Here is a 144,179-nt window from a genome sequence, read left to right as displayed (position 1 = left end):
TGATTTTGGTGCCCCTTTTATTCGTATGATTTCTGCTTTATATTTTGCCCCTACTGCTCGTTTGTTCATTAATGGTCAGATTTCTAGTCAATTTCCTCTTTTTAGAGGAACTAGGCAAGGTTGTCCCCTTTCTCCACTGTTATTTCTTTTAGGCATTGAACCTTTTCTTAATAATATTCGCCTTTGTGATGATATTCAGGGTATTATGATCAATGATGTAACTGTTAAAACTTTAGCCTATGCAGATGTTTTATTATTTATTAATAACCCTCTTTCTTCTGTTCCTTCCCTATTAGACATTATTGCTCAATACTCTATGGTTTCGGGTTACAAATTGAATGTAAGCAAGACTGAATTTTTTCCTTTGAATATGTTTTGTACCTCAGAGATGCTCCCGAACTCAGATATTCTTTGGCAAACAACCAAAATTAAGTATTTGGGTATTCTATTTACTTCATCGTTGCCAGCTACATTAAAACTTAACTCTGACTTTATAATTGACTGCATTAAAAACAAAACGTCCAAGTGGTCTACCCTACATCTCACTTGGTGGGGAAAAATGGAATCTATAAAAATGAATATAGCGCCTAAAGTCTTTTACTCTTTAGCTGTGATCCCCACCCAATTTCCTCTCAGTTTTTATAAAACTGTTGACACACTCTTATCTAAATTCCTTTGGTCTAACAAAGTCCCTCGTATTGCTTACAAAAAGTTAAAAATTCCTAAGTCCCAAGCTGGTTTTTCCCTGCCAGACTTTCACCTTTACCATAAAGCTTTTATCTTAAAGCAGAGTGCCCTTTGGTTTAATACTTCACATATGGTAAAACCTCCAATTTGGTTGGATATTGAAGCATCCATTGTGCGGCCCTTTTCTTTACCTTCATTGATGTCAATGTCATCCACAGCAAAGGTTGTTCATCTTTCCTCTATCATTAAGTCCTCCAGATTGATAATTAATGATTTAGATTCTAATTTTGAATTACCCCTACTCTCCACAATCCACTTGTCTTTATGGCACAGTGCACTACTTAAATTGAACAGAAACATTACCTTCTGGTCCTCTTGGATTTCAAGAGGGATTTTATATCTTAAAGATGTATTTAATGGTAATGCTTTTATTCCTTTTGAACAGCTACAGTTAAAGTTTGGTATCCCAGCTACTGACCTTTTAAAATATCAATTTTTATGTAACTCTATTTTGGATTCCTTCCCCAATGGTATTCCCTCTTCCACCACAAATGACCTATTAATTTATCTCACAGCTGTAACATCGTCCCCTAAAGCTGTATCTGTTTTTTATAAAAAACTTTCCACCTCACACGGCTCCAATGTTCAGATTATTTCGTCGTTCTGGAACAATGAACTTTCCATCTCCCTGTCAGATGACTCATGGTCCTCTATATGGCTTGACAGTATCTCTGGCTGGCTCCCGGTGTCCCTTTATCAAACCAATGCTTATATTTTATTTAACACTTTGTAGACTCCATCACGTCTATTTCGTGCAAAACTGTTACTTTCTGATGTTTGTTGGCACTGCAATGCTAGCCCTGGTTCACTTCGCCATATGTTATTTGAGTGTCCAGTTATTATGAAATTTTGGTTGGAAGTATGGAGTGTAATTTTGAAAATTTTGCCTTTACAAGATGATATTTCCTTTAATTTATTGATTTGCAAATCGATGGCCCTAACTTATCCCCTTTCTGAGTCAGAGGCAAAATTGTTTAATTTTCTAATCACAGCTGCCTTAAAATCCATTACTTTCTGTTGGAAAGATGCTTCTTCTCTTTCAGTCCATGCTTGGTGGTCATGGATTACCTTTACGAGAAGAGGTGCGCAGCTATCTCTTAAAGGCGTTACTCATAATCCACAATCATTTCAGTCGTTTTGGTCTCCTATTGATTCATATGTTTTGCAATGATATTGTTATATATTCTCTTATGTTCTATTTTTACATTACATTTCAATTGTAACTCTGTAGTTTATGAATTTATGATCCTATGACATGTTTTTTCCTTCCCCTCTCCCTCCCTTTCCTCCTTACCCTTTCTCTTTAATTGCGATTCTCTTTTATTATTATATGTTAATATTGTGTATTTTAGCTTAATGCATTTCATGTTGATTTTTGATCACTTACACTTGTAAATTCCTTCCTCTTTTTTGTATTGTATTTATTCTTTTTCATTTTGTCTTAAAACTTAATAAAATCTTACTGAACAGGAGAATCTTAGTTCAGAGAAAATACAAGAGAGGAGCCGGTAAGTGTAAGCCACAGGCATAAACACTTTAGGAAACCTAAAACGCAGTGAACTAGGCCTGGTGAAACCTGTTCATGGGGCTCTATTCTGAAAGAATATACAAGTTGAGACTTCAAAATACAGGGCTAATAGTCTGTTAATGACTGTACTGTACTCATCTCTTGAAGCTAAATAGATTGAAATCAAACTGCACTAGAGGCAAAAGTTTAAAAAGTGCATATACAATAGAAGGAAACTTACACATCTGGAGAGTCAGCGGATGCACCCCCACTAGGGAAAGAAAACACAATAGTTATTTTAATGTGTAGCGTTGAACCACAATGAATTCATTTAAACTGCATAATGGAAGAGTTCACCATAAAAAAAAAACATATCATATGGTGGTACACCATGGAGATGTGCACCCAGGTGATCTGTAACAATAGAAGCTACAACACATTAAAAGAATGTACGCAATCGTAAGGTAAACCACAGAGTGGCAAATATAGCAATGCACAACATAGGGATCTACACTATACAAATTTACCAAAAGGAAATGCACACACCGCTTAGAAATGTAAACAGTGGAAATCTCTACTCCCAGCTGGATTGAACAACAATGCGGTCTGATTATATACCATGGAGCGCTTTAAATAGGGGCAGGACGTGTTCATACATGTCTTATGCTTTAATCCTTCTGTGCGATTTAGCTACCTTCTTTGTCGGAAAGATTTGTATAATTCTTTGACAACATAGATATTGAACACCCTACACTATATCACCTACTCAGAACTCCTTGTGTTCTTCTCTGTTTCCCACCTGAAGTTTGTTTTCCTCTTTGCACCATCTGACTTTATCAAGACTCTATTGCACTGCAAATTGGGAGCTCCTCTGGACCCTGTCCCTAATCACCTCCCCCAGATTCACCCAAGTATTCTTTCTTCTCTTATTTCTCTTCTTAATGATACTCTTTTCCTATTTTCGGCCACAGCATACCTTGAAGAAGCTGGTGTGGTGTCTCTAGTCCAGAAAACAGGGGCTTTGATCCTTGATCCCTTCATACGGTAGGCCCATATCCCTTCTACTTCTGTGGCAGAAATCCCAGAGGATGATGTTGCTAGCCAGCTCTTCACCTTTCTCGAAGCCAAAAATATTCTTGGCCATAATGGCAGCAGGATACTGAGTGAGTGTGCCAAAAAAAAGGGGTAATCTGAATGTTCAATAATTCATATTGCAATATGCGTCATGTAAAGATAGTATTGAATGACTAAAGGATGCCAAATGGACAAGAATTGGAATTTGTGACATGAGCAGTAGCCATGCATCTTTGTCCGTTTTGTAAAGGCAAGAAACGCAATGGAACAGCAATCAAGGCTTGTAACCTAAGGAGAAACTACAGAGTATTTAAAAGGATCACATTCCACTTACTCCTGCTAAGTCAAATGAAGTCTAAATGTTTTAACACAGGTTCACACCTCCAAATCCTTCCAAGCCCTGGAAGGACCCAAAGGTGGCAAAAGTCAGGCAAGCACTGGTCGGGTCATGCCTCAGACCCTCACCAGACTGGCAACCAGCACGTTCGAAGATGAGAGACAAAACACTTGACTGGTTTCTGCCCTGATATTGCAAGAACAGATGGTCCTGCCTCTTGTTACCCTTCTGTCCTCACCTCTCCACACAAAGCCTAAAGCTTTTCTTCTATCCCAGAGGTCCTTGCTTTTTCTAGTTTACTTAAAGAGGCACCCTTGTGGCCTTCTAGAATTTCTCACCAGTCAACTTCCACTTTCATTATTAGTTGTGAATGATATTTCAGGGTAAAAACGAAACAATGTGGTGAAAATTGTTAAAATGACCCTCCTTCCACTATTTCGGATGGGCCAGCAGCATGGCACAGAGTTTGCAGCTCTTATTTTGCTCAATTGCAGCCCAGCTCTTCTCTGGCCTATGGGACTTGTGACAAACACTTTTTATATATGCCTCTACAAGTTACCTTTCCTCTAGAACTCCTCGGTCTGGCCCCTTACAAATTCTCCTCATTCTACATTAACTTTTCTCTCACCTTTAGTAAGAGGCCTTTGATCTGTAACAACAGTAGCCAATTGGTGTAATTTCCTGCTCTGGACATCAGAATGCTTCGAGTGAGCCTGCTGCAGAGCTTTTGCTTGCCTTGTTCACTCAGTACCTCCGGCCTTTGGCCCTTGGGCACTGTTGGCACATTTTAGAAAAGAGTGAAATTACCCCTTATAGCTTTAAAGCTACTTGAAATGTCTTGGGCTAACCTTGCGGATTGCAGAGTATTCAGTCTCATTCTACTGACCCTTCAAATGACAAAAATATGACCCGCAATCAGCCCTTATCAGCATTAGAATATGAAATATACCGAGTTCGGCCAGCCAGGAAAAATCAAAACCACCCTCTACCACTCTAAGGCTGGTCACCATGTCTCAGCCTAGCCTGCTGCGGCACATGGTCTCGTCCTACTGACCCTTCTCATTGCAGAAATATGCCCTGCAATCTTCCTTTATCGGTATTAAAAGATGAAAGTATGTTAAGCCCTGCCAGCCAGTAAAAATCATAGAGTGCACCAGCGCTGCATTCCAGAGGCCCATTGTCTACAGCACTAGGAGCACTTACAACTAGCTCTTAAACACTGCTTGGATCAAAGAGAGCGGCCCTACAGCAGCAGATACTTCCTAAATGCGGTATGGCTGCAAACTGAAACAGCCTCAGAGTAGGAAAAGAAGAGCACAGCCACTGACTCCTAGCTGTGTGATGTGTGACTCTATCCTCATGAGTGTACATCACTTTTTATGAAGAACTAGAACACGTGATCAACATGAAGTGACGTCTAGTCAGTAGGAAAAGGTGAAGTTAAATTACTTTCACCAACAGTGCAGTGCATGTCAGGAAGTATTTTTCTTTGACCATGTGCACAGCAAATTCCTACACTCTACAACAGAGGACTCCTTATTTTAAAACATATATTTTTTTTATTGTTTCACACTATAAACAGATTACAACATAACAGGTATCGCTTATTACCCCTAAAGCGTCTGGGCACCTTTAGAGTCAGCATTGCAACGTATACATACATTTTGCATCCAAGTTTGGACAATTACATACTGGCGACACCAAACTAGTAACAGCCCACTTTAAAGCTGGCATTACTAAGACCCCTGGGTAATGTAAATGGGCAGCGAGACAGTCAATTCAACCGTGTACCCATTGTTAACAACAATCATTAGGTATGGCGATATCTGGTAAGCAGTCAGCGCAAATGTAAGTAACCAGTTGGAGGTGGCAGGGCTGCCAATCGAACAGCTCACACGATTGAGATGAAAGCCAGGAGCTGGGTACATACGAGGAACACAGAGTCACTGGCCTCCCCTTTGGGAGTGGTGTGTTTCAGCTCTGAGTGTAAAAGTAAGGTGGCTCTGACTCATCATGTGCAGTGGTGTAGTTCGGAATTCGATCATGAGTTCATCCCACCCTGAGATAAATTTTGCTTAGGAAGCCCTTGGGCTTCTTCGCGTTCTCTCCATGAACAGGACAGGGGTAGGATAGGTTGTTTAGGGGGGAAGGGATGGGTTATAGTTAGGGTCTATAATAGTCGGGAATTGTGTCTCTGGCCTCTTCCTGACTCTGAGCACCACCGGGAAAGCAGGGGACTGTTAAAAATAAAACGTTGTCCACCCGCTCACACTACATGCATATGGGATGGAGTTGGGATGGTATTGCAGCGTGGTTGCAAATTTAGGGCAGTTTGCACTGCATAGGCTTTAACATGGAGGGTGGAGAGTCACATGCGGGCATATCCAATCCCTGGGGGTGGGGTAGAACGGAGCACAGGTGACAAAAGACTGTTTATGAGGCCTTGCGACAGTTTTGCGCCACTGGTGCGTCACTTTTTGTGACGCACCAGCGGCGTACAAAATGCGCCTTGTTGCGCCATATTTAAAAAGTGACGCATCTAGGTAGATGCGTCACTTTTTAAACCCCTGCGCCACATTATACCTGCGTCAGGTATAATGTATGCAGAGGGGGCGTTCCCCCCCAAAAAGCCTCGTAATAGTGACGCAGTGAAATCTATGAGATTTCACTGCGTCACTTTTAGGATGCTGTTGCGTCAAAATCTTGCGCCTGCCTCACAGCAGGCGTAGGACTGACGCAAGCCCTTTCACATGGGGCTTTCCCCAAAGGACGCATTGCTGGAGTTGCGTCACTTTTGTGACACACTCCAGCAATGCGTCACTTTTGCGCTTACAGATGCGTCAGAAATACTGACGTATCTGTAAGTCCTTGCGTCATGATGCGTCATACATTAAATATGACGCATCATTGGTGTCGCAAGGAGTGCGCAGTGAAAAGTGACGCATCGCTGTTTTCACGCAGCGATGCGTCACTTTTCATAAATGAGGCCCCGTGTGTGTTACTTTGTCGAGTAAGAAAAAAGTTTCAGTGGACTATGTTTGGTAGGAAAATGAAGGCGAGTCTGGCTAAATGGGAAGAGTTCAGTGAGTGAAACAGGGAAGCATGAAACAAGGTATGAGGGCTTGGGAATGAAAGTTGGCCTGTGGTGTGAGTGGTTACGGGAGGTGTGGGAGTGTCGTATTTACAAAATTTTATGATATTTGTTTATATGTTGGAAACTACAAAGATGATGGACCCTTACTAGACTAAGCACCTGACTATCTATCCCCCATGCAATATATAAAAAACCCTTAAGTTCAAACAAGGGGACTGTGTGCACACTGAATGGCACCCATCATCACTGTGCCTTTTCCCTGGGGAATTTTTTATAATACAAACAACCGCAAAGGTGCACCACAAGTAATGTAACAAACGTAATGATAATGATATATCTTGGAGATGTTGGAGTTCTTCTTCAAATCCTTTATTTTCAAAACATTAGTCAAACAAAAACAGCCGACGCGTTTCGTCCCAACCTGGGACTTCTTCAGGGCTGTCGGTAAAAAACATATATACATATGATCAGTATTGTTAGTACTGAAGTACATATACAATTTTACAAAATTTAAAAACATTTAACAAACCAATTAAAAGCGAGCTACTACAACAGACACGGAGCCTATGCATGATGTTAAAGCATTAGCTCACTGTCCATCTGACAACAGAGTAGTATTAGATGGAATCTAGGCTGTGTATACGTGTATATACAAAATTTACATGTGAAGTATATATCTCTACAGTTCAAATGCATCAGATTGGGGAAAACTAATATGTCATACATTTTCAAGAGATGGGAGACAAGCATAGACAGTTGGCATTAGGCCCATTTGTTTGACCATGATTCAAGCGAAAAGCACTCGGAAGAAGTACCCTGTATGTAACTAGAAGAGGGCTTAGTGTAAGTCTGGCTGTTGGGCACAAGAATAGGGAAAATCTGATTTTGTCACAGTTGGGACCAAGGGTCCACCAGTCATATTACCTTTAGGATAGTCGGACGTCGCATGCGTGGGAGAAGTACAAAAGCGTAGTCTTGGGATCTCCTTGCCAGCTACAGTAAATCCTATAAATTTGGTTCTTCCTGACGCTGTAAATATTGTCTGAGGTATTTGAGAGAAAAAGGGATCTCTGTAAGCATATCAACTACTGCAAGGGAATAGCACAGTATGGTGAGACACACAGCAGTTAATAAGTCTCACCATACTGTGCTATTCCCTTGCAGTAGTTGATATGCTTACAGAGATCCCTTTTTCTCTCAAATACCTCAGACAATATTTACAGCGTCAGGAAGAACCAAATTTATAGGATTTACTGTAGCTGGCAAGGAGATCCCAAGACTACGCTTTTGTACTTCTCCCACGCATGCGACGTCCGACTATCCTAAAGGTAATATGACTGGTGGACCCTTGGTCCCAACTGTGACAAAATCAGATTTTCCCTATTCTTGTGCCCAACAGCCAGACTTACACTAAGCCCTCTTCTAGTTACATACAGGGTACTTCTTCCGAGTGCTTTTCGCTTGAATCATGGTCAAACAAATGGGCCTAATGCCAACTGTCTATGCTTGTCTCCCATCTCTTGAAAATGTATGACATATTAGTTTTCCCCAATCTGATGCATTTGAACTGTAGAGATATATACTTCACATGTAAATTTTGTATATACACGTATACACAGCCTAGATTCCATCTAATACTACTCTGTTGTCAGATGGACAGTGAGCTAATGCTTTAACATCATGCATAGGCTCCGTGTCTGTTGTAGTAGCTCGCTTTTAATTGGTTTGTTAAATGTTTTTAAATTTTGTAAAATTGTATATGTACTTCAGTACTAACAATACTGATCATATGTATATATGTTTTTTACCGACAGCCCTGAAGAAGTCCCAGGTTGGGACGAAACGCGTCGGCTGTTTTTGTTTGACTAATGTTTTGAAAATAAAGGATTTGAAGAAGAACTCCAACATCTCCAAGATATATCATTATCATTACGTTTGTTACATTACTTGTGGTGCACCTTTGCGGTTGTTTGTATTGTTTATATGTTGGTCAAAGTTCAAATTAAGTGTTTGCAACCGTGTCTTAATAAATGGCCTTTTACACAAAATCATGGACATAGAGTGTTCTTATCGCACGAGGAGAAGTGTGGTTGAAGCCCCCTAGCAGGACAAAGACGGGCAGGGCCACAACACGCAGCATGTCTTCATCAGCAGAACCACACAGTGGGCAGCATGCTCTAGCTCTTGGAAAAAGTTCTTAATTTTTAGTTGGGGAGGGGTAAGATCTATGAAGGATATTTAACTGTGTACATTAAAACCTAGAATTTTAACATATACCAGAACGGAAGGCCAATAATCTCGCCCATTTCTTTTCGCGGAGTGTGCTATCCCGCCATGTTTGCCACCGGTCTCGGAGACCTGCTAGTGAGATGTGTGTGTGCTCTCCTAATGCCTTGGCCAGCCAGCAGCTAACAAGCATGCGTCCGTGCTCCATAGTGTGGAGAGTTTGTAGCCCAGCACGTGTTTGTGACTCAACTACTACTATGTTCCAGTGAATACGGGCAGAACATGTCAATGCTTTAAATGTTAGGGATTGATGCCTTTGGATGCTGGTACTGAATAGCTCCATCAGCTCATTAAAGTGCACAAGTTGCCCCTCATAAAACAGATGCTTCAGCTTCAGGATAGCACATGCATTCCACTAACTAATGTCCCATGGCATGTAGAACTTCTTGTTTCTTTGGGGGCCTAGTAGGGGCATAGCCGGTGCATATGCAGTGGTCTGTGTGGTTATGTGTAAACAGAGGACTCCTTTATATTGGGGCACCCACCCCAGAATCTTACACATTTTAATGATTTTTTTTAACAAAGTTTACGGACTAAAATAAAGCAATGCTATCAAAGAACTGTACAGCCAAGCATCAGCTATCAAATACTCATCAGATCCGAACTTACGGGGATGGAGAGCAAGCAGGAGTATCACCTCTGTGGAAGGAAATCACAAGACACACATTTATTAAAAAAAGTTTGACTGAACTCTGGACCATATGAATCTACAACAAGAGAATGTGCACCACCCCCAGGTGATGTACAGCAAGGGAAGCTATACTGCTTAGTCTACAAGGGAATGTTCCCCAAAACACGAGGAATATACCTCAAGGGAATTTAGACTGGGCAAATCCCCTAGATTTACCCAGGGAGTCTGTAGCTGTGATCAGTCTCTGCAAGATAAGAATTTTACACCAGACCATAAGACTGCACATTAAGGGAATCTAAACAATAAGAATGTATGCTATGGTATTGTTTTTCTCCCTACCATATCATGGCAATCTACATTAAAACATTTGCCCAATGTATTCTAAATCCAACCTGGAATGACACACCATATTATGAAGAGGCACGAAATAGCATGAGGCTCAACAACACACTGTTGAAATGTGAATCACAGCGTGGGGATCTACATTGCGCCAGGGGCATGATGGCTGCGGCAGTTCACATCATGGGATGTACACCACACAATGGGGTTGTACAGCACTGTAATTGACAATATGGGAAGAGGAATATTAGAGACAAACACCATATTATTCTACACCACAATGAAGAAAATCATGGGTGTCTGTATAATGAAAAGGCACACAAGTGGACTGTAAGCCCTGTATAAGTGTGCACCACATCATGACAATGTACACCAGTTGAATTACGAGGTGCCTGGCAATACACACATTTGACTGTACTGTGGGAACCTGCACTGTGGAAGCAGTGCCATGTAAATCTACTCTGTCCAGCTACACCAGGGCCCAAGATCCAAGGAATGTTAGCCCTTGGGATACAACACAATGTGTCTTCACTTTTCAGTGGCAGAATCCCACTATTATTTGCCCTGAAAAAAATATTGAAATCAGAATGCTGTAGAGTCTGAACATTGATTTTATCACGACTTACGGGTATGGAGAGTCAGGAAGAACTTCACCACTTGAAAAAAGAAAAAAGACTGAAGTTATTTTAAAGATAATCTTTGTGGGTGATGGGTGTTGCCAGGATTCACACACAATTTTTTTGTCAGGACCCTATTCGTGTTATTTTAAAGACACTTAAGTGTGCATCCCGGGAATTTACTCTATGGAATGTACACCAGATATCTGTGAGAATCTATATAACATGGTAGGAGTATTGTGTATACAGTGGGAACTGGCACACAGGGAAAGAAAAACATAAAATGTATATTATGGGAACGTCACCACACCATGAAATGTACACCAGAGTAAGGATAATGCACAATATATGAATCACAAAACAGGAATGTCCATAATTGAAATGCCATTCATGAAAATTAATATTTATCTTACAGTAATGGATCTATGTCATCTTAAATCATAGTAATCTACAATTTGTGTCACAACTCTCAGCACCATAGGAGTGTACACATCTGAAATAGATACTACGAGTTCTGCACCAGAATGTTCATTTAATCAGAACTTACGGAGATAAAGCGCTAACAGTAGCATCATCACTAGGGAAGAAAAAGAAAACATATTTAATCAAAAATGTGGTACTGTACGTTGCACTGTATAACTGCGCACCATAGAAATGTACACCCCAACCTACCAATGTACACACCATCAAAGATACAGTATACGAAGAGAATCATCATCCTGGTAATATAAACAATTTGCATAGCATGAAAATCAATGTCATGTGAGAACTAATACTTTAATATTACTCTTTTAACAATTCTTTCCACTGAATAAAAACTGAACGAAAACACATTATAGTAAAGCCAGAAATAATCTAGTTAATAAGGAACCTCTCAGAACTTACGGGGGTGGAGATTCAGATGATTCATCATCACTGGGAAAGCAAAACACAAGTTATAGTAAACGTAGAGAAATGAAGACCATAGTTTTCAAAGCATGAGAATCTACAGGAAGGCAATGCCCGTCACACCAAACAGTATATACTATGTCATCCTACACCTATTGAATCGATAAGACGGAAATGCACATCAAACATCAGCATGCCTACTATGAGAACCTACACCATGGTGTAGGATAGTGACCTTTTTGTATGGTTCACCCACACACTTTTAACTCCTTTGATGTAGACAAGGATCTGAAAGTGCACTGGAGCCTGCTGCCCAGGCCCTATTGCCAGTGCTCCCTCTCTAAAATTGATATGTGTGAATTGGTAACCCCAATTGGCAAGGACTTGAACCCCTTTTTAGTCCCTAGTATATGGTACCAGTGGTTCCCATGGCATGGGTGTTAAAGGGGTGGTAAGAGCTGGAAAACTGTTTGTACCACTCAGAGTGACCCAAGTAAATTACTGTAATCAGGTCTGCCATTGCAGACTGCAGGCGCAGTGAAAACTGCTCAAACTCAACTTTGCCATCACCATGTGTGTCAGAGTCAATGCTCTCTTTTTAATATATGTCAGTCACCTCTATGGAAGACTTCTGGAGCCCAGGAGGTAGGGTGCTTCATATTAAAGTTGTGGAATTGTGAGTGCAAGCTTATGTGTCCCTATGGTGGCCTTTACCTTTAAAGGCTACAATATGTGATAGAAGGTCCATAGGATAACCCGGGCATATCCGAGGTTGGCAGCTCCATTATTGTACTACCTACATATGTCATGTTTGGTATCAAACAGCGTGCCTCATCACTCATGACAAGAATCTTATAGCCAGGCCAGTATGCCATGCACCCTGTTGGCTATCTTAGAGGTTGGCCTACTGGTTGACCCCTGCCTTTCCTGAACTCTGGCTGCCATTTCATAGCTGATGGCTTTGAGTCGAATCAATTATTTATCATCCATGTTGGTACTCTGAAATGCTTAACACATGTTCCTCTAGTAAAACCTGACTGCTCGTTGCCACTCTACCTGTACTGAGCTAAGGATTTATTATTGTGAATCCATGGACCATCTTTGGTGTATTTTGAGACTATTGCATGGTGAAGCCTAACCAGCATCACTAAATAATTCTCCACCTTCCAAAAAAAAACAATCCACACCACAATACAGGAATCTATGTACTTTTAGTGTACCTATGCCCACCATAATAATATACACTCAAGGAATGTTACTGAAAAACAAATAGCACAGACAGCTAGACATCCATGTGAGGATTAAGACCAAGTAGCAAACAGGCTAAAACAGGCTGAATTTCAATTAATTTGAACCCCACACATACTTCGTGTGAATCTATCATTGTGGTCCACATCTAAACTGTATAGGTTTAAATATGAAACATATTAGAAGTATCTTTGTGCAAGCTGCACTGTTGGCTATGATATAATGCAGGGCATTATTGGCATAGTACAGGCATCAATGGTGTTATGGTAAGAATCCGTGACCTATGATTGTAATGCTTGGGTATTTGAGGCATAATCTGTCCATATGAGGGATTTGTGCATATGAGTACTTGATAAAGATGACAAGCAATATATGGGGACTGTGTTCTCCCTCAAAATTAAAAAAATTATTTTGAAAGAAAAGTGTATACTTTTCTCGGACAGGGTTTTTCACCAGGAAAATGTATTTTATTCACCCACAATGGAAAGTGTTGTTTGATAGTCAAATATGTCTATTTTCAGAAACTGTTGAAGACAGAAGATTGCAATTTCAATACAGATTTAAAGCTGTTGCTTGTCTGAAATGCTTGGGTAGTTACTGGGGTAAAATTGACAGTTGTGAATACTCTTTTACAGTGCTAAGTTAGCTCGGATAATGTTTCTAGAACAGAAGCAGCTCTCAGTGTATAACAAGCATTTGCAATGCAATAGGTCTCGCATTAGGAAAGTTTGAGCTATTGGTATTGTAAAAGACATTTTTTTATGAATGTGTTGGTTTTAAAAATAGCGAAATCAATAGCTTTGTCATTGACAATGCCAATAGTTTTAACTTTCGCAAACGTGACACCTATAGCATTTGTACTGCAATATGTGTTGTATTTACGTGACTTAGATGTATTGATATTACAAATAAAAATGGCTTTTAATGTTTTTAAATAATTAATACTTAAATTAAAGTTATTGTAATTTATAATGGCAATAGCTTAAACTTTTGTAAATGACTTTTGTGAAGATTATGTTCAGTGTATTTTATTGTGACGAAAATCCAAGAACAGAAGTGAAATATTAACATCTTTTTGTGACATTTCTAATGAAGCTTGAAACATTGAGAGAACATATTTGAACCAGTTGTTGTTGAATGGTTGCACATATTGATGCTGTGGTGGCGCTGAGTGATGTTGTGGTGGCGACGAGTGATGCTGTGACGTTCAGTGTTGCTGTGGTTGCGCATAGTGATGTTGTGGTGATGTGATAAATAGAGTGAGGGTGATAGATAGATAGAGGGAGGGCGATAGATAGAGGGAGAGCGATAGATAGATAGAGGGAGGGCGATAGAGTGAGGGAGGGTGATAGAGTGAGGGAGGGCGATAGATAGAGTGAGGGTAATAGATATGTAGAGTGAGGGCGATAGATAGATAGAAAGATAGATTGAGGGCGATAGATAGATAGATAGATAGAGTGAGGGCGATCGATAGCTAGATAGATAGATAGATAGATAGATAGATAGATAGATAGATAGATAGATAGATAGATAGAGTGAGTGTGATAGATAGACTGAGTAAGGGCGATAGATAGATAGACAGATAGACAGAGTGAGGGCTATAGATGGATAGAGTGAGGGCGATAGATAGATAGATAGAGAGAGGGCAATAGATAGATAGAATAAGGGCTATAGATAGAGTGAGGGAGATAGATAGATAGTTAGATAGATAGGTAGATAGATAGATAGATAGATAGATAGATAGATAGATAGATAGATAGATAGATAGATAGATAGATAGATAGATAGATAGATAGATAGATAGATAGATAGATAGATAGATAGATAGATAGATAGATAGATGGCGATAGATAGATAGAATGAGGGCTATAGATAGAGTGAGGGAGATAGATAGATAGATAGATAGATAGATAGATAGATAGATAGATAGATAGATAGATAGATAGATAGATAGATAGATGGCAATAGATAGATAGATAGATAGATAGATAGATAGATAGATAGATAGATAGATAGATAGATAGATAGATAGATAGATAGATAGATGGATAGATAGTGAGGGCGATAGATACATGGAGGTGTAGAGAGAGATGTAGAGAGAGAGGGGTGTAGAGAGAGTGGGGTGTAGAGAGAGTGGGGTCTAGAGAGAGTGGGGTGTAGAGAGAGGGGATATAGAGAGAGGGGTGTAGAGAGAGTTGGGTGTAGAGAGAGGGGGGTATAGAGAGAGGGGGTGTAGAGAGAGGGGTGTAGAGAGAGGGGTGTATAGAGAGAGGTGTAGAGAGAGGGGTGTAGAGAGAGGGGTGTAGAGAGAGGGGTGTGTAGAAAGAGGGGTGTATATAGAGAGATGGGTATAGATAGAGAGGGGTGTAGAGAGGGGGGTGTAAAGAGGGGGGTGTAGAGTGGGTGTAGAAAGGGGTTGTAGGGGGGTGTAGAGAGGGAGTGAAGAGTGGGTGTGTAGAGAGGGGGGTATGGAGAGGGGGTGGAGGGAGGAGGGTGTACAGAGGGGGTGTACAGAGGGGTGTAGAGAGGGGAGTGCAGGGGGTGTAGAGAGGGGGTGTAGAGAGACGGGGGTGGAGAGAGAGGGATGTAGAGACCGAGTGGGGTAGAGAGCGAGAGGGGTGTAGAGAGGGAAGGGAGTAGAGAGAGTTGGGTAGAGAGCGAGGGGGGTAGAGAGCGAGGGGGGTGTAGAGAGAGAGGGGTGTAGAGAGAGAGTGGTGTAGAGAGAAGGGGTGTAAAGAGAGGGGGTGTAGAGAGAGGGGGTGTAGAGAGATGGGTGTAGAGAGAGGGGTGTAGAGAGAGAGGGGTGTAGAGAGTGTGGGGTAGAGAGCGATGGGGGTGTAGAGAGAGGGGTGTAGAGAGAGGGGTGTAGAGAGGGGGTTGTAGAGAGGGGGTGTAGAGAGACTGTTGTAGAGAAAGGGGTGTAGAGAGCGGGTGTAGAGAGGGGGGTGTAGAGAGGTGGGTGTAAAGAAAGAGGAGTGTAAAGAGAGGGGGGTGTAGAGAGAGGAGGTGTAGAGAGGGGGGTGTAACGAGAGGGGGGTGTAGAGAGAGGGAGTGTAGAGAGAGGGGTTGTAGAGAGGGGTGTAGAGAGAGAGGGGTGTAGAGAGAGAGGGGTGTAGGGAGAGGGGTGTAGAGAGGGGAGTGTAGAGAGGAGGGAGTAGAGAGAGAGGGGTGTAGAGAGAGAGGGGTGTAGAGAGAGAGGGGTGTAGAGAGAGGAGGGTGTAGAGAGAGAGGTGAAGAGAGAGTCAAGGAGGTCCTTTATCTAAGATAACTTATTCATTACACTTCCTTAATTCACCAAGAAAATGCGAGAATATATCTTCACATTACCATACATTGAAAACGTCTTAAAGTATGTGCTTGCAACAAAGTGTAAACAGATCAGTGGCCTGTTTGCACTGAAGAACTGGGTTTTAGAACCCAGCAGCACCAGGGAAAACGCTCGAAGTCTTCGGATTCCTCTGCCTCGGCAAACAGAGACATGGGACACTTCTCGATGACGTCAAAGAGCAAAGTTTATTGGCTGCAACCTGGAACAAAGATCTACGAAGCACAACACGGGTGGTTCGCTAGAGACTGCACAATTTCAATGAGCGGAGCATGGTCTTTTATGCCAAAAATCACATTCCAATGTAGCATCGGTTACACACAAACTGTAGAATAAGATCGTGACATTTCAAAAGTAGCGCATGACGACAATCCTATTTTCCGTTGTCCAGCCCACCAGAAATGACCAAGCACATTCCAATATCCTGTCGGATCAGGCCGGACAAACCCATCATAAAACCTTAACCCAAATCAGTGATTATGTCGTAAAGGAAGGAGCAGAAACAGATGAGAAGTGAGATAGAAGGGTGGGTGCAGTGTACTGTAAATTCGGCAATGTCCTGCTCTTTGATCTTTATCTGACCAGCTGCTTAACAAGGAACTGGCTCAGCAAGGTCAGCCTCGGGCAAGGGAGTCAGTTCGGCCAGGTCACTCAGAAGTCAGCTAAGGTGTACGTGTCCCAAGGACTCGCTCGGCCGCAGTCATCGGCCTATGTGAGGGCAACCACACAAAATGGCTGCCGTCCACAAAATGGAACCCGAGGGTTCAAACGAAGTCCCTGAATACGTAGTGTTCTCATTGATCGATTAAGACGAAAACACTTGTACACACCGCACTCGTGATTTGCGGTTCGCTGACACCAAAATCGTCTATTTCCGACGACCTTTATAGAACGGGTTCGGAACCACTGTACCTCAGACCCTCAAACTACGGAACTACAGCTCACACTACAGATTTTACGTTTATTGTGGAAAGCAGCTGGGGTGTTGTGTTTAAACAACAAGCTCTTGGTGTTGCGCGTAGGGGAGCGGGTGAGCAAATTTCTTTGAAGTGTGAGAATTCCTTTGAAGTGTGAGTGTGGAGAGAGGCTCGCAGGCTGCCGTTCGATGTGCATGAGCCTTCACACAAGCACTGTAGGCAATCCCCCTGCTTGGTAGCATTTTTGAATGCCCTTTCACAACTCGCTGAGAATGCTTGCACGTTATCTCAGCGAGACCTAAAGAGACAGAAAGCGGAACAAAATGATAAATGACAGGAAGGGTAGATTTGAAGTCACGAAAAATAAGAAAATGAGAAGGGCAGATAAAATACGAAAATATAAGGGAAGGGAAGAGAAGTGAGTCACAGAGAGGTAACCGGAGAATGTAGCACTGAAGACAAGACACCAAGAGCAGAAGGAAGAGATAGGGGGATAAGTAGGAGCTGAAAAGGGAAGTGAGGCGAAAAGGTCTCAAAATGAGACAAGGAGGAAAGGTGCTTCAGGAGAATGTCAGAAAGTCCAGCGAAGTTAGAGATGTGAAGGGGGAGACAGAGGAAGAGAGAGAGGAATAAATTACAAAATAGGAAAGAGACTAAAGGAAAAGTGAATGGAAAAGAATGAGGAAGTGTGAAAAGATGGATGTCGAAAAGGAAAGAAGTGGTTAAATTCAGTCAAATGTGATAGAGAAATTTGAAAGTTGAAAAAAGTGCAGGATAATGATATAGGGATAAAATGAAGAGAGACGAAGATAGGACAGGAAATGATGATATCCTACTGGATAGAATAGGCGAGACCTAAAAAGTTGGCGACCCCAGTACTAAACTATGATTTGACTCAGCAGATTTGATGGGACAGAGACAAAGAGGGAGTCACAAGGTCTCTGGAAGATGGAGACTTCATTTTCTCAAGTCTGGGTGGAAGCCATCTCCTGTGAAGATAAGAAGCACTTGCTGATAACCTCCAGAGGACATGCCTTAGATTGTTTAATCATGTTATCTGTTCACAACTACAAGACTATGTTTTTAAAGTAATGTTTTACTTTTTAACTGTTTTTGTTTCCCTGTTTGAAGTGTCATTTCGCAGACTGCAAAATAGTCAGCACTTACGCATAATTCTAAAGAGAATACTGTATATCACCACTGCTTGCTACTCAGGACATTGGAAAAAAGCAGCTTCAATTATATACAGTTTCTTGCAGGCTGTATTATAGATAGTTCCCAGAGCATGCAACAGATGTGTGTGCCTGCTTTTTGTGCTCCACTTGAGACCTGAAGAAAGGAGTGCATCCACCAATAGAAGTCACCAGTGATCACCCATATAGGAAGACACAGGTACATATATACCCAAACGGTTTGCTTTAGAGAAGAGGTGAATAGGTTGTCTTTAAAACTCATTTTTTGCATCCTAAACAGATGACTAACAGAGCCCTGATGATGGTTTGGTGATTCATGGCCCGAACCTGAAACGCGTCGGCAAATCCATCAAGAGCCGAGTAGCACATTTAGTGTCTTTTTGACTAAGTGACACTTGTTTTTGTTGCTCTTGTTATGAATCAGTTTGATTGTTTTACAAAATAATTGTGACTACGGAAATGGTCTAGTGTATTGCAAAATTGATTAATTGTTATTTGTATTGTTCTTTGGATGCTTTGTTGATGTCAATTGTTTGCCCAAATTTTGTAATGTTTTATGTTAATTGTTGACTGAGTAAGACTGTAAGTAATATTTTGTATTGTGTATTCTCTCTCTGCCATCAGAAATTGTTTTGTATGAAATTATATGATTAAGAGGTATAAATAAATATACCCGACCAGATTTAATGAATTATTTATTTGGTCCCAATTGAATATATATTGGAAATAGTTTGAGAAGGGGGCACCTTTGTGTGTGTTTTGGTTTTGCTTTTTGTGCATGGGCACACTGCTATTGCGGAAGTGGCCGCAGTTGCTTCCACTGCTCCTTTTGTTACACAGATCATATTGCCAATAATTGTCTGCCAGCAATCTCTAGGGGGAGTTCACTCATTTCCATGGGATGTGGCTCGGTTTTGGACAGGAGTGCTCAGGTAGCCACACCTAAAGCAACATGCTCTTTTGAATGTGGGCACATGGGAGCAAAGCAACCATGTGAAAATACTGGAAGCGCCCACAACAAATGCAGTTAAAATGGAATTTAATTGATTTCCGCAATAACCATGGAATAGCAGCACTATTATCAAACCATAGATTGTATCCCATAACAGGGGAGCATGAGAATCCCAAGGATCATTCAGTCATCCCCTTTTCACCCTCTTTGCCGCCTGCAGTGAAGGCAGACTGGTGGTTTCAAACAGCGGGTCCATATTTCACTAATGCGTTGCTGCTACTGCTTGCAGAAGGTCACGTCAGTACTAGGAACAGTGCATTTCTTTAAAAATGGCGCACTTGAAATCTAATAAACAGAACAAATGTTCAAAGAAGAGAATCCCTAGACAAGGGTCTGCTGTGAATTAAAGCACTCAACGAACATTGTGTGACGCGGTGGAGGACATTTTTAGCACCCGCTTGGAGTCTATTCTCACTGGGATAGCCAAAGATATAATTGACACTTTGAACACCTGTGTCGGGGGCATCTTAAATTTTTTTTAGCAAATTGACTCTTTTATTAGGGACTTTAGAACCTTGCATAGCTCAGCTGATCCTATTGTGTTAACTGAGGCTTGGGAGGAGATTGTGCCACAAGTGGGAATCCCTCACCCTGTTAGCCAACCCTTATTACAGGCGCAGGCTAAGCTAAAATCTAGTTCTTTGCCTAGTTTAGCACGTACAAAGAGGCCACATGTAGAGGGAGGATTAACTCTTGTGTTTGTCCAAAATAAGTGTTTTACCCAATGGTATGATTGATGATTTTGATGGGCCCTCTGTTAGACAGGAGAATCACCCAAGCCCTAATTCGTGTAGACTTGATCTCCCCCTGAAGCTACTCCTCTGGTGGCTTTTTTTGTAGGGGTTCCCCCTCTTGATGCCCAGGATAGTGAATCCTCCCAGGCACTACTACGGAAAACTAAATGATGGTGCAATCAACACTGTTGTGGTAATGCTGGGATCTCATCTAATGTAATAATGGCTAGATTAGTGGGATGGATTGGTTACTACCCTAAACAAATTGATGGTGACTGCATCATTGTTAACTTTAATAAATGCAATATAGCTGACAGGGTTTTTTGGGATGGCTCTGAGTTGATGAAGGGAAGCATTAGGGCCCTGACTTTGGGTTTTTTCTATTCCTCTGTAGGACGATTGGATAGGAATGTTAATACTGGTACTGGGTCAGATTGGAAGAGGGCTTATCAGACTCCTTCTTTTACCCGAAATAGGTTGTCCGATCCCCGTATAAATCGGCCTCTTTGGCGCGCAGACATGGACCCTCAATTTCAAACTCCAAGGCAAGGTAACACAAGTCGAGATTTAGTTTTAACAAATAGAACCCTCCCTCTATCTTATCTTGATATGAATGACTGACTAGAGGCCCCCTTGGTCTGTTCTCGTGGTCCATGCTTAATTGAACAGGCTCTAGAAGCCGAACCTGATCAAAATTGTAAAATTGTTAGCTGGAACATCGCTGGTATTAGATCTTAAAGGGAGGACACTCTGTGGTTGTCATTCATAAAACAATATGATCTAATTGCTTTGCAGGAAACCTGGGATCGGGCGAATAATTACGGGCTGGACAGTTTTAAATGTTACTGTTTACTTGCGCGTCCAGCTGCGTCCGGTAGAGCCAAGGGGGGCCTAACGCTCCTTTTTTTCACTAAAGTTAAAAGGGACATCAAGGATGTTAGAGTCTGGATCTCATAATTGTCTGATAGCAGAATTATCAACCCTTAATTACCCAAAAATGTTATTTGCTAATTTTTATAATTCTGGTGAATGTGATGTGGTGAACCAACATTTATTACATCTGGGAAGTTTTTTTAGAAAATTATAGGTCAAAGCAAGCCACCTTGTTTTATATCATTATTATGGGCGATTTTAATATTCATTTGTGTGAAAGGGATTATTGTATGGATGACCATCTGGAACCTGCTCATGCAGTGAGGCCTCATCATTTTGAGCACTCGCAAAAGGGGGAGGCTTTGGGGGACCTCCATGTCGGGGCTAACCTATTTGACCTGGATTTAATGCCAGGATTGATAGGGTCCCTAGGTTTAAGGCTAAGGATAGGGACACCATTATTGATTATATTTTTTTATCAACATCGTTACTAGCCACGGTAGTGTCTTACAATGCTAGTTTGTCCCCCTTTAGCGATCATATTCCTGTTATCTTAGTGGTTGACAAAGAGTGTGGCCTGTCAGGAACAGCAGGAAAGGTGGGAGTTAGCTTGGTAGTACCAAGTGACCAGGGGAGGAGGTTAAAATTGTCTAAAGTTATTCCTGAATCTTTCCACGCTGACCTCTGTGAAAAGGCAAAAGATAATATTGCAAAATGTGTCGACCATACTTCCTCAAAGGTGGAGATTGTTAGAGCATTTGAAGGTATCTGTGGGCAGATAGCTTCTGATCTGACTGTTAAATCTAAACCAAGACGTCAGCTGGGTCAAAGGTGGTTTGACAGTAACTACTCATGGGCCCACCGAGAGCTACTCTAAGCTCTGAAAAAAATACTCCAAGAGAGAGGGATCGCATAGTAAGTTTAAGGAAATCGTATAAGCTGGTGATTCACTTACGTAAACAGGATATTAAAGAAGAAGCCTGGAATGCACTTTCCTCAGTAGAAATTTAAAGGATAGTGTGAGATTCTAGGCCATTGTGAACACACCTTTTTTTTCGGGTGTAGAGAATGACCCCATGGAGAGCAATATCACAGAGGGGCAGTGGCTCTCGCATTTGAGGCAATTTATGGGCTCAATGTGGATGGTGATCCTCCTTTGAGTTTGGTAACCTGCCAAGACTCGCTCCCACTGTTATTAGAGGAGGCGGATGTAGAAAAGGCAATCATAGAGACATCTAATAATAAATCACCTGGCCCTGATTGTGTGCCGGCGGATCTTTATAAATGTGATCCCAAGTTTTGGGCAAGGATATTAACCAATGTCTATAATGCTTCGAGTACCCAGGGATTTCCTGCATCATAGGCCCTATCAACAATCATCCCCGTTTTTAAAAAGGGCCATAGAGGGTATCCTCAATGTTATAGACTCATATCCTTAATTGACTCTGCTGTTAAAATATTTGGCAAAGTCGTTCTGGCCAAAATCACTGACTGGGTGATTGAAAATGAGGTCCTTTCTAACCTCCAATATGGATTTAGACAGGGTAGAAGTACTCTGGATCAGTGTCTGAATCTACATCTCATAATAAGCAAATATACAATAGCTGAAGAAGGTTCTTTATACACAGGTTTTATGGACCTTTCTTCAGTGTTCAATCTGGTTAACAGGTCGTAGCTGTGGACTATTTTGCTAAATATGGGCATTGATCCTTCTCTAGTTCATTTTTTGGCTGATCTGCATCGGGATATTTCTGCAACAGTAAGGGTTACGCAGGATGGCAAATGTACAAGGCATTTTAAGTTAGGAAGGGGTGTCCAACTGGGATGTATTTTGGCCCCAATTCTTTTTACCATTTATATTATTGCCCTAGAAAAATCTTCGTTGGAGGCTTGTTTGGATATTCCGCTTGTAGGAGAACTGATTATCCCGGTCCTCCTATACGTGGATGATGCAGTACTATTAGCTTGTACTGCTGTAGGCCTTCAGCGGCTTTTGAATGCCTTGGGTGGTTTTATGAAATCTTTGGATCTGATAGTTAATATCAAGAAATCCCATATTATGATAGCTGGTAAAAGAAATAGGAAAATTAAATTGTTTTATTGTAATGGAGCTGAGGTCTCTAGGGTGCCCTCTTTTACTTATTTGGGGGTGCTATTCGACGAAAGAGGTTCCTGGGTGTCCCAACAGAAGGCAAAAAAGAATGCCGTAGTCAGGTCAATGACAGCCTTCTTAGGGTTCGCTCAACGACTGGGTGCTAGATCCTTTGAAACCATGCTTGGAATTTATAGATCCAAATGTTTGGATATTGCCTTGTTTGGCTCAATGATTTGGGGCTATAAACAGCAGTAAGAGATACAGAAGGTGGAAAATAGATTTTTAAGAACCATTTTGTCTGTCCCTCAATCCACTTCTAGGTTTGCCATCCATCAGGAACTTGGAATGGGCTATGTATCTGATTTAATGAGAATTACCCCACTGGTTTGTTGGCTCAAAATCTGGCTTAATCCAGACTTATAAACCAAAAGAAATTGGCAAGGTGCACAGCTTAATGTTCAGTGGTTACATAGATTAGAATGCATTTCTAAAGGTTGGGTGCTCCAGCAGGTAACGTATCCGGCCATATACATTTTCAAGCAATGATAAGAAATGTGCGCACATACATTATGAACGCATCCCTGACATCGGGCAAGCCTTTAAGTTCTTCATAGAAGACTCACTTCAAACAGGGTTGATTATTGTTTTTTAATGTTCCAATTGATTCATACTCATCAATATATTTTACTTCAATATCTTCATTTCATATCAAATAAAAGTTCCAAAAGTTCCAAATAATGCTTGTTTTCAATATGCATATCATTTTATATTACAGTACTCCAATGCATTTCGGGCTCCATCGCCCTTTATCAAGGAGCTCTGCAAACAAAGAATACGTAATATGTAGCCCATCATATCAAACTCAAGACTGATACATAAAGGTAACATACATTGCAATACATGCTGGTAAGTTATTGTGTATTTATGTCGACGGGTGACAGGTGGTAAGTGCACAAATCTAAAAGGTGGAAGTGATGGAGTGACGGCTTTTAGCGTGGCCGTGTAAAAGGGCCAAAGTGAAATGATAACACTTACATAAATCAGCGTTTCGGAAGTTAAGCTTCAACTGCGAAAAATGAATAAAAACGTCACGGTTAATGGTATCTCTATTAGTGGAGATACAAGTTAAACAACTCACGTCTTGCCGGCAAGTTTCGCGCCGACTTACTGAAATAGTTAAGCGGTGTCTGCAAGCGCCGTAGTCTGGGATTGTCTAGTAGGATGTCCTCTTCGGGGGTGGTTAAGCTAACCGGACAAGAGTTCACCGGTGTTTAAACGGGGAGCGAGCCAAACGGGTATTAAGGCTTACGCGGAAGTTATGAAATCGAGCCTTGATTGGTTATCGGGCCGATCATGTGAGCACTGGTAATAGGTGACGGGCTGTGTGCAAGTGACCGAGTAAAGAGTTAGTGGCCATGTTGGATGTATAAAGGGATACTGTGAGTCAATGTACATACACAAAATAGACATAAATATTATATGCATGTATATATGATATCAGGCAGCACAAAAGCGTTATGCAGTAGGATGTCACCAAATCGGTGATTACAAAAAGCAACTAAATTCAGTTTGATCATTGAGCCCAAATGGCTTCAAAGTTTGAAGGCGGTATATCCAGGCTGTCTCTCGCTGTAGTAATGCCTTGTTATTGTCCTTGCCTTCTTTTTTGTCGATGACCTCCAGTACCAAAAATTTCAGTTGAGCTATACTGTGTTTTTGTTCTAAAAAATGCATTGCAATGCTCGATTTCTCATTTTTAGTACGGATATTTGATTTATGTTCGTTGAGACGTACTTTAATTTTCCTTTCCGTTTTTCCAATATAAATTTTCCCACATGGGCACTTCACCAAGTAAATAAGGTTAGACGAATCACAGGTTGCATTGACATTGACATTTGCTGTTGTTTTAAGTAGCCAGTACTTCAATATACCTGATTTGTATGACTTATTATGTTGGTTTTTTTTCCGTACGGACCTCTATGGCTGGAGGGGAAGAATATGTCTTTGTTGGTTCTGGATGAACTTGAATTATATGATAAATGGCTTCTCAACGATTAAAAATGTGCTCTTTAAATGTTTCAGGCCTAAACAATGTGATAAAAAGACAGAAGGTTGCAGCCGAATTAAGATATATTGCACCACATTTACTATGTTGCAGGAAACTCATATACTCTGATCAAATAGAGGTGTTCTAAAAGAACTTGGATTTTCATTAGTGATTACTACTGGACAATCCAGTTTGATACGGGGTGTGGCCATCATGTGTAAGGGTAATAATGTAGTATCAGGTAGAGCACTAGCTGATAAAAAAGGAAGATGGGCAATTGCTGAATTTAGTATGGATGGTAAAAAATTGACGCTATGTAATATTTATGGTGCTAATCTAGATGATCCAGAAGCTCTAGTTGAGATAAACTTGGAATTAGCTACCTGGCCTCAGCCTGTATTGATTTGTGGGGATATGAATATTAATCTGACTCACAGTTCTCTGAAAGATGGGTTTGCCAAGTATAAGGGTCGTAAGCCAAAAGTATATAAAGCATTAACAAACCTAGTGCAGGACCATGGGTTGGTGGATGTCTGGGGGTATATAAGACCACAGGATACAGGATATACTTTTTATTCTTATCCCCACAAAAAACTGGTTAGACTCAATTACTTTTTTGCCCCAGTTTCTGTAATACAAGGTGAGACAATTACTGTGTATCCCAGGATTTTATCAGATCACTCTCCGATAGTATTGGAGATAGGTACGGCGCTAATTAAATCCAGACAATTTAATTTCACATTTGATAGGAAGCTGGTAGTTAATAGTGATTTTAGGGTTCATATAAGGAAGTGGATCAAATTATTTTTTGAAGAAAACAAGGGATCTACCACGCAGGTCATAATTTGGGATACTTTTAAAGCAGGATTTCGGGGAGAATGTATCAGTTTTTCCAGTAAGAATCAAAGAAAGGCGAGACAGGAGTTAGATAGACTAAATTTGCAACTTAGTCAATCTGAAACATTATTGATGCAGGGGATAGTTAGTGGGGGGAGCGATTACTCACATTGGAGGACACAGTGCCAAAGGATAGAGCGAAAGTGCTAGGACTTTGGTCCGTAGAAAATGCAAGGAGATTTCTTACATCTAAGATGGAAAAATATGAAAATGGTGAGGCAATTGGGAAAAAACTGGCGGCCCAATTACGAATTAAGGAATCAACCAGAAACATTGTTCAAATGATGGATTCTGCTGGAGTAGCTCATTCGGACCCACAAGAAATACTTAAGATTTTTCAACAATTTTATTCAGAGTTATATGACCAACAGAAAGGAGCTGATGGTGATGGATCAGATTGGGTAGTAATGTTTGAAGAGGGTTTAAAAAGGATAGACCTTATAGAGGCACAATGGCTAGAAGAAACGATTACAGAGGAAGAGTTGGAAAAAGCAGTGAAAAGCCCCGCAAATGGAAAAGCCGCAGGTCCTGATAGGATACCTAGAGAGGTCTATACACAATTTTATCAAGATACTAAAGAGGAGTTATTAAAAGTTATGCGAGATGCTCAGCTTGGATACCCACCAAAATCGTGGGCTGAAGCCACCATTGCAGTTTTTTGCAAGAAGGATATGCCACCAGAGTTAGTAGGTTCCTATCGACCGATATCATTGTTAAATGTAGATAATAGTTTCATATCATCAACATGGTTTCATTCCTAGAAGGGGGACGGTAGAGCATGTTAATAAAGTTATCTCTTTATTTGATATAGCCGCTGTGAAAAGGAACGATCTAGCGCTGATTCTGCTTGACGCGGAAAAAGCGTTTGATCGTGTGCAGTGGGGATATCTGTGGAAATTAATAAGAGAAATGGGGTTTGGTCAAAAAAAATTTCATGCAATTCAATCTTTATATCTACATCCTATGGCAAAGATATCGGCTATGGGTTTACTCTCGCATACTGTTAATATTACACGCGGTACTCAACAAGGATGCCCTTGCTCCCCTCTTTTGTTTGCCCTTTACATTAATCCTTTTATAGAGTTATTAAGTCGGAACATTCTGGTTCCACCTTATAAAGTCCAAGACTATCATTTTTCGGTCTTTGCCTACGCCGATGATATTGCAATGGCAACTACTAACCCCGAAACTGCAATAAAAGAAATCGAGCGGCTGGCGAAGGTTTTTGGGACAATTGCCGGATATAAATTGAATGAGGCAAAAACTCAAATTCTTTGCTCTGAGACTGTTTCATGGCAGGATTGCAGGGTGGTAAAAGAAGTAACGTATCTAGGTATTTTAATAAGGGCAAACATGACGGAATTAGTTGAAGCAAACTGGAATACGCTGATGGCTAAAATTAAGTTATCTTTGGATAGGTGGGAGCAGCTATATTTAACTATTATCGGTAGATCAAATGTCATAAAAATGAATATACTGCCAAACGTTTTATACCTATTCAGGTCCATACCTTTAGAAATCACTAAAGATAAAATACAGGCACTGCAAGCTAGGTGTGGGAAATTTATATGGAGTCCAGGAAGACCCAGAAAGGGAATGAATTATATGACTTTACCGCACTTAAGGGGAGGAATAGGGGTCCCAGATTTCTTTTTATATTATGTAACTTTTGTTAAAGATGAGGGTTTTGATCATCGGTGAGCAAGGAATTGAGTTAGCTAATGCCCCGAATATTTTAGAAATTCAGTTAGGGGCATGTGCAAAGCACTCTTTAGTTAAAGAGATTGATGGGAGCTACTATAAAAGAACCAGGTTTAAGGTAATCCTAGGTGCATTTAAGGTTTGGAAATGGTTTATAAAAACAATGGGAATAGGCAGAGTATCGTATTACACGCCTCTTAACGCTCATAGGATTTTACCTGGAATCTTCTCCGAAGTAATGACTTATATATGGCAACAGAAAGGAATCAGGATTTTAGGAGATATGGTAAATGAGGATGGGATTTGTAAATCTTTTGATGAGATAAAGGATAAATATTTGCTGCCTAGAAGCTACTTCTTTAAATATTTACAGATGATTATTTAAATCGACGAGAAGGGAACTTAAATCAAAATAAGGTTATTATAGGAATTCGGAGATCGGTTAAAATCAGAGTGATATATCAATTATTGTTATTAGTTAAGAATGATGATATGGAAAAAAGTTAAGTTAAAATGGAGAGACTCTTTAGGAGATTCAGAGATAGAAGTGGAAGACCTTTTAATACTATCGAAGGAGGCCTTAATGTCTGCAAATTTGAAAGCTCAGTTCTTCAAAACTGTATATGATTTATACTACACTCCTAAAAGAATGGCAAAATGGGGAGGAGGAAATGAAGGCAAGTGCTTCCGATGTGGGGAAAATGATGCTGGGGCGATACATATTTTCTATAGCTGTGTTAAGCTCCAGGGCTATATTGGAGACCTTGAACAGTTTTTATCTTTGGTGATTAAAATATCGGTTGTTATCACTCCAGCTATGTTGTTATTAGGTAAAATTCCAAAAGACAATACATCGGAACCACTTTTTCAATACCGTCACTTCATTTTTTTTGCAATGACGGTTGCACGCCTGTGCATAGCTACGGAGTGGCTACAGGAAAAACCACCGAACTTTCATCAGTGGCGTGCTATAATGTTGAGTCTATACAATCTTGAGTGGAGTTTATTTTCAATTAAAGGACTGAGGAAAAAAAGACTGGGTACAAAAATTTGGAGTGCGTTTAGTGATTATTATGAATAAGGAATTTTCATTTGGATGTAAATGTTATGTTATGTTATGTTATGTTATATTTTATTTCTATAGCGCACGGCTACCTCAACGGAGTGTCCCGGCGCTTTATTTTGGCAGCTCATAAGAAGAAAACATAACAGATGAAAACATTCAGAAGAGCAAAATAACATAACTAAAGGGTAAAAAGCCAAGTTTTGAAGCCTTTCCTAAAACACAGCAGATTAGAGGTCCTGTGTAGGGCAGGTGGCAGAGTGTTCCAAAGCTGGGGCGCCCTCACACTGAAGGAGCGCCGTCCAATACGGGCCTTCCTAACTTGAGGGACCACCGCCAGAGACAGGGAATCAGAACGCAGAGCTCTGGTAGGACGATAGAAAGCAAGCCTGCATTGGAGATATTTTGCTCCCAAGCCGAAGAGCGATTTATGGGCCAGGGTCAGCGCCTTGAAAACTATCCGCTGCCGGATTGGCAGCCAATGGAGTGACTGTAAAAGGCCGGACACTCTGGCTCGCCTGCGGAGGCCAAAAAGGGCACGTGCCGCAGAATTCTGCACAACCTGAAGTCGCTGCACAAGATAATCTGGGAGACCCAAATAAAGAACATTGGCATAATCTAATCTGGAGCCAATCAGAGCTTGCACCGTAATCTTCCTGTGCTCTTCAGTGAGCAGAGGGAGGAACTTCCGCAGCATCCTCAGAATGCCAAAACATGTGCCCATGAGGCCGAGAATCTGGGATCTCATCGCCAGACTGTTGTCAATCTTAACTTCCAGGTTTTTTGCCACCTGGAATGCCTGAGTTGGGGGAAACATATCATTCGGCCACCATGCCTGCCAATCAGGGTCTGAAGTACAGCCAAAGAACAACACCTCCGACTTGTCAGAGTTACATTTGAGGCTGTTCTGCTGAAACCAGTTAAAGACCGCCCGAGACAATCCCGGATGCTCTCTCCATCAAAGTCCTCACCTTTTCTGCACGTGAAGTGAAGCTGGGTGTCATCGGCGTAGGAAACGATCTGGGCCCCAAAAGACTCCGCCAGTGTCGCCAAAGGGGTCATAAAGATGTTAAAAAGAGTCGGGCTCAACACAGAACCCTGCGGAACTCCGACTCCCAGTGGCGGCATCTCAGCGGAGCTAGGAGGGACACAGACCGTTTGTCGACGGCCAGCTAGGAAAGATGTAAACCAGCTGAACACCGTCCCCCTCAGACCGATGTTATAGAGTCTGGCGAGGAGCCCCTCATGGGGGACGGTGTCAAAAGCCGCGGACAGGTCAAGCATGAAAAGCATGGCTTTACCTACAGAGTCCAGAACCTCCTTAATGGCCTCAGACACTTCTAAAAGCGCCGTCTCGGTGCTCAAATTAGGCCGGAAGCCAGATTGCGAGGGGTGCAGCACATTGTTAGTCTCCAGAAAGACAGATAGCACGCTATGTACGTGCTTTTCCGTAGTTTTTGCCAACGCTGGAAGGAGCGAAATAGGCCTGTAATTGGCCAACATCTCGGGATCTAAGCCGGGCTTTTTGAGGAGGGGGATCACCTCACCATTGCCCACTTCCAGGCCTGCGGGACCATCCCCTCACTCAGAGAACGGTTCAAAAGTGGATTGACCATTGGGTTTACCACCTCCGCCATCCTCGCCAAAAATTTGGCCGGGCAAGGGTCTAACGGCGACCCTGATTTAAGATTTGCCAAAAATGCCAAAGATGTGGCAGGAGAGATAGGCGGAAAGACAAGCAGGGCCGAATCCGGGGTGGGTGATGGAACTAACCCAACCCCACTGCTGGGCTGAACTTCAACTGACCTCCCAGGGAAAGAGTCCTGGATCAGTTTGATCTTGTCTGTAAATAACTTTGCACGGTCACAGGCCCAAGACTCCGAGGGAGCGGTTTGAGAAAGGTTAGATCTCGGAGTTATAAACTCCCTCACAACAGTAAAGATCTCCTTGCAGGAATTGGAGGCTGCCTCAATCCTCCTCAATAAATAGTCCTTTTTCTCGCGAAGGATGTCACGGTGATAAGCTTTAATTACAGTTCTATAAGCAAGTCTGGCCATCGGGTCATACTGAGAACGCCAGGCCCTCTCCGCCACCTTGCACTGGCGGCGGGAGGCGAACAACGCCTCCGTGAACCACGGAGCAGAAACCCGCTTAGAGATAGCCAGAGACGCCGACACAGGGGCTAAGTCATTCAGCCTATCAGTCAGCCACAGCTGCAAGGAGTCCACATCCTGCTCAAGGTCACCTGAGAGGGGACACGGATGGTCCAAAAAAGCCTGAGCCAGCATCTCAGGAGTCACCCGATGGAGTGCTCTGGAGACGGGTCCCTGCGATCTGGGCTCAGTGCTCGACAGTTTCTCCATGCCCCGTATGCAGAAGCTAGTCAGCTTGTGGTCGGACCAAAGCACCGGGACCAGTTCTATGTCCTCTTCTGGGGCCGTGGAGAAGACCTGATCCAGAGTGTGACCCTTGTCATGTGTAGGGCCAGAAAGAAAAGGCACCAGACCAAGGGGGGTCGTGATATCAAGTAGCTTATTCACATCTGGATCCTCGCCCTCATCATAAATATATCTGTATTTCCTTTTTTCTTTTTTCTTTTTCATGTGAGAGATGATGGAAATGTGAACTGATTATTGTGTATTTTTTCGCAGTTTTGCTGTATAAGAACAATAAAAAATTTAAAAAAAAAAAAAAAAATCTACCTGTGTGAATCAGTCCCTCTGAATGCAAACCAGCAGGTAATGCTTTCAAACTAACAGGCTACTCATTTTAATCAATATATTATACTCAAAAACCAGTACAAGAGTGACCTGATAGTACGCATGAGAGCCAGTATATTGAACACATGCAACCATGTGTTACTCTTGCAGCACAGTATGATATGCTTGTGAATCGGTGTATTTTGCATCAACCAGCACGTTATGAGGTTAAATCAATATGTTACACATCTGGACCAGTGTGTTATTTATGCACAGCACTAGGTTATGCATGGCAACCACGTTATGCATGTGAACCAATTCATTATGAGGGCAAACCAAAGAGTATGCTTACAATCCAATGAATTGAGCTAGCATTGTGTTATGTGTGACCAGCATGTATTGCGACCACGCCAATGCAGTAAATAGACACAGCAGTGTTCTGCTCTGTATATTGGGATAATAAACTGATATCTTGTGTTTAAAACCACACATCTTATAGTTTATGCTTTCTAACATCAATCAATGTGCTTTATTGGTCTTCCAATACTTTTACCTTTGCATTAGCCAACATATTGATTCCTCAAACCAGTCTTACTGTATACTAACTCATGTAGTACATGGAACCCAATATTATTTGTGTGAACCAGAGCTGTATGAACAAATACTCATCCAATATACTTCATATTTAAACCACCGTGCTTGATATGTGAATCTACATGATTGTTATAAACCAATATGCATCTAGTACAAGGTAATTGATTTATGACCTGTTTAGTGCCTCACAGATTTAGGTCACACTGTGAGAAGTAACCATAAGATTCTGGTTCTCTACAACGTGCATTAGGAATATACAAAGGACGTACCCCACATTCTTAGACTGTATCTAAAATGACTGTACACTATGGGATGTGCAATAAAATAAATTACACCACAGTGAAGGAATATACCTAAGGGCAGTATACCCCTGAAGAATGTATACAACTAGGTCGTTTTTATAACAAGAAAAGTCACAGCAATGCACAACATTCAAATATGTACACCATGCACTTACGTGTGTTAGTATCACAAGAATTTGCACTATAGGAATCAACATAATTGTATAAAAAAAAACAATGTATGGCATTCCTCCACATGGGATGTGCATCATAGTATGGGACTACAGCCAACACTATAGGATGTAACTGGATGCTATGCTGCAGAAACGTACATCTACTGCACACTATTTGATAATACACTCTGGAAGTCCAAATGGCTGGAATGACCACAACATCAGGGGGTGTAAATCACTGCAGTGCACACCTTGTCACAAAAATGCATATTGTAGAAATGAATGTACTCTTTGGAGATCCACATTGTACTATGAAAATATACAAATACAAATGTACACCCTGGAGTGTTTAGAATATCACAAGAATATGCATTGCGGTTCTTAACATTGTTTCCAGGTACAAAATGGGAATATAAAGCAGGCCAGTACAGCACATGTAATTGTAGTCCACTGTGAGGAAAAAATCACCATCGGAAGCTACATCCTCAATTATACACTTTTGGAACCTTACAATTTACCATGTGCATGTACATACACAATAGAAATATACAACAGTGAAATACACACCTTGGGAATGCATTACACTACGCTAATATCCAATGCTGCCATCTAAATCTATGAAATCTACACCCAGTGAATCAGTGTAAACTCTCTATATGCCATAGAAGTGCACACCTAGAGAATCAACCCCAGAGTATTCTCCACTTCAGGCACTGCCACCTCACACCAACTGCAGAAAAAACACAGAAATGACAAGTACAAGTGAGAGGCAATAGCTACTAAATATTCACCTGTGAGGACATATAGAGACAACCAGCCAGTCAGCATTGGGTTCATTGCGGAAGGAAACCACAAAGATGTAAATAACATGACTCGACATTATGTAAATCAGCAACTAGGTAAGTTGCACTACACTATGTAATTGTGCACCATGACAATGTACACCTTATCATAAACATGGACACCGGGGTATGCTACACTACTGAAATTTGCACCATGAGTCACTATTCGCAGAGGCGTAGCTATGGTTAGTAAACCAGGTACAGTGGTACAGGATCTAAGACATTTAAAGGGGTTCACTTTTCCCTATTTATGACTGCATTTTACTATGCAGGCACTATGGTCCATTTCCTTGTTTGTTTGTTTGTTTATTTGACCTCTCCTTGGCCTTCGATACAGTCAAGCATGAGAACCTGTTAGACCTCCTGAAACACAGAATGAGCATATTTGGGACAGTGTTAAGCTGGTTCACTTCATTTCTCCAAAATCGGACACTACAATTCAAAGTCAATAACACTCTGTTCAAGCCCGTCCCAGTATCTTTGGGAGTCCCGCAAGGATCCACACTATCCCCAACATTGTTTAATCTCTTCTTGGAACCTCTCACCGAAATTTTACAAACCTCTAACGTGCAATATCACATGTATGCAGACGACAGACAACTATACCCCAAGATCCACACTCTAGAGGATGTCAAACTACTTAATACAGCACAAAGGAATACCCAAACTTGGCTGGCAGAAAATCATCTCAAATTGAATGCCCTAAAGACTGAATTCCTACTAACAGCTCCTCTAGCACAAATCCCCAAAATGCAAGATTGGATCAAATATATTACGGCGTTCAACGTTCAACTCACCATCGTGGACTCAGCAAAGTCACTAGGAATAACTTTAGACAGTAACCTCAACACGCAAAAACATATCAGCAGTGCCACAAAGGGAGCAAACTTACAGATAAACACACTGAGGAAACTGAAACCCTTCCTACCACACAATGACTTCAAGCAAGCAGTACAGGCTCTGGTTATTCCTAGAGTGGAATACGGATGTGTCTCTCTCTGTGGCCTACCCAAAGCATCAACTACACCACTAAGGGCGTCTATCAACGCCTCAGCAAGACTCATAACTGGGTTTAAATGCAGCTCCCACATCTCCCCGGACCTACAATCCCTGAACTGGCTACCCCTGGAGGCTAGAATTGAACTGAAAAATGCATGCATGACGCACAGAGCCATGCATCACAAGACACCCAGCTACCTGGCACAGAAATTGATGATCTTGGGTGGATCCAGATCCTCAAGAAGTGCAGACAAGTTACTACTGAAACCACAAAAATTCCATAAGAAAAAAACTTATAACAGATGCTTCTCTGGGAGGCCGCCCAGAATATGGAATGCCTTAGCCCCAGAAACCATACTTAACCCGCCCACTACCTCTTTAAAAAATGCAGTAATGAGTATGAACTACTCAGGATGGGGAGCAAGCAGACCAATGAGCACCAAAGAAGCAACAAAGAATTTATTGTAAAAGTTTATGTATGTACACTATGAGATTCCACACAAAGTAAATTTACAACAAAGGTATGAAAAAGACGTCATAGAATTGTAAACATTGGATATTTGCACAAGACCATGACAATTATATGTTTTGTTTCAAGTGTAAAGTTTTAGTTCACAGTAAGACACTAAACTGTTGATTGCGTGCAGCGCCAGTTTATGATGTTGATCTATTACATTTAGTTTGCCTTCAGCTAATGATGTGTTGTGTAGAATTGTTGCTCCATTTTCCATTAATATATGTCACTATTTTACATCTGTACACTGTATAATTGTTAGAACAGATATTAATTGTGTCTGTTTCTGTAGGTTTTGGCATAGTGCTGCATTTGGCAAAATGAACCAAAGCAAATAGCATCTGTAAGAATCAGATCATTGTATGGTAGTGGCACATTATCAAGAACTGATCAGGATATTCAAGGCAAACCTGAAGGCTATGAATTTTAGAGAGAAGCCTTATTCCAGAGTTGGAAGTATAACAGACAACGCAATCCAATATCCCAAATGGAATCGGGTAGGTACACAAAAGGAAAAAGTGTTCAACGTGAGAAAATGGATTCAGAGTTACTACAGGTGAAATTACATCTGGCCAGTAGCCCATAAGTGGGATAGTAGTCTAATAAATTCACTCAAATGGTAGTCCAATGTAAAACACATGACATATTTCAATCCATAACTTTAATTATTGGGTTCAAAATCAATGTGACTAAAAAATACTTTAGTCACAGTTTTCTGAAGAGTTTTGTGAGTTCAATCCTCTGTCATAACATATCAATGTGGCCGTTGTGCACATAGAATAACCCTATACCTAATATATTTTTTGTGGTGAATTATATATTAATAAACTGTAATTGGTTTGAGGACATTATTAAGAGCAGATATATTTCGTGCTAATGTCAATGTAGTATTAGAAACAATATATTCACCTTGGTCCTTGTTTGTTACCATTGGTAATATTGATTGTCTTTCCTCTGGGGTATATACATTTTTTGTAACACCTTTTGCCAAAACGACTCCATCTCACTACAAAGGAAAGGACAGTGGTTTCTGAGTCTGAAACAGTGTGTAATGTAGATAATGTAGTGGACTACGGATTGATATTGGTAGTGGTGCTTGCTATAAGTTCCTAACCAACAAGACAGAGGTGCCAGTACTGATATGCATGATTCCAAAAAACTAATACCCACCAGAGACCTGAACAATAAATCAGAAATGGGGATTACTACTTAATAGTATTTTATTCAAAGTATTTGCAACAATTATCTAATCTTTTGATTCTTGGTACACAAAATATTTACAAAAACATGTGGGACATCTTTTTTCTTTCGTTCCTTTCATTCTTATTCTCCACAGGAATTTTCTAGGCCCTGAAGAGAATCCCCTACGACTGCAGTGGGATTCGAAACGCATAGGCCCCACTCTACCAGTCTACTGAAGCTCCTGGGCATCGAATTATCTAAACCCAGAGCTCATTATTGTACATTACCATATAATATCAATCCTAATGAATTTGAATTGACCCTGTAGAAATATAGGCATGTACTCTTAAAACAGCCAGTCTAAATGGTTTTGAAAATATTTGTAGGCTATGGTTGTTGTTTCACTGTTTTATTTCCTCCCCAAGTATGCATACATGTTGTTGTTGTCTGTGATATGCCTGAAGCTTGAATGAATGGTTGAATGTTTGGTTAATACCCTCATGTCCCACGTGTTTTTGTAAATATTTTGTGTACCAAGAATCAAAAGCTGAGATAATTGTTGCAAATACTTTGAATAAAATACTATTAAGTAGTAATCCCCATTTCTGATTTATTTTTCAGGTCTCTGGTGGGTATTAGTTTTTTGGAATCATGCATATCAGTACTGGCACCTCTGTCTTGTTGGTTAGTTAATTGGCTCAGCTTTACTGATTAGAGCCGGCCCTCTGTTGCTTCTTGATATAAGTTCCAGCTTTAAGCCTGAGTCTGAGGTTATGTACGAATAGGGGACAAATGCGTTTTTTGGTGGACTACGATTTATCTGTTAGACCAATACCGACTTATTGGTAGAAGTCAGGTAGTGAGTAAGGCGACGTTTTCCTTTCCTGCTGTAGAAGGTATCTTTGTCTCATGTCAGAACCCCTTTCGGAGGGCCACGGGGCAAGCAGGAGCTGCTGGGCTGAACCGTGGGGGTGCAGGCCTTTTACTCCTGATGACCTGAGGCCCATCCTACTATTGTTCCTGAGCAACTGGGCCAAATAGCCTTTCAGCACTTGACTCTCAGTAGTAGCGTGGGTCGGACAGTTCTATGCTTCTCTGTAAGACTTCCGACCCTCGGTCTAGGTCCACTCTCTCCCCCCAGCTTCGCTGTGCCGTCTCTTGCCTCCAGATCCCGACCTCTTCTTTGGAGGTTCGATGCTGCTGCCTGCTCCTGCGCCTGCTGCCCACTTCCAACGGGACCAGACTGCCTGCAACCACCGTAACCTTTCTCAGCTGCTTTTTTTCTTAATTTTTTCCCTGTTGTGCCACTGTTATTGTGCCCACATGTGTCTTGCTCTAATTCCACCACTGTTTTTATTGTCACATGCCTGACTGTTCCTTTCACCTTTCGACACTGCTGCCCCTGCGGCCCCTCCCCCTGGAATTCCCCCCCCCCCGGAATCCCCCCTATCCCTCCTCCCAGCCTCTCCTCCCTCCCATCTCCCCTACTTTATGGTGGCAGCTGTGCGGTCGTGCCGTGGACACACACAGCGGGTGTCAAAGGCAAGCCCGTCTGTGCCCATCCGCGACCCGACCGCGGCCAGCGGCAGGAACCCTGGACCTCCCACTACCCATCACTATGACACCAACACCCTCTTCGCACTCAACCCTGGAAGACTTAGAGAATGCCAACAGGCCTCGCCGAATATGACCCACTGCCAGTTCTCCTGCCTCTACTGCCGCCAGACCATCACCGCCACCCGGCCTCCAACACCGCCAACGCCAAACACGCCATGGAAATCCGGCACCTACTCAACTCTATCTCACCCAACATCGCCTTCTTCACAGACGCCTGGACCAACACATCCTTCGCCCGACATCAGCACCGCTATCCCAGAGGTTTACAAGATCCAGAGGAAAGACCGCCCCAACCACCCAGGAGGGGGCCTCGCCATCGCCCACAAGAGCACCCTCCGCATCACCAACTCCAGCAAAACCCCCTCCGCCGAACACATGCACTTCCAGATCCAGACCCCCCCCAAAGCCACACTCCAACGAACCCTCGTCTACAGACCCCCCGGACCCTGAACACCCATCTCCACCACCATCACCGACTTTATCGCACCCCACACCATTGCCTCAACAAACTACATACTCATTGAAGACCTGAACTCCCACCTCGACAGCCCCATTTACCCCAACTCCACTATCCTTTATGACAACCTCGCCGGCAACGGACTTAAACAACTTGTCAACACACTGACCCACAGAGCAGGACACACCCTTGACCCCATCTTCGCGGCAGGAAACAGTGTCCAATTTAGCCACACAGCACAGCTGCCATGGACCGACCAACACTGTGTACACTACGCCATCAACAAACCAAGGCACCCAAACCAGCCCCACGCCCACATGAAGGAACTGGAGCAAGGTTACTGACAAGCAACTTAACTCCACCCTCACCTGAGACAACCACACCTGGGCACCCGACGCAAACGACGCAGCCAGAGAACTCCACACCTGGATCTCCAAATGTGCAGATGAGCTTGCCCCGCTACGCAACCCCAACAGACAATGCCCCAGGAAAGCCGCCTGGTTCACTACCGCTCTCCAAGGAGCCAGATGCACCTGCAAACACCTAGAGAAGAACTGGAGAAGCACCAAGACAACCAAAAACCACACCACCTACGAGGATGCCATGACGGACTATCACAACCAGATCAGAGCCACCAAGAGTAACTTCATCCACAACAAAATCCTGGCCAACTCCAAGGAACTTTTCAGTGTCATTCAAGAATTCACCAACCCACGTACTGAAGCCACAGACATCACTCATCCCAAGGCTCTGTGACAAGCTTGGAACCTATTTCCACCTCAAGATCAAAAACCTCTACGACATCTTCATCGACCGTCCACCAGGCGCCAAAGACAGTCCCCCAGAAACACAGCCCACCATCTCCAACTGGAACCCGATCACGGCCGAAGGCACCGCCTCGACCATAAAAAGCATCCACTCAGGGGCCCCCAAAGACCCCTGCCCACTCACATCTATCACATAGCCACAGCCGCCATTGTACTCGAACTACAACGCATCAACACCACCTTCAAAACAGGCACCTTCCCAGATGACTAGAAGCCTGCAGAAGTCAGACCCCTGCTCAAGAAGCCGACAGCTGACCCCACCAAACTCAAGAACTATCGGCCCATCTTCCTCCCCTTCGCAGCCAAAGTTGCAGAGAAAACAGTCAACAGGAAACTGACACAATTCATTGACAAGAACACGATCCTCGACCCATCCCAATCCGGATTCCGAAGCTACCACAGCACAGAGACCGCCCTACTCGCCGCCACAGACAACATCCGCACCCTACTGGACCAAAGCCACTCCACAGCCCTCATCCTACTCGACCTATCAGCGGCCTTCGACACCGTCTCCCACCGCACACTAGTCGCCAGACTGCACGACACAGGCATACAAGGAACAGCCCTGGACTGGATCCGATCAATCCTCACCTGAAGAAGCCTAAGAATCAGACTCCCACCCTTCCTATCCGACCCCATCAAAATTACCTGCGGAGTCCCACAGGGTTCATCACTGAGCCCCATTCTCTTCAACATCTACATCGCCCCCTCGCAGCCATCGTCAAGCAAAACAGCCTCAACATTGTATCCTATGCCGACGATACCCACTTCATCCTCTCCCTCACCAAAGACCCCACCGCTGCTAAACTCAACTACCAGAAAGGAATGCAAGACGTCACAGTCTGGGATGACCAACAGCTGCCTGAAGCTCAATGCAGAGAAGACAGAAGTCCTCATCCTTGGTACCACCCCTTACGCATGGGACAGCACTTGGTGGCCGACTGCCCTCGGAAGCCCACCTAACCCCTTCAGACCATGCCAAGGAACTCAGCATCATACTCGACTCATCACTCACCATGAACCGGCAGGTCAACGCCGTCACCTCCAGCTTCTTTAACACCCTCCGCATCCTCTGCAAGACCTTCAAGGGGATCCCCCCTGAGTCAAGAAAGACAGTCACGCATGCACTCATCATCAGTAGACTGGACTATGGGAACGCACTCTACGCCGGCACAAACAAGTCCTTACTCCGCAAACTCCAGACAACACAGAACACCACCGCCAGACTCGTCCTCCGCTACCCCCAACACGAACACATCAGCGAACTGGCTCCCAGTGGAGAAAAGAGTCCCTTTCAAAATCCTTACTCATGCCTACAAATGCCTACACAACAACTGACCTAAATACCTCAGTGACAGAATCAACTTCCACGTACCCAAAAGAAACCTCCGATCTTCCAACCTCGCACTGGCCGAAACCCAGTGCATCCACAGAGCCAGAGCAGGCAGAAGATCCTTCTCTCACATTGCAGCCAAGACCTGGAACGAGCTACCTGCAGAGTTCAGACATGCCCTTTCCCTTAACACCTTCACAAAGACCCTCAAGACCTGGCTTTGGCTAAACAGATCTGCGGACTCCCCCCCCGCGCGCCTTGAGACCCTCATGGATGAGTAGCATGCTTACAATTCTCTGATTAATTGATTGATTCGGGGAGGTAGGTATAGTAGGGTTAACACAGGTTCCCAATTCAAAGTAAGTAGAGCAGCAGTAATACAAGATTCTCCAATCAAATACTTGCTTTTATGAAATAGGAGCATTTATATACAGACACAAGGTGAAATACAGCATACACAAGCAATACACACAATCTGCTGAACTCAAGGGTCTAGTGTTCAAAAGGCAGGTCTGTGTCCCACTACCATCTCTTTAGCTGCTGGGGTTATTTCTAGTTAGACCTGAAATCCTTGGTGTGGTCTTCCCCCAAATCATTTGCCTTCACTCTTCCTGTTTTCTGAATCTGTTTTTGTTGACACTAGGACTCCATGCACTTTATCACTGCTAACCAGTTATAAAGTGCTCTCTTCCTAAACATTGCAAAATTGTTCCCTACCTGATTGGCATATTTAATTTATCTATAAGTCACTAGTACATGGTACTACATGTACACATGGCCTGTAAATTAAATACTACTAGTGGGCTTGCAGCACTCATTGTGCAGCACTTAAAGAATTGTCTCAGGTCTGCAACTGTAGTCTGTAGTGCCGTTTAAACTGACAATTCAAAATAGCATAGAAGCATTTGCCAGGCCTAAACATTTCTTTTTAATTAATCTAAGCCACAATTAAGGTAGGCCCTAAACAGCCCATAAGGCAGGGTGCATTGTATTTAAAAAGTAGGACATGTGTTTTTAAGTTTTACATGTCTTGGTAGTGAAAACATCCTACACTACTCTAAGGCCTACCTCACCCATAGGCTAACTTTGGGTTACTTAATTATGTTTAATCATTGACAATGTTTGATTGGGAACAAGTAGAAATGTCCTGTATGGATTCGAATGAATTGTAATTTAAAATCCTCTTTAATGATAAAGTCAGATTTAAGTTCCGATTCTGCAAATGGCACTTTGAGAAAGTTGTCATTTCATTGTCCTTGTCATTTGGTGCCTGTTGCCAGTGTCCTGGGCCACATGACTATGAATAGCTTATCTGGAGAGCTTTTTGTATTCCCCGAAACAGTGATAAAAACGGGGACTAGGTTTTGGCAGAATGGTCCATCCTGCCATGATGGCTTGGCCGGGACTGTTCCATGCCCCATTTACATTTCAAAAGGCTGCCTCCAGCACACACACAAAGTCACCTGACACTAGCCTATTGTCACTCCAGGAAGAGAAGGGCTTTCCAGAAACAGATCTTGAGGTAGCCTAGAAGATTCTCCCACTTTAAAGCCTGGCACCAAGTATAACTAGAACCCTATAGTTTGCTTATTTTACCCCTGGACTTGTCCACACGACAGAAGAAGGATTGCATTGTTCCCCTGAAGACTGCCTTGCTGTGTGAAGCCTGCCTTGCTCTCCTGAGTACAGTCCTGCTCGTGGTACCAGAGGACTGCTGCTTGATGGCTGCCTTGACTACCCAGATGGCTGTCCTGCTGCTTGATGCCTTCACTACTCTTTAAGAAGGAAGACTGGACCTGCTTTCTTCAACCCAGGCTACCTAAGCTACTCCAAGGGTCAGTTGACTGACCTCCTGCCTGAGCTACAGTGGCCTCCCTGCAACTGTGCAACTGACCTGCTGCAACAGGACATGCCTGGATCTCCAACTGGACCTGCCTGAGATCTGCTGGCCTCTACTAGATTCAGTCCCTGATTGCCAAGAGATGCCTTACCAGGTCCTGGATACTTGTCTGGGATCAGAGTGCACTTCTCGTCAAGAAATGGAGACATCTTGAAGTTTTTAACTCTTCACACTGGACTTTGAGAAGGAAACTTTTACAGCAGGATTAACCTGGTCCCTGTAGCCAGCCCACAATCCTTTGTGGTCAACCTCAACTTGTGCCTTTCCCCTGGTCTAACGTGACCAGATGACCACAAGTGGTGCTTTGTGTTTTTCGGCACTATATCTACCTAGAACTTTGAAATTACATATCTCTGTTTCTACTGATTGGATGTTTGAAGTTAGGTATCATGTTATTTATTAAAATTTACCCTGATTTTCGTTCTAAATTGGGTATATGATTTTTCTTGTGCTGTGTTTTCACTTTATTACTGTTTGTGTGCTGCATAACTACTTTATAGAGTTCCTCTACGCTTAGCCTGACTGCCTTTGTGCCAAGTTACGAGAGAGTTAAGCACAGATTCTTTTGACAAGGATTGTGGTTGTTGCTTGAGAAGGATTTTCACCCCTTCTCAACCAATAACCCAATTTCTTACATTCACAATAAGCAATATTCAGGTTAGGCCCCACTGCTAGTGCATGTCTTAGGTCCCACTCCAACTCTTTCAAAAGTCAAAATTACTTCTGTGGCCAAAGTGCTATGTGGTAGAACAAGTTCCCGTGGGGCCTCCCAGCTCTGTGATCAATTTTACCCGCTCCTGCAGAGATTGCACGACGGGAGTCTTAGTGAGCGCTTTGCTTGGGGTTAGAGCAGAGAGCTGCAGTGGCTGTTGTTGATGAGTAGCACTTGTGTTCTGAAGGGACAGCGGCAGGGCGTCCACAGTGCTTCCTTGAGTGAAACAGTAAACTCATTGACTTTCCTGATATATGTGTGACGCCTGAGATTTTTCTATAAACCACCTGAGAATTTTAAATCAGATAAAGGGAATACAGACAGTTTCACTTCCTGGTAAAATGGCACTAATTTATTCATGGAGACCTTGCAAATTCCAACTAGAAATCGGTATTCCAATTGCAGAATCTTGAAGAGTGTGACTGACTGTCTGTAGACGGGACTTTAAATCCTAGAGTGTTGAATTCTGGCGAAGCGCCTTATAAGATAGAAGAGGTTGACATGGAAAGAATTAGGTTGCAACTTGGAAAAGAGCAGGTTTTACCTGCAAGAAGGCTGATGGTGATTGGCTGGTTTGACATTATTTGACTACAATAGACATTGGAGGTTGGCCCTATATTTGTCAAGGGCTTTGGATCGATTCAGACTCTGGCTTTACACTCTAGAGTGGGTAGAGAGAAAGGTGGCATTTTAAGGCTGAAAGTCAATACCCTCATGATCAAGACATTAAAATTTGCTAAACCGTCACAATATTTTCATAATTTGGTATGAGCGGGCCCTGATGAGTGGGATTTGATAATATTACATTTCTATAACAATGATTATATAGGTAATATGTCGCAAGTGGTTGGGCAGTAGAGGAGGCAATCACTGATTTATGTAACCAACAGGCTAAACCTTTGAAGTCTATTTTGCAGGGAGATTTCAATATTAAGAATGGTCCTATATTAGAGAACCCATTCTGTGGCATAGTGGACTGAGTAGGGGATCCCATCCCCCATTTTCTTTATAACGAGTATGGTAATACACTAAATAGGCTTTTGACTATCTAGAATCTGGGCTTAATAAATAAAGTTAATCCAGAGACAGACCTCATGGAGAGGACCTTCGGGGTCTAGAAAAAGGTTTTACTATCGATGTTATACTAGTCTCTGACACCTTACTAGATAAAATATCTAAGATGCAGACAGCCTTTACAACATTTAGTGATCATGCCCTTCTCACCTGTCTATTGTTCTGGAAGGAAAAGAAGGCAATAATTGCTCGAAGAATACCAGTCCTTTTTAAGAAAAATGGTTATACTTTACAATGGAATAAGGTAGATGCGGGAAAGCTTTTATTGATTGTTTAAACGAACAGGCATCTAGAGGTCCAGGCTTGTCTAGATCTGTATGCTCCTGCAGAGCAGATAACAGGGGCTTTCCAGGGGATTTTGGAAGAAGTTAGTGTACAGTCAACCCGTTCCCTGCTCCTGTCGGCCAAGCACTACCTCCCTAGTGCTCCCGTCGGCCAATGGCCGACGGAGCCCCGCCCACCTAATGGAACACCCGCACTGCGCCGAAATAACGGCCGCAGTTAAGGCATTAAACACCCATTCCCTGGGAAAGTGCGTTCCCAGGTGTGGTGGTGTGATACTAATTGCACAAAGGATCTGACAGATCTTCACAAAGCCCTGCATATGATCCCTTGATCCCTAGAGATGATTTTCATGCCAGGTCTGGCGAACCCTCTTTAGACACACACATAGAGGAAGAAACGTGGGTTACAAACTTAAAAAAAAAAATTCAAGTATTGGAACGAGTGAGAACCCTGCCCAGAATGAAGTAGGAAGCCTCTGTTGAGTTTTGATATGGCAGTAGTGGATAGGGCAATTGATCGATCTACCCCCATGAAAGCCCCTGGTCCTGACAAGGTTCCTGTTAACATCTTTCTGGTCAATAAAGCCCTTATGGTACTCCTACTAACTAACGTTTTAATGCTGTAGCTAAGCTGGGTCCTCCTAAATCTTGGAATCACTCAATTATTCTTGTTTATAAAAATGGGGACCGATCAAGTCCAATCAATTACCGTTCTAAATCATTAATTGATAGCACTACTAAACTGATGGGAAGTCTGTTATTAAATAGACTAGACGATTGGGTAGGAGAACAGAAAGCCCTTTCTCAAGCTCAGTATGGCTTTAGAAATGGCAAAGGAACTATAGATCAATGGCCACGGAAATGGCTAATTACACTGTGGCAAAAAAAGAACATTTATATATGGCCTTTATGGACCTTTCTGATGAGTTTGACTTTGTGGCCCATAGCAAGCCATGGTTAATAATGGAGCAAATGGGCATTGACCCAGCATTATCACATTTATATGGCAACGTTATATTGGGGAAACCTCATGGATCCGCTTTCGTAGGGAGGGAGAGTGCACAAAAACCTTTTTCATCCAGGGGGCGTGAGACAGAGGTGCATTCTCGCTCCCTTCCTGTTTTAACTATACACCAACAGGATTGCTATGACACTGGCAGAGTGTGTTCAAGATGTGCCTTATATTAAAGCTTCTTCCCTTCCCATACTCCTCTATGCAGACAATGTAGTGCTCTTAGCTATAATTCCTAGGGTGCTACAGAGTCTCATAGAAGAGTATACAAAGTTTGTGTTTGGTTTGGATCTACAACTAAATGAATCCAAACCCCATGTGCTTATTGCAGGGATTCCCCTAAGAAAACCCCAAGTTTTCATATAGCCAACTGAAGGATGGAGGTGGAGACCTTCTCATAACTTGGGGTGTTATTTGACGAAAATCCCTATGGAAAGCAATGGTCCTTAATCATTCTGCCAGGTTGGGAAAAAAATTGTTGCAATCTTGAATTTTGCGAAGAAGCTTTGGTCTAGGCCAATTCCAGAAATGCTGAGTATTTATTCGGCCAAGGTTAAGGCGGTTGCGACATACGGTGCAATAATTTGGGGAGTGACAAAAATCACTCAGCTGCACCGGGAGGACTCTTTTCTCAAAATAATTTTATCACTGCCCTCAAGCTGTGTTAATTTATTTGTCACAACGAGCTGGGTTTCCCATATATTGAGGATAATATCATATTAGCACCATTGCTTTTATTACATTCGATATGGAAACAACTCTGACAATTTAAATCAGGATGTGCTGAGGGATTGCTTAAAATTGGATTTTGCTGCCAAGATTCCCTGGCTGAATTATGTTAGTTCTACTTTTGCATCCTTGGGACTTACAGTTTTATTTGAATTCTCCTCTACTTGTGCTAGCTTTTCCAGGATGAAGATTAAAACATTGTTTTTAGATAAAGCTGCTATGGACAGGTGGGCATGCAACAAACACAAAGGTTCTGTAAGTTTATATCATATGATGCCCCCTGTTAAACTTTGCACCCAGTCTGATTGGTCATTTGTAGTAAGTTCTCAACATCGCTTCTACTTGATACGGGTTTGTTTAAACATGATTGCTCTTATGCTTGGTTTTCCAGCTAATACCCATACAGAAGGTGCTCTGCCCCCTTATATTGTTATTATATTGTGCCCCTGCTCCAAACATATAACTTTTTTTCAATGTCGTCCAGCACTTTATTATGTTCAACATCAACAGTTAATTGACAATTATGTGTGCTTAGCGGTAGCATCATTTTTGTGGGCTGCATTGAAACATAGATGTTTGCTAAAGGAAGTGTGATGCGGGATGCTTAAATACATTTTAACATGATCTGTTTTTAAAACTAGTTTTTTATTTCTATGTGTTAATTATTATCAAGCCCATTGTCGCCGTTTTAGCGGAAGTTTCCTGCCGCTAAAGCTGCGATAATTTAACACCGTTCCTTGATAATATGCCCCTTATTGTCTATCTGGAATACGTTGGAGGGCCGAAGATTCCACATCTGACAAATAGACATTTTGACTGTAATGAGTTCTCTTGGACGAGCTTTGTGCGGCTATTTTGGTACAAGATCATAAAACATCAGGATCAGACTATTTAGACTTGTAAAAGTCTCCTTTTCATTATGTCCCAATACAATTCTTCCATTTATCAAACAAGAATTTGTCACATTTTTATCAAAAGGTATAGTATGCCAAGGATTACATTTTGTTCCCAAAGGCTGCAATGACACCTTTGAGCAGATGATTGAGCTCACTAAATTCTCAAGATCACTGTGACTAAAATATTTTCAGTCAAAGTAGATTTGAAGCCGATGATTTTACACATGGGTTAAAAACTTGTTACTTATTTTACACCAGGCTACCATTTGAATTAATGAATTCCTAAGCCCATACGAAGTTCGGACTATTATTTAATTCATAGGCCACAGAGGAGATATAATTCTATGTCAGGAACGGAGGCGAGGATTATGCTCTCATCTCTCTTCGTTTTATTTCCATTTTTTTGCACAGCAGCTTTTCATATAACCAACAATAAAATGCATTTCCCACAACACTAGGGAAAGAAAAAAAAACTACAGTCTCTCTTAAGTCCTTCAACAGTTTCCATGCAGGTCTTCCACAAAACGTCATGTAACTTCCTGCACTTCCTCTTTCTTCGCTGCTCAGCAGCTAGAGATAAGTGCATTTCTTTCTCCGATATTCTGGTCTGTGTTTGGTGGTTGGGGATCCTTTTGGGACAATTGTTTTTCCCTTTCAGATTCCTTAAGCACCGCGGAAGCGCTCGTGCGCTCCTCACGTGGTGACCCGTTGATAAAGTTGCGGTCGCTGTGCTGTCCTCCGGCTGCTAGAGGCCACAGTGAGGGCGTCGCGACTTGGGTCCCGGAGCGCGCTCTGACAGCAGACGACATTAGCACGCTCCGGTCCCCGTTGAGAGTCCGCGCCTGGCCGCCTGAAATCGCCCAGTGACTTTGGGTCTGTACTAAATTTTCCCCTGTTTTCTGTACACCCGCTCTGTGGGTAGGTAGTGGTGCGGTGCAACGAGGGCTCCGGTCCCATTACGCCCGGTTTGGCAGTCGAGTATGTAGCGTGGTGGGGGTATTGGCAGCAAGCAGCAGGCCCCCTGAGGACACGGCATCAGGTGGCAGTTTTCCCCAGTGACGTTGTGGGACCGTGGTGTCCCGAGGCTGGGAAGCCTTAAACGTGTGCCTCTGGCCACCCTTTCACTGCTGGGAGACCCTCAGCCCCAAAAGTTACCGCTTTCACGGGAGAGTGCTCCAGGGTATTTGTGAAGTTGTCTTGTGACACCTATAACACAGTGTAAGTTGGTACTCACGTGTGAGGGACCATGGAGCACGAGTATTATGAGGAGGACTCCTTACAATACTTCCAATGGGATGATGATTTTTATGCCAAAGTTGACAATTCTATCCATAAGGCAGTGTCAGACCTTATGACGCCCATGGAACAGCGTCTGGCTGACAAGATTGAGAGGCTTTGCGCTAAGTTGTGGACCCCTCCCCCGTGATCCCGGGGCTCTCTGGGAGCTCAGGACAGGGCTCAGACGGTCAGGGTCCCCCCCCCCCTGAAGAAGAAGTGCGACAGGGAGGTTGATACAGACCCCTTCGAGCGCCTCAACCAGGCGTTTCTAGAACATACTCCCCCCTTTTACCTCCACAGGATCCCTCGCCTGGGAATGATGATCCCTGCCGCCGTCTCCCGGGACGCAACAAGGGGACTCCCAGGATGCTTCGGATGACGATGCGGGCTCGTCGAGGTTGTGGCGACCGGCAGCGTCATCGGAGCCTCCCAAGGCGACGATCGCTGACATGTTGGACCCGAATGACATTGTTCATCCCCGCTCTGCCGAATGGGTGCCTGCCAAGAAAGCGGCGTTATACCTGGCTTCTAGACTCAGGAAACCTTTGGAGAATGTGGCACAGAGCAGACTTAGAGCGTCGTGCCCGAGGCCCTCTTTAGACGGCAAGGTGTCGACTACCCCAGAGATCGAGAGTAAAATGCAGACGTTCTTGGCCAAGTTTATTAAGGATCCCAAAGAGGGGATAGATCGATCCTGGCGCTCCTGTCAGGACAAACTATTGGATGCCATAGGCCTGCTCGCCAAGATCCTAGACATGGCGGAAGAAGCTTGCATTTCTGGTTCCTTGATTGACCCCGAGGTCTTGTCAGCCTGGGCGCAGCGGGCGATCTGTATTGTAGGCACCGCCAACTGCGCTCTCTTGACGGAGAGACAGAGGTCTCTGTTGATAAAGGTCGACCCCAAACCTGGGGACTTGACAGGCTCCGAAGCGGGGGCCTCGGCGCAGGGAGGGCTCTTCAGTGAGCCGTTTATAAAAGAGTTGGGGAAGTTTGTGGCTACGTTCACGTCCCTCGACAAGGCGCAAGCGAACATAAAGAGGGATTTTACTCCACAGGTTTTCTGCGGGGCAGGGTAGGAGCCGCATGGCCGGCCGTGGCCAAAACCAGCAGCCCAAAGGTAGGGGGAAAGGCTCAATACCAATCCGACCAGCGCTTCACCAACTTATACCCGACCAGAGGCCAGCGGTTCCGGGCATGCGGCCACAGAGGAAACAACAGTAATGCCAACGGTGAGTGTCTTGCCTGCCGCATGACTGCAAGTTGGGGGCAGGCTGGTGCAGTTCTTCCCCGCTTGGGAAGCTCTGACAGGGGATGCTTGGATGCTCCAGACAGTCAGAGGGTTTCAGATAGAGTTTAATGGGTCCCCTCTGCAGGTGCACCCTCCTCGGCCTATTGCGTTCAGTGCTTCAGACGCGGCATTATTAGACGAGGAGGTAAGAGAGTTGCTCTGCAAGGGAGCAGTGTGTCCCACGGACATTCACCCGTCAGGGTTCCTCAGGAATATTTTTCTGGTAGATAAGACCGACGGAGGTCGGAGACCCGTGATCAACCTTCAGGAGTTCAACGAGTGGTTGGTGTACAGACATTTCAAAATGGAGGGAATTCATTTGCTCAGGGATGTTCTCCAACCACTCGATTGGATGGTACGTTTGGATCTGAAGGACGCGTACTTGGTTGTGCCGATCTTTCCTCCTCACATGCGGTTCCTCCAGTTTCACTGAATAGGGCAGGCTTACGAGTACCGTTGTCTTCCTTTCGGTCTCTCCTCGGCCCCGTGGTGTTTCACCAAGCCAGTAGTGGAATACTTGAGGACTCGCGGGGTCCGCTTGATCGTCTACTTGGACGACTTGCTTCTCCTAGGCCTGTGTCCTTCGTAGTTGCGAAGCCATCTGCAGATGGCAGTGACACTGCTACAGTCGCTAGGGTTTGTAATCAACGAGAAGAAGTCCCTCTTGGTTCCAGCTCAGAAGGCCACCTTCCTGGGGTTTGTGATAGACTCCACAGCCGCCAACCTCAGTTTACCCTCCAGGAAAGTAGCGAAGATTCGTCACGAGATCCGTCAGACCTTGGCCAAGCAGAGGACTTCTCTGTGGCAGATTGCTCGTTTGGTAGGCCTCTTTTCGGCTTCAATTCAGGCAACTTTCCGGGGCCATTACATTATCGCACCCTACAAAGGCTAAAAGCTCATCACCTGCGGAAAGGTTTCACGTACTCACAAGTGGTTTCCCTGGCGGAGGAGGTAGGCGAGGAACTGGAGTGGTGGCTATCCCACATGGAAGCATGGAACGGGAGAGCGATTTTTGACTCAGCACCAGAATTGGTGATAGAGTCGGACGCCAGCCGAGCCGGTTGGGGCGCGCGGTGTGGAGAATTTTCCACCGGCGGCACTTGGTCTGTGCAAGAGCAGCTGCTTCACATCAATTGTCTGGAGCTCCTGGCGGGTTCCTTTGCCATACAGTGTTGGACCAAAGATTGAGTCCAGGCTTCGGTCCTATTGAAGATGAACAATGTGTCGGCGGTCCGGTACATAAACCACCTGGGAGGTACTCGCTCCAAGGCGTTGGCGAATATGGCGTATCAATTTTGGGGTTCTGTCTAGCGCACCAAATTTTGGTGACAGCGGAATACCTTCCGGGGAAGGAGAACTTAGTGGCGGACTGGCACTCCCGTTACCTTCGGGACACCAGCAGTTGGAAACTGGACCCGGTGATTTTCCAATACCTTCAGGAGAGGTGGGGTCCGTTCTCTGTCGACCTCTTTGCATGTCGTCTCGATCGACAGCTTCCCCGGTTCTTGGTGACCCGATCCCCTGGCAGTGGCATGCGATGCGTTCAGTCAGGATTGGACACAGGAGAGGGGTTAGGCCTTCCCTCCGTTTTCCATGATTAGAAGGGTTTCGGCCCAGGTTCGCAGGCAGGGAGCTGCCGTGGTTCTGATAACCCCGTGTTGGAGGTCTAAGTTTGGTTTCCGGTTCTTCTGGGACTTTCTTGGGATTTTCCAACCCGACTCCTCCCAACTCCCCTTCTCCTGCTGTGTCCGGAGGGGAGTCCCCACTGTCTGGTGGAGGACGGATCCCTGCAGCTCATAGCAATGCGGTGATTAGGTGCTGCATTAGCGCAGGTCGCGCTGCCAGTGCGCTGTGTTTTTAAAATTACCAGTCTTGTATTTTCGTTATTTTGCTTGGATTCTCCCTTGTTTTTACTACTATTCTGCCTGGGTATTCGTCCCCTTACCTGCACTTAATTTTTAGAAAGCGAACCGCCGTTTGGCGGGTCCGGGTCCCGGGGTTGGACTCTTGTGGGCGCCATCTTGGCTTGGGTTAGTGGAATTTTAGGCGGGCGCCATCTTGGAGTGTCCCGACGCTCGAGCTCTTCATTACGACGCCTACTTAAGGCGGACTCGCTTGTCTTTCATTCAGATTAGGTGCTGCATTAGCGCAGGTCGCGCTGCCAGTGCGCTGTGTTTTTAAAATTACCAGTCTTGTATTTTCGTTATTTTGCTTGGATTCTCCCTTGTTTTTACTACTATTCTGCCTGGGTATTCGTCCCCTTACCTGCACTTAATTTTTGGAAAGCGCACCGCCGTTTGGCGGGTCCGGGTCCCGGGGTTGGACTCTTGTGGGCGCCATCTTGGCTTGGGTTAGTGGAATTTTAGGCGGGCGCCATCTTGGAGCGTCCCGACGCTCGAGCTCTTCATTGCGACGCCTACTTAAAGGCGTCCTCTCCCGCGCAGCGGGACCGCGCAGTGGGACGCCGTCGCTTAGCCGGAGTCGTGCCAGAGTCCTGCCCGTCTACGCTCGTCCGCGTCGAGGAAGCGTGAGCGGGGCCTGGACTCTGGCATTTAGTCATCATACCATCATGCAGAATACCTTGACGCTCAGGTACAATCGCGCCGCTCTGCTTTCTATTAGAGAGAGGCTCACGGTGTGTGTTCATGATCCTGTGCACCCGTTGTCGGGTCCTTATGACTGTGCCTGTGGCAGTTTGTCACTTGATACCCCGTCTGGGGTGCGCTCTGTGGAAAGGAATGCCCCAAATACACGTACTAATATCTCTGAGCGTGTACTTAGCATCTGGAGTCTGAACGTGAGATCGTTGGTCAAGCACCATCAGTCCTTACGTGACATGATCGAAAAGGACTCTCCTGACCTCATTTTCCTCACTGAGACTTGGCTTCAGGATGCGGACACTGCAATAACCAATCTGGCATTCCCTTCCAACTACACAGTGTTCACTCTTAACCGCACTTCTAGAGGGGGTGGCATAGCTATGGTGATAAAATCCTGCTTCCCGGCTGAATGGAAAGCTCTTGACTTACCAACGTGTGAGAGCGCTTCTTTTAAGGTAGCCTTCAGTCATCAGTTTACACTTAGCGGTATGCTTATCTACCGCCCGCCAGGGAACGACACTGTCTTCAAGGCCGCTCTTGCTGACGTGGTCAGCTCTTTAGCTCCGAGATGTGCTAATTTTAACATCTTAGGCGACCTCAATATCCATTTTGATCAGGGGTCATCAGCACCTATTAATACCTTGCTAGCGGACCTTGAAGCCATGCAAATGATCCAACTAGTTACCTCCCCTAACCACACAGGAGGTCATATCCTTGACCCCTTTTTTACCACACTGGAGCGGGCTAGGGTCTCTGACCCGATGGTGGTAGGCTGGACTGATCATCTGCTGGTTAAAGTTTCATGTCCTATAGATGACCCACAATTTAAACCTGTGGACAGACTGATCCTTAAAAGAAATTGGCATAAGCTCAAACTGGAGGAGTTTTATACGATCTTGGAGACGCAGCCCCTGGGCAATCTGCTGAATGTGGAACAAGGATACAACAGTTTCGTAACTGGGTCCTAGCCGCCCTTGACTCTCTTATACCGATGCGCTGGTCGAAATGCCATGCTAAAGTTCCCAGCCCATGGTATAATGATACTCTTGCCGAGCTTAAGAGAACGTGCCGGCAAGCTGAGAGGGCGTGGAGGAAATCCTTTGATCCCACCTTGAAATCTTTGTATTTTGCCCAGCTTAAGATCTATCACAGGGCAATCTGCCAAACCCGGGCCGCACACTATGCTTTCGAGTTTCAGAATAGCCCCAACCCGTCTAAATTAATCTTTAAGGTTCTCAAAGACCTTATGGGGAAACGGGCCACCTCGGTGGAAATCTGCACGGACTCTCACTGTGAAAGTATGGCATCCTTTTTCGTGGAGAAAGTGCAGGCGATCTACCGAGGATTTACGTCATCTGTGCCCGATGCTGAGCAAACTGGTGTGATGGCTACGGTTCATGAAACTCTGTCCTCCCTGCCAGTAATGTCTGACGAGGTCTTTGATACTCTGAGCCTCAAAATTAAATCCGGTTCTCCATTAGATCCGCTGAAGCCAGAGTTATTCAGACTTCTTCCTCCCCTATGTCGTGAGCCTATACTGGATCTGATCAATCTATCGCTCACATCGGGTGTGGTCCCTTCTTCCTGGAAGCAGGCAGTGGTCAGCCCAATTTTAAAGAAGCCTAACCTTGACCCCCTACTACCAGAAAACTACCGTCCCATCTCCCTCCTGCCCTGGACCGCCAAGGTTACTGAGGCACACGTGAACTCCATCTTGTCCGCCCACATTTCTCGAAATAACATTCTAGACCAGAGCCAGAATGCTTTTCGTGCACAACACAGCACCAAAACTGCACTACTCTTTATGACCGAGCACTTGCGAAACGGTGCTGGATGCTGGGCAGACAGCGGCGCTCCTCCTGTTAGATCTGAGCGCCGCGTTTGACACGGTGTCTCACGACATTCTGATCCGGCGCTTGGAGGGAGTGGGAATTGAGGGGACTGCTCTCCAATGGTTTCGCTCTTTCCTCTCGGACCGGTTTTTTAAAGTGGCTATTTCACCTTGTCAGTCCTCTTTCCATCCACTGGGGCTGGGGGTTCCGCAGGGCTCTGCATTGAGCCCCACTTTGTTCAACCTATATGTGAAACCGCTGGCTGCAGTCGTTAGACAATGTGGCCTAACCATGACATCGTATGCCGACGACACGCAGCTGGCGGTGACACTCAGCGGTGATCCCGAGGTGAACGCTCCCAGATTCCGTGCAGGACTTATAGCCGTGGCAAATTGTATGCGAACTAACTGTCTGCAGTTAAATGCCAAAAAAACCGAGGTCCTGATCTTAGGAAAGCAGGCGGAGCTCTGGGGAGACCAGTGGTGGCCTCCAGAATTGGGGGTGACTCCCATCCCAGCTGCCGAAGTTAAGAACTTGGGGGTCTGGCTGGATCCTACACTCTCCTTCACCAGCCACACAAAGAAGGTTGCAGCTACCTGTTATGGTATTCTGCGAGGGCTGAGACCGGTCCTCAAATTCTTCGACCCCCCTACTCAGCAACTGGTGGTCCAAGCCTCCATTCTTTCTCAGCTGGACTATGGGAGTGCGCTGCTGCTCGGAGTGAATCAGGCGGAGGCTACTAGATTGCAAAGGGTGCAGAATGCCGCGGCGTGAGCCATCGTTGGCCTTCCTAGACAGTGCTCTGTCTCTGCAGTTTTGACCTCTCTCCACTGGCTGCCGGTCAGACAGAGAATTAAATTTAAGGCTTTCTGCCTGACATTTAAAATCTTGAAGCTTTCCTCTCCTCCAGCCCTCACTAAGCTTGTTTCCTCCTATGTTCCTACGCGGTCTCTTAGATCGGAATTTTTCCATCTGGCGGTCAATACACGGTTTAGACTGAGTAGGATGGGAGGTCGCTCCTTTCGAGTATTAGCGGCAGGATTATGGAATTCTCTCCCGGTCCAGATTCGAGCCTTGAACAGCCTTACTTCCTTTAGGCGCGCCATAAAAACTTTTTTGTTCCCAATCGCTGACTGATTCCTTCCTCTCCTTCCCAGCATCGATTTGTTGTGTTGTGGTACCTGATCAGGCGCCGGGACGCCCCTTGGCTGGGGCAGCTGCGGGCCTTATAAAAACTACTAACATAACATAACAACATAACATTACAGGCAACGTTGGAGATTGCAGGGCCTTTCGGGCCACGCTGAGTTCTTGTTGTCCAAAGCCTGGGCAGACAGCACTTCGAAAAAAAATAAATTGGCTTGGACGCGAAGGGTATGCTGGTGTTTACGACGGAAAGTGGATCATGTGGTCACATATCTGACCCACGTTCTGAATTATTTGGCGGAGCTAGCTCGGAAGGGCTTAGTATATAGGTCAGTTAACGCTGTTCGGTCTGCCATTTCTGCAGGGCATGCGCCAGTGGATGGGGCACCCTTGGGGTAACATCCCTTTGTGTGTAAACTCCTGGGCGGCATTCGGTTGTCTCTTCCACCGGAGCCCCGTTATTCAGTTCTCTGGGATGTCAATCTGGTTCTGAATCTATTATTGTCATGGCAACCTAACAGGTTTCTTTCACGCAAGGAATTGTCGGCCAAATTGGCCATGTTATTGTGTTTGGTGTCTTGTAGGAGAGTGTCTGATGTTCGTGCTTTAGATATCACTGCTAGAGTTTTTCCCTGGATGGGGTGACTTTTACGGAAAGTAGACGTACCAAGTCAAACACACGCACGATTTCATATCCTGCTTTTATAGAGTCTCCTAAGCTGTGTGTAGTGCAATGCTTGAAAGCTTATGAGGAAGCTACGGAGGAAGTTCGTCCTCCAGGCGAACCACAACTCCTTATAGACCTTAAGAAGCCCTTTAAGGTGGTTTCCTCTCCCACTATCGGCCGTTGGGTACGGTGGGTGATGCAGGAGGCAGGTATTCATACACAAGCTTTTGGTGAGCATTCCGCTAGGGGTGCAATGGCTTCCAAGGCGTTCAACCTTGGCGTGCGTTTGGAAGTTCTCATGAGAGCAGCGGATTGGTCATCGGACTTGACCTTTAAACGGTTTTATTTTAAGCCGCTGCTGAGCGTGGCGCAGGTGGTGGTGAGTAAGCTTTGAAGGAGCATAATCCTCTCCTCTGGTCCTGACATAGAATAGAAATTTGCCTAGCCTACGAGAAGGTAAGTTTCAATTCTATTAAGGACGCGGAGGCGAGGATTATCCCACCCAGCAAGCACATGGGTTGCTATCTCTCGCCGTACTTGGTGTAAGTAACCTTGTTTCGTTCTTGAGTATTGTTCAATGTGCTCTGATTGGGGTTCAATTTGCGTTTGCAAAATGCTGCTTGTATTGCCATATTGATTGTTCAGATAGTTACTGGCTCCATAATTAATTAGTGTGGTTTCTTTCAGGTAATGATCATACGAAGTAGAGTGCCTAACCATGGGGGAGCTTCTCCAGCGAAGAAAGAGGAAGTGCAGGAAGTTACATGACGTTTTGTGGAAGACCTGCATGGAAACTGTTAAAGGACTTAAGAGAGACTGTAGTTTTTTTTCTTTCCCTAGTGTTGTGGGAAATGCAGTTTATTGTTGGTTATATGAAAAGCTGCTGTGCAAAAAATTGGAAATAAAGCGAATAGAGATGAGAGCATAACCTCGCCTCCGCGTCCTTAATAGAATTGAAACTTACCTTCTCGTAGGCTAGGCAAATTTCTATTCCATCAGCAATACCTCTGAATCTGGTGCGTTTTTCTTTTGATCTGTCTTGAATCGCAGCATCTAAATAATTCGATTAATAAATCTTCACGGCTATCAACAGTGACTGAGTGACATGTAGATGACTTGCTTTGCAATTGTTAGACACAATTTCTTTGTATTGCGCAGTGGAATCTAAACAAGTGTTTATATATCTTCAAGGAAATTAATCGAGAGCCCATTCTGCAGCATCTATGCAGATGCGAATAAAGCTAATAATTTCAACCTCATCCACAATTGTGGGGTCACTTAGATCTTGGTGGAGCCATAAATGGTCTCCTGCCCTTCTAATCCAGCTATCCCACGCTCTGCTCAGAGTCAGCGGAAGTACTGTGTTTACACCAGTGAAATAAATGACCACTGCGTACACCTGTGATCTCGCATCCCTGTGTCAAAGGGTCAACAGGTCACAACATATCAGTCCCGGCGAATGTCACTCACATTTCCGGTCCGTGTCTGCCATGTAGTGCACAGGGACAGGGGCGGAGAAGCTTTCAGACTGAACCACATGTAGGTGGAAGAATAATGTCATGTCCGGGCGATTCATTTTTGGCAAGCCGTCCATGTTTTGAAGGGAGCAGTGGCATTGGTTGTTCACTTGACAGCACAGCATATTCAGGTGGTATCTCTCAACTGGGCAGCTAGTTCTCAGCTAAGGTGCAAGAAGCCCTGGCCTGCACAACATTGGCAGACCAAACGGGTTGTCCACCTAAACTTAAATGACCCCTTTGCTTGCTTCTGTCGATTGAATGTATACTAGTAAACTGGCTTCTATCTCTCTCTCTTCCGGTACACCCTTCAGTTGATAAATTAACATGCCCAGAGTCAGTTCAAAGGGCAAAGCTGAAGCAGTCTTGCTCTCGATGGGACACCATGGGAATCTACACTATCAGATCCCACTCTTAAGAAATCTGCCCCCATCATCAACATATTCACGTGGGAATGTATGCTATTTGAATCTACACCTTGGAAATGTGCACCATTGGGATTCACACCTTGCAAATGCACAGAAGTGAAATCTACACAATGCACATGTATACCTTGGGAATCTAGCAGTGGCACTCTATAGACTGTGAATCTACATCACATCTCTGCATCATAGAACTACACCCAAAGGAAATCTGTGCAAAGGGATTCTCTAAACAGGAAACATCACAATGGGGTTATTTGCCCATTTCATTTACTGAACATTTTAGCCATGCTCGTGCCCGGCCACACACTACTCACGCTGCAGGCATCATGTTCAAGTTCAAGTTCAAGTTCAAGAATTTATATAGCGCACTACTCACCGAGAGGGTCTCAAGGCGCTTGGGGATGAGGTTCATTATTTGTCGAATAGCCAGGTTTTAAGTTCTTTTCTGAAGGAGGTGTGGCTCTGTGTAAGGCGGAGGTGAGTGGGGAGTGAGTTCCAGGTCTTGGCCGCCAAGTAGGAGAAGGATCTACCTCCCATGGTGGATCTTTGGATACATGGGACTGCGGCGAGGCCTTGATTGGAGGATCTCAGTTGGCGGGTGGGTGTGTAGAAGGATAGTCGAGTGTTGAGGCATTCGGGCCTAGTTTGTGGAGGGCCTTGTGTGCGTGGGTGAGGAGACGGAATGTGATTCTCTTGTTGACGGGAAGCCAGTGGGGTCTTTCAGGTGGCCGGTAATGTGATCTTGGCGAGGGATGTCCAAAATGAGTCTCGCCGATGCGTTTTGGATGCGTTGGAGTTTTTTTTGTAGTTTGGCTGTAATTCCGGCGTAGAGGGTGTTCCCGTAGTCTAGTCGACTCGGAACCAGAGCATGGGTGACAGTCTTTCTTGTCTCGGCGGGGATCCAGTGGAAGATTTTTTTGAGCATACGAAGTACATTGAAGCAGGAGGATGAAACTGTGTTGACTTGATTGGTCATCGAGGGGGGCGTGGCTTGGACGCCGATCGGGATGGCGGCGTGAGCTCGCAGCTCTGCGCGGAATCCCGCTAATTCTCCTGTTTTCGGAACCCTAGGCGACCCGAAGACGATGCTCCTGCCCTCTGAAGTGTAAGGGGACAGCTGGGCACAATCGGAGAGTCGCTGGGGGACTGCTGGCCCCGGGAAGACCGAGTTGAAGAGGCGGCCGAGGTGTTGCCGAGGGCGCGAAGAAAATGGCGGCGAGGAGGTCGGACGGCTCCGAACTTCAGCCCTGAGCCAAGTTGTCGCCGATTGGCAAGAGATCCTGTAATCGGCTGATCGGGGCACTAGGATAGGCGGTGCTGTGTCCTGAGACCAGGGGACGTTGACCGGATTCACCCAGAAGCTTGGGGACCTTCGTTGGCCACCGCCATAAGACTCATCCTTCCCCCCTCAGGCTTCCGAGGGGGGCGACGGAACGGAGCTAGTCTAACTGGTCGTTGCTCCTGAGAGCGTCGGAAGGGACATTGCACTGCCCGGTGCCCGGAGACTGGCACGGCACTACGGGCGCCAACGCAAAACGGGTTCCTGGACCTGTGACGCAGCACCCTGTAATGGCGGCGATCGGAGGGCCGATGGCCGAGGGACGCCCTGAGGGGGACTTGGCGACATCTACTCGGCTGAGCGAGAGTCCTTCCCCGGAGCTTGATCAAGAACAGCGGCTGAACCGGCGTTTGGATGCCATACTTGAGGCGATTACCTCAACTAAGGAAGCATTGCACCAAGACATTGCCCAGGTGGCCACGGGCCTGGGGCTGCTGCGCGCGGATCACGCGAAGCTGGCGGACAGAGTCAAGGACCATGACCAACTGTTGCTGGACCTGAAGCCATCGGTGGTGACCGCGGAGCACAGGATCACGGACATCTTGGCCCGACTGGACACGCTGGAGCGGAGGGCGGAGGACGCCGAATGCCGCAATAGACGGAACAACGTGCGGGTTGTAGGCCTGCCGGAACGGATTGAGGGGGAGGATGCGGTGGCCTATATGGAGAACTGGTTCCGCACTGTGGTAGCGCCGGAGGGGCTTACTCCTTTTTTCACTCTGGAGCGAGCTCACCGGGTACCTGCACGCCCGCCGGGACTTGGCCGCCCCCCCCGACCGATGGTGGTGCGGCTCCTCCACTACAAGGACCGGGATCTCCTCATCCAGCGGGCCAGGATGTCGGGCCCGTATGAGGTGGAGAACAGTAAGGTTACGATCTTCCCGGACTACACTCAAGCGGTCCAGAAGAACAGGGCATTGTTCCTCGCGGTGAAAAAGGAGCTCAGGGAGGAAGGCATCCAGTACTCCTTGCTCTACCCGGCTAAGCTGCGGATCATTATGGATGGCTCCACGCACTTTTTTCAGACTCCGGATGAAGTTTGGCAATGGCTGGAGTCGTATAGAGCGGGGACGGACAGATCGCATAAAAGTAGGCGAGACCAACCCAAGCAGCCCCGGGTGAGGCAATCACAACGCATCAGATCCCGCAACAGGCGCCAGCGGGAGAAACGGGAGGCTCAAATGGCGGCGGAGAAGAGGGATGCGCTCGCAGCGACGGCAGCCATTATTACAGGGTCGCAACAGAACAGTGAACGGGCAGAGACGGACTCGGGAGGGGAAGGCAGCAGGACGGGAGAGGAACTCTCAGAGGCGGAAAGTTCGAAGGGACCGATAGTGACCCCACAGACATCGGATGGTATCTTCTGCGGCTGAGATTGAATTGGGACTATATCTAGACTTCATGGTAGGGTGGTATCCTGTTGATGGGGGACGGGATGCCGGGAGGGGGAGCTGTGTGCATCGGAGGGGATGAAGGTGCGGGGCGCGGGCTCCGCTTGCTGGGGTCGGCGGTGACTCACCCCCCTTGGGCCCTTAAGGCCGACTGTGGTGCAGACCACAGGGTAAGAGTGCGAGAAGTTGGTTCAAGGTTTGGATGGGGGCGGCCATTGGGTTCGTGTGCTCTGTCCTGGGGAGTGGGGTTTGGGAAGTTTTTCTGTTTTGGGTATGTTCGGGGGGGGGCAACTGCATTGGGGGGGCTATGATCCTTTGTTCTTTGAATCGGACTGTACGAAGTTGGAATGGGGACATTACCTAATTTGAAATGCCTGACGTGGAATGTCCGGGGGCTACGAACTATGGTGAAACGTCACAAAGTTCATGCATATCTAGTACGTAGGGGGGTTCAGATTGCTATGCTCCAGGAGACTCATCTCACCAAAAAAGAGTGCGCTGCCCTGCAGAAAAGATGGCGGGGCCAGGTGTTTGGCACCACTTATTCAGCGTATGCCAGGGGGGTGCTGATCTGGGTGAGGGCGGGGATACCCTTTCAAGTGCTGAATCAAGTAGTGGATCCGGATGGCCCGTTTGTGGCGGTGGAGGGGAGGTTATATGGAAGGGATGTGGTTTTCTGCTGTGTATATGCACCGAACACAGAACAAGCTCGATATTTTGATAGCCTCTCGGGGTCCTTGGCCTCTTTCCTGGCGGGCCCGATAGTGTTAGGGGGGGACTTCAATTCGATCACGGATGTGGCTCTGGATAGGTCCCATCCCCCCCTGGTGGACTCCCCGGTGCGCAGGCTGGCCGCGCATAGGAAGGATTGGCAGGATAGATTGGGGTTGTTGGATGTCTGGAGGGAGCGGCACAGGGGAGCCAGGGATTATTCCTTTTACTCTGCCCTCCATGATCTGCATGTCAGGATTGATTCGGTGCTCTGCGGTGGTTCCCTAGCCCCATTGATTTCCCATGCGGAGTACCTGGCTAGGACTATCTCCGATCATAACCCCCTATTGGTACACATTCAGTGGCAGAGAGAGCGCTCAGTGATACCAACATGGCGGCTTCGGCCGGAGACGCTTGAGGATTCTGTGTTCAGCGACGCGGTTCGGCAAGGCATTGATAGCTATTTCGGAGTGAATGAGGGCACGGCCACGAGCAGGTCCACTGAATGGGATGCAATGAAAGTGGTGGTGAGAGGGGTGTGTTTGGGTAGGTTCTCGAATGCTCGCACGACTGTGTTGAACGACCTCATGAAAGCGGAAGAAACTTTGAGGGACTTGGAGCGCCATAGGCCGGCCAGGCCAGATTTACAGGCCCAGTTATTGGAAGCGAAGGAAGTGGTTGCCACCGAGGCGGAACGTTTAAGGTGTTATGACTGCAGGCAGTATATCATCAGGGCACATGCAGAAAGGGACAAGGTGGGTACCCTCTTGGCCAGACTAGCTAACCCGGAACTTAGGGGCTGCCCGATCCTCAGCATTAATAATGCGCAGGGAGAAATGGTGTACTCCCAGGCAGCGGTATTGGAACGTTTTAGGGGGTATTATGAGGAATTGTACCAGAGTCAGCTGGGAGTGGGGGTTCAGGACATTGCGGAATACCTGGGGGAGAGGCAGCTTCCGGTCCTGGATGAGGAGGACGCGAAGGAGCTGGGTAGCCCGATCACGCTTACAGAAATACGGGTGGCCATCAAACATATGGCCCGCAACAAGACGCCCGGGGTGGACAGACTGCCGATTGAATTTTATCAACGGTATGTGGACAGCTTGGCTCCCAGGCTGCTGGTGGTGTATACGGAAGCCTTCGAGGCTGGGGCGTTGCCCGGGTCCATGCGGGAGGCCTTGATTGTACCGCTCCTAAAGCCTGGCCGGGATGCCGCGGATGTGAGGTCTTATCGCCCGCTGTCCATGCTGACGGTAGATTATAAGATTCTGAGCCGAATCCTAGCCACCAGGTTGGCCCCACATATGACGGGCCTGGTACACAGGGACCAGGCCGGGTTTATACCCACGAGGAGCACGGCGCTGAATATTCGCCGCCTGGTGGGAATAATGGACGCCATCTTGGACGGAGAGGGAGCTCCGGCGGTCCTGTCCGTGGACATCGAGAAGGCCTTTGATAGTTTGGAATGGTCTTTCCTGGATGGAGTATTAGAGAGGTTTGGCATGGGCGAAGGGTTCCGCAGGTGGACGAGGGTCTTATATACCTTGGCAACGGCGAGAGTGCGGTTGGGCGGTCTGGTGTCTGCGGCGTACCCGGTGGGCAGGGGCACACGACAGGGATGTTCTCTCTCCCCCCTATTGTTTGCTCTGGCGATGGAACCCTTGGCGGTCCATGCGAGGTCAGGTGACAGGTACGTGGGGGTAGCCAGCGGCGGGCACTGGCATTATATATCGCTATATGCGGATGACTTGCTCCTGTACCTAGCTGACACCTCGGGGGCATTGGTCGGAGCGATGGATCTGTTGTCTGAGTTTGGCCGGCTGTCGGGCCTTAAGGTCAATTGGGCGAAGACTTGTGTGTTCCCGCTGCGAGCGGGCTCACCAGTCCTTGACAGCGATTTGGGCGTGGTATGGGAACCCTCTTGCTTCACCTATCTGGGTGTTCGCATCTACCACGCGACAGCGGACTTACTGGAGGGCAACATTGGTCGCTGTGTCCGGGCACTGAGGGGCAGCTTGTCTTTCTGGTCGACCCTCCCGCTGACGGTTCTGGGTAGGATTGCACTTTTGAAAATGGTGGCGCTCCCCCGCTTCCTCTATTATTTCCGAACGCTGCCTGTTTGGATTCCCCAAGGGGTCTTTAGAGACCTGCGGTCAATGATTATTGGCTTCCTATGGGGGCATGGCCGCCGTAGAGTGGCCCTGAGCACGCTACTTCGCCCCAAGCTAGAAGGGGGCATGGCTGTGCCCGACTTCGAGCTGTATTATCTTGCGGCGCAGCTGCAGGTCCTTACTCAGAACGTAGCTAGGGTGTTTCGGGGCCCAGAGGAGGACCGAGATCGGGGGATACAACGCCACGTGCTGTCCTACATCATCATGCAACAGAGGCTCGAGTTGCGGGCCCTCACCATGGAGGAGCGGACGCTCCGGCTGTGCTGGCAGAGGAGCCTTCGGAGAGCGAAGGCATCGCGGCCTTATGCACCGGAGATCCCGATCGGAATGCTGACGGCTTTGCCGCACGGGGGAGATTGGTCCCCGTTGTTGGATTGGGAAGAGGCGGGACTGCAGGTGGTAGGCGACTTATACATAGACGGGGCTTTGGCGCCGTTCGAAGCGCTCCGGGACCAGTTTGGGCTGCCAGATAGGGGGTTCCTCCTACACGCGGCGGTGGTGGCTGCCATACAGAAGCACTGGAAAGGGGGGCTCGCGGAACCAACAACGACTATGGTGTGCCAATATGTGGTGATGGCGGCAGGTACGTTCAAAGCTGTGACGTGCCTCCATAATAGGATGCTAAATGAGGGATTGGAACCACTCCAAGGGCTCAAGGCTAAATGGGAGGAGAGCGTGGGCCGGCCCATACCGGATACGGCATGGGGCCATATCCTGCGGTGCACGTGGAAGGGCACGAGAAACGCGCGCTTTCAGCAAGTGCATTTCTATGTGCTTCATAGGGCCTATTTAACTCCTGAGAAATTACAGCGGTACTTTCAGGTGCTGGATGCCCGATGCCCACGGTGTTCGTCTCTGGGCGCGGACATGGACCATTTGTTTTGGGGGTGCTCACACCTGGGGACCTATTGGGCGGAGGTAGGGGAACTCCTGAACGAAGTAACTGACAGGGAGGTGGAATTTGATATGGCGGCGTGCCTGCTGCTCTGGTTCCCGCATACTAAACACACCAAGGTGACAAGCAAATTCATTGACCTGGGTCTAATACTGGCGCAGAGGGAAATATCGTGGCATTGGAAGTCCAGGGGGGGACCCTCACTTCGTAGATGGAAGAATGAATTGCTGCGGTGGTCTGACTGCGAGAGTGTGCTCCGGATGAAGCAGGCTGTCAAGATGGGGAACGAGAAGGCATTGGATGCGGCGCGTGCATGAGAGTTAGTGATACAGGTGTTGCGTGATTCTTTGGTAGAGGATGAGGATGGTGAAAACTAGGCCGGTGGACACCGCGGGGCGAACACAAAAGTATTGTACCACGCACTATAATGGATCCATCCAATTCGGCAGGACGAGGCATACACCTTAGCAGTTGCCAGGGGAGGGGGGCTCTGGGGGGGTTGGTTAATGGGAGTTTGGGGTGGGCCGGAAGCCGCTAGATGGTGGCCCATTAGGGCACCTTGGACCTACTAGGATGGTGGGTACTGTGTGGAGCGTGGAATGGCTGGGGAGAGCGGCCAGGTGTGACAACTCATAGCGCCTAGGGCAGGTCCCGACAAGGGCGATACCGCTGATTCTCACTGGGATGGCTGACGGGAGTGATGTTGTGGGTGGGGGGGTAAAAGCAGATACGCAAAACGACATTTCAACCATGGTTCCTATGGGACGTGCACCGTGATGTTTTCCTATTGAACGAAGTGATATGCCGCCCGGCCTCCGGGATGCGGGCTGAATGGCTGTGTACGATTTGGATTTCTTATTGGATGGGGGGATATCACGAGTGAACTGGCTGATTAATTGTATCCTGTGGTTTATAACTCTGCAATAAAAATATATTTAAAAAAAAAAAAAGACTTGATTGGTCATCGAGAGCGAAGAGTCTAGGGTGAAGCCAAGGTTACGAGCGTGGTCCGTGGGTATGGGTGCTGATCCCAGATCCGAAGGCCACCATGAGTCGTCCCAGGCAGAGGGGGTTGATCCTAGGATGAGCACTTCCGTTTTGTCTGAGTTAAGTTTAAGGCGGCTGTCTTTCATCCATACGGCTACTTCTTTCATGCTTTCGTGAAGATTGGTTTTGGCGGTGTTGGGGTCTTTGGTGAGGGAGAGGATCAGCTGGGTGTCGTCTGCATAGGAGATGATGTTGAGGTTGTGTTGACGTGCGATGGAAGTGAGTGGACTCATGTAGACGTTGAAGAGGGTGGGACTGAGTGAAGATCCTTGTGGTACTCCGCAGATGACTTCGGTGGCCTCTGATTTGAATGGGGGAGTCGGACTCTCTGGGTTCTTCCGGCGAGGAACGAGATGATCCAGTCCAAGGCTTTTGGCGTGTTGAGGCACTGAGGACGCCGATGGACAGACATTGATACCGACGGAAGGTTAGCAGGGCTGCTCCATCCTCCGGTAAAACTCCGGACAGTGGGTCATGTGCAACAGACTATGGAACTATGCGGTGGGTAGATGCTTGAGGTCCTTGAAGCATACCTTGGCCCTTGAGTTCTTTCTCTCTTTCTCTCCCTGCTTTCCCCACCTTTCCACCTACACTGCTGTGGAAGTTGTGCTTGCTGCACTACCGGCTCCATTGCCACCTCACCACGCTCCATTGCTGTTGTTTCCACCCCATCCCTTCTCCCCCGTTAGTCTTACTGTGCCTCGGAGTGCTTAGTAGAGTCACACTCCAGGAGTGCAGCAGGAGGTCATGAGCTGGAGTTAGTAGTGGCGGGCAGTGACTGCGGTTGCAATGGCCCTACAACTCAATTGATTTGCCCTTGGGAGATCGTACCTCTCTCCCACCAGTTTGTCCTTCATTTGTACTTTTGTACTTTTTGCACTCCCCCATGGCAGTGGGGAGCCTGAATTTGCCCACTCAAGGACTCAAGCGTTTGAGGATTCTCACTCCTTTTGACCTCCCCTGAGGGGTTAGTGTGGGTGGAGGTGGCGGCTGGAGCTGGACCGGGACAAGGTAGTAAGTGGCCGACTTCAGTTCATACCTAGCCTGTCCTGTGTTATACCGATGTATTGCTGTGTTGCTCTGTTGCTATGCTGCTGGCTTTTCGTTCTCCTTAACACCATTGTTTACATCAAGTTTTCTGGATTTGGATTTGTGTTCTGCAACCTGCACCCTGCGTCCTAGATCTGCACTCTGCTTACTCTGCCTACTTTGTTCAGCCTGATTCACTGACTATTTTATATTGCCTGGGACAGCATTTGACCTTGAACTCTAAAACTCAAACTAAATAAAAGATTTTAACTCTTAATCCCTAATCCCGCATGACCTGGACATTTTCTCTGTGTGTGTTTTAATCCTCCAAAGCTGGCAGAGTTACCTTGGGGGTCTGGGAAAGCTTGTTTACATGCAAGGTCCTTTTGATATATTTGCTAAACTCTTGCAATTACTTGCATATTTCTCAGATTTTACTGGACACTTCCCAAAATCAAGATCATTTTAGCTAGGGACCATGGGCAAGCACAAATTGGCACTGGCAAAGGACACCCCTGTGAACAACCCACCTCCCGGCACCACTTTAGGCTCCTTTCTGGTACGGGCAGTCGGTGTAGTCAACAAGGAGATCGTGTTGGCTGAGAGGTGCTTATCCCTTGATATGGGAGAAAGGCCTAGTTATGTCACACACTGCCTGGGGTCATTATCTGGGCCGTTATCTGATACCTCTGAGGTTGTTTGTGAGGTCAACCCTGCAGTTAATGCCGATAGAACTGCCCCTCCTAAGGTCTTAAGTAATGCTTCTGCCACAATTCCTGTCAAAGAGCTATATATCAGAGTTCCAGACCCAACCCAGTTACTCCAATCCTCCAGTCACTGTGAGACCTCTGCATGGAAGAGTAGAAAGACAAAAGTAGGTGTCACTACTGATTCATCCAATATGTCAGGCCCTCCAACTTGTTCCAAGGGAGCCCAGAGTATCCTGAGAGCTGTGAACAATGCAGCACTATTTTCTAACCCTGAAGTAACAGGAGATGGCTGAAGGTTAAAATGGGAAACTGTCTTGGATCAGGTCAAATTTCTAGTTACATCTGCAATCTCCCCCTTGTAGACAGGATTAGTTCACTGGAGGGGATCATCCAGGACCTATCTCATAACCTGAACCTTTCGTTAACACCTGCAAGCATTTCCTCTTATCCATCCACCCAGGCAGCAATTAGTGGTCGATCCAGTGCTACTGCTTCTGAAAATTGTAAAGCTGCCCAGACTCCACTGGCACCTGCAGGGCCACCCATCTCCTTGAGGTCTTTACTATCCACAAGTACATGGTTAGTGGCGGCCCCCTCATCTAGCAATACTCCAAGAGGTCCCGGGCCTGAGAGGCTTACTGGGACCCTTTACAACAACAAGGCAACATCTATGCCCAATTTTGAACGAATGCGGCATATTCTTGACCTGCCACCCCAATGTTGTCCTTATGTAGCGGTACTGGTGGGAGTGCTGTCTTTGGAAGTTGGCAAAGAGGAATCACATCAGAACTGAAAACCAAAGTCTGCCACTAGCTTTCATGGAACACTACATTCACTACACCCGAGTATAAAGACATGCTACTAGTCAGGAGACCTAAGTGGATTGGCTCTTCACCTAAAATATACGATGGGTATTGTGTAGTCATAAATTGTAGTCATCCAGAATTGGCATACCGGCTGGGTCACTGTTGGGGCCCGGGACTGGATGTGTGAGTTTATCCATTAGAATTGTTTCTTTTGGCTACTTCTACAAACCGAGCCCAGTGAGTCTATTCCCCCAAACTGGTTGATTCGCAAGAAGGGAAGGAAGAAGTTCCCGTCCAGATCTCTTGGGTGTTTCACACATTACTACTTCAATCAGATACTTACCACTTACAGGTTTGGATAGCAATGATTCACTTGTATGCTCCCAGAAGGTACAGAGGGAGTTTGGATCACTGACTAATGGAGAGGCTGAACCCACCCCAGTGACTACCACAAACTTCTCGAAGGTGGAATCCAATTTAACGTTATTGGAAGTCCCTAGCCAGGATGATTTGTGGTAACAAAATTAGTATAGTAACCCGGGACTGGTAAAACCTGCTTCTCCTCGTGCTTCAATTGGTCATGACTCCATTGATTGGTCGCCTCCTCCAACCAAGCTTGTCTCTTGGAACCTAGCTGGTATCATTGGAATTGGTCTGCCTTGAGTGGTGTTGTTTTGTGGACAGGTTTGATTTATGTATGTCCCAGAAAACATGCGGTTGGTGGCGATTCGCCCGACATCCAAATGGAGCCCTTAGTGTAGAAGAGGATGAAGCATTGGCAATACCGACTAAAAAATTGTCAACCTCTGCCTGCAAATAAATACTTTTACCCTCAATAATGACCTAGTCTGTAATGGGAAGACATCATCAGTAAAAGAAGGGAAGGTTACTTTTAATCAGTAAGGTGGGGTCAGCCGTATTGACTATATTTTGATAGATGTAAGGCTGTGTCATGGGTACTTGATATGGAGGTGGTATCTAGACAAGATAGCGACCATCATGCCTTAAACCTCTCCCTAAGCCCATTGGGCCCTAGTAGTATTGCACCTCATTACCTAGAACCCCTTTATAGGAGGCTTCTCCTATCTAGTAATAGGCAATAGGAATAGGCTGAGATGGTGTGTTATTGCTGCTCCTCCTCCCTTACAGGTTCAGTTGTATGAGGCCATTGCTATAGCTTTGGAAGCAGTGCTAGCACTAGGAGCATGGGGTGCCCTTACTGATATCCCCAGCACCCTGTTCCAAACCATTAAGGAGCTTTCATTGGTAGAAGCTAAGATTCTGCATAAACGGGTTCACGTGGTCAAATAGTTCAACAAAGCATGTCGACTAGCACTGCATGCTTTGATGTTTGCTATTGCGGGGGCAGAGCAACCATGCAGGAAGCCAGAGCTTTGTATAAAGCTGTAGTGGGCAGGGCCAAAAGAGACCACAAAAATGCTAAATGGGAGGACTTATTGGCTGCATCCAAGGGGAATCTGACGTTTGGGTCAAACATTTTACAAGCCTCCATGCCTAGGATGGGGGTAGCAACGAGCGGGCTCTGTTAACAACTGCTAGCTCGACATAGAGCCCAACTAGAGGAGCAAACAAGGCCCTGATTTTTGCCATGCATGCTAAAAGCCTGACTACTATGGGGGAGTGGAAAAAAGAATCCCAACCATCTAATGTCTTCCCTCTTGCTGTCCCGTCCCTTCAGATTGATCATGCCACTAGCCCCATTACACTGAATGAAATTTACGCAGCCATGGACTGGATTACACCAGGGAAAGCTCAGGGGCTTGACAAGGTGCTCAGGGACCTGTTTAAAGCTGAGAAGGAGATTTGGTGCCTGCATTTTGCACTTCTATTTAACAACATTATAGATGGGTTTACTGTACCACGGGCATTGGCAGGGGCTGAAATTGTCCCAGTATGTAAAAAGATACGAGGTCTGTCTGGTCAAATTATAGCCCCATTAGCCTTTCTACAGCTCACAGAAGCTGTTTAGTAACATTTTATTGAGTAGATTGCAAGCATGGATTGAGGAAGTGGATGTTTTAACACCTCTCCAGGCTGGCTTCAGTGCCGGGTCAAGTACCGTTGACCAAATGTTACAATTACAGTTAATGTATTGGAAATATGTTACTCTGGGGGGTGGGCATTTCTACGTCATTTTTGTAGACTTATAATCTGCTTTTAATATAGTTCCCAGAGACGTCCTGTGGGCACTTCTAACCAGCATGGAGGTTCCGAAATACTTAATTGATGTGAAGGAGTGTGGCTCAATGGTTAGAGCGGCAGACCCTGATGCAGAGTTCTGGCCAGGGACCAGGGTTCGATTCCAGCCTCTGCGGGTCTTGGGCTCAATTTCCTCGGACCTGTTAATTCTCGCCTCAGTACCTATTCTAATCACGGGCCCCACGCTGCAACTCTGGGCAATAGCTTGCTTAGCCTCCACACCGGCCCCAACAGCACTAAGGATGCCTGGCTTCACCCTGGGGGTGCCCAGGAGTGGACACTTTACAGGGAAAGCCAGGAGGGGTTGCACAGCGGTATGAGTATCAGCGCCAGGAAGCCGAATAGGCGACACCGCAAGGTGACCGTCTGGTGACAGTGCGCTCTATAAGTACCATGACATTTACATTTACATGTGTTTAGGAGACTACACGTGGACAAGTATGCCCAAGTTAGGTGCGGCCCCACAGGAGAATTAACAGAACCCACTCCAGTGACTCGGGGTGAGACAAGGTGGAGTACTGTCCCCGACCTTGTTTTTGTTCTATATCAATGACTTGGTTAACATGCTAGAACATTGTAAGCATGATCCTCTGTGCCTGACCAACAGGAAAGTCCTCGCCCTCCTGTTTGCGGGCGATACATTACTGGTCTCGAGATCCTCAATGGGTATCCAAAATCTTCTGGATCAGTTCATAGTCTTTTGTAAGCAGAGAGGGTTGGAGATCAATACTAGCAAAACCAAGTACATGGTATTGAACCCTTGCAAGACGGCTAGATCACACCCAGTTCTTAATGGTGACCGTAAGGTGAGGGTCTGTATTTTTGAATATCTGGGGCTCACTCTTATTGAGCAACTTGGTTAGACACCCCAGATCCACAAGCCTAAATTCAGATAAGAACATTATACTGGCGGCCTTATGAGAGTCCGAAAGGGATCCAGTTTTTGTCTGATGATGCCCGCATTGCAAATTTATAACTTGCAAGCATTGGGGGGGGGTCTTTATATGGTGGGAAGCTTTGGGGGCATGCTAATATCAACGATCTGGAGTGGACTGAAAATCTTTTCCTCCTGCTGCTCACAAACCTAGCACATCACTGGTACCACTTCGCTTAGATCTTGGCATTCGCTCACTCACTGGTCAAATAAAACTCAGACCCCTGATGTATGGCAGGAAGATCTGGTCGTCAGTAGATTTATTACCCTATCAGTTAGGCCTGGAAAAGATGACAAAACTTTCCGGGCCACCAGAATTTGTTGGCTGGGGTATATTAAGAACACATTTGAGGAGGTCGGGTGTGGAGACACGTGGGCTCATCCTGAAACGACCAGTGGCCTTCTAAGTCTATGATCAAAGAGAGGTATGAGAGACACGTTGATGGCAACAGGCTGGGGGAATAGGTACTCTAAATGCTACCTTCTTGGAATATAAAGATATATATTTTAGGGAAATGTACAAGGATATAATTAAGTCTCTGGGTGCATAACATAATGGCACAGGGGCAGGGGAAAACTCCCTTGAGCTTCAGGCCCACCCCTGAAATCCAACACACATCCATTTATTCAGCAAGCTCCCCATCCTAGAGAACTCACACCCACGTCCAGTGCAACACACCATTCATCCACCCCCCCCAGATTGGTAAGACAGTTTCTACCGCCCCTGATTTCTCAACCTGACCACCACGTGACACAGGTACCATTACCCTGGGAACAGGACGGGGAACACATGCACTGGACACACTTATGCTGCTTCCACTGGATACACCCACTGGTGAATCCAGAAACTTCACACTGCACTAGAGACACATTTCCAAAGAAATGATATTTAAAACAAACTTTGAACAATAATCCCCATTCATGTGACTATCTAAAATGCAGAGTTTAATAGTGGAGCCAGTTGTCGCTATGGTACTGCGCAAACACAAATCCTTATCCTTCCGCTTGCCTTCCAGTGTTAGAAATGGGATTTCTGGTTGGCTGAGGCTGGCGCCAAAGTCAGGCAGAAACCACTTACTCTAGTCAGGGAAAGGAAGTTACACGCCAAGATAACCCCTGCTCACCCCCTTGGTAGCGTGACAAAAGCAGTAAGGCTTACCCCAGAGGCAATGTAAGTTAAGTATTTGTGCACGCACCCACCAGCAACAACATCCCAGGCCCAACACAAAAGGAACTCCACACAAGGTATATGTAAAAATAGCCTTTGTATTGCAAAACACATTAGATAGAAACACACACTTTACAATGTGCCAACAGGCACGGGCAGAATTTACAGGGGATATGTACAGGACAGAGCCACATGGACCACTGTCAGGAATATGCACTTTTAGAACTAGGATACTTGTTAAAATTAGCACTTAGAATATAAAATCACTGTAGCACCAAATAGCAAATAGAACACACAACCAGTAACTACTGGTAAGAGGTAAGTACCACCTACGCAACCCTAACCACCTTAGGAGAATGTTACGCAGGGAACCAGGACCTCACTAGCAACACCTGCACTAGGAAGAAGAACCACCTAAGTATCACCATACATTTAGGGGTATAAGCAGGAACATATCACACATGATGCATCACAACATTCAGAGGTGTAGGGAAAGAAAACACATGATGCATAAACATACATTCAGCTGTGTAAGAACAAGGCACATGACGCATCAAAAACACATTCAGAGGTGCAGCAAAGAACAATTTGCAGAAATCACATTAGCACAGAACTTACATCAAAGTCCAGGTTGCTCCACTGCGCCAAAACCTAAACGTAGCAGCTGCCCACTACTTGCTGGGCAGCTGAGGACAGGGACAGAACAGGGCCTAAACGCACAGCTGGCACTAAGTGCTGCGCAGCTGGGAAAGGCCAGGGTAGGGATGAAGGAGTGCGACTCACTCCTAAGTCCAGAGTACATGTCCCTAAAAGAAAGAACCTAAACGGTGCAGCTGCCCACTACTTGCTGGGCAGCTGAGGACAAACCTGCGACAGGGGCTCTCGCTAGCCCTCAGGGACAAAACTGCGAAAAGGGTTGGACCCCTCTAGGCTCTAAAAACACAGAGGGGCCCTGGAACAAAGCTGCGCCAACTGTGGGAGCCCTTTGGCTCTAGAACAAAGAAAGCACGTTTTCGGGAGCCCTCTAGGCTCTTAAACACAAAGGTGCAAAACGGGGAATAATCATGGGCCTTGGAGCCCTCTGGCTCCTAAAATAATCATGCCTGCTGGTGGGCCCACTCAGGGCCTGAAAACAGAAGGTGTTCCCTGTTGGAGCCGCGGGGCTCAGGCAATACCTACCCCCCTCGTCGGGGGCTTTTAGAACTGAGGCATGCCCCCCTAAGTATCGCACTCGGCACGCACAGAAACGCCCATGGAGTCCCCCAGTCCTTCTCTGACTTACTGGGCTGTTCGAGGGGGACTTCTCTTCACCGTTCGTCAGGGGGGGACGCAGTCTCTTCTTTGTGGTCGGCTGGGGCTCTCCCTCGCTCACGGGAGCCCTGGCGGCTTGCTTGAGGTGGCGGGCGGGGCTCTCTCTTGCTTCTGAGAGCCCCGCTGGTAGCGGCTGCTTTTCCTGTAGCGCGGTGTTTCCCATTGCTTCCGGGAGCCCCTCCGCTGCCATTGACTCTTCCCCCAGGCCCAACGTGGCACGGAACGGCTTCCCCCAGGAAGGAGGAAACGGAAACAGCGTCCTCCCGGCCCCGCCCACAGTCAGGCGGCGCGGGCCGGACTTCGACTTCCTGTGTCTCTCCTGGGTGTACCAGGGGCACATATGAGGGGTGGGCACCCTCGGTGAGATTTGCAAATAAGGGGGCAAGAGTGCACCAATGAGGGGTAGGCTCCCTCCAAATATCGGGGCCTAAAGCAGGGTAGGCTCCTGCTAGAACAAAGGGGTCACCAGGCCCCGCCCACCTCCACAACTTCCGGGTCGCGGTAGGCAGCGGCCCGGCAACGGTTTACAGCCCACAACTCGGGCGATGATTCCTTTTCTCGGGGGCCACACGAGGGGTAGGCTCCCTCTAACAAATGACCACATGGGGTGATCACGCGACCCCCATAAAGCGGAGTAGGCTCCCATTATTAAAATAATTAAATAAGCGGGGCAGGAGTCACGGGGGAATCCCTCCCCAGGGGATTCCCTCGCAAAGGGGGCCACCAAGCAAAGGAGCACAGCGCTCCCAGACGCCAGAGGTGCATAAAAAACCCAGTCCAAAGGGAAGGAACAGCGCAGGGACACTCCTAGGGCAAGCAAAAATGTCTTCCAGTCCCCCAGGCAAGGTAGAGGGGTCCCCACGAAGTCCATCAGCAATCCAGGGGCTGGGCAGGGCCCAGGGAGGCAAGCCTTCCCCTGGGCCCCAGCAGCAGCACGCCCCTGACAGATTCCAGTCAGAAACAAGAATATTTTGTAAGGGGACACAGCCCCTTTTTATACAGTCAAAACCTTTGTCTTAGAGTGCAGGGTGGGGGAAAAACCAGTCGCAGCTGGTTTTGGAGTACTTTGTTTTCCTCAGCCACCCTTTCCATTCACCGGCCAGGTTAGGGACATTAGACGCACCACAGGGGGCGGAGCGAGCATTGTGTGGGGAAAGCCCAGCCCTATTCAGGTCCCAGGTGCACCACTCCCTCACATCACACATGCTAATCTCAACACTCACCACCGGGACAGACCCATGGAGCCTGGCACACCAGCCAGCTCCAGCCAATCACAAGCCAGCACATTTACTGCACAGACAGGCACACTTCTAGAAGTGGCACTTCGCTATTAGACACAAACATGCTGCACACATCATTGCGCAGCATTCAATCACACGAGTCCGCACATACCAGACTCGAGCCTGCACACCCCACGCATCCGGAACTACCAGGCACACATACATTCCCCATGCATTCCTATGGGCGGGCAGGCCAATCTCACACACGCACTCAGGGAGCGCACGCACTTTACACTGTGCCACAGTGTCAAAGGGCGCAAAGACCAGAAATCACTATAATTATTTAATATTACCAGGCAAAAAGTTCAGGGGTGAACCAGCCAGAAGGGCCAAGTCCAACAGATATAATTAACTCTGGGTGCTGAGACACTTTAAATTAAGTTCCAAATTGGGACTTTGCCACTTCAACCATTTACTGCAAAGTGGCGGTATACTCTTGTTAATGCTTAACTTGACCTAAGCTTTTGTCCAGAGGCTAAGGAAACCGAAGATCGAGTTTAGTACTTTTGCCCGCAGTTTCAAGCTCACAGGAGGAAATGGATCTTGCCGTTATGCCGCAACCTAGATATCAGGGACTACAACATTGCAACTATGGTATTTAGGTCAGACACAGCTCAAGTAATAGTCTTTGATGTCTTCCGGTTTCTGTTATACATGTGAAGACCAGGCCCGGACTGGCCGTAGCGGGCACCGGGCACCGGGCAATTCCCCCTGTGCGCCGCACGGGTGGGGGCCGATTTTGCTACTGGGCCGATTTTACAGCATGTAACAAAATCGGCCGAGAACCGGCCCTGGCAAAGTGCTTGGCTGCACCCCTAACCCCCGGAGAGGGGAGGGGGGAGGGGGTGGCCGAGCACTTTGCCAGGGCCGGTTTTAGTTCCCAGTCTGGCCCTGGTGGAGACACAGAGAGCAAAAGACTGCCCTATTGCTGCTCAGTACATAGCGTTAACATCCTTGTGCATCCTATTTGTATTTTGTTGTCATTTTCGGTTCTCTCTCTTTATAGACTATAAATAGAGTAGCCGAAGATAAAAGGTATAGGAGTTGTTGGGTGAAATTTAGTTTCTGCCCCTACATTTGTTGTGATGTTCCTCCGACATGCTGCTAGTCTTAATTGTGGGTACCATAAATATTTTTAACTGTGGATATTGCACCATTTTAATTATTGTCTATGTAATATGTTTTAAAGTTTTTTTTAATGCTCTTTTACAGTTTAATTGATTGTGTTTGCTTTTATGGTGACTGCCGAAATAAAGTTCATTATGATTTTACTGAAATAGCAATATGGCGAATGTATGAGGAAGCAATTACATATTCAACAAATCAAAACTTACCCGAGCAGGGAGCCAATAGAAGAATCCTCCCTAAGACAAGCAAACACAAAATGTATTGCTGAAGCATAGCAGTGTCATTTATAGAATTCTACATAGGTGAAACTACAACAAAACAATGAATATCAAATATACATTTTTTTTAATCATTGACACAAGAGAATTGACACAATTGAATCCTGAACCAATGATCTCTACGCTGGTTATCAGCAATCTAAGAAGTCCAAAATGTAAATGATATTATTTTATTCGAATTGAAGCGAATGTTGCACAGTAAGGAATTAACTATGGAACATTGTAACTTATTAGTAATAATCGGGATGGAGATCAAGCAGGAGTATCAACACTAGGGGAACAAAACACAAGACATAGTAAATGCAGAGGACTACACACCATGGGAGCCTCTCCCGTGTGTATCTACAACAAAGGTTTGTACACCGCATCATACCAATGTGCACCATGGGGCACGTATTCTACAGTCTGTGAACAAGAGACCTTACAGCACACCATATGAATATTCACAGTAGGCATTGGGAAAGTGAACCTTGGGAACCCCCACCAGGGTTCTTAATAAGAATAAAATGAGCACACAAGCAGTCCTAAAGTTCAAATGACACCATTTCATTATCTCGTTCACTTTAAATAAATGAATAAAGAACACTTTTGTAGAACGGGAAATCAATTACTGGGTAATGAAGTGATTAGAACTTACAGTGAAGGAGAGACAGCAAGAGCGCCACCACTAGAGAAGGAAGCAACAATTTATTATAAATCTACATGTATTCCTGGAACTCTAGAGCATGACATTTACATTAAAAAAATGGATGCAGAGATAATCTTAACTTCTTGAATGTGCACCACAACATAGCCCGTATGTCACGGCCTGTAATACACACTTTGGTGACCTATTCAAAGGTTATCAGCATGCTCAACTGAACACGCAGCAAAGATCTGTGCGTTACTGCAATGCGCACCACAAATGTGTTCACCATAGGGTTATATAGCATAGGAATGCCCATCTCCTTAGGTACACTTTGTGAACTCTACAATTTGGAAATGGAAAACATGCCATACTAATGCACATATTGAGAAGCTTCATCCTAGGCATCTTCAGAATGCTGATAAAATATTTTTCTCTGTTTACAATGCATTTATTGCTCAACTTACATCTTTAGCTTTCTGGGAGACCTTATATACTTTAATACAGTAGATACACACATAAGTAGTACAGACAGATAGATCTTCTGAACAGTCCCTACAGCCACTGTCTCTTGTGTAGTTCCCGAGCTTTGCCATTGATTGTATGCACCGTCTGTCAAACCAATGGCTCTTTGTTGAAGATTAGATTAGCCCATTACTGTTCCTTTATATTTTGGAGATATCGAGCTTTAAGTGGTCCTCATTCCCCCTGTGGCTCATGCCACTTACTTGCTTCTCCAGTTCATTCACACTCTTCTTAACAAGCTCTTACTCCCCATCAATCCATTCTGTGCACTCACTCTCCATCGTTGCTCATGATCCCCTCACTTCCATGTCCATTCCCACCACCATTCCCCTAAACGCTGCTTCATTTCGGCCATAGTTGTAATTCCCCATGTTCATTTTTTGCCTCCATTTCCCGTTATCACCACCTTGTTCCCTCATCATTCCCCTCCCTCTTTATTGCTGTTGCCTCATCAACCCCGTCATCCTCTCCTTCCAACCCCTTGTGTTCCACTGACATCCTATCGTGGTTCACCCATCTTCCCAAGTTTTCCTCTGCTTTGTCAGGTAGACAGACTGTTACAATGTATGAAATGGGCTATAATATGTCTGCCATGTACCATAGCTGCTCAGCTGCCCATGATGAAGGAAGAACAACTGAAACCTACCACCCTTATTTAAACAGATATTTCATCCAATTCACGATAGTGTGGCAGGTGCAAAGACCAACTAAGAAAGTACCTTAATGTCTAACTGGGCTAGAAATTATCTTGTGTTTATGGTGCAGGGCACTATCGAAGGTGCGAATTTGGGGTGTGAAAAGTTTTATTACTAACTGGTTTACAATCTAAAGTCAATACATGATAACTAACAAGACTGGATTGGAACTAACATACTCCGATATGCCACTAAAGGTACAACATTTTAGTTTAATTTTCGTCAGCATTTTCATTGGGCTAATGTGCCTAAATAGCTCTTGGACCTGGCCCTTTTTGCAGGGTTATCCCCAAATGTTTTGACTTCTTCCTCCTATTTTTTCAGACCTGTTTGGTTTTTTTTGGCTGAAGGACTCTGGGCACTTTACCACTGCTAAACAGTTTTGTGTAGTTTCCACCCTATGATAGGAACTGTGCGTTTGTGGACTGCATAACCATTGGGATGGTGCCAGACTTATTCCATGTACCCCTTGAGGATATGCTGTCCTATAAGCCAGCCAGCTCACAGCGCCACCATAAGTACCCCTAAACCTTGGTGAGAAGCAAATGCTTCTGGCAACCACTGAACATGACAACCTTGATTCACCAGGAATCATGGTAACAGATCAAGAACTATTTTGCCCACTCATTCATGCTCTCTTCTTCTCAGAGAAATATACAAGGAATACACGGTGGGAGATTTTCAATGTTTATTGAACAACATGATTTTTGTATAAAATACATGTGCTTCAATGATCAAAAGACAGAAGCAAATGAAAGTTATTAGAAGTACTAGGACAGTGAATAGAATAAAAAGTTCCACCACTGTGTAAAGACAATGTAAATATATGCATGCATATAACACAGTATAGAAATCTGGCGAACCCCTACTATGCATCCCCTAACCTAAGTGTCTAGAACATGTGTTTGTTCTGCCAAGAATCCCTGTACTGGATGATTCAACCCCTGTTACCTGAAAGGAAGAATGTAAGTCACTGTTGTGGGCATAAGCTAGACAGCCTTCCCAGAGATATCAGCAAGCTGCTCAGCCGCAGCTTTAGCATGTTGAGACCTCGCCAATGACAGAAAAGCACTCTTCTACCTAAACCTGGAAATACTTGTTCATTTACAATGAAAAGCATCCTTGCAGGTCCTCAGGCAGCATTGTTATGACCTATAGATAACTGTGTCGCCTTGTGTATGAAAAATAGAACAACATTTGCACAATGTGTGTTGTGACCTTCTACACGGTGTTCAAGGAGTCATGATAATGATCTTGCGAAGTGGAACCTGTAAGCAAAGCAGTTTCAGAGAAACTAATCCAGCATTGTCACACCCCAAATGTGTGTAAAAGGTTATTGTGTGAAATGGAAGGCAACTTGAAAAATGTGCACATGTTGAAAGATGGCTGCATTTGTTTATAGGCCTAAATAAGACACATTACATCCACTCCTCAGATAAAGGGATGCCTCTGCCTGCCTGTGAAATCCATATAGGTTTAAACTGACAGTTGTGCTGTTTGGGCATTTACTCTAGGCAGTCACACAAAGAAAGCTGAGGTGTGCCCTGCATATCCTGATGGCCTATCACCATTCTGATGGTCTTCCTGAGAGATTGGTGGGCATTTTTTTTTTAACACTTGATCCACAAAACTCCCTCTTCTGTACAGGATACTAGAAACATACTGAGTCTGATTCAGTCTATCAGCAATGACAGAGCACAGATTAACCTCAATTAACCTCCTGGTCACTCTATATGTAGAGGCCCGTTCACCAATATCCCCCAGACAGCCACTCTGGAAGTTATTGAAGATATCTTATGATCAATTGACTGGGTCTCACCCACTTCGATAAGTTTCATCATGGAGTGTGCCTCCCTTGCCCTTACAGAGAACTTTTTCCAATATGGGGTGTTGGACTTGGCCCTTTTTGCAGGGTGATCCCTACACTTTTTGTCTTTCTCCCTGCCTTATTTCTGACATGGTGTTGGTGATTTTAGGCCTCTGGGCACTTTAGCACTGCTGTCCAGTGTAAAGTGTGAGCGTTCTCTGTGTACATTGGGTAAGATTGACCTGCCCTCCCATACAAATGCATTGGGGATTCCCTGATCAGTGTGTCAGTGGTAATTCCTGATAGGTGAGGAGCAGCATGGTCAAGTTTAGTATATTTGGAATTGTAATAATAAATGCTGCACAATGATGTGCACAGATTTATTATGACAATTTGGGAAATACCACTTTTAGAAGTTGGCATTTCTATGTGCTATGTGTCTGCCTGCCTGATATGAATTGCATGTCTGGCTTGTGAGTGACAGGGGCTGGGAGGTGTGTGTGGCTCCATGAGGGGCAGGGTGAGTCAGCACAAGGCTGAATAGGAAATCTGCATTGGGAGTAGTGGGAGGAGTAATCCCCTGACTCTGAATAGGACCGTGCCCAGCCAGTACAATGGTGGCTCCGGCCCCTGTGGTGTGTCCGATCACCTAGCCCTCACCTGACAAAGGGGAAGAGGAGTTTGGAAAACAAAGTGCTCCAAATCCCCCCTGAACCAGTTGCTATGCTGGTGTGCTGTTCCTGACTTGCTGGGGGCTTGCTGCTGCTGGGGCCCAGGAGGAACCGCCAAGGGGGCTTAACTCCCTGCTGGAGGGCCCTCTGTGCTGGCCTCCCTGGGCCCAGCTATGCCCCTTGGACCTGAAAGAACTTGTTGCTTGGACCCTTTTACTTTTCTTTGGACAGTCCAGGACCTTCCGGACTTTCGCTACATTTTGCACCCTGTGAGCACTTTGTTTTGATTTTCCCATAGGAGGAAATCTTGGGCTTTGCAGCACGAAGCTGCAGCCCTTTGAGAGGAAATCCCCATTGTAGCGATTCCCCGTGATGCTGGAAATTGCGTGTGCCACCCCGCATTGACGATTTTATTTTGGAGAGTGGGTGCCCATCCCGCTCTCATGTTAGTTTAAATGCAGGTGCCCATCCCGGTTAGGTTTTATAATCCGAGCAGGTGCCCATCCCGCATTGACCTGGCCGAGGAAAGTCACCACCCGCCCTGATCCTAGGAGCAGGAAGTCAGGTGGCCTTGCCTGACTGTAAGTGAGGTTTCAAATGTGGATGTATGATGTTACAATGCATGCTATTACAACGCATGCCTTTACGAAGCAAGTTTTACAACGCAAGTCGTTGCGACTTGCGTTGGGGGGCGCTGGATAGTGAATAGTTTAATTTACTATTCCAACTCCAGTCCCCGTGGATAGTAGGGAAGGTGTTGGAAACTATTCCCTCTCCTAGAGCACCCCCCCAGCGCAAGACGTTGTAAAAGTTGCGTTGTAATGGTTGCGTCGTAAAAGTACTTTGTTGTAAAAGTTGCGTTGTAAAGGATGTTCCCCTTCAAATGTGTCCAGAGAGCCAGGAGAGTAAGCCGCTGGAGAAGGAGAGAGTCCCAGAGGAGTGGGGCTCTCCTACGCATGCCGCCCAGACCGGAGGAGTCCCCCAACAGAGATCTGGTGAGTGGGACTTCTTCAGTGGTCGTGCTGATTGAGGCACCGTGCCAGGTCTCAGTCCCAAGCGGACCCACAAGTGAACGGGCCGCTCTCATGATTGGGAGCCATTTTGTTATTCCAAGTCCCGGAGTGGGGCTTAGATTCATTTTGAGGCACATTGTCGGTGCCTGAGTGGACCTGCCAGAGAGCGGGCCGCTCCAACGAGGGGGCATATTTGTTGTTAGAGGTCCCAGAGGAGCGCGTGCTTTCACCAATTTGGCTATGTGTTCACAGTTGCCCCGCTTGACAGTGGGCAACTGCAACAATGGGGGCAATTTTTTTTAGAGAGCCCCAGTGGGACACCGAGGGCACAGTCATGCCAAGGCCCATTTCCTTTGACCTCAGCTTCGCCACCCCAGTGACGGCAGCTGCAACGTTTTTGCATATTTGTTCCAAGGGCACAGTGAGTGCCCAGGCCCACGTCCTGCTTCACAGATGCACAGCAATTAGCGGCAGCTACAACGTTTAGGCCAACATTTCTTTGGGGGCATTTTGAATGAGATAGAAGTGAGATGCACTCCTCTGCCCCAGCGCAATTGCGCACTTCTGAATTCTAATGCTTTGGCAGCCACCCTGACATTATGGACAGGGCATTTGAGCCCTCTAAGGAGGCCAGTTGGCCAGGGGGGCTGTTAGGTTGATAGGGCCCCAGGCCCTACTGTGATTTATGAGGTGCGCAGGAAATGTGATTTATGTACTGTGATTTATGCACCCTGAGTTATGACTCTAATGTGGTTTATGTTTATGAGGTTATTTGCATACTAAGGTTTATGCTTGTGAGGTTATTCTACACTGTGATTTAGGCCTAATGTGATTTAGGATTCGGATGCTATTGTCTAATAAGTTTAGACTTACGAGGTTATGGTCTAATATGTTTAGGCTTATGAGGTTGGCGCAGAATATATGTAACGCCTAATGTGATACTGAGCATAATATGATTTATGTTCCAGGATAATGCTGAGTACAGTGTTTGCCAGTAACTACTGGTTGTGTTCTACGTTTATTATTGGTTCTACTTTTACTATTTTCACTTTGTGATGGTTCTGACAGTGGCCCAATTGGCCCTATCATGTGTATATAATCCCCTGTAAATATTGGCTAGTGCCAGTTGGCACAGTGTATATTGTGTGATTACCATTCTAATGTGTTTATGATAATACAAAGGCTATTTTTATATATGACCTTGGGTGGAGTTCCTTTTGTGGTGTGCCTAGTATGTTGTTGCTGTGTGTGTGTTGCTCAAACGCTTTACACATTGCCTCTGGGATAAGCCTGGCTGCTAGTGCCAAGCTACCAAGGGGGTGAGCAGGGGTTATCTTCAGGTTGTAACTCCCTTGCCCAGAATAGAGTGGTGGTTTCTGCCTGGCTTAGGCCCATGCACTAGCCAACCAGAAATCCCATTTCTAACATGGCGTCAACTGTTTAACCAAACCCAGGAGACTTCTATGGGCAGTACCCCAAGTTTGGCCTGTTTGCATATGTCTCATTTTAAAATTGATAACATTTTATGCACTACTAACCCTTACTATGAGAACATCTTGAGCTGGTGCCAATACATCAACGGCGTTTTAATTTTATGGAAAGGAGACAATATCATACGTAACTCCATAATAGAGTGAATCAATAAACTGAACCCCTTCCTCCATTTTACAGCATATTCCTTGACAACAGGGCTTCCATTTCTGGACCTGATGAATCATTTGTCTAATGGGAGACTACACTCTAAGACTACACTGATAGTAACAGCCTGCTCCTGTATGGTAGCCACCAGCCCAAGGCCCTACCAGACAATTTACCATATAGGCAGTTTTCGAGATTCTGCCGCAATTGCAGCGAGATCAATGATTTCAATGAACAAGCCAATGCACTAGTAGGTCACTTAGAGATCCGTCACTACTCTGTCAGATTCATAATTAATGCAAAACAATGTGCACGGAATAACAACAGGGAGGCCATGTTAGAACCTTGGGAGAGACCCAGGGTGGAGGTCCTGACTTGTGTCAACCTTTACGCCAGAATCCAACACCATTCTAAAAACAAGCATTGGAATAGCCAATTGGTCTCACTTTTGGGAACTTATAAGTATTTAGTTATGCAACACAATATCATTGGTGCAACAACATCAACCTTTGCAAGGCTAAACACTTATAAGGTCCCAAAGACGTAAATGTAAATGTAAATGTATTGCGATTTATATAGCGCACGTATCACCCGAAGGCATCAAGGCGCTTGCCTTGGGAACCCGTCCTGGTATTCCCCTGTGAGATAACCCCAGCAGGGTATCCACAAGGTGAAAGCCAGGCATCCCGCCGCGAGGGGCCGTAGTGGAGATTAAGCAAGCTATTGCCCAGAGTCGCAGAGTGTGAACCCGTGAGTCGAGTAGGCACCGGAACGAGAATTATCGAGTCCGTGGAATTTTTTAGCCCAAGACCCGCCGAGGCGGGGAATTGAACCCTGGTCCAGGGCCGAACTCAGGCTCCAGGTCTGCCGCCTCTAACCCCTGAGCCACACTTCTCCAAGATGAGACCTATTGACTATGCCAATGCTTGTTGATGGATGACTTTTAATCAAGGTAATCCATCAATGAGTTTAGAAGCTTTTTTCCACCTGGAGTGGGTGTGGTGTCATCATACAGCCAGGTTAAGATAATGAACAGTAGTTTCATCCCTAATTTTGTTCATCATCTGGCATTCAGCAGCCAGGAAGAGGAGAAATATGGGGATTTAAGGGTTGATGAAAGTGTAACGTAGGTTGGGTTTGAAAAGAGTAAGGAAGTGTCAAGAACAGTCAAGAACAGATACAAGCATGTTTATAAATGATTTTAGAGGGTTTGCGATAGGTGTGGTGGAGACGGGAGAGAGAGAAGACAAACAGGTAGTAGAGGTGAGTAACCCCAGTTCCCTAGGTCCTCTTCCCATTCACAACTCATGGGCTCAGCTGTCAGACAGATGCAACTGTGACCCGGAAGCACACCAGCCACCAAGAGCCGGACCTCTGCCTGTTGCGTCTCCTAGCAAGCCCCGCAGACCGGGAGACACCTACTGAGAGGAGCACGGCCTCACCAAGAACCATCAAGAAACTTGGTGTAGTGTTGGTCAGTGATGCCTGAGGGGTGAGAGAAACAGAATCCAAAACTTAATAACGTGCAAGGTTCGATCCATATGATCATCCTGTTTTACGGGGATGGCAAGCCTGCTGTTGGCTCTAAACCCAGGAATCATGGCCTACATGTACAGGAGCCCATCTTCCCCGATGACGCCAAAGTGCCAAGCCGACTGTCCTCCTAACTCAATGATATTGTTTAGTGCGAGTTGAGTGGTGCTTACAGAATAATACTTTTTTGGGATCTTCTCCTGCAAGCAGCTCTAACAAAGTCCCCAGAGCCAGATGCTGTGGTCTCAGAGACCGGCAACAGGTCCATGTTCCCACAGTGAAGGAAGTTTTGCGATAAATAATCATTTCCTAATTTTTCATGTTATTTAAATCTTATTCTACAAGTTCTGATTGAAAGTAGTCCATGGACTGGAAAAGCAGCAGCCCCCACCGCAAAACTCTTGGCATTGTAAGCATCTAAGGTGTACAAAGTAGGTTCTGCGGACCCCATAGAATTCCCTGTGTAAGCCCTCTTTGGAGGCACCCTTTGGCTATAGCTATAGGTTGCTCCAATGTCCATGGGCAAACCGGCATGGACATCATCGCTTGTCTGCCAAATGTTATGATGTGCACTTTTGTCAACATATCTTGATTTCCTTTTCCTGGCTAAAGACTGTAAAAATGGCACTTTGACTGCTTATGTGAAGAAGGCCAGCACTGCATTAAGATGAAAGTAGGGAACCACCTTGAGGAAGGTCCAGATTGTAAATGAAGGCTTCAATTACAGTCCGATTGTTAGCAAAGGAGAAGCAGCAAAACAGCAAAATATAATTTTGCCTGAAGTTAAAAAACTCCTTTCCGAGACGTCTATGAGATAAAAAAGGAGAACGACCAAATAAGTGCAGATGAGTATGTAAGAAACAACGTCCTGACTTCACTCATCACCTATGGTTTTGACTACTAATCCCTATGCCGAGCTGGCTAGGTGTGGCTTGCTTAAATGGATGAGGTAGAAAGCGAGCCACATGTTGCCAGGTCTGATGAACAATGTTCATAGCGGGTAAGGTGCAAGGGTGACCGAAGAGGGGGCATCTTCGCCTGTTTGGGATAACAGAGCCATAGAACGATACTTATGGACTAGTGTCACCTGTATCTAGACTTGGTGAACGAGGCTTGAAGAGGGCCATCTTTAATGAGGTTTGAGGAACAAGGCACAGCACAGATCACGTTTGTGATGTTGGATTAATAAAACTAGAATAGGTCATATGAATACATTTTATTTTCAAGGCTCAGGAAGGGCTAAGTGTGCCTAGAGTTGGTCACTGAAGCTTGAATCAGACCATGTGCAGCAACTGTGTTTATTGACTTTGTCTCAGATTGTGCTATATTTGTCAGGGTTGGTGATTTATGCTGGGAGCTGGTCACGTGTGGCTCGTATTGTCAGCCGAGTTCAGGTAAGCCCAGTCGGGCTCAGTTTTACTAATGAGACTCAGGCCATGTGCGGATCAGGTCCAGAGAGAGGCTGAGGGAGGCCACCTGTGGCTGGAGTTGATGAACATGTTCTAGTAAATTCCGCGTGTTGCTGGTTTGAAGGAGGAGGCTCTCTCTGTGCCAAGTGTGGCTCAGTTTTATGAGGGAGCTCAGCTTTATGAGGACTGTCCTTCACTATCCACCTGTTGGTGAATGGTATTAAATGGGTCAACTGTGACCTTGTTTAATGCTCAAGCTGCCAAGTTTGCCAGGTGTAGTCTGGTTTGAAGTATATGGTCAGTGTTCACAGAGCGCGGCACTTTTAGAAGAGCAGCCGGGTCTGAAGGCACGCCACATGTGACTCGGGTTTGTGACTGAAGCACAGAGCCAGCCAGCACTGAGGACACACGAGCAAACCTTACAGTGGTACACGCATGACCGGATATGATGAACAAGGTTCGGAGTGGACCACTCACAGTTCAGTGTGACGAACAATCGTCAGAGCATAAACCTTTTGGTGGGTTTGATGAATCCCGACTAAAGCAGGTCACAAGTGGCTTAGTCTGAGCAAGAATGCTCATTGTGGACTATGTGTGGCTCAGTTTCATGGGTGAGGTTCAGATCGGGTCACATGCGTGGGTTGATGGTGTGCGGTAGGATGGAGTACATTTTATACTACTAGGTTGCAGCACCCTGGCTGACCCCGGTGGAACGGGCTTGGATGGTGATGGAGAACTGTCGCCAGCTTCAATAAACACAGCTGATCACACATATTCCATCACCTTCAAAGAACAGCAAGGAACAAGCATTGGCCGTGCAGCCGTAAAAGTAACGAAGCACGGCCGCGAAATGAAATTTAAAAAAAAAACAACTGCGTGCGACTGGAAAAAGTGCTGTGCACGTCGCACGCTTGTGCGCGTTCTAACAAGCTGGTGGCCGGCAAGGTAGCGCTTTTTCAAGCAGCTACTAAATGTCTTGCCAGAACAGCGCATGTGCTGACTCTAGCAAGACCTAATCATAAAACAACATTGGTCAATCCTGTTAACAGGCAACCTCACATTACCCTCACCAAGGTTTGCTTACAAAAGATGTGGCTAATCTGAAGGACATTTTCATTCACACTTGATCAAAAAATAAGACAGCACTGACACAAAAGCTGCTATGGAAACTCCTGCCAGTAGTAGGACATTTCCCCTGTGGTCTATGTAATGTGTGTGCTTTAACACAAGCCACCAAAATACTTCTGCTGAACGACACCCTGACCTGGGTGAAAAAAAGCACACAAATTGTAATTATGAAGAACTGTATATACATGGTTACTTGACCATGTCAAATGAAATACAAAGGAATGACCAAAAGAGAAGTAAAAATGAAAATTATTGAACACCGCATTACTATAAGGTGCAAACAAGCTACTACAAAAATTAGCAATCATTTTCTGACTGTAGGTCATTCCGCTGATGACCTCAGATGGACTGTGATAGAAGCCCACCAACAGTTGACACAACATATCCTGTTTAAAATAGAACAAAACTGGATTTTTCGATTATTCACTCATATTGTGGACCTGAACGATGATATTCCGTGGGTAGAACTGAATAACTAACAAATCCTGCACAATCATTACACAGCCAGCCTTTTCGGTAGGAGCACAGTGTCCAAACTTCACACTGGGGGACCCTCCAGATGTATCTATCCTTTTTCCCAAAAGCACCCCATTGAATACAATCCAGGCACTCCATATTGTAATTGAAAATAATGTCAAAGTACAACCTTTGCGTTGTATAGAGAAGTTTCATTCTTGATTATAAGAGGAAGTATTCTTGCATCAACTGCAATGTTTCTTCCGATACACATCGTACCGGCCTGTTCCCAGAAACATCTTTGTCTGCACACACACACACTCCTTAAAACACTTTAAATCACTTTGAGCTGCAGAATATGTATTGCTCTAAGATGGCAGCCAGATTGCGCCAACACTTTCTGATGGTGCATTAGCTTACGGTCAGACTTGTGCAAGTTGTTGCTGCGCATAAGAGAACACCGAATCCCGCTTGTGCTTCTGTCTGTGGAAGCAGAGCCAGGGTAGGTCTAATGGCGGACGCTACTCAATGTCCGAGTAAGTACGGGGACGTAACTACAAGGGCCTTCTCTGGCCCACTGTAAGACACGCCGACCGTAATGCCTTTATCTTTTCTTTTTTTTTCTGCTAAAGATGCTAATAGGCATTTCCTCTGCCATTCCCTCACGGGGCTGTAGGCATTACCCGAATCAGGTGAGTTGTCATCATGTTTTACCTAGCCCCCATTACCGAGTCACTTTCACAGAGCTGCGTGCAGATGGAGGTGCCATATATCACATGGGGCATGCAATTGTGATTTTATTTACAGTTGTGATTTTGTTTGCATGCCATAAATAAATTGTTTGTATTTATGAGTTAATACACTAACATTTTACGTCTGTCTATTTTTATGTTCCAGGTTGACCTAGATTTTATCACAGGTACATATACTATCCTTTGATTTATTGTGTGACTGTTACCTTCACCACAGCATTTTGATTTAGTGAATCCAGTCTCAGTGTAGTGTAGGTTATTGGTTGGTCCTGGTGAATCTCCTCATGATCCCCCTGACATATTTGGGCGAGAAACATGTCGACCATTTTTACCATTCTATTCACTTAGCTAACCAGGACCATTATCTCCTAAGTCAGCACTCATTTTTAGGTCTCGCGTAGTGGTGCAGCGCGAACGCGCTGCAATCGCTTTTGCGAGGCATGCAGTATACACTGTAGCTTGGAAGCTTTGTGGAAGCTCCGCCCACTCTCTGCCCATTTGCTTTTGTCTGAAATGCTGCCTTCTGATTGGTTTAAGGCGTGTTAGTCCCGCCTCATTCATCATGTGTATCCTTCCACGGCTATCGGCCCCTTTACTTGCAACAGTATTTTTCTTCCCCTGCCCTATCTCTCCCCTCGCGCAGTCCATGACTTCTCAGACCGCACCAGCCCCCCCCCCCCAACTCCTCTTTGTGCCTTTTTCCCACCTGTACTTCCGATTGTAGCCCTAAAAGGACGCCCAAAGGCCGGAAGCTGGTGACAAACTTTCTGTTCGCAGGTGCAGTGTCTATTAGATGCGGCCCCTGGTAATGTTTTACCCAAGGCTCCAGATCCAGTACAAAACGAAACAATTTTTCTGAAAGACGCCTTTAAAGCCTTTTAGAAAATGTTGTCTCATACAGCCAAGAGCTTGCAGTAAGCCACATCCTCCCCAGAATCCATGGCAGAGGTCATCATTTGGGGACGCCAGCAAACATTGTCGCACAGGGCGCCACCAGTGTTAAAGCTAGCCCTGGCAGTGGCCTTTCAAAATCATGCGGGTAGTGCTTTGGGCACCCCTTCTGGACCAACAAAACGGCAATCCAGGAGACAGTCATATGTCATGGCGCTCACGCATGATCCGTGTTCGTCCATAGCAGCACAAATCAGCACCAGGGATGCAGATATCGTTGCAGCTGAGGTACTCAGGGGAGGGCTGCATGTCTACCACTATGCAAAGGGACTTTTCGTTTCTGACATGTAGTCATCACTTATACATTTTGCTATGTCTTCTTTGTATGTATGTAGTGTATCTTGTATAGCGCACAGCTGCCCCAACGGGGCGTCCTGGCGCTTGCTTAGGGAACCCGTCCTGGTATTCCCCTGTGAGATACCCAGCAGGGCATCCGCAAGGTGAAAGCCAGGCATCCCGCCGCGAGGGGCCGTTGTGGAGATTAAGCAAGCTATTGCCCAGAGTCGCAGAGTGTGAACCCGTGGTTCGAGTAGGCACCGGAGTGAGAATTGTCGAGTCCGTGGACATTTTGGACTCAAGACCCAGCCGAGCCGGGAATTGAACCCTGGTCCCAGGCTGACCTCTGCTTCCAGGTCTGCCTCCTCTAACCAGTGAGCCACACTTCTCCACGGGCGAGTAGGGTCTGCTTCCTATGGTCACCCCCACTTTTTGCTCTGATATACTGGTTTCCCGACTTTAGTGTGGCTGTGGGCCTGCTAATCAGACCCACAGCCCAGCTGTTCTCTCTCTAAATTCATACCATGTACTTTAAGTACATACCTAATTGGGTATTGGGTCACCTTTGAGAGCCCCTGTATAGTGTACCATAGGTACCCGGAGCATAGGTGCATCCAAGGCCTGCCAGGGGCTGCAGCATGTATTATGCCACCCCTTGGCTGGCCATCCACATTGACACAACTGGCTGATACTCAGCTGGGGCAAGGTCGTGTAATCACCACTTGCTTAGGTATAGTATCCCTATACCTACCATTACATATAGACACATATATACCTATAAGTCAATCCTATGGCAGGCCTTGACAATCCTGAAGGCAGAGTGCTTGGTTTTATGTGAGATTGTGCTCTAGCATGAGCTGAGCCTATCTGCAGCTTTTGGAACCATGTCCTTATAGCTGTTCTATGATATAGCCATACCATATACGCTTAAGTGCATTATAATCCTCACGGTAAATGCTAACTTTGGTTTGGCTTTATCAAAACATGTCGTGTAAGGTGTCATACGCTTTGGGATACTACCCCCCTCCCCCGCCAGTCCTGGCGGCGGGGGTAGCATTCCACCCTCCTAGAAGGAGAAGACATGTAGTTGTAGCTTTCCCCTGTTAAAGTTAAACAGAGCCTCAGCATCACAAAATGGATGCTGCTGCCACAGACACAAGTCTGACCTCCTGCAGCTGGGATCCCTTCCAGTGAGAGAGGCCTGGACAATAGATTTTCTGCCTTGGGAGGTGCTAGCATCTCCCCAGACAGGCTATAGTGTATTGGGGCAGGGTGGGTTGAATGAAATGAGACACTGCATGGGGCACACAAGGTGCTCCATGCATAGCCCGGTTCAAACCAGTTGCTGGGGCACTCCAGCCCCAGCTCGGGTGCGAAACTGGACAAAGGGAAAGGGGTGTAACCACCCCTTCCCAGGTTCCACCCATAGGAGGGAACTAGCAGGTAATCCAGCCCTTTAATTCGTATAAAGATAGACGTTGAGTCTAGAGACTTTAGATTATCCTGAACTGAAACTCTGTTACAAAACTCTGGACCTCCAACATTCTACTGCAACTAGAAGACTGAAGAATCTCCCTTGTGGTCAAGGATTGACCACCCTGTGCAAACAGGCACCAACTAGTGAATTTCCAGTGTGCTTTGTCGACGCTCCTGAAGGATCCCGACAACTCTGCTTCACAGGACTGGACATCCAGACTTCTCGGATCCCGACCCACACCTCCAGCAAAGCTGAGACCCGTGGCGGACTCGAGAGACGTGGGTCCAAACACCTGGCCATTTTGCTATTTGCTAAACTGTGCAGCTTCTGAGGCATCCTCGAAGTTTTGTATTGTGCATTGAGAAGTCCCAACCCCGAGCCATAAGTGCACCGAAGCTCAGCCCTCCACACTCCACGAGTGCCGCGTTGGGTCTGCTCTTGCATTTCTCCTTGACGTGTCTTTGCGTTTGCTAGCCCGTTGGCTAGTGGTCATCTTGAAGACACCATTTTGAATCAACTCTGCTTGCCTGGTTGCTCTGGGCTTGCTCCTGCTTTCCTGTAAAAGGGAAGCCCCACAGACCTTGCTGGTCTGTACAAGAAGCCGATCTTTACATCCTGCGTGGGTTGCCTTTGCCAAGGCTTGTTGACTCCGATCCGGAGGCCGCCTCCGCCAACAGCGAGAGCTTTCATGGGACAGTCCGTATCCAGCTCATGGTTGTCGTTGACGCCTCCTGGTCCACGTGGCTGCATAGACAAGCTTCGCCTCTTCACCTGATTGCATCTCGACATCACCTGGTTCCGTCCTGGTTCCATCCTGGTCACTGGCTAGTGACCCAGACTCTGTCCCCTCTGCTTTCAGGTTCTTCACTTCCTCGATCCACCCTTGGATCCACCCGGACATCTTCCTCCTGGTCGCCTGCAGCATCTTCTTGCAGCTCTCCATAGGATTCGACGACGAAACCCGACATGACTTCGCAACTATGCACCCGGCTTCCCTGGGTGAGTTAACTCAAGTACTCCGGTGCTCCCGTGGGTATTAGCTATCCAAGTGTCCTATTTTAACTGGGTTTTCCCGTAGTCACTCCGGAAGTGTCCGAAATCAACTAGTTTCTTACTTTTACGTTCCCATTCTAAGTCTATGAGAACTTGTGTGTGTGTAAAGACACTGCATACACATCTTGTAGGGCTCCTGCTTCCTAACCTTTGGTTACTCAGTGTAGCCCAAGCGATTCCCTAGGCCCTAGGCCTATTCACCTGTCCTGAAGTGGTTCTTATACCACTTACTTAGTATATGGTTCGTGAGGCCCCTAGGGCAGAATTGTATTTGTGCAACTTATAGTATGCTTATTGAGTAACTTGTGCTGTATCTCGAACTCTGACCTCATAAAGAGTGCAGAGGGGTTGTGTTAGTAATAAATACATACATATTTTATATATACCTTGTGTGGTGTCCTTTTATTTGGTATTCAAGGGGTTATTATTGGTAAAACAATTGGCTTCACATGCTCTCTGAAGTATTAGCCTAAGACTGTTTTGTCCATGCTACCACTAGGATAGCTGGTCTAAAAGGTTGACTTTACAACCATCACCATAAGGGTTGTTTGGACTGATACAGGGTGCCCACAAGAATTAGGTGCAAGAAAGAAAATGCCCCACTTGTAGAGCACTATCTCCGTGTTGGCCACAAAGAAACCGATATGTTTTGGTGGGTGCTTGAGGTCATTAAGTCTAACAAAAGACATAACAATCTGGACAAAATACTCTCTCTCAGAGAGGGTAAATTGATTTGTATCACAGACACAGTCAATAAGGGACTCAATTCCTCCACAGAATGGCATTCACTGGCATGCCTAACATAGGCCGTTTACCATTTTGCACTCTCTACAAATTAAGGAATATGGAAAATACACACATGAACTTGTGATGCAGTATATGACGACCTATAATACATGGTGTCGTCTAACCAACGTGTATAGTCCTAATTCTATTAAAATGTTGACTCTGTATACTGAACTCTAGAGTTCTGATTGTAGGAAAAAGATAACTCTTTATATTGAACTTAAATTCACTTACGCACTATATTAGTCTCCATACTGTAAAATATGTTGCTTTGTGAATTTGTTTAACAAATGCGCTCATATCAGGTCGATAGTATATTTTTATTGTTACTTGTGTAAAAAGTCAAATGAGCATATACATGACCAATGATGTATTGTTGTATTTTGTTGAATTCTATCTGCCAAGAACACTAATAGATTGTTGCAATACTGTTCGTTTAAACCATGACCAAAAACGCATATTTCCAATTAATTAGTTTGCAAACTTTAGCTAGTCTGTTATGTTCGATAAATAACTCTGTCCCCATACGAACGTTTTCACCGCTCCAAGATGGCGCCCAAAATGTTAGCTTAGTCCCCTTTTGATCTCCAAACATTTTATGTTTAAATTTCCGCAACCGCGCACTGCAGCCGATTGCTTGCTGAGTGACGGCTGACACCACTTGCTATCTCGTGCGACTCTGAAAACTACAACAGGTAAATGCCCCTCATCCACGCGCTGGGCTGTGTTAGACGCGCTTAATCTCCACGCTGCTAGAAATGGGTTGTAACTCTCTCACCCGTTTTTATTTATTCAGATCGTACATTCCTGGCGACTGGGCTACCTATTGAAATCCCCTCGATATTTTTACGAGGCGTGACACGATAAAAGCGGAGCTTTAATTGCTCACATCTATGCTCTATCTAATACTTCTACAGGTAATATGCTGTTGACTTATGTATTGAGTCTTCTGACCGCTTTACATCTCACAGAACTATGGGCTCTAATATCTGACCCACTTTACCTCCATAGATCGTTCTACCTTGACGACCTGAATTCCTTCGGGATTTTCTCTGTCCAGTGGGTGCAGTTCAAATAAGTGAACAATAAAGCCCCAACTGACAACTTCTTCGTAATTCCATAGGTAATTATTAAACCCTGCCCAATGTGTAATTTCTACACGTAATGACATTTAAAGTGGATATTTACTACTGTCATTGCTTAAACATTACAGATCAACCTCTGCCCTGCCATCACTTACCACCACGCGGAGCTAAGGTTATTAACTTAAGGTACCATCCTAATCTAAGTAATCAAACCTTGCGATACATCTGTATGTGATAACGATAATGCCCTATGAGTTGCAGGCACATTGTCCATCTTTGGCTGCACCTCATGAAGTACTGTGTCTCAAATCTAAATGCTGTATCAGTGGTTAACAGCTATCAGTTGGGTCAATTCTTTAGAATTTATTTTGAACCTCATGAAGCACTGTGTCTCAAATCTAAATGCTGTATCAGTGGTTAACAGCTATCAGTTGGGTCAATTCTTCTGACTTTATTTTTGACTATATCAAATCATGGGCGCGAAATTAATTATATATTGAAATGAGTAGACACATTGTGAACAAGTGTGATTGCCATTTATGTACAGAATTTTTTTCACTGATTAGTGTGTAATTGTCACTGTTGTGTAGAACATTTTAGTATAGGTCATAATTGATAATGACTACTTTTTAGCTAGGTTATATGTTATTTGTCTGTATATATGTGTATAGTGTAATATTGAATATCTAATTGAGTTATTATGAAATAGTTATATTGTTCTATTCTATTTTTATTAGGGATTTACAATATTAATTGTCTACTGTCCTGATGATGGTCTTGAAGAGTCACCCATAATAGACCGAAACTTCGACTCCCAGCTTTATCCAAAAGAAAATTCTTTAAAACCTTTATTTTGGATAGGCCACTCACAGGCTTTACAGAGATTCTTGATTTGTTCCGTGATATTTATCCTGTATTCCTGTTTTGCAGATTATTTATGCTTTGTATTTTTCCCTTCATGATCTAATTCTGATAAAATTTACTTTTTTGCCTATACACATGTCCATTTGTTTTTGTCTTAATGTTAAGTATTGTCATGTTTAGTTAAGTATATGTTCTGTGAAGTTTTCATAATTTATTTTATGCAGGATAAGTAAGTTACCTGTACTCAATTCATTTACATAAGTAAGTCAACTTCGTTAGTACAACAAACTCCTTTGGAGGCAATTTTACCTATCCTACTACAAGAATAGTGGACATCCCATATCAGGCCAACTTCTCACATTGGTGTGCAGCGGTTGGGATTAGAGCTTGCAGATTGTTTTACCATAATATCTTGAGATATCATTTGAAAGATCACATTAAGGTTTCTTGAGGTACACATAATACAAGTCTTAAAATACTTAAGTTCTACTGAACGTAGTTGTTGTAGAGCAAACGGCCTAGCAGACCCTGACTACAACTCCTAAAGAGGTTTAGTAGGTAACACTTAGTGTAGGTAGATGCACACCCCACACCTCACTAGATCATGTCTCTGAGAGCAGAACCAAGTAGTTATCTCCCAGTGGAGGTAGATCCTTTAACCCCTTACATGCTCATGACGAGCTCAGCTCATCATGAGCTACAGTGCTCCGGTGCTCATGACGAGCTGAGCTCGTCATGGCCTTTAGAACGCTCGCACGCTGGGCTAATTCCCCTGCTGTGCTGAGCGTTCTAAAGAAACGGGTGCGGCCGTGATGAGCTCAGCTAGTCATGAGCACAGGCGCACTGTAGCTCATGACGAGCTGAGCTCGACATGAGCATGGGAGCGCTGCGCGCGCCCCCCCTCCCCCCAGCACAGCGGGGGAATGTACCCAGCAGGGAAGGGGTTAAGGATACCTTCCAGATATGATACCCTAACTTTCCATGATTTAAGGCACATGTGCACTTTAAGAAAGTTAAGACAGGGTTCAAACCCTACCCTCAAACACCTGATAGAGCTCATGGAAGAATATGATGCTAAGAAAGCATCTCAGCCATGTCCTTCAGGCAATGGAGAAGAGGGTCAGCCATCAGCAGAAGATGCCCCTGATGAAAATCAGGTGGAGGAGGATGATGATGATGATGATGTCAATCATGACCTGGTACAAGTAGGCATACTTACCCATGCCAACCTAAGCCTACATGGGAATGGAGAGGGCAGAGTACCCTCCAGGGCCCCAAGCAGGCTTAACCCTGAACACAGAAGGAGGAGATCCCTAACTAGGGAATATCAACATTCTGGTGTCTCACTAGGCTCAGATGTTGTTAGGAGAATGTCTTCCCCTGAGAGAAGGGAACATCAGGCCAGAATGAGAGAAGTCAATCCGAGGATTGAGAAGCAAGAACTTGCCCTAGCCAAAGAGAGACTTGCTCTTGCAAGAGAGCAGAAGTTAAGTGGGTTAGAACCCACTGGTGGCAGTAATATCCCCAAGGATAAAGATAGCTCCTATGATAATAGAAACCTAAGCAAGATTGTCCCACTCTACAAAGTTGGGGATGATATCCACAAATGGATAACTGCTTTGGAGAGGGCTTTCAAAGTACAGCAGGTACCCCAAAGTCAGTGGGCAGCAATCTTATGGCTCTCCTTTTCCAAAAAAGGTAGAGACAAGCTCCTCACAGTCAGTGATGAGAATGCTAACAACTACACAGTCCTAAAGAGTGTTCTGATTGATAGGTTTGGCCTAACCACTGAACAGTATAGGTTGCTGTTCAGGGATACCCAAAAGACACAGACTCAGGACTGGACTGATTTTGTAGATTGTGCCATTAAGGCTCTGGAAGGCTGGTTGCTGGGCAGTAAAGTTAAGGATTGTATAATTTGATCATGAGAGAACAAATACTTAATAATTGTCAGAACCAGTTATTACATCAGCACCTGATTGACTCTGATCTGACCTCTCCCCAAGAATTGGGAAAGAAGGCGGACAAATTGGTCAGAACCAGGGTGAAGCAGAAAAACCAGAACCAAGGGGGTGATCAGAAGAAGCCAGACCAAAAGGGTGGGGACCAGAAAGTAAAAGACCAGAAGTCTTCAACAGGCCCCCAAAAAGCATCTACTGAGGGGGGTTCCAAGAAATCCAAAAAGAAAGATGGCCAAAGAAAACCCTGGTGCAATATCTGTAAAAGTAATACTCACTGGACCAGTGATTGCACCAAAAAGGAGACAGCTCCAACCACCATTGCCTCTAAGGCAACTGTTCCCCCTAGTACAGCTAATAGTGGTGGTTCTCAACAGAAGGGTGTAGTAGGGTTAACCCTGGGAACTGAGATGGACTCTGGCCTAGTCAGAGTACCAACTCAAGCTGTTCTTGTCTGGGATGTGGGCATGGCTATGTCCTCTACTATGAGTCCCACTAACTTGGGCAAGTACAGACAGACACCTTTAATTAACAATAAAGTGGCTCAAGCCTACAGGGACACACGTGCCAGTGTCACCCTGGTGACGCCTAACTTTGTGGACCCTGGACAGATCATACTAGGTGAGAATTAACTAGTGACCAGCTAGCAATGCCACTACCACACATAGTATGGCAATTGTTAACTTCTCCTGAGGAGTGGTAACTGGCTTCAAAAGAGTTGTTGTAAGTTCAGACCTCCCTGTAGAATGTTTGTTGGGCAATGATTTAGAGACTTCAGTCTGGTCTGAAGTGGAGTATAGGACTAATGCATAGATACTGGGCATATCAGCACATGTCCTTGCTGTGACCTGGTCACAGGCCAAAAAGTGCCAAACTGAACAGGCACTGGATCCTGAAACTATGGACCAGTTGCCTACCAAGTGAAAGAGCAAAAGGGTTAAGGCAGTGTCTTCCCCCTTGCCTCAGGGTGAGGATCAGACTTCACAGGAAGCTGATTGTGAGACCCAAGAGGGAACCGGCCTAGAAGAACTTGAGCCTGATCAGGTAGAGTTTCTTGGGACAGGGGGACCCTCAAGGGCAGACCTGAGGCAGGTGCAATTTGATTGCTCCTCTCTTGAACCCCTCAGACAGCAAGCTGCTGATGAGGCTGCTGGGAATGCTACAGGTACCCACAGAGTGTATTGGGATGAAGGATTCCTTTATTCAGAGACTAGAGACCCCAAGTGTTGGACCCGGCCCTTTGGGCAGGTTCACCCCGAGACTTTTTGCTTTTTCCTAGCCTGTTTCTGTGACCTGGTGTTGTTGATTTTAGACCTCTGCGCACTTTTTCACTGTGGTACAGTGTAAAGTGCTTGAGCTCTCTGTGTATGTGTGGTGAGTGACTTGCCCTCCCATAGGAATGAATGGGGAATATGTATGCCCATGGTCGTTCCTGATGTGTGGGGAGTGCAGGGTCGAGTATGATATGTACGAACTCGTGAGATTGAATGCTGCGTAATGATATATGCGGCATGACTGTGTCTAGTCTAGAAGTGCCACTTTTAGAAGTTGGCATATTTGTGTAATTTGTGTCTGGCGTGTGATTGGCTGGTGAGCCTGGTCCAGGAGTGCCTGGGCCTGCTTGTGGATTGACTGTCTGGTTTGAGGGTGACAGGGGCTGTGGAGCCCCAGGAGGTTGTCTGAGTCAGCCCGTGGATGAAAGACTGCATCTGCTGCCAGGGAAGTGGGAGGAGATGGCACCTGGGAGTGACTAGGGCTGTGCCTGCCTGACCACAATGCTGGCTCCACCTCACGCTGGGCGACTGTCACCTCTGTCCCTGACACTGAAGAGAGTTCCCTAAAACCAGTTCTAGCTGGTTCTCACACTGCCTGCACAAAGACTTCAAATACTTTTTTCTGTATAAGAAGGGGCTGTGTCCCCTTCCAATTTGTTCTTGTTTTCAACTTGAATCTGCCAGGGGCGTGCTGCTGCTTGGGCCCAGGGGAATCCCCGGGCCCTGCCCAGCCCCTGAATACCTGCTGGACTTGTCCTGGACCCCTGGTGGACTTGTCCTGGACCCCTGAAGGGCTTTTTGCTGGACCTTTGTTGCCCTAGCGCTGGGAGTGCTTCTTGGGGGTCTGCCTGATGTCACAGCGCTTGGAAGCGCTTTATTCATGCTTCTAACGCTTGGGGAGCACTGATTTATTGCCCTTCGCGCTTTGGAGCGCTTTATTCCCCACTAGCACTGAGAAGGCGCTTTATGACCATAGCCGGTGCCGGCCGCTACATTTTTACTTCTCACGAGGGAGCCAAACCCTCAAAATCACCGCCGCCAGCCCGGAGTTTGCCTCGAGGGTACTGGGCTTACCTCCCGACCAAGGGCGGCGCTGCCATTGGCGGCCCCCAGTCACAGGAAGACAGGCAAGTTCAGGGAAGACGTGGGCGGGGCCTGTTTGAGGCAACTTCCGCTTCCCCCTGCCCGGGGAAATCTTTCGTTTCGTTGCCGGTCTCCCATGCTATGGAGGGAGACCGGAGATGTGCCCGAGGGTAGGGGAGGCCGGCGTGAGCTTTTGCGGGGCTCCCATGTAAACGGGAGAGCCCCGCGGTGATGTGGCGGCTGTAGAGGCAGATGGGGCTCCGGTGTCGTGGTGAGCCCCGCGCCGCCTAAGGGAGAGTCCCGCAGCCCGGAGAGGAGCAGAGCAGCGGATTCCCCTGAGGAAGCAGCCCGGTGAGTATCCCGGGCTGGGGGGAGCTCTGAGCGATTGCGAGGGCCCACGAGGAGGGCCAAGCTATGTTGAGAGCCCCATGTGCTTCAGAGCGCCAGTGCGCTCCACCGATGGGGCATTCTCCTTGTGAGCCCACGAGAGGCTCCAGTGATGGGGGCACTTATTATTGCTTTCAGAGCCTGGTGGCACCCGGGGCACCTCGGGGCATAGTGTCGATGCCCGTCCCCTCCGGGGCCAGTGTAGTTTGAGTGCCAGTTCGTTGTTTTACGAGCCCAGAGAGGCTCGTGGCCGCCCTTACATTATTTGGAGCCCAGTAAGGCTCTTGAGGGCATTTTATGAGTAAAGCCCAGAGAGGCTCAGGTGACCCATTTGTTAAGAGCCTGTGTGGCTCCAACGTTTGGCCGCAGTGGTTGGTGACAGAGCCTGTGTGGCTCCAGCAGTGGGCGCAGTTTGCGCCAAATGGGTCAGTGAGGACCCTGTTGAAGTTTTTGATTCACAGCTGCCCAGCAATTAGTGGGCAGCTGCACCGTTTAGGTCTTGTGTGTTCCCAGGTGCCCAGCAAGTAGTGGGCACCTGCAACGTTTAGGTTTTGCGCCAGTGGCGCACCCCTGACTGGCGCTGCATGGCAGGGCGCCCTGACATTCTGGACAACAGGGCTCTTTAGTCCCTTTATTAGATGGGGGCTGGTATGGGATTTCTGCGCAATGGGATTTCTATGTTTTTAATAGTAATTGCTTAGGTGTTTTTGCGCTATTGAGTTATGTTCTGGCACCTCTGAATGTTTTTATGCATCATGTGTCTTCCTTGATTTTACACCTCTGAACGTTTTTATGCATCATGTGTCTTTCTTTCCCTGCCTTGCACCTCTGAGTGTTTTAGGCATCATGTGTCTTCTTGCGCTGCACCTCTGAATGTATTTTATTGCATCATGTGCTTTGTTCTGAACACCTCTGAATGTGTCGGTTTATGCATCATGTGTTTCCCTTGTCTTACACCTCTGAATGTTTTTAGGCATCATGTGTTTTTCCTTTACTACTCCTCTGAATGTGTTTCATGCATCATGGGTAATGTGTTCTTGTTTATACCCCTAAATGTATTTTATTCTTAGGTGGTTGTTCTTTTAGTACAGGTGGTCCTAGTGAGGTCCTGGTTCCTGTTACCAGTGGTTACTGATTGTGTGCCATAGTTGCTAATTTGTGCTACTATGATTTTTATTCTTTATTATTCTTTATTCTAAAAGTGCTATTTCTGATTCTGACAGTGGCCCATGTGGCCCTGTCCTGTACATAATCCCTTGTGAATATTGCCCGTGCCAGTTGGCACCATGTATTTTGTGTGATACTATCTGATGTGTTTTTACAATACAAAAGTTATTTTATAATAACCTTGTGTGGAGTTCATTTTGTGGTGTGCCTAGTATGTTGTTGCGCGCTGGCGCAAATGCTTTACACATTGCCTCTGAGTTTAGCCTTACTGCTCGTGCCAAGCTACCAAGGGGGTGAGCAGGGGTTATCTTGGCGTGTGACTCCCTTGCCCTGACTAGAATGGTGGTTTCTGCCTAGCTTTGGCGTCAGCCTTAGCCAACCAGAAATAGCCAGTTCTAACACCAAGCCTGGCGCATACAGGAGGTTGGTCATACCTTTGGCATTCAGGGGCTTCCTTCTTACCTCAGCCCATGATATTCCCTTAGCAGGACATCTTGACCAGAACAAAACTTGGGACAGGCTTGTCCCTCACTTTCACTGGCCCCATATGTCAGACGATACCAAGGAGTTTTGTCGCTCCTGTGAAACCTGCCAAGCCAGTGGCAAATCAGGTGGAACAACAAAGGCACACCTTATACCTGTGGTGGGGGTTCCCTTTGAGAGAGTTGGGATATACATTGTTGGATCAATGGATCCCCAAACAGCCTCTGGGCAAAGATTTATTATGGTGGTAGTGGATCATGCCACCAGATACCCAGAAGCTAATCCCATAAGGACCACAACAGCACCTGTTGTGGCAAGAGCCCTCCTGGGAGTTTTCTCAAGAGTGGGCTTCCCGAAGGAGGTTGTCTCAGACAGAGGTGCAAACTTCATGTCTGGGTACCTAACTTCTATGTGGAAGGAATGTGGTTTGAACTACAAGTTCACCACTCCCTATTATCCACAGTGCAATGGTCTTGTGGAAAGATTCAACAAGACCTTGAAGGGCATGATCAAGGGTTTACCTGAAAAGATTAGGTGAAGGTGGGACATCCTTCTGCCCTGCCTTCTGTTTGCTTATAGAGAGGTCCCACAAAAGGGGGTTGGCTACAGCCCTTTTGAACTTTTGTTTCAGCATCCTGTCAGGGGACCCCTATATCTGGTGAAGGAAGGATGGGAGTTACCTCTCAAAAAGCCTAAACAAGACATAGTGGACTATGTACTTGGCCTCCGCTCCAGGATGGCCGAATACAAGAAGAAGGCTTCTAAAAACCTTGAGGCTAGCCAGGAACTTCAAAAAGCCTGGCATGACCAAAAGGCTGTGCTGACTGTGTACCAGCCAGGACAGAAAGTGTGGGTGTTGGAGCCAGTGGCCCCAGCAGCACTCCAAGACAAATGGTCTGAACCCCACACTATTGTTGAGCAAAAGGGAGAGGTTACCTACTTGGTTGATCTTGGGACTCCCAGTAGCCCCCAAAGGGTGCTTCACGTCAACTGACTGAAGGCATATGTTGGCAGGGCAGACATGGGCTTGCTCATGGCTACAGATGAGGGACAGGAGGAGGAGAGTGACCCTCTCCCAGACCTGCTTTCTCAGAACCCTGATGATGGTTCAGTTGATGGAGTGGCCTTGGCAGGCAGCCTCACTGACCAGCAGCAACAGGACTGCAGATAAGTTCTACAGGCCTATAGACATATGTTTTCCCTGACCCCAAGTCAGACAAACTGGTGCACCCATGAGGTGGACAGGTGTGTGTCATTCTGCTCGTGAAGAGTCAAATCTACAGGCAACCTGACCATGTCAGGGACTGTATAAGGACAGAGATCCAAAAGATGTTGGAACTGGGAGTTATTGAGCCCTCAGAGAGCCCCTGGGCCAGTCCAGTAGTCCTGGTGCCAAAGCCTCACACCCAAGATGGTAAGAGAGAGATGAGGTTTTGTGTGGACTACAGATGTATCAATGCTGTCACTAGGACAGATGCCCATCCAATACCCAGGCAGATGAGCTCATTGACAGATTGGCTTCTGCCAAGTTATTAAGCACATTTGACCTAACATCAGGCTACTGGCAAATCAGACTAGCTGATGATGCAAAAGCCAAAACTGCAACTAGAAGACTGAAAAATCTCCCTTGTGGTCAAGGAGTGACCACCCTGTGCAAACAGGCACCAACTAGTTAATTGCCAGTTTGCTTTGTCGACGCTCCTGAAGGATCCCGACATTTCTGCTTCACAGGACTGGACTTCCAGACTTCTTGGACTCCGACCCACACCTCCAGCAAAGCTGAGACCAGTGGCAGACACGAGAGACGTGGGACTGGACACCTGGTTATTTTGCTCTTTGCTAAACTGTGCAGCTTCTTGAAGATGTGCATTGGGGATTGAGAAGCCCCAACCCGTGATGTAAGTGCGCTGAAGCTCAGCCCTCCACACTTCACGAGTGCCTCGTGGGGCCTGCTCTTGCATTTCTCCTTGACGCGTCTTTGCAGTTGCTAGCCCGTTGGCTAGTGGCCATCTTGAAGACACCATTTTGAATCAACGCTGCTTGCCTGGTTGCTCTGGGTTTGCTCCTACTTTCCTGTAAAAAGGAAGCCCCACAGACCTTGCTGGTCTGTACAAGAAGCCGATCTTTACATCCTGCGTGGGTTGCCTTTGCCAAGGCTTGCTGACTCCGATCCGGAAGCCGCCTCCGCCAACAGCGAGAGCCTTCATGGGACAGTCAGTATACAGCTCCTGGTTGTTGTCCACGCCTTCTGGTCCACGTAGCTGCAGAGACAAGCTTCGCCTCTTCACCTGATTGCTACTCAACATCACATGGTTCCGTCCTGGTTCCATCCTGGTCATTGGCTAGTGACCCAGACTCTGTCCCCTCTGCTTTCAGGTTCTTCACTTCCTCGATCCACCCTTGGATCCACCGGGACATCTTCCTCCTGGTCGCCTGCAGCATCTTCTTGCAGCTCTCCATTGGATCTGACGACGAAACCCGACACGACTTCGCACCTATGCACCCGACTTCCATGGGTGAGGTAACTCGAGTACTCTGGTGCTCCCATGGGTATTGACTATCCAAGTGTCCTACTTTAACTGGGTTTTAATTGCACCATGCCCGCCAGCGGGAGGGCAAATCAATTGACTCATTCTACTCCAAACTATGTGAGTTACCAAGCACTTGCACAGCTGATGAACAGCTCAAGGAGATCTGCGATCAGTTGATTCAGGGCTGTCGCAACAAAACACTGGGTATGCAGTTCCTATGAAGGCAGGAGAGAGATGTTAGAGGAAGCGACAGGTTGTCCTTTGAGAAAGGAGGGAAAGGGAAATCACACCTTTCGGAATTAGGGCCCTCACACACGCAGCACCTACACCAGTTTCCTTTATAATGGAATGTGCAATGTTGGCCCTCACAAAAAATGTCTTTGAGTACAAAAACCAACTATTTCACCAGACCAAGGGTACATCGATGGGCAGTACATTTGTGCCTAGTATAGCATGTCTTTACATGGGCGCATTTGAAGAGAATATGATCCTCAACCCCTCTAACCCCTACACTGACAACCTTATACTATGGAGAAGGTTTATTGACAACATCTTAATCTTTTGGAAGGGGGAGAACTCTACCTTCTGATGAGTTCTGTCAATGGATCAATACTCTGAATCCATATCTAAAGTTCACGAGCACCAACTCTTAGACCAATGTCCCGTTTCTCGACCTGAAAATTAGAATCTCACAAAGTCGATTAAATACTACTCTGTACAGGAAACCGACTGACAGCAATAACCTCCTGCTATTTAGCAACCACCATCCCAGAGCTCTTAAAGAAAACCTACTCTTTGGTCAGTTTCTCTACATAAGGAGGAACTTTAGCTCTCTGGAAGACTATAAAACTGAGGCAGCTAGTCTAGCAGAGAATCTCAGCAAATGTGAATACCCACTACAGAAGATTGCACTCTCCATGAAAAGGGCGAGAAACAACAACCATGAGGCCCTATTGGAAACTAACCACAAAGATCCCACTGAGGTTTTCACCGATGTCACCTCGTATACAGAATCAGGAACATCATTAAGAAACATTGGGGTATACTCACAACTGGCACCCTCCAAATGCCCACACCAAAGTTTGCTTTTAAGCGCACAAGCAACCTTAAAGACATGCTTATACACACAAGATCAAAAGTTCAGAGAAACAACCAACAGAGGCCCCTAAGGGACCTTCCTCCTGTGATGGGCCATTAACCTTGAGGCTCTTGTGCTGTCTGTCCCTTAACTGCACCAACCAAGGAAATAGTTTTTTCTAATACATTCACTTGGAAATTGGGAAGGCATACCAATTGCATATACATGATCACCTGCCCCTGTAACCTTCGGCACATTGGCATGACCACAAGGATGATCAAGACACGCATCACTGAACACAGGAGCAACATCAGATGTTACAGTGCCAACACGAAAATGTGCACACATTTTGATACAGTCAAACATTCCCCTGACACTTTGCGTTGGGTTATTCTAGAGGCCCACCCACTGATCAGAAGCACTGTTCATGATTGAACAAAGGTGGGTACACAGCCTAGCCACTGACTGACAGGGACTTAATGAGGACATCCTGTGGTGCACTTTGAATAGACCATAGCCCTGATGATTCTGATCCCTCCACTGTCACCTGTACTTTCTTTTTCCACTGGTGCCACCATAGGTTATCGTTCATAACCCCCTTGACCAAAAAAAACAGTGCCCCCTGAGGATACTGGTACTGATGTATAACAGACCCACCATCTTAGGATCCACTGGCTCCATCATCTGCCCCCGGCATTTGTATTGTGACTGGTGTTACCACCTTATTTTGTCCACTTCTGAGACTCGCTCAACCATTTTGGCGTGACCCAGCGCTCACCGGTCTTATGGGACAACAATTATCCCTTGTGGTCCAATTGCACACTCTAAGATGGCTGCCATAGGAATCCTTCCAACTATCCATACCTACATCATGGTGGCTCCTTTAGCATCTCCCTCTGGGAGGTTTACACTCTAGTGAGTGGCCGCTGGTGATTGGCCACCCCAGCCGACTGCCGGGCTCCGGGACTACATCGCTGGCACAACCGTGGCGATTAGCACCTCCCAGTTCTGGCAGCGTTGGCGTAGGTCTGCCGCCAACCTCGCGATGCTTACACGTGGGAACCTACCCTTTCTACTTTGAAAAATCCACGAAGGCCGACCTGCCGACCCTGCACGATAAGGTGAGCACGTGTAGGTTAATCTCCCTGGTAACATACACGCAATGCACCACCGGGGACCCTCCTCCACTGGACCTGGTTCTCAGCATGGACGCACAATCCGCCCACCGACTTCTTCGACGACCATGCTCTCACTTACTGTTGGGACATGGCGCGGCATGGATGCGGGGGTGAGATGCGTGTCTTTACTTGGGATTGTGGGGGCTGGGGCCTCGTACCGAATACAGCGTCTCCCTGACTAGACACATTTTTAACTAACCAACTCACTACTTGTGACTGCCTGCTCTGCTGCCCCTTTGCATCATTATTTCTACTTACCCCTGATATGTGAACAATCTATGTAATATGCACCTTTTTCCATACCCTCATTACTTCCTCTAGGGCACTGGAAATTCCAGGTGCCTTGACCTGCCGGAAGTTGACGGGGGCCAGTCTCTAATAGTTTTTAGGTGAACATATTGTTCGCAAAAGCTACCATTTTTAATACAGGATACCTTATCCTGGCTGTGTTTGTATCCCTTTAAATATTTCTTTTATCATGCACACTTCATACCTGTATAACGACAGAATATGCTCACTAGAATTCACCATGTGGGGCACATCATGAATTGCGTGCATTTACATGGTGTTATTCACAAGGGAGAGTGGTGTTGAAGAAGTGATTACAGACTATTACTACTGTGTAACCATGTTGTTTGTATCTCAATAGGTTGGCATTGCAACTACAGATACTTAATCTTTAGGTGCACTGTGTGGTACATCAAGGTTAGCAGAACCAGAACACCACTTTTAGTGTAGATAGACAATCTCTCTTAGGTCCTGAACAATTCCTGCTAGATCACTCTGACACACAGGCAAGAAACATGTTAAACACATGAAGTTAAGCGCAACATCCTGACACATTAAATCAGGAAGTCACCACTCTATTTTTTAATCAGGTTGGAAGCCAGGTTCATTAAAACTATTCTGACTGGACTTCCATTTCCTGTTTTATCCTCGCACAGTGTATTGACCCTCACTTTAGCACATCTACACTTTTAGGTCCCTCACACCCACGGCACCATACCGCAAGGAATAAAGGATCTCCGCTAAAAAGCTCCTCATAGGGTGCCCATCAGGTGTTGCAGCGCCGACCTAACGAGGACCAAGCTTGCTGAGTGTGTGAGGGCCCTAATTCCAAAAGGAGTGATTCCCCTTTCCCTCCTTTCTCAAGGGACCACCTGTCACTTCTTCTAACTTCTCTCTCCTGCCTTAATAGGAACTGCATACCCTTTTTGGTGTTGTTATTCACTGGGCATGTATGCTGGACCTAAAAAAAGCCCTTAGTCTCCCTTCTTTGGTTTGTTTGGCAACAAAACACTGCACAGTTAATGTTGAGGCAGCTGAACATAAGCCTAGATGACATCCTAATCCTTGCATGATCATACGACCTGTCTGCCGCACGGGCCAAGTGGATAGACCTGACACTAGAACAAACAGCCAACAAAAATGTGTCTATCAAGACTAAACAAACAGATGCTGTGAAGACGAAGGGAAAGGGGAATGCCCCCAGAGTATGCCTGATCCAGCCCCAGAGAAATAAGTGTGGCTACCATGGGCTGGAAGAAAATTCGATCAATGCTTGCCAAGCACGAAGCCAAACATGTTCTCACTGCAGAATTCCCAGTCAATTTGCCTCAGTCTGCTGAAATAAAACCCACAGCAAAGACCCGAGGCAACAAGCCACTGAGAAAAGCAGTACGCCAACTATCAATTCCAAATCTTACATACCCAGGCGACTCGAAGTCCCCCTCTCAGTCTACTTACCAGGTGGAAGACTTGTCACCTGAAGAAGAAGAGGAACAAACATTCCTCATATCACTTAAAAGAGAGCTGAAGCAGCACCACCGTCCACAACTTACATGCATGGGCTGCATAGCAGGATCCAAAGTAAAGGCTGCTATCGACACAGAGTCCTCCGTAAATGTCATGGGAGTACAACAATACAACCGCCTCTGAGCTAAGCCGCAACTGGTGCCGTCTAATACCAAGATATTCACATATGAGAGTCAGTCGCCTCTACCTCTACGCAGGTGAATGACAGTGCCCGTTTGTTGGAGGGTCACCAGATCACAACAACAATCCATGTTATCATTCAAAAAACCAATATGCTAATCAGCTTCCACTCTGTGGAGGATCAATGCCTGGTATCCTTAGCAAAGGACCGTAAGGTCAAATCAGACTGATGAACGACTGGCTCAATTCCCAAACTTCTTCAAAGGGTTAGTGTGCCTCAAGCATTCTCCAGTGAAGTTGCACGTCAACACGACATTAGCGCCAACAGCACTCCGGCATCACCGTGTCCCATTCCACCTTTGACCAATGGTTGTGCGCGAACTGGGGTAATAGAAAAGGTATCTGGACCAACTCCCTGGTCTCTACAATGGCAATTGCTGAGAAGCCAAAACAGCTGGGGAAAATACAGATATTCATTGACATAAGGCTCCCGAACTGAGCCATCCAGAGAGAGCGTCAGATAAATCCGACCATGGACGAGATGGTGGCTGACATCAAATACTCCCGGTGGTTCTCAAAGTTGGACCTAAATGCTGGACATCACCAACTGGTCCTTGCGGTCCTGGGAGTGCATCTCTATTGACACCTCAACTTTCACATTTCCTCAGCGGCTGAGGTATTCCAAAATGCCATACGGAAGGCTCTATCAGGATTACCAGGCATCTTAAACATTAGTGATGACATTTTAATACATTCTGTTACAGTGGCCAAGCACTAAAAACCCCTTCCAGCCACTCTGAAGCACCACCAAGAACATGGCGTCACGTTGCATTGAGAGAAGTGTCTGTTCTTTCAGCCAACAATTGAATTCCTTGGATACACCTTCAACCAAAATGTAAAACAAGTTTACCCTCGGAATTCCCAGGCAATCCTACAGGCACCACCACCCACAACTGTGTCCGAGGTACGAAGCTACCTCGGGATGGCCGACATATTGTGACTGATTCATCCCGGACTTGGCCACAATTGTGGACCCACTGAGGGCCCTAAGCAGAACAGACACTAAGTGGAACTGGGATCACCGTGAAGAAGCAGCATTCCAATGAGTCAATGACGCACTCCTTGACAACCACGTTGGTGTATTTCGACCCAGATAAAGGCACAGAACTATTGGTAGATGCTAGCCCGGTAGGTCTTGGGGCAGTGTTTGCCCATTCACAAGCAAAGCTCTATCACCCACTGAGGCATTATACCCCCAGATGGAGGGAGAAGCCCTAGCAATTAAGTGGGCATGCAGGCATTTTCACCTTAACGTAAGTGGTCAATCGTTCAAGGTCATCACTTACCATCAACCACTTGTCCCGCTTGTGAGAAGTTGGCCTGGTATATGATGTCCACTATTCTGGTGGGCACCTTGCACCAGTTCAATCGACCCGTATTGATGTTAGGTTATAAAGTCAACCTTATAGAAAGCTATCCTAGTGGTAGCTGTGGAGAGCAGCCTTCAGGCTAAGACTTAGAGACGAGTTAAGCAAGTTGTTTTACCATTTATAATCTCTTGAGTACCAAAGGAAAGCACACCACACAAGGTATATATCAAATATATATGTATTTATTCTAAACACAACCCCTCTGCACTCTTCATGAGGTCAGAGGTAAAAGCACAATACAAGGAACTTAATTAGCATACGATAACTTGCACAGTATACGTTTTGCCCTAGGGGCCTCACAAACCATATACTAAAATAGTGGTATAAGAACCACGTGAGAGTTAGAAAGCAGGTCTGGGGCCTGTGGAATCGCTGGGGCTTCTAGGAACAACCAAAGGTTAGGATGTAGGAGGCCCACGGGAGACGCATGCAGTGTCTAAACACAGCCGCTGGTTACAATTGACTTTCTATGGAAAACAAACAAGTTACATTTTTAAAGATAAAGGGTACAAGGAGGTGAACTGCGATGGAACCCTTTTAGTCTAGAAATTAATCCAAAAAGATATATTCTTTAAGTAATCTCCCTTGGAGGCACCTCCTACCTTTTCATATATATGTACCCAAGCCCTCAAGGGAATATCGTGTTGCTCACTGTCATATACTCTTTTAGTCTAGGACACTTGGAGAGTCAATACCCACGGGAGCACCGGAGTACTGGTGTTACCTCACCCAGGAAAGCCGGGTGCATAGGTGTCTTTTTGTGTCGGGTTTTGTCATTGATTCCAATGGAGAGCTGCGAAGAAGTGCTGCAGGCGACCAGAGGAAAAGTGTCCGGCTGGATCCAAGGGTGGATCAGAGATGTGAAGAACCTGAAAGCAGAGGAGACAGAGTCTGGGTCACTAGCCAGTGAACAGGATGGCGATAGGAAGATGCCACCAGATGTTGGGTGATTTCAGGTGAAAAGGTGAAGTTTGTCTCTTCAGCCACGAGGTCCAGAAGGTGTCGAGGATGACCAGGAGCTAGATTCGAGCTGTCCCACAAAGGATCTAGTTGACTGCGGTGTTGGTATCCAGATTGAGCCCAACAAGCCTTGACAAACGCAATCCACGCTGGATGTCGAGATTGGCTTTGGTGCTGACCAGCAAGGTCTGTGGATCTTCTCCTTTGCAGAGAAGTTGGAGCAAGCCTGGAGCAACTAGGAAAGCAAAATACTTCAAGGAATGGTCTTCCTGGGGGCTCACTAGCCAAAGGACTAGGAACTGCAAAGACGCGTCAAGCGGAAATGCACAAAGCGGGCCCACGGGTCACTCGTGAAGTGTGAGCCTCTGAACTTCAGTGCAAAAGGTGCTCGGGGCTGGGGCTTCAAGCACCCCAATGCACAACTTCAGGATACCTCGGGAAGTTGGTGCAGGTAGCAAAATGCAGGATGTCTAGGAGTTCCGGTCCCACCTCTCTTGTGTCTGCCACAGGTCTCAGCTTTGCTGGGAACGCAGGTCAGTGTCAGAGATGTCTGGAAGTCCATGTCCTGTGTCGCAGATTCTTCGGGATCCAGCGTGAGCCTCGAAAATGTAGACCAGCAAAGATGCTGTTGGTGCCTGTTTGAACAGGGGGTTCACTCCTTGATCACAAGGGAGATTTCTTCCATCTTCCAGTCGATATGGAATGTCGAAGGTCCAAGATATATGTTGCAGAGTTTCATCCAGGGTAATCTAAAGTCCTAGGGACTGGGATTCTATACTTATAGTAAGTTTAGGGGTTGGACTAACTCTAAGGTCCATCCTATGGCTGGACCTGGGGAGGGGGTGGTTACACCCCTTCCCCTTTGTCCAGTTTTCCACCAGAGCTGGGGCTGAGTGCCCCAGCAACCGGTTTGAACATTTTGTGATGCTGGGGCTCTGTTTAACTTTAACTGGCTTTTCCAGTAACTACATGTCTTCTCCCTCTAGAAGGGTGGAATGCTACCTCCACCACCAGAACTGGTGGGGGGGGGGGGGTAGTATTCCAAAGTGTTTGACGACACCTTCACGACATGTTTTGATAAAGCCAAACCAAAGTTAGCATTAACCACGAGGATTATAATGCACTTAAGAGTATATGGTATGGCTATATCATAGAACAGCTATAAGGAGATGGTTCCGAAAGCTGCAGAGGGGCTCAGCTCATTCTAGGGCACCCTCTCACATAAAACCAAGCACTCTGCCTCCAGAATTGTAAAGGCCTGCCATAGGAGTGACTTATAGGTTACTATGTGTCTATATATAAGGTAGATATAGATATACTATATCTAATTAAGGGATGATTACACCACCTTACCCTGTTGTGAATGTATCTAGGACCCTAATTAAATATTCCAGATTCATGCCCTTATATGGTTATAATAAATCATGTCCTTATAAAGGCATAAGAACCATACCCATATTTAGTCATAGCCCATGCAGCCCAAATACGCCAAGGCTACTTCCTTAGACTCCTAGAGAGCACAACGAGTTCTTTCAACAAACCAAACCTCCAGCAACCTGGGAATTCCCCATGCTTTTGTTTTGATTTGTCATAGAACTCCTGCGAGCACTAAAAGAACGGCCAGTTCTTAGTGACATCTTTTATTGACAGCTTATGTCCAACCTTACGTCAAACACAGCACCTTCCAGGTATAAATATACCAACACTTGCCTTAAGCAGCACACGGTGGTGTTGAGCAGAGCGGCTATCTAATTATCCAAAGCCCAGCTGATGCGAGAGCCGAAGGAAGCCGTCCCTCCCTTTGACACACCGGGAAAGAAGCTGCCTTTTCTCACGCCGAGAAATCTAGCTCCGGTGTTTCTAGTCACCCTTGCGGGTTACTGGAAGATCGAGTCCTGAGAACGAGATACAAGACCTCCTTCATTCTATAACGAAGGTACGGAGCTGATTAAAACCTTAAAGAGAATTCTTGATTCAGATTCTTGGCAAAAAACCCAACTTAACTTAAAACTGCAACTTACTTACTCCTTCCCACGTATTAGGCTTAGGTCAGGTACACTGGGGTAGGCGTATCTTAGAAGCACCAGTTGAGTTCGTTAGTCAATGTTTTTATGTATGTAAATATTTTATCCGTTTTAAAGTATCATATGGCTAAGAAATCAATGCTTTTACAGTATCATTTTATAATACTCCTTTTACTTTACGCACTTTACTTCATGATAAGTATTGCAATTGTGGCTATTCATTTCTCTTGCATGAGAAAGAAGACTGCTCAATAAAATAACACCTTTTATTGAAAACGCCCGTCTCTCTATTTCTCTGCACTCTGGTGAAATTAAGCATGCACGATTGACTGAGTGAAATAGCTGTCTATTGTTTTCACACAACTCTGGAGATATACTTCTTATTCTTGGGGAGCAAAGTTGTCATGTTATATGGCTGTCAGAAGCTAATCCCTTCTTGTCTAAATCAGGGAAGTTAACCCCTTCCTATTCATTCGAGAAAGTTTCTAGTGACCTCTGAGCTAGCTGGCAACACTAATTAAGTCTAACATAGTCAGTAGAGACCTAGAAGACCTCAGTCCTATGTCTACACTGCTGTTTATGTTATTTCAATTCGCAGAGCCTTTTGGGAATATAGGAACTTAACTACATGGCGCTCAACGTGGGCAAGGCGATAATCTAACGCAAGATAGTAGAGTAACTCAGTCGTGCTTTTTCACACAGACCCCTTTTCCCGTAAAAACTCCAATAGACGTCTGGAGTCGGTGAAAGGTTAATATCCGCCGAAACTTAGTAGGATGAGAATCCTATGTATTAGTTTACGGTATAGTCAATGTTGAAGGATACAGTGTTCCAAAATATTGTGCACCTAATCTTTGTTTCCTTGAAACTTGATCTGCAACAAAAAACTTTTGGTGAGTAAAAATGACGGAAAGAGAAGAGGAAAGAGACAGAGAGGCTTTGGCAGCTCAACTCTTAGCGGATAACACAGTTATCCAAAATGACGACCCGAATGCAATATTCATCCCGGTCAATATAAGAAAAACCATAACTATATAACTATAAAACTTATAGAACATGGGGTATCATCGAGAGGTGGTACAGTTGTATTTGTGGTAGAGGCCCATGAATATCGACAGAGGTATTCTATTCCTGGATAACTTTTCCAGCAGCACATGCTGTGACACATGAGTTCCACTACTATAAAATAGCGGAATCTCCAGAGGAATACTCTCCTTTTGAGGAAGTTGAAATTCCACTAATATACCAAGAGCACCTGCTCCCTTTTAATGACGCCCTAAAACATCAAAATCACATTACCAGGCTCGGTCCACTAGGTAGACCAGGAGCCACATGGCCGGTTCTAGCCAGCTACACACCACATCCAGACATTGAAATAATGTCAGACAGAGAACTTTTGGTTCAGCTAAAACAACAAATTAAAATTCATAGACAATTGGTCCAATATGTCATGTGGACTTCAACAGTCCAACCTACAAATAAAGTTCCACAAAACACCCCTCATCAGGGGAACACAAATAAAATTACACCACAGAATATACAATCATGTCTTGGTAAAACACCCGCAAAACGGGAACAAATTCAATTCTGGTTAGCTCAAAAAATCACTCAGATAGAGGCAGTATTTCCTGATACTACCCCTCATGAAAAACACAGAATTCTGACTATCTGTCTCCCAATGGGGATCGCACCACATGTGGAGGACTGTGACACTTGGGGCACAGTCTTTGCTTCAATATACACAAAAACACATGGTGTTCCGTCTATGGCAGTTATACCAGATGTACTAAGACAGATTCAAAACGAATACAGTCCAGAACCTGCTTTAACTCTGGGTATGAAATTACTGAAAGACTTCAAGCAGGTCTCGGCTATATTATTAGCCAACATAAAAGGAGAAGCAGCATGTGTGGCAATCCGCCAAAAATTGAAGGAGACAGATATAACAGACCAACCTTTTGAGCTTGCTAAAATAATTGAAAAATCCTATGAAGAATTAGGCAGAGATAGTTTGGGTGGTAAACAAGTAAAACCCCAACTTATTGAAAATCCTGAAAAAACCTTTATTAAAAAACAATCTCAATTCTCAAAAGAAGAAGTGGGAGGGTAATAAACAAACCAATCCCAGAGAAAAACATTTTCAGTCCAGAGGAAGGTCTCCCCAACGGAGAAATAGATCTCCAGAGGGGCAAGTCTCCCCAAAGGGAGACCTCTGAAAAAAGATACAACCTTAGAAATAGGGACAATCTGAGAAAACCTGACAGATATCAAGATATTGATACACGTCCCTCTCGATCTTTTCAGACTTCCTCACAGAAATCGGAAAGAAGAGGACGGTCAGAACACAAGGAAGAGCACGTCAAGTCCAAAGACAAGGAACCTGCTCATCAAAGTAAAAAATTACAATTTCCCAGAAAGGAGGTAGCAAGTATTAAAATTAAACATGCCGAGAATCCTGAGGACACAACTGAAAAACGGAGAGTGGGCTCAGACAATGCTAGACAGCGCAGCAGAAGTGACCATAGCTCGCAAGATCCTGATGAATCTTCTGGAGGCACTGGACACGAATGAATACATTCAAGTGGAAACTGCAGACACACGAGTTAGCGTGCCCCATAAACTATATGAAATAGATATATAGAGGGAGATACAACTAGGAAAATAAAAGTTCACTTTTGGGAGAATCTATCTAACGGCTATGATATCCTGTTAGCTGAAAAAGACTGGCCACCAGAGTTTGTCAGGGAGTGCCCTCATGGCGAAGAAATGATTATGCCTGCCTTCTCAAATCATATCCCAATTCATAAAAAATACACATTTGCAAGAAAATGGGCAGTGGCCCAAGCTCCTGCTTTATATAAAAATCATGTAGGATGGGATGAGGATTCTTCTCCCCACAAAATCCAGTTAACAAATCAACCTACTGCACAAAGGAAGTACCCAGTTAAACAAGAAGCTAAAAAGCAAGCCAGGGAGATCTTAGATCAACTTGAATATCAAGGGGGGATTGAAACATGCACCTCACAAATGAACAATCCTTTGTTTCCTGTCCCCAAGCCAGACGATTCCTATCGTCTAGTTTTGGACTACAGACATCTAAACTCCTGCTGTAAAACTTTTGCAGTCCAAAACCTACACAGTGCAGCACTAATAAATAACATCGTGGGCAAAAAATATAAAACAACATTAGATATCTCAAATGGATTCTTCTGTCAAAACATTGCACCTGAAAGCAGGTATTTGACCGCTTCCTCAACAATGGGGTCGCAAAAACAATTCTGTCGACTCCCACAGGGATTCAAGAATAGCCCAGGATTATTCTCAGCAAGGGTAACAGAATTACTACAAATGTATGATGATGAGGCATTATCCTATGTCGATGACATCTATCTTACAGACGATGACCCGGAGACTCACGTGAAAAGAGTGAACACCATAATACTTGGGTTCGCATCAGAAGGTTACAAATTCAACTTTAAAAAGTCAAGAATAGCCCATCTAACTGTCCTATTTTTAAGATATGAATTATCAAGTGAAGGCAAAAGCCTAGTAGACAATTTCTTAGAGAAATGTGCAGTACTCCAAGCACCTAAAACTCTGAAGAATTACAATCAATACTAGGTTTCCTGAATTTCGGAACATACATTCTAAATTATGCAGAGAGGGTTAAACCTCTCTACGAATTAATAAAACCTGATTTCAAACCAATTAATTGGACTCAAAAACACACAGAAATTCAGAGATCATTACAGACAGACATGTTAACTAAAAGAAAACTGCAAACACGCGCAAACGAATGCAACCTTGTAATTCGAGTCATCCCAGGAAGATGCGGATTCACATACCTGACCTCTAATTAGGGAGAAACGGTACCAATAGCTTACAAATCACATTTGTACACACAAGCTGAAATGAAATTCAGTTCTACAGAAAAAATTCTGACAGCGGTTCAAACTGCTGTAGCAAAAGAAAGAGCCCTCGCACAAGGTAAACGTATAATAATAGTTACACCTGTACCTGCTTTAGAAGCAGTAACAAGAACAAGCATTCCAAATGCTAAGGCACTACATCCAAGATGGATACAGTGGGTTAATTCTCTTGCTGCACCAGACGTAGTATACGAATTTGATCCTAATTTAAAAACACAAGAATTTCTCCAATATGAATATGAATATCCTCTGCCAATCGAAATTCTGCCTCTCGAACAGTACACCTGTGTAATCTACAGAGACAGATTTGCACAACATTTCGTTGTGGAAAAGCAAATTTACAATAACGCGTGCACGATTGTTAAAGGTCGTTGGCACGAAGGAAAATTTAGACCACTGGTCACTAAAACTCAATCTCTAGGAGATTGTACAGCTCAGAGAGCTGAACTACTGGCTTTAAAGATGGCGCTTGAAAATACCGATCGTGAATTCCCCACACTAATAGTGTGCGATTCATATTACTGTGTTCAGTCTTACAATGAATACTTGCAGAACTGGGTTCAAAATGGTTTCAAAGATGCAAAAGGTGGCACAATCAATCATAAAATGCTTTGGGAACAAGTAGTTCTTTTACAGAAAGAACTACAAAAGACTCACGTGATACATACACTGAGTCATCAACGTGATGGCGTTCACGTTGCGGGGAATTCATTGGCTGATGAAGCAGCTAAGGTAGCTGTGCGAACGGCTTCCGTAGCTGCTATCACACGGTCAAAAACAAAAATAGACAGCGCTATAATGCAAGCTATCAGTGCTTCAGTAAAAGATGATAGAAAAACACTCCCGAAAGGCTTTCCAGTAAAGTACTCATACATAACTGATGCAAATAATGTTCCTTTTTCTCGAATCCCTGAGTGGGGGATAGGGCAATTCCAAACATGGAACACAGGTTAGGACTAATTTTAGCGGCACACAAAGGGCTCGCTTCTGCACACGCTGGTGTTTCCGTCACAGTATCATTATTAAAACAGAGATATTGGTGGCCACGCATGAGAAAACAAACTAGGAATTACGTTCTAGAATGTGAAATATGCCAAAGAATGAAAGTATCAACAGTAAAACGACCAGCACAGACGCCCCCTTCTAATCTCAGATAAACCATTAGCATGTGTTTACCTGGACCACTGTGGTCCCTTACAAAGGGTTGGCCTCTATAAATATATCATGGTCACAGTGGATTCCTGCACGAGATTCATTTGGATGTGGCCCCAGCGCTCGGCTGGCGCCAGAACTGTTATAAAAGATTTGCGAGTCTTTATCGGCACATACGCAATTGGCATGCTACATTCTGACCAGGGTCCTGCGTTTAGCTCTTGAGCTTACAAAGAGGCCATGACCAACATGGGCATTGCATTTCGGTACTCTTCTCCCTTCCATCCTGAGGGAAATGCGGTTGTGGAAAGAAAAAAACGTGACATAAAGCAATCCATAACAGCGAGGGTATTAGTTTCGGGTAATGGGTGGGTCAAACATCTAACAAGTGTCCAACGTAGTCTTAACAAGCTGACAAGAAATTCTCTAAAGGGTTTCACTCCATACGAACTATTTTTCGGCACTAGAATGAAAATTCAGGATTTAGAATATCAAACGTCAGTGGTGGAAAAAAAACCTTTGATATCAAAGATCGTTTGGCTGTTTTACAGGACTTGAATGAAACAAGAAAAAGTCTAAGTAACATAAAGTCTAAGCCAACAACCACTGAAGAACCACCTGTCCCAGCAAGACCTGTCTGGATTCCAAAGATTGGGGATCTGGTCAGAGAAAAGATTGCGGTGAAGAAGGAATTTGGGCCTTCTTACAGAAAAGCAGTACCTGTCTTAGCTGTCAGCGGAACAAGATCAGTAGTACTACCCCCGCTTGCTGGTAAAAAGGAGAACAGAGTTGTATCCATCGACCTTGTGAAACCACAATCATGTGGCCAATAATAAGCAGTAGGCCCAGTGGACTCCCAAGAAGTAGAGAAGACCAAATCTTGGTACAATCCAAGAGGTTCAAACTGAGAGACTAATCACTTTCGATAAACCTTCAGTGAATAAAAAAGGACTATGCAACAAAGCCATGGAACTTGTGCCTCTTGAAACCCAAATTGCAACAGTTCATGAAGAAACACCAGTCTACAACGATGTAGCCTCGGACTATACAAATGTAACAAAAGAAAATGCAAAGATCAATAGAAATCCGGAAGCAATCCCACCAATTGACAGAACTGCATCTGACTACTTTATCAACTTTGAAGACTTTTCCGATGATCAGAGTGAACATGGAGACAAGCCAGCAACAAAAACTTTCAAAAAGAAAATTACAGAGCTCTTTCATCAACTCAAAGAAACATATCGGATTTCCCCTTGGATTGAACTATGGATTGTGTTAGGTGTACTTTTCCTACTACTTTGGCTCATCATGGTTCTATGGTTGGGAAAATTTATTGATGGAAAATATAGTACAATGGACACAGCAAGTCAGAACATCAACTTGGTCCTGAAACCACACAGATCCTCTCACATAGAGAAAAGAGAACTATCATCAGTGAACATCACAGCAAAGCCTATACCTCGTGGTATAGCATGGGACAGAACTGACTATGAAATCTATGGCCTGGTAGAGCTCTTGAAATATCCACACCAATTCAAGATTTCATTAAGTGACTTTGTGATACCAAGTTCTTTCTCTGATGATTAGGACTTTGAAAATATTAATAATATGATGTCAGATTTAGAAATGTCAGCAAAATTTACAGAACATGATTATTTACAAGGTTCATTGAATTATGAAGAACTGTATTGTTACAACCACTATGGTCATCATTATCTGCATAAGTCTGCAAATCCTAGAAATGATTTTACTTATAATCAATGGGAACATTGTCCAACTCCGCCAATAGGCAGTTCAAAAACATTTTATGAAAAATTTCCATACTTTTCAGGGTTTAATTACACTGATCCAGAAACGTTTTATTTCAAAATGTTAAATAAGACAGGAATGAAAAACATGTTGACAAATACTAAATTGATTTATTCTGAAAAAATGTATGATAAAATGTCTAAATTTGGTTTTGAGTTTTGGAAAAATAACATTGAAACAAAAACCATCTGGGGTACAAAAGAATGGCAGGTACAAGGTCTAGAAGCATTATTCAGAGCCTGCATGATCCAGAACAAATGCTGTTCCTGAATGATACAATTCAACAAACAACATGTCTGGGTTTAGCCAAGATAAAAGATTTAAATAACCTGTCTATACCAAAGCCTGTGCCTGATAGAAACACCACTACAGATGAGGGGTTAGACGTGTCCTATATTTTAAAACAAAACAGAACAATTCCTGATTGGAAAAAATGGTTGATCTGGCTCAAAGACACAAATAACTGTCAAAACAGATTCCTGAACAAAATACAGATGTTCAAACAGAACAGGCCAGACCCTAGATATTCCCAGGTACAACATCCAGGGATAGTTACAACATAGTGTAGGAAAACTATGCCTTGACTGGCTACAGAAATCCACACTTCCCGAAATTAAGCAACACTTAACTTTACTTAAAGAAGGTGCTGACTTGCGAGATTTCATAATGGGACCTCGCAAACAGCGTCAAAAACGTTTCATATACGCCGGTATATACGCAGCTTACAATGAAGCTTGGAAATTAAAACAAATTGAAACTGCAGAAAAAATACGAGAAATTGATCGTATTAATTTGGAGAAATCACTTTCTGTAGTGGACAATGGGTTAACGACTCTGTCCTCCAGAATCTATTCATTGGACAGCATTGTATCATCTGCTATTGATATAATAGAGCAGGACATGCTGATGTTATAACATGGCCAGTCCCAATTACGTTCTATTGTACAGCTAGGCTGGACGTTGCAAAACCTACGTTCAGGCTATGTGCCATGGCGTTTAATCAACACAACATCATTATTTTCTATCTTTAACCTTACTGATAAACAAATCAGTTTGGCACAAAAAGGAGCAGACTATACGATATTGAGCATTGAAAAACTTGAGAGATTACCATTGACAATGTCAGAAAGACCTGTCATTGAATGGATAATACATGGCACCATTACAATCTCGATAACAACTTTTCAGTTTCAATACTGCCAAAAATATATACCAGCAGGCCTGTATGAAAGGTTGGGTAAAGGATACATCAAATCGACCTGGAATTTACCTTATACACCCAAATGTTACTGTGAAGGGAAAAAAGAGGTATTTCTTAGTGGTAATAATTGTAAAAAATCACTAAGCAGTACACTCCTGTGTCAAGGCATTAACTTGCATGGGGCCTGCGAAGGTTTATCAAACAACCTTTCATGTCATCTGCAGGGCACCCATACTACACAGATAGAGCCATTTTTCAGACAACTATCCAACGGTAGCTATGTTCTAATAAGTGACCACAGCTGTTGTGGCATGATGCCAGGAAAACCCTATCTCGTGAGCGTTACTTCCAGGGTCATTTGCTGTATGCAAGTATTGTACCCAAACAGCAATCCAGACATGGAGGCGGCAATATGGCCTTATGTGAATATCTCTTCTATTCAAATTGATACTTTAAGCAGAATGAAGTCTATTCTTTTACAGACAACTGTGCCTTTAACCTCGTCCAAAGAGACGTATGACCTGCAAGTTGCAAGGAGAGCGGCAGAGATACATACCCTATTATGGACAAATTGCCCGTGCATTTCATAGAAATGTTAAGTCAAATCTTAAACATGTCAGATACCAGTGGCATCGCACATGTATTTAGGACAATTTTTTCGGGACTGCTAACACCCTTCGAAGCAGCTCTTGGCATCTTCCCGAATTTTGTGCATTCGCTCTTCGGTGGCCTGCCTCTTATTTTGGGACTCGTTGCAGGAATTTTATTTTTGTTCCTTCTGCTCCGATATGGCAAGCCAAGTCAGAGACAAAACTCTGGCTACGATGGAAGAAACGATCCTAGCAATACGATACCGAGAATGTATCACTAAAGTTCTCGGATTGAGAGATCTGAATACTACCTGGTTTCTTTCATTCAGACCAATTTGGCAAAATTGCATCTTACCTGTGCTTCGATGTCTGCTATGCGGAGAAGAATGCGCGTTGGACGTTTGTCTTACTCTACCATCAGCAGTACCAATGGATATCGATGCTTTGCTTTTTCCTGTAACGACTCATGCAACGTGTTGTCCCCAGCGGCTACCTATTCTGATGACGGCATTCGTTGAGACTTCACCATTACGATTAGGTGGTGCTGAGGTACGAGATGAAAGCAGCACCACACAGGTACAACCTTCTGGGAACATTACTGATCCTGACATCGATGATGGCAATGCATGGCACATATGCACTATTTCCACCTTTTCGGAGTTGGCCCAACTTTCACCTACTGTTGTAGACGCATTTTTTGCCGGCCTATCAGAAATAATGTTCTCCCCTAACAAAGAGAATAATATATGAAAAAGTAAGCTCACAGCGTTCCCTGAACTCTGAATTCGGCCTTCAGTTTTGATAAACAGAACTCTAAAAAACAGTGGAAGTATTTTTTTTCTCCCTTCCCGAGAGTGAAATTATTTTCCCCAAATTTCCAAAACATTTACCCTTTTTTCTTGGCACATGGTACTCGGCTTAAAGTAGAACTATTCTTAGAGAACGGAACTTCTATTTTTAGAGAGTCTAGAGACAATATTTTCAATCAGCTTCTAGCATATGTACAATCTTGTATAACTATGTGATGAAATGGTCTTGACCATTTTTCTGTATTCAGAGCCATTTCATAAATGTAATTTTCGCAATTCATTCTGCCAATATTTATATTTGCATTTCCTGAATGATAACTCAGCTTGAAAGCGTACAGTATAATACTAATTTTCGTGTATCTATACCATTTCAAATGCATCCATTGTATTTTGGGGTGGGCTGGAAAAGACATGCATACCTATATGTTTATATATTGCTTAGTATTTAGTAATGATGCACATTGTACGTGGAGCGGGTGTTGTGAATGTATTTAGGACCCTAATTAAATATTCCAGATTTATGACCTTATATGGTTATAATAAATCATGTCCTTATAAGGGCATGAGAATCATACTCATATTTAGTCATAGCCCATGCAGCCCAAATACGGCAAGGCTACTTCCTTAGACTCCTAGAGAACGCAACAAGTTCTTTCAACAAACCAAACCTCCAGCAACCTGGGAATTCCCCATGCTTTTGTTTTAATTTGTCATAGAACTCCTGCGAGCACTAAAAGAACGGCCAGTTCTTAGTGACATCTTTTATTGACGTCTTATGTCCAACCTTACGTCAAACACTTGCCTTAAGCAGCACACGTGGTGTGGAGCAGAGCGGCTATCTACTTATCCGAAGCCCAGCTGATGCGAGAGCCGAAGGAAGCCGTCCCTCCCTTTGACACACCAGGAAAGAAGCTGCCTTTTCTCACACCGAGAAATCCAGCTTCGGTGTTTCCAGTCACCCTTGCGGGTTACTGGGAGATCGAGTCCTGAGAACGAGATAGAAGACCTCCTTCATTCTATAACGAAGGTACGGAGCTGATTAAAACCTTAAAGAGAATTCTTGATTCAGATTCTTGGCAAAAACCCAACTTAACTTAAAACTGCAACTTATTTACTCCTTCCCAAGTATTAGGCTTAGGTCAGGTACACCGGGGTAGGCGTATCTTAGAAGCACCAGTTGAGTTCGTTAGTCAATGTTTTTATGTATGTAAATATTTTATTCGTTTTAAAGTATCATATGGCTAAGAAACCATATCAATCCTTTTACAGTATTATTTCATAATACTCCTGTCACTGTACACACTTTACTTCATGATAAGTATTGCAATTGTGGCAATTCATTTCTCTTGCATGAGAAAGAAGACTGCTCAATAAAATAACACCTTTTATTGAAAACGCCTGTCTCTCTATTTCTCTGCACTTTGGTGAAATTAAGCATGCACGATTGACTGAGTGAAATAGCTGTCTATTGTTTTCACACAACTCTGGAGATATACTCCTTATTCTGGGGGAGCAAAGTTGTCATGTTATATGGTTGTCAGAAGCTAATCCCTTCTTGTCTAAATCAGGGAAGTTAACCCCTCCCTATTTATTCGAGAAAGTTTCTAGTGACCTCTGAGCTAGCTGGCAAAACTAATTAAGTCTAACATAGTCAGTAGAGACCTAGAAGACCTCAGTCCTACGTCTACACTGCTGTTTATGTTATTCCAATGCGCAGAGCCTATTGGGAATATAGGAACTACACTACAACCCTGGCAGTAAGAAGAGACCTGTGGTGTCAGTTTGGAAGGCTAACCAAGGGTGGCACAATACATGCTGCAGCCCCTGGTAGGCCTAGGGTGCACCTATGCCCTAGGTACCTAGGGTACACTGTACAGGGGCTCACAATGGTGACCCAGTAACCAATCTGGTATGTACCTAAAGTACATGGTATCAATTTAGAGAGAGAACAGCTAGGCTATGGGCCTGATTAGCAGGACCACAGCCATACTAAAGTTGAAAAACCAGAGAATCACAGCAAAAAGTGGGGGTAACCATAGGAAGCAGACCTGACTCTCCTACACCGCTGTTCCGAGGATCAGCACCACACCCATGCAACAATGCATGATGGATGTCATTTATTGACCGGGAGCAAAAATCCGGACGATTTTTTCTTCCACCACCCAGTGCCTTCAGAACCCCAAGTCGACAGCCATGAGTCTGAGGTGGCGGAGGCCTGAGCCAACAACATTTCAGAACCGCTTGTCCTTGAGCCCGGGCCCTGGCTGACATCAAGAATGCGGCTGAAGCATATCCAGTCCTCACCAACGTGTGCAACGCCATCCAAAGCAGCACATGGCAAACATTTCTACTGGATGCCAATGACTGGTCAGGGAAAGATCGGGAATGTCTTACAAAGATTTGGAGAGTGAGGAATGAATTCAGCATGACCCAGGATGGGATCATCTGCGCTGGTCCCAAATAGTCATGCCAGCGACCTTGCAGCATCACATGACACAATTAGCTCATGGGGAACATCAAGGGTCGATGAAGATGAAGTCTAGGATGAGAGAGAAAATATGGTTCCCCGGGCTTGAAGACCTGGCTAAAGAGGTTGCCCGGAGGTGCCCTGGCTGTCAACTGACCAGTGTCCTGGAAAGACTAGTGTTGATAATCACTGAGGAATAATGCACCATCCCATGCGATAAAGTGAGTCTAGATTTTGGGAGCTTCCGAGATGGGAGAGTCATCCTAGTCATGATGGATACCTACTCCAGATACCCCATTGTGGAAGTCATCTGCTCGACAGCATTCACGCACGTGTCTCCCGTCTTGGAGAAGGTGTTCGAATTGTTTGGTTTCCTCTCCAAGATCAAAAGTGACAATGGACTGCCAATTGAAGGTGGGGAGTTCAGTGACTTTCTAAAGCATCATTGCTGCATCACCCCTAATGGCCCCAGGCCAAGGGGAAAATCAGAAGATTCATGCAACCCTAAATAAATCACTATGGATTGCAGTGACAGAACAGACTGACCCGGAACGCCACCTCCAGTCAATCCTGAGGGATTATTGGGGCTTGCCTCACAGCACCACCAAACAGGCCCCATGGACCTTGATGTTTAACGGGCCTCGCTAGGACACAATCCCCATGTGCCCTGGGTGGACGCCGCCCCTATGATGCCTAAGAGACTGAGAGGCAGAATGTGGCAGCCAGCTGCAAGAGAGTGGCAAGATCTCAGTCCGGGGGACATGATGGTCATCAAATACTGAAGACCCAGTGGAAATTCAGGACACCCTATGAGCAGGGGGTGTGGACAGTGGTGAGGAGTGATGGAACCATGGTAACGGCTGCGAAGGGACAAGAGACAGTAGCCCAAAATATCTCATGGATCAAGAAGATAGAAGTTACCCCGGAAGACTTAACTCCAGCGGGTAAAAGAGAGGAGAAAGAAGACTGGTCCAGCATGCAAGAAACCTCTGGAGCTCACATGGGCCCAACCAGCTGGTAGTCAACAACAACAGGAGAAATAAAGTCTGCCACGCAATGCATCACCCGAGGCAAAACCCAAGGGGCCGCCCTGTCGTGATCAGCATCCCTGGTACTGCCCAAACTTCAACCCAGCCTGCAGCTCAAGGACTTTGCATGTCACCTGGAAGAACTTGTCTAATTCTTCGCAAGGACTGGATAGGGATTGGATGTAGCAGGTCTGCAGTCCTGTCATTGCACCCCTGGGGCGCCCTGGATGAGATCACGCCTCACCTTCGGGCCAGGCGTGGCCTGCGGTTATAAATAAATAGGAGGAGACTGCTTGGGGTCCTTAATAATAATAATAATATTAATAATAATAATAAAAATAATAATAATAATAATAATAATAATAATAATAATAATAATAATAATAATAATAATAATAATAATAATAATAAAGGAGCTTATAAAGTGCCTGGTTACGCCGTCCGGCGTGTCCCCGCGCTGTGGAGAAGAGTCTGGAACATAATAGCAGAGGAACCCTTCGGTCCGCTCTCATGTAAGGGGGCTATTGAGAGAACAAGTGAGTTTTGAGAAGACTCCTAAACCTGGTTTCTGATTGTTCCATCCTTAGACCTAGCTGGAGTTTATTCCAGCTTTGCGCAGCTAAGAGGCGAAAAGAGCATCCACCCATTCTCGCTTTCTTAATCCTAGGGATTACCAGCTGTCCTGTCCCGCCTGATCTCAATGTTCTGCCCGGTACATAGCTCGTGATCAGATTTCCCAGGTACATTGGAGCTTTTCTGCCAAGGATGCGATGGCAAATAAGAAGGGATTTGAACAATACCCTTTTCTTGACTGGAAGCCAGTGCAGAGCTTCAAGGGCTGATTTTGACGCGGACCTTCTGGGTAGCCTCAAAATCAGGCGAGCTGCCGCATTCTGCAGAACTTGAAGACGTCTAAGATTCTTGTCCCGGACACCCAAAAAAAGGACATTCCCGTAATCTAAGCGGTAAGTAACTAGGGCATGTGTTACAGTCTGCCTGGTCTCTAGTGGGAGAAGATCTAATGTTTTTTTGAGGGTTTTTAATACACCGAAACATTTCCCCACTAGCCGGCGGATATGGCCTTCAAAAGAGAGGGCGAGTCCACCCAGACTCCCAGATTCTTAGCCTCAAGACAAGGTGTAGGGATGGGGCCCAAACATTGTGGCCACCACTCTGATGTCCAATAAGATTTGTCTCTGCCAACCACTAACACCTCAGTTTTGGTACCGTTCAGTTTCAAGCAATTTTTATTCATCCAGGAGGCAAGCTCCTGCATGCATTGCTTAAAGTTGGAAGCCTCAGCCGACGGTGCTTGAGATAGGGTGATCAATAACTGAGTGTCATCAGTGTACGACACTAATTCCACTCCAAACGCCTGAACCACCTCAGCCAGGGGGGACAGGTATAGGTTGAACAAGGTGGGGTTCAGGGCCGATCCCTGAGGGACGCCCTGTTCCAGTGCCACCTCTTTAGACTGAAATGATCCTCTTTGGATCTGGAAACTACGCTCTGTCAGAAAGGTGTTCAGCCAGCCCAGCGCTAGGCCCGAGATGCCTCCTTTGTTCAGACACTGCAGCAAGGTGAAATGTGCTACAGTGTCGAACGCTGTGCTGAGATCTAGCATTATCAGTGCCAGGGTGTATCCCGCATCTACTCCTTGCCTGATGGTTTCTGCGGCTCTTAACAGAGCGGTTTCGGTGGAATAGCCCGCCCGGAACCCTGATTGAGAGGTATGCAGATGCTTAGCCCTCTCCATATGTGCAGTCAGCTGGATATTTACCACTTTCTCCGCTACCTTCGCTACGTAAGGCAGCAAGGAGATGGGTTGGAGATTCTCGAGAATATCATGGCTGAGAGTGGTTTTTTTCCTAATAGGTATTATCACCGTTTTTTTCCATGATGCTGGCAGCGTATGGGATGCGAAGGAGATCTCCAGCACGTGCCTAATGTACGGTTCAAGGGTCTCTAAGCTCTCACCCAGTACCTTGGGGGGGGGCTGGGTCATTGGGGGATCCAGACTTAATACTGAGACAGATGCTCCTTAAAATTTCTGGAGGATGGACTGTAAATCAATTCAATTTTTGTACCTCTACATTGTCTCCAGGTGCTTCCTCAAAAGCCAAGCCACTCCCTGGATTGCTAGTGAAAGAGGCATAGATGTTCCTAACCTTCGGAGAGAAATAGTCCGCTACTCTGTTGCATTCTTCTACTGAGTCATTATCCGGGGCATTCGAGTCTGCCACTGCGATCTCTTTATAGATTCTGAAGAGTTCTTTGGAGGAGATCTCAGCCTCTCCTATTCTGGTTTTATAATGGGCGGCCTTAGCTCCTCTGAGTAGGACTTGATATTTCCTCTGTCCTTCCCTGTAGAGCCTCCGCTCCTGCGATCTATACTCTCTTCTCCAACTCCTTTCCAGTCTCTTGCAGTCTGCCTTGGCCATCTGCAGGTCGGGGTGAACCAGGGAGCAGATCTTCTAACTCTCCTTCCAGATGTCTTCAGTAAGGGAGGTGCCACTTTATTGAGTGCCTGTAAGATGCGCTCATTTAAGTTATTGCTAGCATTTTCACTGTCTGATCCTACCGGGGGGCCACCTTCCCTAAGCAGCAGTTGAAGGTGTCCTGCGAGAAGTTTTTCCATTTCCTACTAGGGAAGTTATTGGTCTCTCCCTTTAGCCCAAATGAATACTGTGTGTATGGACGTGAATCTTTTTGCCCATGCATGGAGTATTATGCGCGCAGCACGAGGCAGCCTACCTTATAATAGGTAGGACGCAACATCTGCCATGCAATGCACAGCCGACAGGTGCAGAGAAGCTCTCAGATTGCACCACATGTAGGTAGAAGAATAACGTCATGTCCGCCCAAACTTAAATGACCCCTTTACTTGCTTCAGTCGATTGCATATATAATAGTAAACTGGCTTCAATCTCTCTCTCTTCCGCTACACCCTTCAGTTGATAAATGAGCATGCCCAGCGTCATAGTAGGCATATAACGTGCGATTCGTCCCACCATACTTTGCCCCCTCTTTTCCCACCACAAAGGGCACCATACCAGTGGCTGGTCTTCACTGCGTAGTCTTTATTAATTCTCAGATAACGCTAACCATCTTTATTTGTAGATGCACTTTCAACATTAGACCAACTTTTATTAACCAATTCAACACACATTGATAAACATTGGGTTGCACAGTATTCTTTTGAACCACAGGTTACAGTTACAATTGTATTTACTGTTCAGGATCTCCAGAGACACACTGTATGCGGGTTGTACCAGCAGGACACAACCCATCCACAGTGCTTCCATTTCAGGCAACTACCTGTCTTCTCACTGTATGCGGGTTGTACCAGCAGGCCACAACCCATCTCCATTGCTTCCATTTCAGGCAACTACCCGCTGTCTACCTCCTAGACGCGGCCTTTTCTTGCCTACCAGCTTTCACCAAGTTACTTCCTCCAAGAACCGGCATCTCGGGTAGGGCCGGAGAGTCCAGGGCCACCAGCAGGACGGCCCCCTCTCCCACCAGCCCGGAGCCCCATTGACTGCCTCCCTGTTCCAGGACCGGCCAGTCCCCGTCAAACAGAAGTCCCCGCTATTTTCCTTGCCCGGGACCCCAACCCCGCCAGATCTACTTTTATAATGAGGGATGGGTGGGTGGGCAACTTTGCTTCTGGCTGCGACCTGCTGGGCGCCCGAGGCAAGAGGACAAAGAGGGCTTCTCCCTCGTGTTCTGTGCTCTTATCCTTTTCCCTGGAGGGGTCGCCTGCGCACCTAAGTGACGCGCTAAGTGCCTGCCCTACCTCCTCAAATTTCCTGGCGGCCCCTCCCACTCCCCCATCCAGATGTGCACTGGTCCAGCCTCTCTCTCTTGCCTCTCGCCCGAAATGCCACTAAAGGCCCCCCTCCCCTAGGCGCGGGGGGGCCTCTCAGTTCATAGGGCACAGCTGAAGCAGTCTTGCTCTCGATGGGACAGGATGCGATTGCTAATTAGAGGACAGACACCTACAGCAATGTACACCATGTGAATCTACACCATGTTAAATATTCCCTATCAGATCATACTCTTAAGACAAATCTTCCCCATCATGAACATATTCACGTGGGAATGTACGCTATTTGAATGTACACCTTGGAAATGTAAACCCCTGAGATTCACACCTCGGAAATGCACAGAAGTGAAATCTACACCATGCAAATGTGTAATGTGGGAATCTAGCAATTTTAATCTATAGACTGTCAATCTGCTTCATATCTATGCATCATAGAACTACCCCCAAAAGAAATCTGTGCAAGGGATTCTCTAAACAGGAAACATTCAATCACAATGCCGGTATTTGCCCATTCCGTCTACTGAACATTTCACTGAAATAGCAATATGGCTAATGTATTAGGAAGCAATTACATATTCAACAAATCAAAACTTACCCAGGCAGGAAGTCAGCGGAAGAATCCTCCCTACGGAAAGAAAACACAAAATGTATTGCAAAAGCATAGCAGTGTCGTTTATAGGATTCTACATATGTGAACCTACAATGAAAAAATGCACGTTAAATATACAACAAACTGTAAGCATTGACACAAGAGAATCGACACAAAGGAAACCTGAACTATAGGTCTTTACCCTGGATATCAGCAAACTAAGGGGTAAAAAATGTGAATGAAATTATTTCATTAGAACGAAAGCTAATGTTGTACAGTAAGGAATTCATTATGAAACATTTAAACTTATTGGGAATTACAGGGATGGAGAGCAAGCAGGAGTATCACCACTAGGGGAACAAAACACAAGGGGCCTTATTTATGAAGGCCTTGCGTCAGTTTTGCGCCGCCGGTGCGTCACTTTTTGTGACGCACCAGCGGTGTAAAAAATGCGCCTCGTTGCGCCATATTTAAAAAGTGACGCATCTAGGTAGATGCGTCACTTTTTAAACCCCTGCACCACATTATACCTGCGTCAGGTATAATGTATGCAAAGGGGGCGTTCCCCCGCAAAAAGCCTCGTAATAGTAATGCAGTGAAATCTATGAGATTTCACTGCGTCACTTTTAGGATGCTGTTGCGTCAAAATCTTGAGCCTGCCTCACAGCAGGCGTAAAACTGACGCAAGCCCTTTCACATGGGGCTTTCCCCATGTGAAAGGACGCATTGCTGGAGTTGCGTCACTTTTGTGACACACTCCAGCAATGCGTCACTTTTGCGCTTACAGATGCGTCAGAAATACTGGCGTATCTGTAACTCCTTGCGACATGATGCGTCATACATTAAATATGACGCATCAGGAATGTCGTAAGGAGTGCGCAGTGAAAAGTGACGCATCACTGTTTTCACGCAGCGATGCGTCACTTTTCATAAATGAGGCCCAAGGTATAGTAAATGCAGCGGACTATATACCATGGGACCTTTACCATGTGTATATACAACAAAGGTTTGTACACCGCATCATAGCAATGGACACCATGGGACATGTATTCTACAGTCCACGAAGGAACAACAAGGTAACTTACAGCACCCCAAATGAATATACACAGTAGGCAATGGAAATGTGAACCTTGTGAACCCCCATCTAGGCTCTCAATAAGAATAAAATGAGCACAAAAGTAGTCATTAAGTTCAACTGACACCATTTCATAATCTCGTTCACTTTAAATAGATGAATGAAAAACACTTTTGTAGAACAGGAAATAAACTACTGGGTATTAAAGTGATTAGAACTTACAGTAAAGGAGAGACAGCAACGGCGTCACCACTAAGGAAGGAAACAAGAGTTTATTAAACATCTACATGTATTTCGGGAATTCTAGAGCATGACATTTACATTAAAAAAATGGATGCAGAGATAATCTTCACTTCATGAATGTGCACCACAACATAGCCCATATGTCACAGCCTGTAATACACACTATGGTAACCAATTCAAAGGTTATCTGCTCTCTCAACTGAACACACAGCAAAGATCTGTGCATTACTGCAACGTGCACCACAAATGTGTTCACCATGGGTTTTACAGCATAGGAATGACTATCACCTTAATGTACACTTTGTGAATCTACAAATTGGAAATGGAAAGCATGCCATAGTAATGTATATATTGAGGAGTTTCATCCTGAGCATCTTCAAAATGCTGATGGAATATTCTTAGTAGTGTATAATGTATTTATTGCTCATCCTACATCTCTAGCTTTCTGGGAGAACTTACTTTATCAATACTTTAAACAGTAGGTACACACATAAGTAGTGCAGACAGATAGATCTTCCAGACAGCCCCTACAGCCATTGGTTCTTGTGTGGTTTCCGAGCTTTGCCATTGATTGCATGCACCGTTTGTCAAACCAATGGCTCTTCGTTGAAGACTAGATTATCCAATAACTACTCCTTCAGATTTTGGCGAAATCAGACTTTGAAGTAGTCCTCATTCCCCCTGTGGCCCATGACACTTACGTGCTTCTCCAGTTCATTCACACCCATGTTAACAAGCTCTCACTCCCCATCAATCCATTCTGTGTGCTTACTCTCCATCGTTGATCCTGATCCCCTCACTCCCATGTCCATTCCCACCACCACTGCCCTAAAAGCTGCTTCATTCCGGTCATAGTTACAATTCCCCATGTTCATTTTTCACATTGTTCCATCATCATCCCTCTTTATTGCTGCTGACTCATCATTCCCCCCATCCTCTCCTTTCATTCCCTTGTGTTCCACTGTCATCCTATAGTGGTTCGCCCATCTTCCCATATTATGCTCTGCTTTGTCAGCTAGACCGAATAATACAATGTATAAAACTAACTATGATACCTCTGCCATGTACCATAGCTACTCAGATGCCCATGATGCAGGGAAGAACTGAGGTGGGGCCTTTGTTGCTGAGTTTCCAGAGCCCTAAACCTACCACCCTTATTTAAACAGGTATTTTATCCAATTCCATGATAGTGTGGAGGGTGCAAAGACCAACTCAGAAAGTGCCTTAATGTCAAGCTAACTGGGCTAGAACTGATCTTGTGTTTATGGTGCAGGGCACCATTGGAGGTGCACATTTGGGGTGTGATAAGTTTGATTACTAACTGGTTTACAATCTGAAGTCAATATATGATAACTAATGGGACTGAATTGGAACTAGCATACTTAGGTATGCCACTGAGGGTACCACATTTTTGTTTTATTTTCGTCAACATTTTCATTTCACAAGAGTACTATCGAAAAGAGGACTTCCACTGGGTTGAAGATTCACTAGTTGAGACTGTGAAATTGGAATTCTGAGTTATTGTGCAAATGTACCTAAATATCTGTTGGACCTGGCCCTTTTTGGAGGGTTATCCCCAAACATTTTGACTTCTTCCTCCTATTTTTCTGACCTTTTTTGTTAGCTAAAAGACTCTGGGCACTTTCGCACTGCTAAACAGTGTAGTGTAGTTTCCACCCTATGGTAGGAACTGTGCGTTTGTGGACAGCATACCGTTGGGATGATGCCAGTCTGATTCCATGCACCCCCTCAGGATATGTTGTCCTTCAGGCCAGCTAGCTCACAGTGCCACCATAAGTACCCCTAAACCGAGGTGGGTAGCAAATGTTTCTTGTATTCACTGAACATGACTAAGCTGGTCCCCCAGGAATCGTGGTAAAAGATCTAGAACCCTTTTGCTCAGTCACACATGCTCTCTTCTTCTCAGAGAAATATACAAGGGATACACAGTGGGATGTTTTCAATGTTTATTGAACCAACATGATTCTTGTATAAAATATATGTGTTGCAATGATCAATAGACAGAAGCACATTAAAGTTATTACAAGTACTAGGACTGTGTACAGAATACAAAGTTCTACCATTATGCTAAGACAATGTACAAATGCATGCATATAACACAATATAGAAATCTGGTGAACCCTTACTATGCGTCCCCTAACCTAATTGTCTAGGGCATGAGTGTGTTCTGCCAAGATTCCCTGTCCTGGACGATCCAACCCCTGTTACCTGAAAGGAAAGAATGTAAGTCCCTGTTGTGGTCACAAGCTGGACAACCTTCGCACAGATATCAGCAATCCTGCTGGGGCAAAGCTTCAGCATGTGGAGACCTCGCCAATGACAATAAAGCACTTTTCTGCCTAAACCTGGAAATCCTTGTTTATTTATAATGAAAAGCATCCATATGGATCCTTAGGCAGCATTGTTATGGCCAATAGATAACTGTGTCGGCATGTGGTTGAAAATTAGAACAACATTTGCAAAATTTGCAAAATGTGTGTCGAGGCCTTTTACTTTGTGTTTAAGGAGTTGTGATAATGGTCTTGCGAAATGGAATCTATAAGCGAAGCAATTTCAGAGAAACAAATCCAGCATTATCACTCACCAAATGTTTGTAAAAGGATATTGTGTGAAAGGAAAGGCAACTTAAGAAACGTGTCCATGGTGAAAGATGGCAGTGTTTTTACTTGGGCCCAACTAAGACACATTACACCCACTCCTCAGACAAAGGGACGACTAGTAAGCTATCTAAAAACAGAAAAACTACATTAAGTAAGTGGCATATAAAAGCTATAATATAAAATCATCTAAACGTAGTTTTAAAAAGGCAATCATACAATTTGAAAGTCAAAGCACACAGAAAATCATTTGCTTAAAAACATAAAATAGATGTGTTAGACCTAGTATTTTTGGTATGTTTCCCCTTGTATTTTTTGCTTTTGACCTAATGCTTTTGACAGTGCTGCATTTCGTTTTTTCTGGTTTTAGAACTCTGGGCAATTTACCACTGCTGATCAGTGCTGAAGTGCAAGTACTTCCTGTGTAAATTGTGATTATGATCAGTTATACATGATTGGCATATTTGACTTACTGGTAAGTCCCTGGTAAAGTGCACTGTAGGGGCCGGGGCCTGCAATTCAAATACTAATAGAGGGCCTGAGTACTAATTGTTCCACCAACATGAGTAGTTCAGCAACTATGTCTCAGACCTGCCACTGCAGTGGCTGTGTGTGCAGTTTTTAACTGCCATGTCACCTTGTCAAGTGTACCCAGTTGCCAGACCTAGGCCATCCCGTTTTAGGTCTTGCCTACGCAGCGCGCATGCGCTCCTTAGGAAAAAGACCTTTTGGAATCGATTCTATTTTCGCCCTAAAAACATGCACACGTTGCATTGCTTTCAATGCCAGGGCGTGCACGTTTGGCGATTCCCTTGCGGGAGCGAGCTTTGGCGACATGTGTTAGCAATTATCACTCCTGGAGCTGCTCACTCCCGCAAGGGAAACACTTTCACTTTTGCCAACATTTTCTTTCACTGCCGCTTGTTTACTTTTGGGCTGTTTTATATAGCACGAATACGACCCGGAGGTATCAGGGCGCTTTACATGAGCACCCGTTGCATTACATCCACATTTTAACATTGCAAAATATTTTGTATAGTATGTTTAAGGACTTGAGGCAGGGTAAAATAGGAAACTGTACAGCCAGGCTTAAAAGGGCCAGCAATAAATCAGGGAAGGTAGCCTTGTTTTACGTAGGAGTGCTAAACAGTATGATGTAATCTGCAAAATAGGCATCTTTTTGGATAAAAGCTGGCTTTAAGCACCCCATATGCAGAAATGTATTTGGTTTTTAGAATGGGTGAACTTTTGCACTGACAATCAAAATTGGGCAGGTATAAGGTTTGCATTAATACCGGGTCGTTTAATCTGATACCTGACCAGCTTGAGTTCGTCACGTGACTTAGTAAAAGTGTTAAGTTTTTACTTTGTAAATCTCAGGCATTTGCCGCTTGATAGCCACTCTAGATAACGCAGTGGCTGGCCGAGGCTCTCTGAAGTGTTAAGGTGTAGCACATAGTAGCGTTGAATATGCTTCCTGTGCCATTTTCAGTATCTGCAACGTGTTCACACAGCAGGATGTGTGCAACTAGCAGCACACAGAACCAGTATGATACATTGTGTACTTTGGAAAGAATTGTAGTTTAGGCATGCAGTTTACCGTAGTCTGCCAGGCAGTGGTATCACGAAAACAGATGCTGCTCGTTCTGCTTCTAATTGGGATTCTCACTGTACGTCAATCTGATTGGCGCAGTTGGTACGTGTGTGTCGCAATACTTATATAACATGGTCCCAACTCTTGGAATTAAATATGACAATTTTCAGGAATGCAAACATACTAGCGTTCAATTTTAAACCTTTTCTTGTATTGATTTTTAAAATTTATACTGTCATTTTCAGCAAAATCACTACTGTAATAAACGATCATGCTGAGGTTTACTGTAGCTCATCTGTACAATTATAAATTATGTGTGCACTAATCCCTCACAGAATCGAAAACCATTTTGGGGCACAAGGGTTCCACAGCGGTATGAATACAGCGCTATGAGACCTCAGGGTAGAAGTGCACTATATAAAATACAAACACACACACACCCACACACACACACCCACACACACACACACACACGAGAGCCCTGATGCCGTAGTCACTGCTGCATACCACAACCACATTCTTTTTTTATATGTAGTGTCGCAGCAACCCTTACTACAATGGCATCCCTTTTCCACTCTTTGTTTCTCTGGCTAATTAAACTACTTCATATGTTCGGTGACCAGACTTTAACAAGCATTGGCATAGCCAATGGGTCTCGCCTTTGGGACCTTATAAGTATTTAGTTATGCAGCACAATATCCTTGGTGAAACAACATCAACTGTTGCATGGCTAAACACTTATAAGGTCCCAAAGGCGAGACCTATTGGCTATGCCAATGCTTGTTCTACATGCAAGGTACCCATAAGGTAGGCCTAAGGTAGCTCCATGGGCAGGGCGCAGTGTATTTCAAAGGTAGGGCATGTACTGGTGGGTTTTACATGTCTTGATAGTGAAAAACTGCAAATTTAATGTTTCACTATTGCATGGTCATCTCTCCCCTTAGGTTATTGGAGGTGCCTTGCAACCTTTTGCAAGTGTTACTTCCAATCGGGAAGAGATAGAATATTGGAGTTGGGGTTCCTGAACTCACAATTTAATAATACATCTTTTAGTGAGGTTGGGTTTTAAATTGTGTGTTTTAAAATGCCACTTTAAGAAAGCGATAATTTTCTTGTTGTACCATTCTGTGCCTCTGCCTGCCTATGGAATCCACATCTGGTTTAGACTGACCACCAAAAAGCTATTGGTCAGCCTACCCAAAGAAGGATTTGATAATAAAAGGTGCATACGATATTGTTTGAGTTTGGCTCCCAATGCCCTCTTATTAGTCGTGGCACAGGTTTCCTCCGGAGCAAACCACATATCTCCCCTTCCCAGTGTGTGGCAGAGCTGCTTAACGAACTTCAGCCAAGGAATTTTCCACACACCCCTTATGGACAAGAGTGCCCCTAGGTCTTCCCTATAACTTAGGAGCTCTGGGGTGGACCAGAGACACCTCCAGTACAGCAGTGGACGATTTGAAATAACCTCCTGTATGGGTGTCAAACCAAGGTCTAAACGTAATGGGGTCAAGGGTGTGCTCAAAGGAAGTCTCGCTAGGTGCCTGATAAAGCTGTTCTCAGAAGTGGACAGAGAGGCGGCATTGACATGGCCCCAGAGTTCTGCTACGTAGAGCGCCACCCCTCTTGCCTGGGCCTTGTAAATTTCTACTGGCGGGCCCACAGTTTTAGATGAACACTCATTATAAACCTTTAGGATACCGCCAGAGGATTGGACCAACTGCAGGTTAGCCATAGCCAAATGCGCCCCCCATTCCATCCTATCATTTAGAGTTACCCCTAAATAGTCGAAAGTAGACTCTTTCTAATGCCTTGCCATCCATATGAGGTTGAGGACAATTGGATGATTTTGCATTAAAAGCCATCAACTTGGTTTTTGAAAGATTAATCTCCAGGTTTCTAGATCTACAGAAGGAGCAAAACGACTCCAATGTTCGCTGTAAACCCATGGGGGATTTTAATAACAAAAATGTGTCATCAGCGAACATCAGGGCTGGTATCTTGTGGGCAGCTAGGCTAGGTGAGTCCAGATCCCTCACTCCCTCCAGGTGTTCGATCAAACCGTTGAGGAACAGAGAAAATAACGTAGGGGGCAGCATGCAGCCCTGCCTCGCACCCCTTTCCACTGGTAGAGGAGCTGAGAGTTCCCCATTCCTCCCATACCTCACCCTTGCAAAACTGCCTTGATGCATACGCTTGAATAATTGGCAGAGTTATACCGGGGCACCCATCTCCAGCAAAATCGCCCAAAGCTTATCCCTCTGGACCAAGTCAAAAGCGGATCAGAGATCCACAAAAATCAAGTACAAACTACCAGCCCCCATGGTCACTGTCTTCCAGTAGACCAGCTGGAGTCTAAACAGTTGGTCGATGGTAGAGACCTTGGCACGAAAGCCCGCTTGCAGGGGAGTTAGGATGTGGTGTTCGTCCATCCAGCTCTGCAACCTTGATAGTAAGAGGCGGGCAAATAGTTTCTGCAAGACATCAATGAGGCTGATAGGGCGGTAGTTAGCCGGGTCAAGAGGTGAAGCCATTTTATGGATCGGGATAATCTCGGCTCCCAGCCAAGTTCGGGGAATCTCCATGCCAAAGAAAATGGCATTAAAGTATAGTCAGATATAAGGGACCCAAACCTTCTGCTCTCTGAAAAATAGATCTCCCGGGATCCTATCTAGGTCCGGGGCCTTCACAGAGGATAAACTTTATTATTATTATTATATTTCTTATATAGTGCCAGAATCAACCCCCGAAGGGGTATCTCCGCACTTGCCTTGGGAACCCGTCCTGGTTTTTCCCTGTGAGATAGCCCCTACAGGGCATCCCCAAGGTGAAAGCCAGGCATCCCGCCGCAGGGGGCCGTTGTGGAGATTAGGCAAGCTTAATGCCCAGAGTTGCAGAGTGTGAACCCATGATTAGGTCAGGCACCAAAGCGAGAATTATCGAGTCCGTGAACATTTGAGCTCAACACCCTGCCGCGTCGGGAATTGAACCCTGGTCCCGGGTCTGACCTCTGCTTCAGGGTCTGCCTGCTCTAACCAGTGAGCCACACTTCTCCACTTTAAAGTGCCCCCTGAATTTCAAGTATAGTAAAAGGGAGCAAGTCGGGGACCCTGGCATCCAGTAATACTCGAGCAGATGAACTCTTCAATGAAGGAACTAGGTCTTCAGGAGATGCGGAGTCAATGAGGGAAAAAAGGGGCTTGAAGTGGGCTAACCAAACCTCTTCACTCAGGTTGGGAATCATGGCAGGCGACCCCTCAACCGAGCCTGTTCTAACTAAGTTCCAAAAGGCCCTGTAGTCGCGTCCGTCCAGGGCTTCTTTTATGCTTTCCCATCTACTCGCCTCCCATTCCGACCTAGATTCTAAAATCATACTTTTATAGGTTTGTCTAGCTGCTCTAATGCTTAGCACGGACCCAGTTTTAACCTCCCTTAAAAGTGCGCGTTTGGCCGCCCTGCAGTTTTTATTGAACCATTGGGCCCGGTTTTTAGCCCGTGGCTTATTAATGACTGAGGTATAGAAGTAATCAGCCAAAGTCGAAACAAGATTGGTGTGAATGCGCTCTATATCCTGAAAATAGGGCAAATCATATTTGTCAGCAGGGAGTTTGAAGGGCTCGGTTAGGAAATGGGCAGTGTGTCAATATAGCTTAGCAATTTTGTCAGAAGCGAACACAAACTTAGCCCACCTAATGCGTCGGTCACCTGCCACTGAGATTAGATTAAAATCTGCACAGGTCTCCATTACCCCCGTTTCGTTTTTGTGTCCCAGAGTAAATTTTAGTTCAAGTGACAAAAGATCATTGTCACTATCTACCCTTTGGATTACAGTAATGGCCTACAATTGGGACCCGAATTCCACATTGACCATAATGTAGTCAATGGTTGTGCTTTTCCCCACTCTATTATAAGTACACGTACCTGGTACGTCCGGTGGGAGCCTGCCATTACATGCCCTAAGAGAGTGGGTAACGAGCAGTTTATTAATCTGGAGGGCCAAGGGGGTTAAGCGCTTTGCCGGGTACCTGGAGCACTCCTGTATGTACCAAGTTGAATCTTCATCTAGGGTAACAGAAGGGATCCCATCCAAGGGTTCAAAATGACGGTTAAAATCACCCCCTACAATTCTATGAATAGGTGAGGGAAATAAAAAAAGAAGTTGGTCAAGAGCCTCTAACATAGATGACCCCAGCGATTGTGGAATAGGGCGCAAATAAATGTTGCATACCACCACCGTTGTAGCATCCGGGAATTTAAGTGTTATACAGAGGATATCTGGGGAATAAGAATCAGTTACTTTAACTGAGCACCCCAGATGTGTAGCTACCCAGATACACAATCCCCCTGAAGGTCTACCCCTGGGTCCCTGCACAGCCGGTATATAGAATGTTGCAAAGCCCACCCTTAGGGGGGCTGTCAGCAGCCAAGTCTCTTAGAACAAAGACAGGTCGTATTTGTCCATCAACTCCCCCCACTCCGGATTGGATAGCTTTGAACCAAGCCCTGCTAGATTCCAGGACCCAATTAATGCTCTACGAGAATCAACCCCTTGAAAAGTAACTATAGTGGATTCTGCCCTATCAGAACTAGCTAGAGTAGGTAAGCGAGCAGTAGAAGGGGGATATCCTGTAACAGTATCCAGCTTCAGTGCATCACCTGGAGGGCTAATCTTTAGACTTGGGCTTGGTACGGTTGCAGACAATCCATCATCCATACATCTATGGTCCTTCTTGGGGGGGCCCTCCTTAACCCTCAAGCACTCCTCCGCCGAGCGCCCAACTTCAAAGGCGACCGCTTCGTTAGGACCCGGGAGAGGGGTAAGCCAATCTACATTATTCAGGGCACTAAAACTATTGGCTATCGGTAGATTATATTCTACTGTCTCCCCCATGGTGGAAGAAGATTGGAACTGGCCCTCCCGGAAGTATATCCCAGGAGTAGAAATACCCCAGTGGTCGAGGGTTGATTGGGCCCGGGATGCAAGAGCCTCCCCACTCGAGGATATGATTAACCACTCCGGGATCCCTGAAATTAATGATCACGCAGTCCCCCCTGATATCTTTGAGTTTGGTCCCCAGCCAACTAACTCTTCTAGCAAATAGAATTTCCCCGTGCCCTGATCTTGTTAAGGGTCTGTTTCTATTCAGCCAGTAGATTATTTTATTCTTTAACTCGGGGAAGGTCTCACCTCGCTCACCTGACAACAGAGGGACGCCTGTTAAAACTACCACATTATGGGATTGCTTAGGTGGTAGCTTCCAAACTCTTTAAAATGTTAAGAGCTGCAAAATATTCATTGCTCTAAGATGGCGACCAGATCGCACAGTCACTTTCTGATGGTGCATAAGCTTACGGTCATACATATGCATGTTCTTGCCATGAATAAGAGAACCCCGGCTTTCACTCGCACTTCTGTCATAGGAAGCAGAGCCAGGGTAGGTCTCAGGGCAGACGCCACTCAGCATCCTTTGATTTATTGTGTGACTGTTTACCTTCACCACAGCCCTTTGATTTACTAAATCCAGTCACAGTGTAGTGTAGGGTATTGTTTACTGTCCTGAAGAGTCACCACATGATCCTCCTGACATATTTAGGCGATAAACATGTTGACCATTTTTGCCATTCCATTCACTTAACTAACTAGGACCATTATAGCCTAAGTCAGCACTCATTTTTAGGTCGAGCCAAGCGTTTCAGCGCATGCGCTTCTCGCTTTGCGAGACATGCAGTAGTCAGTATAGCGTGGAAGCTTCGTGGAAGTTCCGCCCACTCTCTGCCCATCTTTTCATTGGCTTAGGTCCTAAATGCTGCTTTCCTATTGGTTTTAGCCTTGTTAGTCCCTCCTTAAGATAAGCATGTCCTCATTTGTGTCCTTTCATGGCTACTGGCCCCTTTACTTTCAACACTATTTTTTTCCTGTGTCTCCAACCTCTCCTCCCGCAGTCTGTTACTTCTCGGCCGACCACCCCCGGACTCCCATTCATGCCTTTTTGCCCTCCTGTAGTCCTGTTTCCACTGCAATAGGTCTTGCATTAATGCGAGGCCGATTGCATTGCAAATGCTTGTTTAATAAGGGTTGTGAGCCCTTTCATTAAATACAGTGTTCCTGAGCATCACAACACCTATTATAACCCACTTTTTCATCACCGCCCTACACATACCTTCTTAGCCCATACACCATCACTGCACCTGACGGCTAAGAAAGATCTCAAGTAGAGAGCCCCCTAGTGGGTGCCCATCAGGCATTGCAGCACCGGCCCCATAAGGAGCTAGCCCGATGATGAAACATGACACCCTTTGGGTGTGTGAGAGGCCGTGCTCCTATTGGAACATATTCCCCCTCCTGGATACTGTAGATTTAACCTATGTGTTTCAGGAATTGCACACCCCTTTTCTCACACCTCATTGATACAAGGAGCACGTGTGCTGGACCTAAAAACTCCAGGGTCCCTTTTTTCTAGAGCATCAAAAGGTTACCCCATGGCCCCAGCCCTACGCTTTATGATTGTCCTATCATCCCCATTTCCTTCCCGAGACGGTCTCTTTCCAGTGACCTCTCCCTGAATCAAAGAGCACACTTTGAAGTGTACTGAAGAGTCTGGCTTCTTTCACAGGAATGCAACAATGCATAAATCTGTCTCAGGGGATTCCTATACCTTTCTGTGCTCCTTCTGACTGAAGGAGCACATGAAGCTATAGGAATTTTCTGAGACAGATTTGTGAAGCGAGGGGTCTCCCAAAATGGAACCCAGTGTCCTATATGTATTGCACCATTCACAGGCTCACATACACAGCCCTTGCATGCAACCACATGCTTTCCGAAGAACACGGCATACCACTGAAGGTGCGTACCCCATAAATGGGTTAAGAACACAGGACCAAAAGTTTAATTGAGTGTGCGTGCAGGCCTCACTCCGGTAACTCAGGTATAAGTGCCTGTACTCTTCTACTTATCACTACATGGTATGCTGCCACCACTGCTCTCGTACTACTTAACTCCTGCTAAAGGCAGTAGGTTTTCACAATCATGTGGGTATTGCTTTGGGCACCCCTTCTGGACCAACAAAACGGCAATCCAGGAGACAGTCGTCATGGTGCTCACGCATGATCAGTGTTTGCCCATAGCAACACAAATTAGCACCAGGGATCCAGATATGTTGCAGCTGAGGTACTCAGGGGAGGGCTCCATGTCTACCACTATGCAAAGGGACTTTTCCTTTTTGACATGTAGTCATCACTTATAAATTTTGCTATGTATTCTTCATTATGGCTTTGTGTCTTTATCAGTCATACCAAATGGGAGATGAGCAGAAAACACTGAGGAAAAGCAATCCATTATTTTATACCAGCAGACTGTGCTGAATCAATCATAATCAGTGACGGTCCTAGGCCTTCTGAGGCCCTGGGCGAAAGGGAAGATGTGAGGCCCCTCCAAGTGACATCACAGAAAGTGACTTCGCAGGACTTTTTATCTTAGTTATTTGGCATCAGTGAAGCAAACTAATGTGGACATCAGTAACATCATCATCATTTATTATTCCCTGGCTACAGCTATCGATTTCATCTGGTGCTATGATTTCGGTGCTGAAATAACCTGCTGATGAGCCCTCTGCCCTGCTGAGCTAGTATGCTGCTGGGACATAATTATTTCTGCTGATGAGCCCTATGCCCTGCTGATCTAGTATGCTGTTGAGACATACATATTGCTGCTGATGAGTCCCGCGCTGGTTTACTCTGCTGAGGAGTCTGGTGCTGGTATAATTTGCTGCCAATAAGCCTTTTACACCAGAATCTACCAATGACGAGACAGAATCATCATCTGCTGATGAGCCCACCAAGATCTCAAATGATATGCTGCTAATGAGCCCAGGGGCTTCTATAATACGCTGTCAACGAGCCCGATGCTGCTTTAGGGTGGCTGGTGAATCCTGAATGCCCATGCTGTAGGGCTGATGAGGCCTGTAAATTGCTGGCAATGAACCTACAGTGCTTCCATCAACACCTGCTGGCGAGCTCAGCCAATTGCTGCTGTACGTTGCTAATGAGTCCACCCAGTACTACTGTAATGTGCTGATGGTGAGGCTAGATCTGTAATTATGTTCTGGAGATGAACCAGGTCCTATTTTTGTACACTGAGATGAGCCCCCCCAGAGTCTGCTATAATATGCTGCCAATGAGTCTGCTGCTGGCATTGCACGCTGCTGATGAGCCAATGAGTTGATGAGTTAGAACACCAGTTGGTGAGCCTGGTGATGTGTTATTATTTTCAGCTGAATGTAAACCGGGTGTCAGTGTAAACTGACTCCGATGTACTCTCCTGTACCTGAGCCCTCTGTTAAACTAAGGTACTCTTAATAAAGTCTGGTGGTCATTTGATCGGATGCCGGTTTGCCCGGCACTGGTATAATCTGCATCCTGTGATCCCAGTACTGTAGTAAACTGCTTACGGCGAGTCAGGGGCACTTTTTCTTGATCCCATGTCAGCCGGGCGGGCGCTGTTTTAGTCTGCCCCTTCGGGGGCTCCTTTTTCGACGGTGGGTGTTCTCTTGCGCCGTATTACTTCCTGATCCCTGCACAGTGAGTATATTGTTGTGTCTACTACAGCTCCGGGGTACTTGGGTGGGGGGAAGGGGAGTGGGGTCACAGGGATGCAACAAAATCTGCTCCCGTCTCTTCCTGGCAGGTGATGCTCTGAGCTGCGTCGCGTTTTGTTGTGAACCCTGGATCCCTGGCCTGTCAATCACTACTACAGCACGAAAACACACCAATTCACAGCCAATCCATGCCAACTCCAATATGCATGAAGCAAAAACATGACCTGAACCCTAAATTCCAGGAACCCTAGCCCACACCAACCTTATGCTTAGTACATCTGGCCCTCCATATTAAAAAAAAAAACTTTCACCAACTCTTTTGCAGTAATATTTTACAGTACATTTAGAATTCCAAATAATCCGAATTGTGAACACTGAATACCACAAGTGTATTTATTTTGATTACATTTCAGTGGGTTGGTACCTTTGAGCTGGACATCTTTTAGCAAGCAAGTCATATACTCAGTCCTATTAAATATAATTTGCTATGAATTCTCTT

The 144,179-nt window shown here is 45.5% G+C and overlaps 1 pseudogene; it reads left to right on the top strand.

The window, feature by feature from the left end:
- The first annotated feature begins 51,885 nt into the window (after positions 1 to 51,885).
- On the top strand, positions 51,886 to 106,480 carry LOC147692136 (uncharacterized; annotated as a pseudogene).
- The last annotated feature ends 37,699 nt before the right edge of the window (positions 106,481 to 144,179 follow it).

The sequence above is a fragment of the Lissotriton vulgaris genome, chromosome 9 (assembly GCF_964263255.1).
Source record: "Lissotriton vulgaris chromosome 9, aLisVul1.2, whole genome shotgun sequence".
In the NCBI taxonomy this organism is placed as follows: Eukaryota; Metazoa; Chordata; class Amphibia; order Caudata; family Salamandridae; genus Lissotriton; species Lissotriton vulgaris.
Note: the sequence above shows the minus strand (reverse complement) of the source record. Positions and strands in the feature narration are given on the sequence as shown.